The 125,196-nt window shown below is 43.5% G+C and overlaps 4 protein-coding genes across 9 annotated transcripts; 2 read left to right on the top strand and 2 right to left on the bottom strand.

Annotated features, from left to right (window-relative positions):
- The first annotated feature begins 14,652 nt into the window (after positions 1-14,652).
- Positions 14,653-83,431, top strand: LOC115436122 (tropomodulin-4-like). 2 transcript variants are annotated; one of them, XM_030158864.1, is made up of 10 exons: positions 14,653-14,741; positions 38,173-38,349; positions 40,293-40,449; positions 50,135-50,254; positions 68,452-68,544; positions 68,845-69,045; positions 69,131-69,285; positions 72,217-72,360; positions 72,437-72,581; positions 82,997-83,431. In XM_030158864.1, exons 2-10 carry the CDS (start codon positions 38,248-38,250, stop codon positions 83,017-83,019), a joined length of 1,140 nt encoding a protein of 379 aa, XP_030014724.1. In that variant the 5' UTR covers positions 14,653-14,741; positions 38,173-38,247; the 3' UTR covers positions 83,020-83,431. The 2 variants fall into 2 exon arrangements, with proteins under 2 accessions (XP_030014724.1, XP_030014725.1); XM_030158865.1 differs by having other exon boundaries at positions 14,656-14,741; positions 68,845-68,975; positions 69,178-69,285.
- A 9,529-nt stretch (positions 83,432-92,960) lies between these two features.
- LOC115436123 (sodium channel modifier 1-like) lies at positions 92,961-106,784 on the bottom strand. Of its 4 annotated transcripts, none has more exons than XM_030158866.1 (8): positions 106,631-106,784; positions 106,283-106,353; positions 105,820-105,908; positions 104,091-104,185; positions 103,494-103,774; positions 99,896-100,068; positions 99,715-99,802; positions 92,961-93,496 (listed from the first exon to the last, which is right to left on the bottom strand). In XM_030158866.1, exons 1-8 carry the CDS (start codon positions 106,679-106,681, stop codon positions 93,349-93,351), a joined length of 996 nt encoding a protein of 331 aa, XP_030014726.1. In that variant the 5' UTR covers positions 106,682-106,784; the 3' UTR covers positions 92,961-93,348. The 4 variants fall into 4 exon arrangements, with proteins under 4 accessions (XP_030014726.1, XP_030014727.1, XP_030014730.1 ...); XM_030158867.1 differs by having other exon boundaries at positions 99,926-100,068; XM_030158870.1 differs by having other exon boundaries at positions 103,674-103,774.
- Positions 105,325-121,830, bottom strand: LOC115436124 (tumor necrosis factor, alpha-induced protein 8-like protein 2 B). Of its 2 annotated transcripts, XM_030158872.1 has the most exons (3): positions 121,386-121,830; positions 120,448-120,700; positions 105,325-105,336 (listed from the first exon to the last, which is right to left on the bottom strand). In XM_030158872.1, exons 1-2 carry the CDS (start codon positions 121,791-121,793, stop codon positions 120,458-120,460), a joined length of 651 nt encoding a protein of 216 aa, XP_030014732.1. In that variant the 5' UTR covers positions 121,794-121,830; the 3' UTR covers positions 105,325-105,336; positions 120,448-120,457. The 2 variants fall into 2 exon arrangements, with proteins under 2 accessions (XP_030014732.1, XP_030014731.1); XM_030158871.1 differs by lacking the exon at positions 105,325-105,336 and having other exon boundaries at positions 120,157-120,700; positions 121,386-121,827.
- LOC115436125 (lysM and putative peptidoglycan-binding domain-containing protein 1-like) lies at positions 107,238-115,196 on the top strand. Its single transcript, XM_030158873.1, has 3 exons — positions 107,238-108,085; positions 111,571-111,860; positions 114,967-115,196. The coding sequence occupies exons 1-3, from the start codon at positions 107,906-107,908 to the stop codon at positions 115,154-115,156; spliced, it is 660 nt and encodes a 219-aa protein (XP_030014733.1). The 5' UTR covers positions 107,238-107,905; the 3' UTR covers positions 115,157-115,196.
- Positions 121,831-125,196: the final 3,366 nt, after the last annotated feature.

The raw sequence follows: 125,196 nt of genomic DNA, 5'->3' as shown, positions 1-125,196 counted from the left end.
GCTGAACTCCACGTCAGTAATCCAGACGAAGGGTCGAACACACAGGTAAACGATGGAGGCTGAGGTACACAGGGGTAAGGCAGAAACAGAGTTGGATAATGAACCAGGTCACAACAGACGAGCAGGCAGAACAGGAACAGGCAGAACCGGTGGTCGGTAGACAAAACGGGTCACAACGGGCAGACAGACCGACAGGTAGTGATGGGACATTTGAAGCCGAGGCTTCAAGGCGGCACCGAGTAGAAAGGGGCATGTCAGACGAGGCCCCGCTTCGATGCTTGTGTCAGTTTGCTGAAAACCACGTGACCGATGACAAACGAGGTCACGTGATTGGTTCATTTTATGTGTCACTTTTCAAAATAAAAGCGGGAAGAACCGCGGCGCTTCGTGGTTGTAGGTTGGAGTGTGGTCAGCGCATTGTCAGTGGCAGAGATTGTAGCAGTAGTAGTAGTAGTCGTGGTAGTTGTAGGAGTAGTCGTGGTAGTAGTAGTAGTTGTAGTAGTTGTAGGAGTAGTAAGTAGTCGTGGTAATAGTAGTAGTAGTTGTAGGAGTAGTCGTGGTAGTAGTAGTAGTAGTTGTAGTAGTAGTTGTAGGAGTAGTCGTGGTAATAGTAGTAGTAGTAATAGTAGTTGTAGTAGTAGTTGTAGGAGTAGTAGGAGTAGTCGTGGTAATAGTAGTAGTAGTAATAGTAGTAGTAGTAGTAGGAGTAGTCGTGGTGGTAGTAGTAGTAGTACACTGAAAAAAAAATGGAGTGCCATTTACTTGAAAAAACCTAGGCAACAATTTCCACATAAAAATCCTTAGTAAATTTTACTTTGGAAATTCCTAAGTAAAAGTTACTTACTAGTAACAATTAATTAATCAAACATACTCAAGTAAATTTTACTTGAATATATATTCCTTTAACACAGATCCTTTGCTAGTAAATTTCACTTTAGAACACCTTTGCATGTTATTACAAAACCCCAGTAAATTATAATAATGTATTTCAGTTTATTTACCTTGCTTTTATTTACCTTATTTCATGAATTATTTAAGTAACATTAACACAATATTCAAAGTTTTTACCTCTTAAAAATTTAATTATATTTCACTCTTAATTTGTCTACTTTTTTACTTTAATTTTCTTAATTGAGGGCTTTAACAAATCATGAAATAAAACACAAAATAACTTTTTTTTTAAAAAACAGCATCTTTTATTTAACATAACCTCCTGCAAGAGGTAGTAAAAACTGTGTTTCCAAATGGACTTGAAAAACAATTAAAAGTTAGTTATTTTTTATTTTTTTTTATTACATTTGACCTAATTTATTTAACCTCTCAAGGTCTGAAGAGAACATACAAACCCTGGAAATGTAACTTTTAAGTGCAGTTACAGTGTCTATCAGAAGTGTGGACAGACTTTCTTATTCAATAGGTCAGGACAGAAACTGTTCCGGGCCCTGTCCCCACTCACATGAGAACACGTAAAGTAATGATCCCTGGAGGTAGAATCGGAGCTCTTGTGTGAGGATGTGCATGGATCAGAAAGGGCCCCCAGGAGTGAGCACAGTCCTCTGCAGCAGCCATGTGCTGATGTATTGAGGGAGAAAGTGTATCCACACTTTAGAGTGGCACTACACATCATTGGAATGACTACATATTCTTTTAGTATTTTAAAGTTAACTTTCAACAGTTCAATGTAACACTTCATAAAGTACAATTATTACACAATCCCCGCAGTCTGGTAATTGCTGCCATAACAAAACATACACTTTTTCAAAGCTGTCTCAGGCATAAAAGTGCCACAAAAATTATAAACTTTTACATTTTAATTAAGATATTTGAACTTTTTTTGTTCATCTTTTTAATTTCAGAAGATGTTGGGCAGAACATGTGTCCACTGAAAACTGAACAACAGAAGATAACAGTTGTACGTTTCCACTTCACAACAATACTACTTTTACAAATAGTTAATTATGTTATCAATTAAGCTTTCAACCCACTATGGATCAATTATGATGAGGGCTTATGTTATAGCAAGCTCCAGACACTGCTTAATGATATTGCACATAGTAACTAGAAAAGGGGAGTCATTTTGTAAAATGGCGCATCCTGAAAATGTTTAAGTAAACACCAATAACACTTCCTGTGTCGTGTCCTGTGAGTTGGGTGTCCGGTTGCGTTTCATGCCATGTTGTGCGTCATATTGTTGTGTTGTCTCATTTGTATGTTGTGTTTCATGTTGTTGTAGATCATGTTGTGTTGTCTCATTTGTATGTTGTGTTTCATATTGTGTTGTGCGTCATGTGATGTGGTCTCATTTGTATGTTGTGTTTTGCGTCATGCTGTGTTGTGTTGTATGTTGTGTTTCATGTTGTGTGTCGTATTAACCTCTTCTCATTATTAGCTAACATGTATTTACAGTGAAATACAAGTTAAACCCACTCACATGGAAACATTTATCTTAAAAGTTTTTTGTGTAAAGCCTGAACTCTGGGAGACATCTTCAGGACATCAAGCTCAAGAAAGACCTTCTGAAAAACTTCAAATGTGTATTTTAACTTAGGTGGATAACTCAAGTTCATGGCATAGATAAACCCCATGAGTAGAACGCAAGCCTTTACCACACTTCTGCAGTTGTCCAAAACCTCTTCTCCCTCGATGATGATCAGAACATTCGGACTGGTGTAGTCTTCCTTTGGTGTGTGGATGACAACAATCTTCATGACATGATGATCGGAGTCCTCTTTAATGACTTCTTTGCCGACATCCTGTCAAATCATGTGAATAAGTGGTCAAACATCAATCTGTGACACATTTATTTAAATAGTTCCTCAATATACAATAGGTCAGTCAGTTACAAGGATGAAGTGGCAAATTAGGCTAATGCACAAATAAAATGGTCAGAGCAAGACACTGATAAGTATTTACATAACTAATGATTCTAATTAGTTTATCTAAAGATAAGTTATGATGTAGTGATAATTGGAAAAAAAAAAAATTGATAATGAAATACAGGGTGGGAAGCAAAATTTACAATGAATTTAGTTGTTTTTTCTCAGCAGGCACTACGTTAATTGTTTTGAAACCAAACATATATTTATGTCATAATCATACCTAACACTATTATCCATACCTTTTCAGAAACTTTTGCCCATATGAGTAATCAGGAAAGCAAACGTCAAAGAGTGTGTGATTTGCTGAATGCACTCGTCACACCAAAGGAGATTTCAAAATAGTTGGAGTGTCCATAAAGACTGTTTAGAATGGAAAGAAGAGAATGACTATGAGCAAAACTATTACCAGAAAGTCTGGAAGATACTATTAAAGAAGAATGGGAGAAGTTGTCACCCGAATATTTGAGGAACACTTGCGCAAGTTTCAGGAAGCGTGTGAAGCAGTTATTGAGAAAGGAGGAGGACACATAGAATAAAAGCATTTTCTATTATGTAAATTTTCTTGTGGCAAATAAATTCTCATGACTTTCAATAAACTAAGTGGTCATACACTGTCTTTCAATCCCTGCTTCAAAATATTGTAAATTTTGCTTCCCCACCCTGTAATCTGCGACTGTGTGAAAACCCAAGAGGGCAATCATTTTAAACACAGCCATTTAATTATGCATTAAACAAAACACACCTATGACTGGATGGAAAAGTAAAACATATGGCTCTGGCTATGTGTGACGGCATAATATAAAGGTAGTCAGCTTATATAAAGGATAAATGTTGCTATATACCTTGCTAGTCAGGGTAGAGTAAAATGAAACATAAGACTGTCTTTTATTCAACCTCAACATGAAAAAAGTATATAGAGGTAAAGGTTTGCGTTTTAACATTCAAGATACAATACCAGTCAAAATGTCACTGTTACTGTAATTTAAATGCCAATTTCACACATTTTAATATTAACTTAATATTAACCCATAAAGACCCAGAGCAACTTTTGTATCAACTTCCAAAGAATTTTTTCTGCAAATATAACCTTTGTAAAGTTATTTATCACCATTTATTATACTATCCTCTGTATTTTGCTTTTTTTGTGCAAATCATGTATTTTTCTATATGTAAATCACGTTCATTAAATCTAAGAGTAAATTAAAAGGTTTATATATATATATGAAAAAAAAAAAAAAAAAACAGAAGAAAAAATTAGTTTTGCAGCAAAATCTCTCATTAACTGAACCCAGTGTGTCCATCCACTGTCATTGATCCAACTCCATGGGCTTTACTGGTGAATCAATGCTGTAGAAGATGGCGGTGTTTCCACGGTAACTACGGAGCCTCTGAACGTCCAAATATGGTCATATCTGATGACCATGAAAAGAGGAATAACTGTATATTACACCAATTATTTACATGCATTGATAGAATTAAGATTTTAAATCAGCAGATATTTTGTTGTCGATAGTGGCTGTTTGAGTCTTTATGGGTTAATTAAACTGACATAAAAAAAAAATCCTGCATGAAGGGCATGAGTGATGTATCTGTAAAAGCTTAGCATACATAGATTAGATTACTGAATTAGATAAAAAGACACATCTAGAGTCAGGGTAATCATCAGGAAATTTACCTGGTAATCTTTGACGAGTTCCTCCCCGGACTCTCCAAGGAACTCCATCAAGCAGCGGATGATGACCTCTCTTCTGCCTTCTGTGTCTTGCTGAGAGACATAAGTATATTGCAGATATGTGTCTTCTTACACAAATTGATAGCTATTGATTTTGGAAAACTGCAAATCTAAAAAATTCAACAGAAAATGTTTTTTTTATAAGGAAGTAAGAAGAAACAGTCATGATTTTTTTGAATAGAGACACTTCTGTTGAGTTTCTAAAACATACTTTAAAACATTATACATTTTACCTGGCTGACTGAGTTCAGCATGAGTCTCATTTTGGTGCCTGCAACCCCACCCTTTGTCTGAAATACTTCCAGGAGTTTGGCAGTGTACATGTCCAATGCTGACAAAAATGTGCGCTCCAGAGGAATTGTTGTTATCCTTCTGAACTCCTCTTTGATCTGAAACAAGACGACAAAAATACAATATGACTGAGACACAATAGTACAATAATTCTCTCAGTATGTAATACTGAGCAGCAAAACAAGCGACAACATTCAAAATGTATTTAGTTTAACCATTTGTTCAAAAATGTTTTCATACTACAGGTTGCAAAAACTTGTTAATTATCTTTCAGCCTGCAAAATGACAATATTCCAACAATGGGGTAAAGAAATAAGAACTGGATTTACCTGATTTTCACAGAACAGAGTAGGCCATCGCTCCATAAGGTCTTGAACTGCAGGGCATTTCTTGACAATTTCTATCCTTCGATAGGAAAAAGACTTTTCCATTTTTGTAGCAATGACACTGTCATTGTTCTTCTTTTTTACTTCTTTCAGCAACTCCAGTCTCTCTTTCTCTAATGTGTCTTCAGTCTCACCTAATGGCAGTGGTGGCAGATAGTTGACTTCAGCTTTCTTCGGCCTTTTGATGCCTTTTTGGGATGGCTCATCATTAGACCTTCTTTTGAGTGAGTTTATCTCCAGCTCTGGAATGGCTAATGGTCGACTTCTTAATTTTGTTCGATAATTGCCCATCTTATATTTGATCCTCTGTTGCCAACCATATAATCCATTAAAAGAACCTGGCTCTTTGAGGCATGGGTACTTCTCTACTAAGGCTTCTACCACAGCTAAAACTTGAAGCCCAGTTGGGTATGCGGTATAGCAAAATATTGCCTCTGCTAGCCTCTCAAGTATGCTACTTGTCACTTTTGTACTGTTCAGCAGCGTACCATCCTTTTCATAAGCTTGATTTCCTGCTTCCAGCACAAGGGCAACATCATATGAAAATGAAGGTATTTCAAACTTAGCTGGCCATGGCTGAGACCTGTGTGATGGTGAGCTTTCATCTGAGGAGGACAACAGGAGTGTGTCGTGAGATCCAGATGAGTGGGAGGAACTTGCATAAGGTGATTCAAGTTCTGGACATTCACTTAGAGTTAGGACAACTGGTTCAGTCATTACAAGCTTTAGTGTAGCCTTGTCCTGTACTTCCTCAGTGGATCCCAGAGTGACAAACTGGCCACCAAAGTCCATGTCTTCATACATCAACGTAAATTTTCCTGGAATATGAAATGTCTCTTGAATATGATCATGAAGGTCCTCAAGTTTACTAGGGATGCCTGATGGTAAAATCAGTTTGCGAATGTCATCATCTCCCAAAATGATACGAAGCTTTGCAGGAATAGCCATCTCTGCAGGCAGAAGCTGTCTCTGAAATATAGAAATAAAGAATGAATCAGCTTGAAGTAAATACTGCTCAAATTAATGCAACAATTGTTGTCGTCATGCCATTCCTAAAAAGGAAGGCAAATATGGTGCTTCAAGGTTACTAGTCGTCTTCCTGCTAGGGTATAAGCAGCCAAAGGATAAGTATCTGGAAGATTTCTTTGTTCAAGTAACTGCACACTGCCTGTGTTCTCCAACTCATAGCTCCTAAAGTGCTCATGGTACCATGCGTTTTGTTGTCTGACAAAAAAGATCAGCTTGTCACAAACCAACAATATCTGTAACACCTCTGCAAAGTCAGGCAATCCTGCGGTGGATCCACAACATATCAGCATTCCTACTGCATAGCTAGTGCCTAAAAAGCTAACATTATTTGTAATATGTAGTGCTGTAACAGCTGGGAACCTACACCTCACCAAGTCTTGCAGGTCATCCTTAAGTACATCTAAAGAGACCTTAGTTGTTTTTGTGACCCAGAGTGATGGTTTGGGAGCATGCGATTGATGGTATGCAATCATGAGCTGGTGCTTGTTTGCAAGCGACAGCAAAATGTTCCTGAAACAGCCAGTTTGCCTGACAACTCTTTTGAAAAAGCTATGTTTAGCCTCAAATCTCATTGTCCAGCAGGCAGCTACAGGGCCAAATTCTTCAATCAGCTGAGGGTAGTGCTCAAGGAAGTGATGCTTTGGTAGGAGCTTTTCTTCAGGGAAAGCTTCAAGGAACCTGCTTCGATGCTCTGAAATGACACTGTCAAGATGACAAACGCTTTCCATCGTATGGACTGGGGACATGACAAGATCAACAGTGTCTTTCAATGTCATCAGCATCTGCCATACAGGCTCATGTTCAGGTACTTTTAAACCTATTATCAGAGGCAACAGACGCAACAAGCACCAGTTCTCATGTGCATTGCCTCCTATTGATCTCCGTGTGGCAAAATTAGCTGGAACTAGATGAGGGCGATTTGTTTTGTCACTCCACTTGTAGGGGAACTCACAAATGGCATTATTGAGTTCCATAAGAGAAAAATATTTCTTTTTGATCATGACATCAAATGACAATGCCAACTCAACTGGAATAATGCCTTCAAGAAGGTCATGTAAAACATCTGGAGGGTAACCAGATGTTACATGAAAGTAATCAAGTTTTTCAGACAGTGGACACTGTTTTTTCACACCATAGCAGTGAGTTAGATTTGGACTGGACAGAGCTGTCTGAACATGGAGGGTATGCTGTTCTTTAGTTCTCCGTGGGAAGAACCCACATCTTACTTCTTTTAACTGAAACTCAGATCGATCCCCAAGACAAAACCGGCAGATGTATGATCCTGTAAAGCTTTCGACAAATCCTGCCACAGAATGGGCACCCAAATTATCAGCTACCACACTAACCACAGTGCCTTTAATGACTTTTCCAAAACCTGGGAAAAAAAGACCATCTTTCTCCAAGCTTTGAAGGTCAGTTAACAGTGGCTCTAAAACTCTCTGGAATCCAAACTGCTTTGTGTCTTCTGCTTTACACAGAACAGCAAGATAAATAGATGTCAATGCTGATCGCAGTTGTGCTGGAATGTTTTCCAACACCCAATACACAGCTGTAACTTTGTGCTTTTTTCGCGATGTCCCAAGGGGATTACACACCTCAAAGTCATCAATGTACAGAATGAGACCAATTCTGTCATCACCTGCAGAAAAAAACTCATTGCTCTGATAGTGAGCTCCATCATGAAATGTCTGGTACTGTGGAAACTTTTTAGTATTTCTTTCACATCCAAATGCCATTTGCTGAGTCTTATTGTTCAAAACCTGCAACAAGGACTGCAATATTGGCACATACTGGAACGTTTTACCCTCGTTTTTATCAAGTATGTACTCCTCAGGTTCGACAACAGAAAAATGTTTCTTCATGTATTCTCGTCTCTTGTATGATGTAGTAAAAGGCCCATGTAACCCCAAAGCTGTACTTACTGGGTGTGTCTCACAAAGATTTTTTACCAAATCTGAGAGAACAGCTGAATCCAGTTGACAGTTATGGCTTTTCAAGGTGGACTCAACCACATCTCTTAACACTGGACCAGATGCACTGTTGCATATGAACTGAAGCTCGTCAACTATTTCATCAATACACTTATTTGGCACATTGAAAGTACTTTCCAACTTCAAAAAGAGCTGACCAAACAATTTCTTTATGTCTGGAGATAAGTCCTGTGGTTGCTCATCCAAAGGCTCAGGGCCATTCTGTACATAGGTCTCAGCCTGAGGACCAGCTAGCTCAGAGTGCTTTTGTAAGACTTCATTTTTAAAGTCTTCGTGTGAATGAGGAGTGTGTTTTCTGTGTCTATGAGTAGCAAATGTAGAATAAATGTTTGTGCTAAAGTCACAGTTTTTAAAGACACATGTAACCATTTCAAATCTTCTTAGGTGGCTGCCAAGATGCTCAAAATATTGCCTCTCTGAAGTTAAATAATTAGAACTGCACAGTAGACAACTAAATGACATGACTTCCCTTTGGGGCAACAATTCCAAATGCTGTCTAGATAAATGAGTCCGAAGGGTATTAAATGTGTTGAATGAACATGGGCAATCAGCGTAAAGACAAGGGACTGACTGGCTACGACCACAATTTCCATGTTTTAGCCTGTAGTGTTTTAATAATCCTATTCTATTGTCTGATTCAAAAGTACATAGTTTACATTTCCATCCCATGCCATAGCACCTGGAAAATAAATTCAACATGTAAAATTAAACCATGATAGTGTACATGAAAATTTTAACATTAAGATAAACCCCTAAAATCATACCTTGGGTAAACTGTTGAGATCAAATTGTTGGCTATTCAGCGTTCTTTAATCTGTGAAATATAGAGAGAATTTGTTATATAAAACAAGCACATGAAAATGTCAACTTTGGCTTTGGGAAATTAGTTTTCCCCTGCTTTTGTTAACCACACAAAGCAAAACATAGCAGAATAACCAACAAATAAAATAATTGTGTGTCATACTTCTGATAATTAGTCTACTCTATCACACCACTATTTTAACATCTAGCAATCTCTTCCAAATCAACATTAAAAAAGAGTGAATTAAACAGTGAGTTGGACGAATTCCTGAAAAAAATGCTGTCAGACACATGTTTGTAGATTTGTTGTGATTCTGGGCTTATTAAGTTGTTATTTTACGATCCCACTCACTTGAAATCTAATTGGGCAGCAGGTGTCCCCTGGACCGACATGAGACCACTACTTTACAGTAACATGCAGAGGCACAGGCATTGAACACAACTGAGACTAAACCTAGCAAGTAGCAACTGAAAACAACTTGTATGATAACAAAATAGAACTAGTCGGTTCCTGAATCACCCGGGTTAATGATTAAAATCTTCGTATTGAATCATGAAATCAGGAGACCGAGGTCTCCATTAATCTGGATGAGTCCTCTCGCTAGATGATGCTAACACAACTGTGAACACAACGCGAGTTAGCGGACTCACGGAAAGACAGCGCATTTAGATGGTTCGGATGAAACAGTTCCCTGACTCAGACTTGCATGAACTCCGTCCAGTCGGCTAAATCGGGTCACTGATTCCACGGCTCACGGTAAACAAGACGGACTATTGATGATGTGTTCACTGACTTCACTCCAGTCAAGTAAATCTAAGGTAAATGTAAATGCAAGTCAAATATCGCAATAAACAAGTGGTTAAACACACTGGTGGTCATTACAAGGTTGATGTACTTTATGCACATATGATGATGATGATTATTATTAGTTTTTTAAATCAATATCATATTTTTATTAATATGTCATTAATATATTAGTTTTTACTCCTCGGCCAAAGGGGTATTGTAATCATTTTTGTTGTCTGTCCGTCCATTCTGGCCGAGCGGCATTAGCAGCACATTATTTTATAGACTAGTAATGCAGCATATTTTTGTAAGCAAAAAGAACAACTGTGGTTATGTTATCATAATTAAAACTGAAAACCTAGCCACAAACATTCAAACTTGTCGCCACAAGCACCACGTGTATTTTCGGTAACTAGCTAGCAGGCTAAACTGGTCAGCTATTGCTAATAAGTAAGTATTCGTTATTCACACAGATTGTATCTCATCAAACAAGACACTAAAGAGTAAATTATGCACATAACTCACCTCTATGGCTCCACATCCACGAATTAGCCGTAAATCAGCAACAAAACCGGTCACAGTCTGTCCTGTGGTTCTTCGGGTTTTTCAAATCTCAGACTGAAAGTAGAAAAAGAAAAAGGGCGCAAAGTTTCCTCTGACGTCACTCCCAGGGTTACTTCTGTTATCTGAGCAAATTTCACTTAGTTTTGTCAGGTTGTGCAGTCAATTCAGGAGTTAAGTAAATATTAATTAGTATTAGTTGTAAAATTTACAAAACAAATAGAGAATTTATAATTAAGATCAAATACCAAGTAACACATTAAATAAAAAGACATTTTAAAGTAAAATAATTAATTGATAATTTCTTGTAGATTTTAAACAAAAATCTAGGTAATAATTGCAGGGCCAAAAAAAATTTTTTTCAGTGTAGCAGTCGTGGTAGTGATACAAGAAGTAGCATTACTGAAAATGGAGCCATCAAGAAAGAGGAAAACCTCTCCTGTCTGGGAATTCTTTGAAATGGCTGCTCACAACAAGGTTTGTATAATGTTTGTGTACATTGTTATTTAATTGTATGTGTATCATCAGATGACTGTGTTAATTATATTGCACATTTATGTTTGTTAGGTGAGGTGTTTGCTGTGTGACAGAGAGCTCGTACAACAACAATACCTCATCAATGCTCAGGCATTATCGAGCAATACATGAGAATGCACAGTCTGCAAACACACCAGACACCAGCCAAAGTATTATCTGTTTTTCATTATTCAAATCATAGTGTGTGTACCATATATTATTGTATCATATTAATTGTTTGCACTTTATTATTATCATCACAGGTTCCAGAAAGCAAATTCTGGATGAGGCTGTGGTCAACCTGGTCATAAAAGACTCGCAGCCATTTTCAGTAGTGGAAGATGTGGGGTTTAGGGAGCTCATCCATTTGTTGGATCCCAACTATGTTCTCCCTACTAGAAAGGTGTGTATGGGTTTAATAACAAGTCAATGTATTCATAAGTATCTTCACTAACTGAAATGAATAAACCCCAGGCATTGAAGAAGATGGTGGGTGAGAGATACAACAAAGCCAAGGAAAAGGCCACAGAAGAGATTCAGAATGTGTCTGCTGTTAGCTTGACAGCAGATATGTGGACATCAATGAATATGGAGGCCTACCTGGCCATCACCTGCCACTTCATTGATGAGAATGACAAACTGGGCACTGTGTTGCTTGGAATGGAGCATTTCCCTTCAAGTCACACAGCTGAGAATTTAGCACAAGTGGTGCGTACCCACATGGAAGAGTAGGGGATTACCAATAAAGTGAAATGCCTTGTTACGGACGCTGCATCAAATATGATTGCATGTGCTAAAGCTTTGTAAATCAGACATTCTATCTGCATTTGCTCATGCACTGAATTTGCTAGTCCGCAAATCATTTGATCAGATCCCCGCCCCTCTGTGAAATTCGTACAAAAGCCGAAAAAATTGTCACATATTTCCGCACAAGCACCACAGGTAAGGGAGAAACTGGATGGGCTTCAGTTACAGATGGGAGGAACAGGCACAAAAGCTAGTGATTGAAGTGGACACACTGGAACAGCACATACCTCATGTTGGAACGTCTGTTTCAACTGAGAGAGCCAGTGGCAGCAGCCCTGGCAACACTGAGAACAGACATAACCCCCACTGACTTCTCAGGAACATCAGACAATAGAGCAGTGTTTGCCCATATTGTCCCCATTTAATCAGGCAACAGTGGAGCTCTCAGAAGAGAGAAGGGTATCAATTTCAAAAGTTATACCCTTGATGAAGATGCTGTGTCATACAGTGCTTGCTAAGTCTGAGCATCTTAGTAATGATGTGGCAAGGGTGCTCTCTGATAACCCTTTAAGGCGTATCAGAGAAAATGTGGCAGGCAATGAATCTTTAAGCGTCATGACAATGGCCACTATACTGGACCCAAGGTTCAAAACCCTTGGATTCCTCAGCCAAAATAAGGCACAAGAGGCAGTACGGCGGCTGAAGGCTGAATGTTCTGTCATGATTGGAAACAGTGAAGCTGTTCAACTGCCAGGTCCATCAGAGGCAGCTGAAGGTACCAGCAGCTCTGGTAGGTTTTCATTCTGTGCAAATTGCTATTGCTGTTGACATATTACTACTGCTGTTTGTTGCCCATAAGTGTCTATATGATTATTTCTAACCAGTGATTTAACTATTTTTAGGTGAACTGTGGTCTCTGCTGGATGCCACAGTGGATCAGAAAAGACGAAGCTCAAATGCCACAGCAGATGCCACTGTAGAAGTGGAGCGGTACCTGGCTGAAAATAACTTGAGAAGAAATGAGGATCCACTGGAGTATTGGCATACACAAAAACATGTGTATCCTCATTTATACCACCTGGCACTAAGGTTCCTGTGCTCACTAGCATCATCAGTGCCTTGTGAGAGGGTGTTCTCTAAGGCTGGAGAGGTTATCAGCAAAAGGAGGAACCGCCTCAAACCAGAAACTGTGTAAAAAGTCCTGTTTTTAAATAAAAATTATTAACCCCCCCCAGAAAAACACATATACTGCACTGTGTCCCTACACAAGCATTGCACTCCTAACACACAATAACACCAAATACTTTGAATAAATAATGGGTCCATGACAAAGAAAAGCACAACTAACAATGATAATCACACTGATAGCCAGGGTCACTTTGGGTGCAATTCATTATTAGGAATAAAATGGGCTGAAGACATAGCAGTATTACAAAGTATGTAAAGTAGACTTTCTTGTTATGTATGTGGGTTCAACAAATATCTTTATTATGAAAACATTGTATATACAGCAATAGTTTGTTAGTTTTTCACTCTATTTGAATAATTTCGCTGTCACAGTTTAACTCTACCAGCAGATGTCACTAGTGAGCACTAAATGAAGCTTCGAGTAATGAACCTTTGAGCAACACAATGTGTTGGAAAGCCTCATTGCTTCAGGAAGCTTCATTTGGCCATCACTAATGACAGGAGCCAAAAACGCTGGTGAGTAAACACACGAGTGTAGCAAACAAACTGGGGAAGACAGAGGGGAAGACACAGGGTTTAAATACACAAGAGGGAGGGGAAGACAATTAGACACAGGTGGAACACATCAGGGTGGAGACACATAATCAGACACAGGTGAAACAATCAAGGAGGGGAAGTAAAGACACCAGACAAGACACATGAGGGAAACTGAACAAAATAAAACAGGAAATGACAGACAACACAGACAAGACAGACACATCCAGACACAGTCTGGAAGCCGACATGACACACACATAGATCCTCAGCAAAGAATAAAGAGCCAAGTGCTTCACCAGTGCAAAATGCACTTAAATATAATTATCAGGTGACGTTATTAAGCAAGATGAAGTTAGATTATTAACATTATAGAAAGCACTTCACAGTCAAAGGTGGTTCCGGAAAATAAATTATGAAAAGGGTAGAAGTATAGAGAAAATACAGCACAGAGCAGATGAATCTTGACAAAGAGTGGCCTAATACATGTAAAGAATGATTTATATGATTAATAGAGAATAGGCCTGAATTAACTGAATTAATGAAGAGTCATTTGTGAAGAGTGATTGAAAAGTGAAATGATTTTGATCTAAAAAACTATTTAGTTTTGGAATAAATTTAAATTAAGTTTAATGTTGCAACAGTTCAAACAAATTCTGCTTCACAAATATTTTTGTGTTTAGTTTTCTACTAAATTCTATTGTCATATGTGTCTGTGTTAGTGGTTTGTGGGACCTTTTCTCATCTTGTTCTAGTGTTCCACTCAAGGGGGAACTGATCCAGAAGAAGGACTCTGCTCTGGTGTTCTGGTGCACAGAGGAAGTGATTTGGAAGGAACTAACTACCAAGGAATGGTCCTGAAGACGGGGCAACAGCTCATGGGTAGGATGTGTTCTTTTCTTTTTCTTTTTTTTGCACAGTCACTGTACTTGTGGCATAAAACCACCAGATGTCAGCACTGAGCCCATGTGTGGTGTGACTGATGAGTCCACACCACACTACCCCCCTTCTCTCTCTCTCTCTCTCTCTTTCTCTCTCCCCCCCTCTATTTCTTTCTATCTGTCTGTCTTTCATCCCCTCCCCTCTGACTTCAACTCACACCAAAATAATAACCAAAAAAAAAAAAAAATGCTGACTTCTCAAAGTGCTCCTTGTATGCCTGTCTCAGCACAGCAACCCTGAAGAGAGAGAGAGAGGGAGAGAGAGGGAGGGGGGTGGGGTGGGGTGAGGGCAGGGCTTGATGTTCAGCCTGTGCCTTCTTGTTGAACCAAAGGGCTTCAGCTCTGTGCTTCTGTGAAGGTAGGTGGCTGCCTGCTTCCTTTCCCTTCTCTCCCTTCTCTTGCTTTTCCTTCCTTTCCTTCCCCTCTGCTGCTCTCTGTCTATGTCTCGGTGTTTTGTTTTGTTCTGTTTTTTTTTTTTTTTTTTTTTGGGGGGGGGGGGGGTCCTGCTGGCATGAGGGGGTTACCCAGGATTCAGGAGTGTCTTTAAAGTTGCAGACATTAGTGTAGACATGACTGAACTGTAAATGTTACAGAACTCTGGATCTGTGTAGAATTCATGCAGTGTGATCTCCTGGTAGTCTAATGTGTTCTTAATGTGATACTTGACTGAATTTCAAATTTAATGACTGAAATTAATTTCAACTTAACAGAGTTTTTTTCAAAGGCTGTTTCTACTGCATAGAGACAGCGGGAAACTGCGCTGCTGTCACTCAGATGGAGCTATCAGAGCGGAATGTGGAAGAGTTAAGCTGTCCAATAGCTGTCCATGCTGGGGACTTAATTCATCCGAAGGATTAGGAGATGTGTCAGGGGGCTGTGGACTGTGACACCAGGGAGGAGATCTGAGGCCACCCTTCTAACTGTAGGGAGTTTCAGACTTTAATATCCAGTTTGTATGAAAGCCTAACCCTCAGGCTAAGGTTAAGGGTATTTGAGCCAGAGCTGCAGTCCAGTAGATTGTATTTCAGCCACATGCTAAACACAGAAAGTTCTCATTTGCTCAGGTCATCCTTCTTGGAGGTTTTCTAGGTTCAACTGGACTAGTTTTGCTCTTTTGAAAATGTTTTGTCTCTCAGCAAGAGACTTCTTCAGTTCCAATTGTTGGTGGGGAAAAGTGTGGATCTAATGAAGTCTTCTTCCTGCATTTGGGCCTTAAACTTCTGGTGTTCCAAACCTAAAGTAGACCTTATACTTCTGGTGTTCCAAACCTAAAGTAGACCTTATACTTCTGGGTTCCAAACCTAAAGTAGACCTTATACTTCTGGTGTTCCAAACCTAAGTAGACCTTATACTTCTGGTGTTCCAAACCTAAAGTAGACCTTATACTTCTGGTGTTCCAAACCTAAAGTGGGCTGTTTGTGACCTGGTGGTGCAGGTTATGTTCTGTGCTACTGGACTGATTTGGTCGTTACAGTGGAAGACAATCTTGCTCTTGATGAGAGAAACATGTGTTACTGGTCTGGCTGTTCACTCCTCCCAGTGTGATGTGAAGTAGCAACCCAAGTCCAGGAGGATCGACACGGCTGGGAGTAGCTGACTTGTGAAGCTAAAATTAAGCTGAAGGCTGATGTGGAATGTTACACTTGGGGCGGTAAGAAGTAGAGGAGTTGACCCCAAGGATGGTGACAAATCTGCTGAGCTGCTAGAAGAACAGTGACCTGCTGCTGGACACTTAGAAAAAGAAAACAAGTCCATTCACTGCTGCATCCACAGAGAACTAAAGGCAAAGAAATGAAGGCAAAGCTGAGAGAAATGACTTCAGAGTTTATTTTTCTGCTCCAATCGAAGCAAACCTCCTGGCACAGAAGCAGACTGTAAATCACTATCAGGCATTTATGAGTGCATAACCTTTGTCACATTGAAACTGAAACCCGTCTAATGGTCCTTGACTTAATAAAACACACTGTAACTCCCTCCTGTTGTTGGGCCCTGTAGGGTCCCACAGTTTGATTTAACCGAGGATTTATTTGTTGAGATTCGATGGATAAGAAATGATGAAAGTTACATTCAGTGGATCATGGTTTCATTTGGAATTAGCCTACAAACTGAATCCTTTCCTCAGAAGAGTCCGCTCTCAATTTCTGCTGAAAAATGGAGATGACAGACAGATATTCCATTGGTTTTAATGAACTGACACTCCATAGAGCAGATTAACAGTATTCCTACAGACTTAGGCCTAGTTTACACCACAGCGCTCTGGGATGAACACGACAAAATATTTGATCAGATGTACCTTTTGTTTAGACGGCAACAGCGTTTTTGGGGGTTGAAAATGCAAAAAAGTGAAACCACCTTCCAGAGTGGAAATCTTAAAAACGCTCCACTCTGGCATCACCATCTAAAAGGTTGAAAACACAAAACTGTGTTTTCTCCTCCTGTAGAGTTTCCATCACAGGCACATTCCCGTACAGGAAAACAACAGCATGTGGGATTATTTCCCTGTGACGGACCTGCAAGTTGAACTAGCCGCTCTAATTTACATCTAAGAATTGTTCAGCAATTGTCACAAACCTTATAGAGAGTAGTGTTCCGTTTCCTGTTTTGTGATTGTGCGTTGCCCTAGGAGAGAACAGGAAGAGCAGTAGAAGGGTTCACCCTAACCCTAACCCTAAGGCGCTTGGCCTGGGGGGTGCTGTTGCCACCTGGTGTGTATAATATATTGATAAATAGGACATTTCAGACACTTTTGCGTGTTTGTCTGCATGCAGATTTCCCCCCCAAAACGTGGAATTAAATGTAAGAATGCAACATCACTTTAGTGTTTTGGGTTCAGATGGTTGCCATCTAAACGTCGCCTTAATCTGCAGGGACACGTGTAGGAGCTCAACACGAGCTGGGGGCCGGTGGTGCATTTAGGGCTCCTTCTGTAGGTCTTATTAGAGACTAGCTGAGAACATGCATCACTTATACCAGATCATTATTATTAGTTTGTGATGATGTAGCCTTTTATACTATCAGCCAGAAAATGGCCCTGTGTTTTCACATCATTGTTAAATGACTGAAGAGAGTGGGTTTGTCACACCCTCATAGGAGACCAAAGCCATTCAGAAACAGTAAATGAGCTGTTGTTTCAGAAGCTGGTGTTTTTTTGTTTTTTGTTTTTTTTTTTGTTTTTTTTCTTTTTCTTTTCTTTTCTGGGCTCAGCTGGTCTGTACCAATAAGGCAGCAGCCCACACCAGCTGTACTCCCAGTCATCATTGCCCATTTTTCTGACACCTTTGCTTGTGTATCCTCTTTTATTTGGACATTTTACCAGGGAGTATCTCACACTACTTTTTTTTTTGTTTGTTTTTTTCTACTTGTCTTGTCCAGCGTCCTAACAGCAGAATGGTAGTATGGTTCCTTTTGGTGCTGAACAAATTTGCTTTGCAAAGGTTAACTTCATAAAGTATATGAAGCGCCCTTTGATATTCTACTGTGTTTATTATGAGTTTTGTTGAACCACATTTCGCTGCCGGACCTGACATGGGGGGTGGGAGTGGGGGTGGGGGGGTAGAAGAAGGGGAGAGAACAAGAGAGAAGAAGGTGGAGAAGACCCTCACAAGAAAGTATCAACAATACAAACAGCAACAACCATGGAGACAATTCTAATGGAAACAATAACTACAACCAGAACTGAGTAAACTGGGCAGAAGAGAGAGAAGAAAACAAAACAAACAAAACTACAAAAAAAAAAAAAAAACACAACAATGAGATACATAAGACCTATGAAATGAAGAATATAAGAAAGCATGAACAAAATGTCGTGTACCACGTTTGCATAAATAATACCTATAACAAATAACACCAGAAACAAATCCACACATCAGTTGTTCACATTCATCTGCTGTGACAGAGTGAACCAGGCAAACAGACTGAGGTGAAGAACACACACATGCAACCGCAACCGCCCCCCCTCCAAGGATCAGGGACCGACCCAGAGGGCCCCAAGACCCGGCCATCCAGCAGACGCCACAGAGAGGGGGGATCCAGCCCCCCCCCCCCACACCAAGAGGCAACAGTGTGCCCTCCCCGAAGATGGTTGAGGGAGGCCCCCACCAGAGGCCCCACAGCAGCCGAGCACAGGCCCTGGAGGCCAGGGACGCCAGCCGCCCCCCCCCCCCCCCCCCCCCCCGCCGGGGGCCGGCCACCCAGAGGCAGGTGAGGGGCTGGTCCCCGAGCCCCATGAGCCAGGAGCACCTGTCTCCCCGGGCAGGGGGTCCCGCTGGTTGTTTGTTAACAGTCATTACCCACATTTTCAAGCTAGTCATTATGGAGATGGTGCTACAAGTTCACTCCAAGTTGACTTCACTGAACTAATGTCGTTTTAAACTGTATTTCAGCCAGACTTGGGTCCTGCTGCAGTAACGTAGGCCAGCAGAAGAAAGAGCCTGTAGATGTCACCAACATGGGTAAAGATGTTTATAAGAAGCTGGACCTGAACCTACTCTAAAGAAATCGCTATATTGTGTCTGATATCAAAGATATAGGCAACTGCGATAGTTCCAGGCCTACTGGTTAGAGGGAATAGAATGACAGTTATAGAGTAGCTAATGTCAGCAAATGATTTACACCCACTACAACAGAGTCAGCAGCTTAACTCAAGAACTCAAGAATCTTCTATATGGGCCTTTAAGTGAACTAAAAATCATGACAAATCTCTGATTTTTTATTTTCAATCAAAGTTCATTTGTTCCAAGTGGAATAAAATGTGCTGCTCTGACCATTCTTAGCAAAAAGGCCCAGGATGAGAAATAAAATATGCAAAATATGCTTTCATTATGGAGAAGAACATCACAGTCAAATAATAAATTGCAGGACAGTAATAAAAATTACAATGACAAACTTTGTGTTCCATATAGAATACAGAAAAGAACTTCAAAAAGACATAAATAGTAATGGAATGTTGGGGACATATATTGTAATATTTTGTACCATGGATTGAATGGTGAACCCCCGTCTGATTGACATAGTAAGTATTTGATTCTTTACTATATGTTTTTAACTTTTTACAGCCTGTTTGCAACACTTTCAGTTTCATTTTGAACCACGTTAAATCCTATTAAAGACATTACAGAGCAGCTGTCATCAGTCATGGCTAATACACTTTAGATATACATGTAAGACCAGGCTGCAGGCATGTCAGGGGTCTGGAAAGACAGCAGCTGCACATGCACAGGACAGCTGAAAGACCATGACAGCCCCCCCACCCCAGACTGCCTGCACACACAGGTCCATGAAACCCCCCACCCCAGACTGCCTGCACACACAGGTCCATGAAACCCCCCACCCCAGACTGCCTGCACACACAGGCCTATGACCCCCACCACCCACCCCAGACTGCCTGCACACACAGGTCCATGAAACCCCCCACCCCAGACTGCCTGCACACACAGGCCTATGAACCCCCCCCCCCCAGACTGCCTGCACACACAGGTCCATGAAACCCCCCCCCCCAGACTGCCTGCACACACAGGCCTATGAACCCCCCCCACCCCCCCACCCAGACTGCCTGCACACACAGGTCCATGAAACCCCCCACCCCAGACTGCCTGCACACACAGGCCTATGACAGCCCCGCCATCCCAGACTGCCTGCACACACAGGCCTATGAACCCCCCCCCCCACCCCAGACTGCCTGCACACACAGGTCCATGAAACCCCCACCCCAGACTGCCTGCACACACAGGTCCATGAAACCCCCCACCCCAGACTGCCTGCACACACAGGCCTATGAACCCCCACCCCCCCACCCCAGACTGCCTGCACACACAGGTCCATGAAACCCCCAGCCCAGACTGCCTGCACACACAGGCCTATGAACCCCCCCCACCCCAGACTGCCTGCACACACAGGTCCATGAAACCCCCCACCCCAGACTGCCTGCACACACAGGCCTATGAACCCCCACCCCCCACCCCAGACTGCCTGCACACACAGGTCCATGAAACCCCCCAGCCCAGACTGCCTGCACACACAGGCCTATGAACCCCCCCCACCCCAGACTGCCTGCACACCAAGGTCCATGAAACCCCCCAGCCCAGACTGCCTGCACACACAGGCCTATGAACCCCCCCCACCCCAGACTGCCTGCACACACAGGTCCATGAAACCCCCCAGCCCAGACTGCCTGCACACACAGGCCTATGAACCCCCCTCACCCCAGACTGCCTGCACACACAGGTCCATGAAACCCCCCACCCCAGACTGCCTGCACACACAGGTCCATGAAACTCCCCCCAGCCCAGACTGCCTGCACACACAGGCCTATGAACCCCCACCCCCACCCCAGACTGCCTGCACACACAGGTCCATGAAACCCCCCAGCCCAGACTGCCTGCACACACAGGCCTATGAACCCCCCCCCACCCCAGACTGCCTGCACACACAGGTCCATGAAACCCCCCAGCCCAGACTGCCTGCACACACAGGCCTATGAACCCCCCCCACCCCAGACTTCCTGCACACACAGGCCTATGACAGCCCCCCCATCTCAGAATGCTTGACCCCCCCCCCCCCCCCCCCCCCCCCTTTGTTTAGGTTCATACTGAACACCTGTTGGATTACTGAGGACAGATGCACATTCACAAAGCTTCAGTGTGTTTCCAACAGATTGAGAAGCTTCCAGGAGCTTCCAGCATGTACAGTTAAATATCCAAACAGATGAAACCAGGCCCGTCATTCACTTTGGGTGACTAGTGATTTAATGTACTATGTCTTTAAGCTGAAAACGAACCGTTATTCCCTAAAGAACTAAAAGAAATAAACTGTTCCTCTCTGGTTGGTTTGTGATGGTCTATATAGTATTAGAGAGGTAAATATTAGATTCTAGGAACCAGCCAAGTCCCTGTCCCTTTTTCTAACCCAACATTTATTACATTGCCCGTGTCTTTAATTGGCACACTGTTAGTTGTTACATTGCCAGTGTCTTTAATTGGCACACTGCTAGTTTATTACATTGCCCGTGTCTTTAATTGGCACACTGTTAGTTTATTACATTGCCCGTGTCTTTAATTGGCACACTGTTAGTTGTTACATTGCCCGTGTCTTTAATTGGCACACTGTTAGTTGTTACATTGCCAGTGTCTTTAATTGGCACACTGTTAGTTGTTACATTGCCAGTGTCTTTAATTGGCACACTGTTAGTTTATTATATTGCCCGTGTCTTTAATTGGCACAGTTAGTTGTTACATTGCCAGTGTCTTTAATTGGCACACTGTTAGTTTTTACATTGCCCGTGTCTTTAATTGGCACACTGATAGTTTATTACATTGCCCGTGTCTTTAATTGGCACACTGTTAGTTGTTACATTGCCCGTGTCTTTAATTGGCACACTGTTAGTTTATTACATTGCCCGTGTCTTTAATTGGCACACTGTTAGTTGTTACATTGCCCGTGTCTTTAATTGGCACACTGTTAGTTGTTACATTGCCAGTGTCTTTAATTGGCACACTGTTAGTTGTTACATTGCCAGTGTCTTTAATTGGCACACTGTTAGTTTATTATATTGCCCGTGTCTTTAATTGGCACAGTTAGTTGTTACATTGCCAGTGTCTTTAATTGGCACACTGTTAGTTTTTACATTGCCCGTGTCTTAATTGGCACACTGATAGTTTATTACATTGCCCGTGTCTTTAATTGGCACACTGTTAGTTGTTACATTGCCCGTGTCTTTAATTGGCACACTGTTAGTTTATTACATTGCCCGTGTCTTTAATTGGCACACTGTTAGTTGTTACATTGCCCGTGTCTTTAATTGGCACACTGTTAGTTTATTACATTGCCCGTGTCTTTAATTGGCACACTGTTAGTTTTTACATTGCCCGTGTCTTTAATTGGCACACTGATAGTTTATTACATTGCCCGTGTCTTTAATTGGCACACTGTTAGTTTATTACATTGCCCGTGTCTTTAATTGGCACACTGTTAGTTGTTACATTGCCAGTGTCTTTAATTGGCACACTGTTAGTTTATTATATTGCCCGTGTCTTTAATTGGCACACTGTTAGTTGTTACATTGTCAGTGTCTTTAATTGGCACACTGTTAGTTTATTATATTGCCCGTGTCTTTAATTGGCACACTGTTAGTTGTTACATTGTCAGTGTCTTTAATTGGCACACTGCTAGTTTATTATATTGCCCGTGTCTTTAATTGGCACACTGTTAGTTGTTACATTGCCTGTGTCTTTAATTGGCACACTGTTAGTTTATTACATTGCCAGTGTCTTTAATTGGCACATTTAGTTGTTACATTGCCAGTGTCTTTAATTGGCACACTGTTAGTTTATTACATTGCCAGTGTCTTTAATTGGCACAGTTAGTTGTTACATTGCCAGTGTCTTTAATTGGCACACTGTTAGTTTATTACATTGCCAGTGTCTTTAATTGGCACAGTTAGTTGTTACATTGCCAGTGTCTTTAATTGGCACACTGTTAGTTTATTACATTGCCAGTGTCTTTAATTGGCACAGTTAGTTGTTACATTGCCAGTGTCTTTAATTGGCACACTGTTAGTTTATTACATTGCCCGTGTCTTTAATTGGCACACTGTTAGTTTATTACACTGCCCGTGTCTTTAATTGGCACACTGTTAGTTGTTGCATTGCCCGTGTCTTTAATTGGCACACTGTTAGTTTATTACACTGCCCGTGTCTTTAATTGGCACACTGTTAGTTGTTGCATTGCCAGTGTCTTTAATTGGCACACTGTTAGTTTATTATATGGCCCGTGTTTTTAATTGGCACACTGTTAGTTGTTACATTGTCAGTGTCTTTAATTGGCACACTGTTAGTTTATTATATTGCCCGTGTCTTTAATTGGCACACTGTTAGTTGTTACATTGTCAGTATCTTTAATTGGCACACTGTTAGTTTATTATATTGCCCGTGTCTTTAATTGGCACACTGTTAGTTGTTGCATTGCCAGTGTCTTTAATTGGCACACTGTTAGTTTATTACATTGCCAGTGTCTTTAATTGGCACACTGTTAGTTTATTACACTGCCCGTGTCTTTAATTGGCACACTGTTAGTTTATTATATTGCCCGTGTCTTTAATTGGCACAGTTAGTTGTTACATTGTCAGTGTCTTTAATTGGCACACTGTTAGTTTATTATATTGCCCGTGTCTTTAATTGGCACACTGTTAGTTGTTACATTGTCAGTGTCTTTAATTGGCACACTGTTAGTTTATTATATTGCCCGTGTCTTTAATTGGCACACTGTTAGTTGTTACATTGTCAGTGTCTTTAATTGGCACACTGTTAGTTTATTATATTGCCCGTGTCTTTAATTGGCACACTGTTAGTTTATTACATTGCCAGTGTCTTTTATTGGCACACTGTTAGTTTATTACACTGCCAGTGTCTTTAATTGGCACACTGTTAGTTTATTACACTGCCCATGTCTTTAATTGGCACACTGTTAGTTGTTACATTGCCCGTGTCTTTAATTGGCACACTGTTAGTTTATTACATTGCCAGTGTCTTTAATTGGCACACTGTTAGTTTATTATATTGCCCGTGTCTTTAATTGGCACACTGTTAGTTGTTGCATTGCCAGTGTCTTTAATTGGCACACTGTTAGTTATTATATTGCCCGTGTCTTTAATTGGCACACTGTTAGTTGTTGCATTGCCAGTGTCTTTAATTGGCACACTGTTAGTTTATTATATTGCCCGTGTCTTTAATTGGCACACTGTTAGTTGTTGCATTGCCAGTGTCTTTAATTGGCACACTGTTAGTTTATTACACTGCCCGTGTCTTTAATTGGCACACTGTTAGTTTATTACACTGCCAGTGTCTTTAATTGGCACACTGTTAGTTGTTACATTGCCAGTGTCTTTAATTGGCACACTGTTAGTTTATTATATTGCCCGTGTCTTTAATTGGCACACTGTTAGTTGTTACATTGCCAGTGTCTTTAATTGGCACACTGTTAGTTTATTATATTGCCCGTGTCTTTAATTGGCCCACTGTTAGTTGTTACATTGCCTGTGTCTTTAATTGGCACACTGTTAGTTTATTACATTGCCAGTGTCTTTAATTGGCACAGTTAGTTGTTACATTGCCAGTGTCTTTAATTGGCACACTGTTAGTTTATTACATTGCCAGTGTCTTTAATTGGCACAGTTAGTTGTTACATTGCCAGTGTCTTTAATTGGCACACTGTTAGTTTATTACATTGCCAGTGTCTTTAATTGGCACAGTTAGTTGTTACATTGCCAGTGTCTTTAATTTGCACACTGTTAGTTTATTACATTGCCAGTGTCTTTAATTGGCACAGTTAGTTGTTACATTGCCAGTGTCTTTAATTGGCACACTGTTAGTTTATTACATTGCCCGTGTCTTTAATTGGCACACTGTTAGTTTATTACACTGCCCGTGTCTTTAATTGGCACACTGTTAGTTTATTACACTGCCCGTGTCTTTAATTGGCACACTGTTAGTTGTTGCATTGCCAGTGTCTTTAATTGGCACACTGTTAGTTTATTATATTGCCTGTGTCTTTAATTGGCACACTGTTAGTTGTTGCATTGCCAGTGTCTTTAATTGGCACACTGTTAGTTTATTATATTGCCTGTGTCTTTAATTGGCACACTGTTAGTTGTTGCATTGCCTGTGTCTTTAATTGGCACACTGTTAGTTGTTGCATTGCCCGTGTCTTTAATTGGCACACTGTTAGTTTATTACACTGCCAGTGTCTTTAATTGGCACACTGTTAGTTTATTATATTGCCCGTGTCTTTAATTGGCACACTGTTAGTTGTTACATTGCCAGTGTCTTTAATTGGCACACTGTTAGTTTATTATATTGCCCGTGTCTTTAATTGGCACACTGTTAGTTTGTTACATTGTCAGTGTCTTTAATTGGCACACTGTTAGTTTATTATATTGCCCGTGTCTTTAATTGGCCCACTGTTAGTTGTTACATTGCTTGTGTCTTTAATTGGCACACTGTTAGTTTATTACATTGCCAGTGTCTTTAATTGGCACAGTTAGTTGTTACATTGCCAGTGTCTTTAATTGGCACACTGTTAGTTTATTACATTGCCAGTGTCTTTAATTGGCACAGTTAGTTGTTACATTGCCAGTTTCTTTAATTGGCACACTGTTAGTTTATTACATTGCTAGTGTCTTTAATTGGCACAGTTAGTTGTTACATTGCCGGTGTCTTTAATTGGCACACTGTTAGTTTATTACATTGCCAGTGTCTTTAATTGGCACAGTTAGTTGTTACATTGCCAGTGTCTTTAATTGGCACACTGTTAGTTTATTACATTGCCCGTGTCTTTAATTGGCACACTGTTAGTTTATTACACTGCCCGTGTCTTTAATTGGCACACTGTTAGTTGTTGCATTGCCCGTGTCTTTAATTGGCACACTGTTAGTTTATTACACTGCCCGTGTCTTTAATTGGCACACTGTTAGTTGTTGCATTGCCAGTGTCTTTAATTGGCACACTGTTAGTTTATTATATTGCCTGTGTCTTTAATTGGCACACTGTTAGTTGTTGCATTGCCAGTGTCTTTAATTGGCACACTGTTAGTTTATTACACTGCCAGTGTCTTTAATTGGCACACTGTTAGTTTATTATATTGCCCGTGTCTTTAATTGGCACACTGTTAGTTGTTACATTGCCAGTGTCTTTAATTGGCACACTGTTAGTTTATTATATTGCCCGTGTCTTTAATTGGCACACTGTTAGTTGTTACATTGTCAGTGTCTTTAATTGGCACACTGTTAGTTTATTATATTGCCCGTGTCTTTAATTGGCCCACTGTTAGTTGTTACATTGCCTGTGTCTTTAATTGGCACACTGTTAGTTTATTACATTGCCAGTGTCTTTAATTGGCACAGTTAGTTGTTACATTGCCAGTGTCTTTAATTGGCACACTGTTAGTTTATTACATTGCCAGTGTCTTTAATTGGCACAGTTAGTTGTTACATTGCCAGTTTCTTTAATTGGCACACTGTTAGTTTATTACATTGCTAGTGTCTTTAATTGGCACAGTTAGTTGTTACATTGCCAGTGTCTTTAATTGGCACACTGTTAGTTTATTACATTGCCCGTGTCTTTAATTGGCACACTGTTAGTTTATTACACTGCCCGTGTCTTTAATTGGCACACTGTTAGTTGTTGCATTGCCCGTGTCTTTAATTGGCACACTGTTAGTTTATTACACTGCCCGTGTCTTTAATTGGCACACTGTTAGTTGTTGCATTGCCAGTGTCTTTAATTGGCACACTGTTAGTTTATTATATTGCCTGTGTCTTTAATTGGCACACTGTTAGTTGTTGCATTGCCAGTGTCTTTAATTGGCACACTGTTAGTTTATTATATTGCCTGTGTCTTTAATTGGCACACTGTTAGTTGTTGCATTGCCCGTGTCTTTAATTGGCACACTGTTAGTTGTTGCATTGCCCGTGTCTTTAATTGGCACACTGTTAGTTGTTGCATTGCCAGTGTCTTTAATTGGCACACTGTTAGTTTATTACACTGCCCGTGTCTTTAATTGGCACACTGTTAGTTGTTACATTGCCAGTGTCTTTAATTGGCACACTGTTAGTTTATTATATTGCCCGTGTCTTTAATTGGCACACTGTTAGTTGTTACATTGTCAGTGTCTTTAATTGGCACACTGCTAGTTTATTATATTGCCCGTGTCTTTAATTGGCACACTGTTAGTTGTTACATTGCCTGTGTCTTTAATTGGCACAGTTAGTTGTTACATTGCCAGTGTCTTTAATTGGCACACTGTTAGTTTATTATATTGCCCGTGTCTTTAATTGGCACACTGTTAGTTGTTACATTGCCCGTGTCTTTAATTGGCACACTGTTAGTTTATTACACTGCCCGTGTCTTTAATTGGCACACTGTTAGTTGTTGCATTGCCCGTGTCTTTAATTGGCACACTGTTAGTTGTTGCATTGCCCGTGTCTTTAATTGGCACACTGTTAGTTGTTGCATTGCCAGTGTCTTTAATTGGCACACTGTTAGTTTATTACACTGCCCGTGTCTTTAATTGGCACACTGTTAGTTGTTACATTGCCAGTGTCTTTAATTGGCACACTGTTAGTTTATTACACTGCCCGTGTCTTTAATTGGCACACTGTTAGTTGTTACATTGCCAGTGTCTTTAATTGGCACACTGTTAGTTTATTATATTGCCCGTGTCTTTAATTGGCACACTGTTAGTTGTTACATTGTCAGTGTCTTTAATTGGCACACTGCTAGTTTATTATATTGCCCGTGTCTTTAATTGGCACACTGTTAGTTGTTACATTGCCTGTGTCTTTAATTGGCACAGTTAGTTGTTACATTGCCAGTGTCTTTAATTGGCACACTGTTAGTTTATTACATTGCCAGTGTCTTTAATTGGCACAGTTAGTTGTTACATTGCCAGTGTCTTTAATTGGCACACTGTTAGTTTATTATATTGCCCGTGTCTTTAATTGGCACACTGTTAGTGGTTGCATTGCCCGTGTCTTTAATTGGCACACTGTTAGTTTATTACACTGCCCGTGTCTTTAATTGGCACACTGTTAGTTGTTGCATTGCCCGTGTCTTTAATTGGCACACTGTTAGTTTATTACACTGCCCGTGTCTTTAATTGGCACACTGTTAGTTGTTACATTGCCAGTGTCTTTAATTGGCACACTGTTAGTTTATTATATTGCCTGTGTCTTTAATTGGCACACTGTTAGTTGTTGCATTGCCAGTGTCTTTAATTGGCACACTGTTAGTTTATTATATTGCCTGTGTCTTTAATTGGCACACTGTTAGTTGTTGCATTGCCTGTGTCTTTAATTGGCACGCTGTTAGTTGTTGCATTGCCCGTGTCTTTAATTGGCACACTGTTAGTTGTTGCATTGCCCGTGTCTTTAATTGGCACACTGTTAGTTGTTGCATTGCCAGTGTCTTTAATTGGCACACTGTTAGTTTATTATATTGCCCGTGTCTTTAATTGGCACACTGTTTGTTGTTGCATTGCCCGTGTCTTTAATTGGCACACTGTTAGTTTATTACACTGCCCGTGTCTTTAATTGGCACACTGTTAGTTGTTGCATTGCCCGTGTCTTTAATTGGCACATTGTTAGTTGTTGCATTGCCCGTGTCTTTAATTGGCACACTGTTAGTTGTTACACAGTTGTCGGAGCCAAGGTCATAGCTCAAGTGTCATCAAACAGCCATGTATTTAAGTGAACAATAAGCAGGGCTCAAAGGCTTGGCTGGAGGAAAACCACATCAGGCTGGTTTGGACTAGGCCTCAGTTAACATCCACTTTTTAGGATTATCACAGACTACAAGTCACATTCAATACAGACAATTTGCCTTAACTTTTAATGTATGACTAATAATAAACTAATCAAAAGGGTATGTGACATGTTTAATCTAACAAAATACATCATTTACACAGTTTATGTCAAATGTAGGTCAACCAACACAGTTTTCAGGTCTACTTCTTTAATTCCTCTTCTAGAGTCATTTAATGGTGCCTGTTTTGGTCCCATACATTTTTATGGGATCATCTATTAGCAGATCCAAATGAAGAACAGAGGAGCCCATTCTCACTTTTAACAGGCTGACATCTCATCATGTCCACAAACATTTAAATTCTGCATTTTACCTGACATTCTGTGTTTCATTTTTAGTTTATTTTGGGTTCTTCCTTGTGGTATCAGTATTATTAATTACAACTAAAGGGTTAACCATCATCCACTGATGGAGTAAGTGCATGTCAATACCCTGTTTTAGGTGTCAAATGTTTGCTTTTGTAAGTTTCATACAAATATAATTCAAGTCGTTTATCTAGACAGTTTTATAGATCAGTTTCATGATGACGTAGGACGTATGCTGCTCGCGCACCTTGGAGGCAGAAAACACGCAGAGTTCGTACCAAACACTGACTGTCAGTGTGAATAATGCTGTCGTCTTACTGTGCCGTGGTTTGTCAGAACAGAGAGAACACACAGAAGGATTTAAACTGCTACAGAATTCCTGCTGGTAAACATCCCTTCTAGAAAAATCGATGAAAGTTATGGTTACAGGCATTAAGACAGGAGAACTGGTGTGAGGAGGACCTTCAGAATGCTGGTCTGTGCAGTGCACACTTCAGGTCTGGAAGGACTGGACATCTACCACACAGAGGAGCAGTTAACCACAAATATTCCACCACTGACAGAGGTTTTTTAAATGACGGAAAATTCTGAAGGCCGTCCGTCATTTTGACAGATTAAAATACTAAGGGTAATCGTTGTTTAGCTAACTTTAGCCTAAATTCGATGCTCCTTTGCTAGTTCAAAGTGTGCAGACAGCCCAGTGTCCTCAGTTCTGTTAAAGCCCAGTAAATGTGATGGCACTGATAAACACAGAGAAAAAAGAGGGACTGATGGTGAAGGATGAAGGACAAGCAGGTTATACTGCAGTTCTGATGGCGTTTGGTGTGTTCTATGTACGCATGTTCTACCTTTCATGTGTTATTTGATGCCATGTCAGTTTGTTTCCAGATCTGTGCTTCACAGAACCTGAACCCTAACCCTCAGTGCATGGGATTGACACTGTGTGAACAAACACAAGGAAAGTTTAGAATGTCTACAGAGAACACAGCAGTTCAGAGTGGAGTATAGAATTATGTGAGTTGTGATATCAGGTTGGTTTATCACCAGCAGCAACTACAGCTGCTGCACCACTGACATGTTTTTAAATACTACTAAATATTTCTCATTACCATTAAAAAAATAATATGTTATGACGGAATTTTTACGACCCTGTCCGTCAAAATGAAGGACAGTAAAACTGTGTAGTGCCCCCTCTGCTGCCCCCCCATCTGTGCCAGTCTGCTTTAACTATGGGACACCCTTCCTGATGTGGTTCAGTCCAATTAGCCTGGAGGCTTATGTGAGCCGGCTGGAGCTGGTTCTGGTGGTTTTGCCTCCAAGGTGTGCACGCATCACTGTTGTTAATAAACATTGAAACTCATCTATTGTGTGGAATGTTTTGCAGTTAATTTGTTTAACTGATGACATTTACTTGAATAACTTAATATGTTAAGTATGATTAATGCATAGTTAACACATAAGTTAATTACTTATTTGAGTGCATTAAATTACATACTGCTTTAAAATATATAATATTACATAAAGTGGCATATTAAGTGGCGTAATAAAATATTAGCAGATTTTCCTGTAAACACATGTTTTCTCCATAGAATGACCCACCTGTGGCCTAAACTGTTTCCATCTAAACTGGACTGGAAAGCTGACCGCTGTGTTCAGCCTGTGGTGTACATATGCTATCACTGGGGGATTTCCTTGTATGAGGGAAGTCAGAAGTACATGCATGACCTCAGTCCTCTTTGTTTTGACATGTGAGTGTTTTGTCAAGGGTTTTTGTTTTTTTTTTTTTAATTGTTTTCATCTTTGTGTGTTTCTCATCTCAGGTTTTGTGGTAAAGCCACTTCTATCAGTGATAAATGTGGGCTCAGACTTTCTACTGCTCTGCTCTGTTCACTCCATTGGTCTATTCTTAGTTTGGATGTGGTGAGCACAGGGTTTAGAGTTACAAAAGCATCGCTCTCTCTCTCGATCTTTCACTTTCTTCACTTCTTCTCTTTCAACCTGCATCTGGCAGTAGATGCTCCTTCAGTGTCTCTGTGTTTTAAGGTGAAGTTACAGAAGTGTGTGATCTGGACGCTGTGCAGCTGTTTACACAGACAGACTCTGCTCAGGACTGAGGAGATGGTTTTGGAAATGCATCTATTATTATCAGCATCACATTATTGAAGTGCCCTGGAGAGAGCAAGCCATCAACTCCAGGAAGATATGTATACAGTCAGACCAGGACCAGGACAGGGTCCAGTCTGTCAGACCAGGACCAGGACAGGGTCCAGTCTGTCAGAGGGCTCCAGGGCTTTCCCATGGCTGCACAAAAGTATGACATCACCTGTTGTTTTCAGACTGGTTTTTGAGGCCATTGTTTTGCAGACTGGTTTTTGAGGCCATTGTTTTCAGACTGTTTTTTTGAGGCCATTGTTTTGCAGACTGGTTTTTGAGGCCATTGTTTTGCAGACTGTTTTTTGAGGCCATTGTTTTCAGACTGTTTTTTGAGGCCATTGTTTTCAGACTGGTTTTTGAGGCCATTGTTTTGCAGACTGTTTTTTGAGGCCATTGTTTTCAGACTGTTTTTTGAGGCCATTGTTTTCAGACTGTTTTTTGAGGCCATTGTTTTCAGACTGGTTTTTGAGGCCATTGTTTTGCAGACTGTTTTTTGAGGCCATTGTTTTCAGACTGTTTTTTGAGGCCATTGTTTTCAGACTGGTTTTTGAGGCCATTGTTTTCAGACTGGTTTTTGAGGCCATTGTTTTGCAGACTGGTTTTTGAGGCCATTGTTTTCAGACTGGTTTTTGAGGCCATTGTTTTCAGACTGGTTTTTGAGGCCATTGTTTTGCAGACTGTTTTTTGAGGCCATTGTTTTCAGACTGTTTTTTTGAGGCCATTGTTTTGCAGACTGGTTTTTGAGGCCATTGTTTTGCAGACTGGTTTTTGAGGCCATTGTTTTGCAGACTGGTTTTTGAGGCCATTGTTGCCATCTTTTGGTGACAGAAGTGAGCACATTTGAACCAGAGGCTTGAGCTGTAGAGGACTGAAACTCTCAGATCAAACTTTCATAATAAACTTTACCAAATCTTTCCAACTAACTGAGAAATGGTAATGCATATAATACTGGTAATGCATTTAGGTTCATACAGGACCAGACCAGGTCTAAAGTCAGCTGTCTGTCTGTTCAATACAAGTCAACTTCAAAACACAACACTGCAGTAGGGTGGTGGAACAAATGTGCTTTATTCAATAAATAGAAGCTCTGAAAGTCCAGTCAAGGCCCACTTAGAAGACAGATAGACAGACAGATGGACAGACAGACAAATGGACAGACAGATGGACAGAAAGACAGACAGTCAGACAGATGGACAGACAGACAGATGGACAGACAGATGGACAGACAGACCACTCATCTGTCACACATATATCTCATGCCAAACCAACACTAACATGGATATTTTGCAAAACTGAGGTTTTTCTCTAAATGTGGGCCTCTGGTCTGCACATAATTGATGCTTTAGGTTGCAAAAATGTAGATTTTTAAAAATGCTTTCCAAAGTGATGATTTTTAAAAACTCCTGGTTGTGTGTATCTGTATGTGTCTGAGTGTGTGTGTGTGTGTGTGTGTGTGTGTGTGTGTCTGTGTGTGTATCTGTGTATATGTGTGTGGATCTGAGTGTGTGTGTGTGTATCTGTGTGTGTGTGTGTGTGTGTGTGTTTCCGTGTGTGTATTTGTGTGTATCTGTGTGTGTGTGTGTATCTGTGTGCATCTGTGTGTGTGTGTGTGTATCTGTGTGTGTGTGTGTGTGTGTGTGTGTATCTGTGTGTGTGTGTGTGTGTGTGTGTGTGTGTGTGTGTGTGTGTGTGTGTGTGTGTATCAGTGTGTATCAGTGTGTATCAGTGGTGATGGTTTCACTCTGCTTTGCTCATGGGTATTACTGCTTTGTGGACTGAACATTCACCTTCAGCATCTGAAACAGTGCAGGGACACCAGATGGACCAGAGTGGTCATGGGTTGGTGTAGGTGTAAGGTGTAGGTGTAAGGTGTAGGTGTAGGTGTAAGGTGTAGTTGTTGAAAAACAAAAACAGGGCCACCATCGCCTCCACTGCCTTAGAAAACTGGAACACTTCCACATGGACCCAACCATCTGAACTGTGTTTTATGGTTCCTTTACTGAGTCTGTTTCATCTTTTGTCTGGTGCCGTGGTTCGCTCAGACCTCAGTTTCAGAGAAACTCACTGAATCAAACAGTCAGATGGTCCAGTCACCTGATTGGTCAGTCCCAGTCTGGTCCCTCCTCCCTGTCCACTAAACAGGTCCAGAGGATGGTTCTGATGGTTCCATCAGTTCTGAACAATGACTCCCATCCTTTACCAGGTGAAGTTCAGCTCCTTTCCTCTGGATGGAGGTTCTTAGTCCCAGGTTCAGGACATAGCATTTATAAAAACAGCTGTTCCTGTCGCTGTCACTGAGCTCAAGAAGAAATAGTGACATTGCACTTTACTAACTTATTTAGTTATTTATCCCATTTCTTTGCTCTATTTATTATTATTGTAACTTCAATTTTTTTTTAATTTTTTTTAATTTTATGTTCTTATCCTGGTTTTTATCCTGGAATGTTTTTATCTTTTCTGGGTTTTATTGTGTTTTATTGCATTTTGTTTTTATTTATTTGATCTTATCCATTTTTTTCTTTTACTTCTCCATGCTGCTGTACAGATGAATGGTGGAACACTGAACACTTTTGGTCCTGTCTGTAAGTGATCAAGTGCCTGTTGAATGTATGTGTTGTTGTAATGCCAAGGCCATCACCTGGACTGCAAAACAAATCTACCTACAGGTACAAATAAAGGAACCTTGACCTTGTTGGTGTAGGTGTTCAGTGTTGTTGGGTGCAGTTGTTGGTGTAGTTGTTGGTGTAGGTGTTGGTGTTGGTTGTTGGTGTAGGTGTTGGTGTTGGGTGTAGGTGTAGGTGTTGGTTGTTGGTGTTGGGTGTAGGTGTTGGGTGTAGGTGTTGGTTGTTGGTGTTGGGTGTAGGTGTTGGTGTTAGGTGTAGGGTGTAGGTGTAGGTTGTTGGTGTTGGGTGTAGGTGTTGGGTGTAGGTGTTGGTGTTGGGTGTAGGTGTTGGTTGTTGGTGTTGGGTGTAGGTGTTGGTGTAGGGTGTAGGTGTTGGGTGTAGGTGTTGGTGTTGGGTGTAGGTGTTGGGTGTAGGTGTAGGTTGTTGGTGTTGGTGTTGGGTGTAGGTGTTGGTTGTTGGTGTTGGGTGTAGGTGTAGGTGTTGGTGTAGGGTGTAGGTGTTGGTTGTTGGTGTTGGGTGTAGGTGTTGGGTGTTGGTGTTGGGTGTAGGTGTTGGTGTTAGGTGTAGGGTGTAGGTGTTGGTTGTTGGTGTTGGGTGTAGGTGTTGGGTGTAGGTGTTGGTGTTGGGTGTAGGTGTTGGTTGTTGGTGTTGGGTGTAGGTGTTGGTGTAGGGTGTAGGTGTTGGGTGTAGGTGTTGGTGTTGGGTGTAGGTGTTGGGTGTAGGTGTTGGTGTTGGGTGTAGGTGTAGGTTGTTGGTGTTGGGTGTAGGTGTTGGTGTTGGGTGTAGGTGTAGGGTGTAGGTGTAGGTGTTGGTTGTTGGTGTTGGGTGTAGGTGTTGGGTGTTGGTGTTGGGTGTAGGTGTTGGTGTTGGGTGTAGGTGTTGGTTGTTGGTGTTGGGTGTAGGTGTTGGGTGTAGGTGTTGGTGTTGGGTGTAGGTGTAGGTTGTTGGTGTTGGGTGTAGGTGTTGGTGTTGGGTGTAGGTGTTGGTTGTTGGTGTTGGGTGTAGGTGTAGGGTGTAGGTGTTGGTGTAGGGTGTAGGTGTTGGTTGTTGGTGTTGGGTGTAGGTGTTGGGTGTTGGTGTTGGGTGTAGGTGTTGGGTGTAGGTGTTGGTGTTGGTTGTTGGTGTTGGGTGTAGGTGTTGGGTGTAGGTGTGCAGATGGGGATGCAGTTATATCTGAGAACAGTCATGGATGAATGAACAGTACAGAAGGTCTGCAGGTGACGTCAGCTCTAGCAGAAGTCACTGTGGCTCCGCCCACTGAGTGTCAGACAGAGGCAGATGAGTAGTGCCTTTGTCTTGAATACTGTGAAAACTGTAGAACAATCTAAAAATGGGGCAGAGCTGTTGTGCCATTGATCGCACAAATAGGTTTAAAAGCACTGGGAGCTCTCGTTTTAGCGGAGACCTAAAGCCAAAGACAGAAGAAGCAGATGGATCGCTGCAATTCAGAGAAAGAACTGGAATCCAGACAACCAAACCTGGATCTGTGTCAGCTAACGGTCATGTATGCTGTGTTCTGGTGTAAACTCATCCCTTAAATTCCATCTGGTTTTGGCTAACGTTCCTTCTTAGTAAAGCTCTTCATGTTAGCATCTGTCATTTAGTTCTATGTTTCAGAACTGAATCGTTTGTGTCTTCAGTTGTGTGATTGTGAACCTTGTGCTCTACATGATTTGTAAACTAGCTTAAACTGAGGCTAACCTAGTTTTCCAGATCAGGGGCTCCTCTAGCACACAGCTGTTGGATCTGTGTTGGATCCAGTATCTGATGTGAACTCTCCTTAAATCTCCACAGTACCAGTAGATCATCCACTCACTTGGGTCAGTACTAAAGGTTCAACTCCAGTAAATCAGTAGTGAACTGTGAGCACTACTGCTGGGCCTTTACCGCCCAAATCACCAAAAAACAAACTCCGTCTGCACTGACACAAAACCTCCAAAACAATAGTATGTTGAATGAAAGCACTCACCAGCTGGAATCCTCTAATGAACCAGGACCAGGATGGACACAACTCTGGGTCTGTTGGATGCTTTCAGCCTTTGCATTGGGGATTTTCCCGCCGTTGAACTCAGGTTCATGTAAATGTCAGGATAGGTGATTTCTGTCCCAGATCAGTGTTGGTAGAACACTGGTTGTTTGGTAGTTTGGATGGATCCATGTCCAGTCCAGTTGTCTTTAATTTCATCTGATATTCCACAGTTTTCCTGGTCCGGCTGGAATTACTGCTATACTCCGCCATGTTGAGCCGCTTTGTTTTTGCTGCTCAGTCTGACTGAGAGGGGCGTGGCCTGGGGGCGTGGCCTGGGGGGAGGTGACAGATGTGCATTCCCTCTATTGTACTGTGTTTGACAACAAACCAGCAGGAAAAACTGTCCTTGTCATTTATTCCACATCTGTGTGTCCCTTCTTCTTCTCTTTGTCATTTATTCCACATCTGTGTCCCTTCTTCCCTCTGTCATTTATTCCACATCTGTGTGTCCCTTCTTCTCTCTTTGTCATTTATTCCACATCTGTGTGTTCCTTCTTCCCTCTGTCATTTATTCCACATCTGTGTGTCCCTTCTTCTCTTTGTCATTTATTCCACATCTGTGTGTCCCTTCTTCTCTCTTTGTCATTTATTCCACATCTGTGTGTCCCTTCTTCTCTCTTTGTCATTTATTCCACATCTGTGTGTCCCTTCTTCCCTCTGTCATTTATTCCACATCTGTGTGTCCCTTCTTCCCTCTGTCATTTATTCCACATCTGTGTGTCCCTTCTTCTCTCTTTGTCATTTATTCCACATCTGTGTGTCCCTTCTTCCCTCTGTCATTTATTCCACATCTGTGTGTCCCTTCTTCTCTCTTTGTCATTTATTCCACATCTGTGTGTCCCTTCTTCTTCTCTTTGTCATTTATTCCACATCTGTGTCCCTTCTTCCCTCTGTCATTTATTCCACATCTGTGTGTCCCTTCTTCTCTCTTTGTCATTTATTCCACATCTGTGTGTCCCTTCTTCTCTTTGTCATTTATTCCACATCTGTGTGTCCCTTCTTCTCTCTTTGTCATTTATTCCACATCTGTGTGTCCCTTCTTCTCTCTTTGTCATTTATTCCACATCTGTGTGTCCCTTCTTCCCTCTGTCATTTATTCCACATCTGTGTGTCCCTTCTTCTCTCTTTGTCATTTATTCCACATCTGTGTGTCCCTTCTTCCCTCTGTCATTTATTCCACATCTGTGTGTCCCTTCTTCTTCTCTTTGTCATTTATTCCACATCTGTGTCCCTTCTTCTCTTTGTCATTTATTCCACATCTGTGTGTCCCTTCTTCTCTCTTTGTCATTTATTCCACATCTGTGTGTCCCTTCTTCTCTTTGTCATTTATTCCACATCTGTGTGTCCCTTCTTCCCTCTGTCATTTATTCCACATCTGTGTCCCTTCTTCCCTCTGTCATTTATTCCACATCTGTGTGACCCTTCTTCTTCTCTTTGTCATTTATTCCACATCTGTGTGTCCCTTCTTCTCTCTTTGTCATTTATTCCACATCTGTGTGTCCCTTCTTCTTCTCTTTGTCATTTATTCCACATCTGTGTGTCCCTTCTTCTTCTCTTTGTCATTTATTCCACATCTGTGTGTCCCTTCTTCTCTTTGTCATTTATTCCACATCTGTTTGTCCCTTCTTCTCTTTGTCATTTATTCCACATCTGTGTCCCTTCTTCTCTTTGTCATTTATTCCACATCTGTGTCCCTTCTTCTCTTTGTCATTTATTCCACATCTGTGTCCCTTCTTCTCTTTGTCATTTATTCCACATCTGTGTGTCCCTTCTTCTTCTCTTTGTCATTTATTCCACATCTGTTTGTCCCTTCTTCTCTTTGTCATTTATTCCACATCTGTGTGTCCCTTCTTCTTCTCTTTGTCATTTATTCCACATCTGTGTGTCCCTTCTTCCCTCTGTCATTTATTCCACATCTGTTTGTCCCTTCTTCTCTTTGTCATTTATTCCACATCTGTGTGTCCCTTCTTCTCTTTGTCATTTATTCCACATCTGTGTCCCTTCTTCTCTTTGTCATTTATTCCACATCTGTGTCCCTTCTTCTCTTTGTCATTTATTCCACATCTGTGTGTCCCTTCTTCTCTTTGTCATTTATTCCACATCTGTGTGTCCCTTCTTCTCTTTGTCATTTATTCCACATCTGTGTGTCCCTTCTTCTTCTCTTTGTCATTTATTCCACATCTGTGTGTCCCTTCTTCTCTTTGTCATTTATTCCACATCTGTGTGTCCCTTCTTCTTCTCTTTGTCATTTATTCCACATCTGTGTGTCCCTTCTTCTTCTCTTTGTCATTTATTCCACATCTGTGTGTCCCTTCTTCTCTCTTAGTGCTCACTCGTTCAGGCGTGTGCACGAGTGTGTATGAGTGCGTGTGTGTGTATGTGCGCCTGAACCACAGCAGCCATGTCAGACCCCAGGGACATTGACGAGGACGCCATCCTCAAAGGTCTGAGCGCCGCGGAGCTGGACCAGCTGGAGTATGAGCTGCAGGAGATGGACCCGGAGGTCAGTCCAGTCTGTGCATTTACACTGGGGTTGAAGGCTTCAGCTAGTCTGATTCTCATAAGTGACTCTCCAAACACAGTGATAAAAGCATAAGAATAAAAAAGGAAACATAAAAGAAGCTTCATATATAATCAAAATCACCCACAAATAATCCAATTTAAAATTCTGGGGACCCACTATTTGAAAAAGACAAACCATTGTAACGTCATTAATGCTGGAACTGTTCTCCTGTTTGAAGCGCAGGACGATTTTCGCCGACTGAAAAGAACATCAGCCTATTGAGTGTGTATGACCAGAGTATTATATAACTGTAGGCGCAAAGTCCACTGCTAGGGTAGAGGGGAGGGGCTAAAGTACAACGGTTACGTGACGATCATCACGGTTTAACAAACATATATTTATGCTTAGGGTTAGCAAAAGAAAAGGAGCAGGGAAAGGGTTAAAAGACAAAAGAAAGCAAAAACAAATGGTGCCAGACACAACAAGCCCCGCCCCTCGCATGTATTGTAGCTTATTTTGGCATCGATCCAGCTCATGTCATCATGTCTATGCGTGTGCTGGTGTCATCATATGTGGGCGTGTCCTGATGGAATCATGTCTATATACATGTGAAAATGATGATGTCAGCATATGTGGGCGTGTCCTAATAGAATCATGTCTATATACATGTGGGTCTGATGATGTCAGCATATGTGGGCGTGTCCTAATAGAATCATGCCTATATACATGTTTGTCTGATAATGTCATCATATGTGGGCGTGTCCTAATAGAATCATGCCTATATACATGTGCGTCTGATGATGTCAGCGTTTGAACCAAAAAGGTCTAAACGTTCAGATGACTTTACCACAGATTCTGTGTTGTTTCATTTCTATACAATACATGCATTAGCTTTATGTCAGAGTGTTGTGTAACAGTTGCCTCTATATTTGTGCCAAGTTTGAAGTAGATTGAAACAAAATTGATGTTTTTATAGACATTCGAAATTTTTGCCCATTATAAAAAAAGGGAGAAAAAAGATTTTTAAAAATTCATAAAAAATTTAACTCTGACCTACTTTTCCCAAAATGTAATCACATCTATTCTGGGTCACTGGTAATCTATAAACCCATTTTGGTATGAATTCAACCAATAGTTTTTTTGTGGGGTGGGGGTGATAGACACAGAATTTCTATCCCTTCAGTTTGAAATCAGACATGAACACTGGGTGCCTGCATTTAACTCCATTAAGTTTGCTTACCCTATTTCTTCATTTGCCCCTATGGTCGGGTTAGAGTTAGGTATATAAACATGGGTAATTTTAGGCCCTTTCACAACAACACAACAGCCCGTAGTGTCTCATGGTGGTGGGGGCAGGATGTACAAACAGGTCTGATCTATAACTCCTGACAAAAGTAAATGTATGCACATAGAACATCCTTGAGAGTGATTAGTGCCATTTCCTCATCTGTTTGCAGAATCCGTTAAAGATATACCAGTCATGTTGACGAGATGAAGATTTCTTATGTACATTTGTTGAAAACATGTTAAAAATATAAATAAATGCGTGTAGGCAGAGCTGACAATAAACAGAATGTATGCTAGCTGTTCCTAATAGTTTCAATATTCACAGTACATTTATCAGAACCACATCAGTGTTCAATACCATTCAAACATGTTTCTCTTTAAGTTTGGTCATTTATTTTGGCAACCCAAAGATAAAGTCCTTTAACAATGGGTTGTCATGTGATACTACAAAACAAAAGAATAAAGTAGTAGTTGTGCAGTGGTGTCAGGTGTGTTCGGCTGACCTCAGAACACCTCACTCTGTCAGTGTCAGAAAAAGAAGTGACATGTGGAGGATTCACAGTTCCCAGTCTGAACTCTGGGAAACTAACTCTGTTCTTGATTTTCTCCTCTGTGAATCCCATGGCAATATAACCTTTGACCTCCTGTTCTCCCAGAATGCCATGCTGCCAGCTGGCTTCCGGCAGCGTGACCAGACGAAGAAGAGCCCGACGGGGCCGTATGACCGCGACGCCCTGATGCAGCACCTGGAGAAGCAGGCCCTGGAGCACGAGGACCGGGAAGACCTGGTGCCCTTCACTGGGGAGAAGAAAGGTGAGTGGGTTAGGGTTAGGCTTAGGGTTAGGTTTAGGCTTAGGGTTAGGTTTAGGGCTAGGGTTAGGGAGGACCTGGTGCCCTTCACTGGGGAGAAGAAAGGTGAGTGGGTTAGGGTTAGGCTTAGGTTTAGGCTTAGGGTTAGGTTTAGGTTTAGGTTTAGGGTTAGGCTTAGGGTTAGGTTTAGGTTTAGGCTTAGGGAGGACCTGGTGCCCTTCACAGGGGAGAAGAAAGGTGAGTGGGTTAGGCTTAGGGTTAGGGTTAGGCTTAGGGTTAGGGTTAGGTTAAGGGTTAGGGTTAGGGAGGACCTGGTGCCCTTCACAGGGGAGAAGAAAGGTGAGTGGGTTAGGCTTAGGGTTAGGGTTAGGCTTAGGGTTAGGGTTAGGGAGGACCTGGTGCCCTTCACAGGGGAGAAGAAAGGTGAGTGGGTTAGGCTTAGGGTTAGGGTTAGGCTTAGGGTTAGGGTTAGGGAGGACCTGGTGCCCTTCACAGGGGAGAAGAAAGGTGAGTGGGTTAGGCTTAGGGTTAGGGTTAGGCTTAGGGTTAGGTTAAGGGTTAGGGTTAGGGTTAGGGTTAGGGTTAGGGTTAGGGAGGACCTGGTGCCCTTCACTGGGGAGAAGAAAGGTGTGGAACCAGGTTAGGGTTAGAGTTAGTCTGTTCAACCAATTCAACTCATACTCTGGAGAAAAATACAAATATCCAGATTTGATGCAGTGCAATCAGACAATCAAATTCAGACTCTTTTGTTCTGAACCAGTGACATTATATTTATTATTTCCTTGTACTAGTCCTTGTGATGACTTAAAGAAAGTCTTATAATTAGTTGCGTTTCTTTAGAATTCTTCCTTAGGAATCCAACAAATATAAAAGTCACTGATAAAATATAGTAACCCTTAACCCTTAATAGGTAACCTGGGGTCCCAGCAGACCCCACATTTTTAATTTTTTAAGTTGTCACACAGTAAAGGAGAATTTATTTGGAAAATAAAGCACAATTTTGTTATATTTTTTTTCGTTTCATTGCTCTCCTTTCATACTATAAACAATAAAGTATTGTAACTGACTAAAAAATAACATTTTTAGATGTTTTTATCACTGTAGGTAACCTGGGGTCTAGCTGGACCCCAGGTTACCTGTAGCTGTGGGGGGCACCATGGTTACCTATTAAGGGTTAAGAAGGCTCCTAAGAAGGATGAGCTCAAAGGAAAGATAAAGCCTCAGATGTTCCAGTCGATAAAAACCATGACTCAAACTACATTTACTATGAACAGTCAAACAGACTAGTTTACACAACTGCAGGTCAAATCAGCTCCTTTTCAGTTTGGACCAAAAATAATGGTTCATGGTGAGCAGGACTAAAATATCTTTGCAGGATTTAGGAACTTTAATAAATGACAGTTTTGCAGATCAGATTGGATTTTTTGTATCCTTTCATTTGTCCTTTTTCAGACTCTTTAAAACTCAAAGGAACACTGAGGGCATGTTCACACCTGGGGGTTTATATTTATGCCATTTTTCCACTACCTGGAACCAGCTCGGCTCGGCTCGACTCAGTATTCCTGGAGAGCGTTTCCATTATGACATACTACTGACTTTTCAGTACCTGGATGCGGCACGTTACTTCCATGTCATCTGTTCAGAGTTGCTGATAAACTCGCTCGTTGCATGTTGTCTCGTCTGAATTTTTACGTCGGCCACCAAAGACTGAATCTCCTGGACCGACCCTGGTGTAGTTCTGGGCTGTTCTCATGTGGATTAATGGACCCACAGATTTTCTGTCCACTAACACATCTGTTTTTTGTAAAACGGCGGGTCACAGAGACAACTGTCTGACCAGTCAGTGGTCTGCAGTGTGTACACGTCACCTTTTAGTATCTGGTCCCCAGTCCTGGAACCTCGGCGGAGGTGAGACCAAAAAAGTAGTTCCGGGTACCAGATTCCAGGTCCTTTTTCATAATGGAAACGCAAAAAAGGCCAAGCCGAGTCAAGTTGAGCCGATACCACGTAGTGGAAACGGGACATTAGACTGTTCATGTGGTCTGTGTGGTCCATGTGGACTATGTGGTCTATGTGGGTTTACTTGAACAATGCAGATGTTGGACTGGACTAAACAGCTTGTCCTGTCTATGTCCTCACTTTAAATTTCTTTCTTCTTCTGTTTATTTTTGCTCTTTTATTCAGTGGGTCAGAGTTAGGGTCAGTGATAATAGGGTTAGGGTCAGTGATAATAGGGTCAGGGTTAGGGTCAGTGATAATAGGGTTAGGGTCAGTGATAATAGGGTCAGGGTTAGGGTCAGTGATAATAGGGTTAGGGTCAGTGATAATAGGGTCAGGGTTAGGGTCAGTGATAATAGGGTTCGGGTTAAGGTCAGTGATAAAAGGGTTAGGATTCGGGTTAGGGTCAGTGATAATAGGGTTAGGGTCAGTGATAATAGGGTTAGGGTCAGTGATAATAGGGTCAGGGTTAGGGTCAGTGATAATAGGGTTAGGGTTAGGGTCAGTGATAATAGGGTCAGGGTTAGGGTCAGTGATAATAGGGTCAGTGATAATAGGGTTAGGGTCAGTGATAATAGGGTTCGGGTTAAGGTCAGTGATAAAAGGGTTAGGATTCGGGTTAGGGTCAGTGATAATAGGGTTAGGGTCAGTGATAATAGGGTTAGGGTCAGTGATAATAGGGTCAGGGTTAGGGTCAGTGATAATAGGGTTAGGGTTAGGGTCAGTGATAATAGGGTCAGGGTTAGGGTCAGTGATAATAGGGTCAGGGTTAGGGTCAGTGATAATAGGGTTAGGGTCAGTGATAATAGGGTCAGGGTTAGGGTCAGTGATAATAGGGTTCGGGTCAGTGATAATAGGGTTAGGGTCAGTGATAATAGGTTTAGGGTTAGTGATAATAGGGTCAGGGTTAGGGTCAGTGATAATAGGGTCAGGGTTAGGGTCAGTGATAATAGGGTTAGGGTCAGTGATAATAGGGTTAGGGTCAGGGTCAGTGATAATAGGGTCAGGGTTAGGGTCAGTGATAATAGGGTTAGGGTCAGTGATAATAGGGTTAGGGTCAGTGATAATAGGGTTAGGGTCAGTGATAATAGGGTTAGGGTCAGTGATAATAGGGTTAGGGTCAGGATTAGGGTCAGTGATAATAGGGTTAGGGTCAGTGATAATAGGGTTAGGGTAAGTGATAATAGGGTCAGGGTCAGGGTTAGGGTCAGTTATAATAGGGTTAGGGTTAGGGTCAGTGATAATAGGGTTGGGGTTAGAGTCAGTGATAATAGGGTTAGGGTTAAGGTCAGTGATAATAGGGTTAGGGTCAGTGATAATAGGGTCAGGGTTAGGGTCAGTGATAATAGGGTTAGGGTCAGTGATAATAGGGATAGGGTCAGTGATAATAGGGTCAGGGTTAGGGTCAGTGATAATAGGGTTAGGGTCAGTGATAATAGGGATAGGGTCAGTGATAATAGGGTCAGGGTTAGGGTCAGTGATAATAAGGTTCGGGTCAGTGATAATAGGGTTAGGGTTAGGGTCAGTGATAATAGGGTTAGGGTCAGTGATAATAGGTTTAGGGTTAGAGTCAGTGATAATAGGGTCAGGGTTAGGGTCAGTGATAATAGGGTCAGGGTTAGGGTCAGTGATAATAGGGTTAGGGTCAGTGATAATAGGGTCAGGGTTAGGGTCAGTGATAATAGGGTTAGGGTCAGGGTCAGTGCTAATAGGGTTAGGGTCAGTTATAATAGGGTTAGGGTCAGTGATAATAGGGTCAGGGTTAGAGTCAGTGATAATAGGGTTAGGGTCAGCGATAATAGGGTTAGGGTCAGTGATAATAGGGTTAAGGTTAGGGTCAGTGATAATAGGGTTAGGGTCAGGGTTAGGGTCTGTGATAATAGGGTTAGGGTCAGTGATAATAGGGTTAGGGTCAGGGTTAGGGTCAGTGATAATAGGGTTAGGGTTAGGGTCAGTGATAATAGGGTTAGGGTCAGGGTTAGGGTCAGTGATAATAGGGTTAGGGTCAGTGATAATAGGGTTAGGGTCAGGGTTAGGGTCAGTGAAAATAGGGTTAGGGTCAGTGATAATAGGGTTAGGGTCAGGGTTAGGGTCAGTGATAATAGGGTTGGGGTCAGGGTCAGTGCTAATAGGGTTAGGGTCAGGGTTAGGTTCAGTGATAATAGGGTTGGGGTTAGGGTCAGTGCTAATAGGGTTAGGGTCAGGGTTAGGGTCAGTGCTAATAGGGTTAGGGTCAGTGCTAATAGGGTTAGGGTTAGGGTCAGTGATAATAGGGTTAGGGTCAGGGTTAGGGTCAGTGATAATAGGGTTGGGGTCAGGGTCAGTGCTAATAGGGTTAGGGTCAGGGTTATGATCAGTGATAATAGGGTCAGGGTTAGGGTCAGTGCTAATAGGGTTAGGGTCAGTGATAATAGGGTCAGGGTTAGGGTCAGTGCTAATAGGGTCAGGGTTAGGGTCAGGGTTAGGGTCAGTGCTAATAGGGTCAGGGTTAGGGTTAGGGTCAGTGCTAATAGGGTCAGGGTTAGGGTCAGGGTTAGGGTCAGTGATAATAGGGTTAGGGTCAGTGCTAATAGGGTCAGGGTTAGGGTCAGTGATAATAGGGTTAGGGTCAGTGCTAATAGGGTCAGGGTTAGGGTCAGTGATAATAGGGTTAGGGTCAGTGCTAATAGGGTCAGGGTTAGGGTCAGTGCTAATAGGGTCAGGGTTAGGGTCAGGGTTAGGGTCAGTGATAATAGGGTTAGGGTCAGTGCTAATAGGGTCAGGGTTAGGGTCAGTGATAATAGGGTTAGGGTCAGTGATAATAGGGTTAGGGTCAGTGCTAATAGGGTTAGGGTCAGTGATAATAGGGTTAGGGTCAGTGCTAATAGGGTTAGGGTCAGTGATAATAGGGTTAGGGTCAGTGCTAATAGGGTCAGGGTTAGGGTCAGTGCTAATAGGGTCAGGGTTAGGGTCAGGGTTAGGGTCAGTGATAACAGGGTTAGGGTCAGTGCTAATAGGGTCAGGGTTAGGGTCAGTGATAATAGGGTTAGGGTCAGTGCTAATAGGGTCAGGGTTAGGGTCAGTGCTAATAGCCTGGTGTAACTTCACGTCCTTGGTCTGAAAAGCGTTTTCCCATCATTACATGAGCTGAACTCTGGTTCTTCTGGACCTGGACTCAGACCACCTGCTGTGTTTGGACCTGTGTCTGTTTAACCCTAATGAGCAGATGATCTGGAGTTCCATCAGTTTATCAAACTTTAGATCAGCTGGATCTGGATCAAATCCAGACCAGACAGTCTGGATCCCAGTGGTCTTTCAAACCTAACGCTGTGATTCAGAACCGATGAAGAGTCAGCCCAAATATGAACATGTTCATATCAAATAAAATTAGTCCATTCCTCAAAAATAAAAATAAATATAAAAATAATTTTGCACTCATAAAAGTAACTAAAACTAAACTGAAATCATCTCTAGATATGTTCACCGATGTTTTAATGTTAGACCCTCTGTGTGCATCTGCATCACATGACAGCTTTTAATGATCAGTGGGAAGAAAAAAAAAAAACAAAACTTTTTGTCTTTTACGTTTGCAGTGAAAAACAATGATATAGTTCAGTGTGACAGTAAGAATGGGGCGACTACAATAGAGCTGCTGTTTTTATCATCAGTAAATATGACTGCTCTGGCTTTCCTCCCTTGGCTTTTGTAGCGTTGCGTCCACTGGGTACTTGAACGCACCATTGGCTCTTATTGGCTGTATGGGGCTTTTGTAGCGTGGCGTCCACTGGGTACTTGAACGCACCACTGCACAGTACCGGTGGCTCTTATTGGCTGTGTGGGGCTTATGTAGTGTGGCGTCCACTGGGTACTTGAACGCACCGTTGGCTCTTATTGGCTGTGTGGGGCTTTTGTAGCGTGGCGTCCACTCGGTACTTGAACGCACCGTTGGCTCTTATTGGCTGTGTGGGGCTTTTGTAGCGTGGCGTCCACTCGGTACTTGAACGCACCGTTGGCTCTTATTGGCTGTCTGGGGCTTTTGCGGCTCACTGACTTTTGGGGCCATTTCCATTCCATTCCATTCCATTCTGAGGCTGGACATGTTCAGCCCTGCACTTGGATGGACTTGGCCATGAATCCAAAACAATCCATGGAAAAAAGATGAACCCAACACACATACATCTGTGTTCTTGGATTCATGAAAGAATATCTGAAGACAAACGAAAGCAAAGAAGAAGAAAAAGATAAAAGGCCAAACTTATAAAGTGGATTTTTTTTTTTTTTTTTTTTGAGCTATTCAACAAATCTTTTATAAGTCCTGGATTACTGGTGTTTAGGGAAACATGATCCTCGTAGGGCTTTAAACAAAAACTCCTGATGATTTGTAAGAAAAAACGAAGCCTTGGGAAATGTGGTTTACACTCTGACATAAAACATGGTCCTTCAAACAGAACAGAGGGGCTCAAAATTCAACCCAGATGTAAACGAATGTTCTGAAGCAGGTTTGGAAGAACTTTGGGTCGATTTTAAAAATAAATACTGAGATAAAAGAGAAACTATTTTTCAGATAAAACACATTTTTATATTATTTTACATTATATTTAATACAAAAATCCACATGTAACACAGTCAAAAGGACATGAAAATTACACACTACTATTTTTTTTTTTTTTTTTAATATCTCTTGATTCTCTCACAGGTGCATTTTGTGAATCGAACTAATTATCCACAGCAGAGTGTTTCACAAAATGACTGCTGTTGCAAAATCCCTCACAATTTATTTGTATTTAACTGGGCAGGTTCTGTATGTTACACCAGTGGACACGATGAGTTCCACACCACACCTGGAATGAGACTGAGACTGATGAAAAACCCATGTGTGGATTAGAAAAACCACTAGGATCCACACATTGAACACAGTGTCTGTATTTAGAGTCTATAGAAGAGCATTTACACACGTTTACACATCTAATGCACTGACACCTAGACAGATTTAATGTCCATATTTGGGTCCTATTTATGGACCAGATATTTGATTATAAATTCATTAATTTTGGGATGGATCAGAGCAGGAGTATATTTTTTTTATGCATTTCTCTGAGGTCATCTAAGGTCCATCCTGGGGTAAATATGTCTACATTTACCTTTGATTATTGGGTGTAAACAGATGCAAATGTGAAAGGAAGTAAAATAAACCCAGTTTTATAGAAGCACCACATACATCACATCACACAAAAGCTGTTCCAACAGTATTTACTGCGAAGGAATAACTTCATTCAGAACAACACAAACACAATATTACACCAACTGCAGTAAGGGTTTAGGACAGGGCTGGTGGACCTGTGGTTCTGGAGCCACATGTGGCTCTGACTGATAATGAAGGCTGCAGAGCCCTGGTCTGGAGATAAGACACATGTGGGTGTGTCTGTGGAGGCGGAGCACAGGCCACGCCCACGGGTTCTGGACATGCTGCTGTGAAAGCACCACAGTTATTTTGGCTGTCGACCCCTGGGTTTGGTGAGCCACAAGTGATGGTACTGGTACTGGTACTGATACTGGTACTGATACTGATACTGGTACTGATACTGGTACTGATACTGATACTGATACTGATACTGGTACTGGTACTGATACTGATACTGGTACTGGTACTGATACTAATATTGGTACTGGTACTGATACTGGTACTGATACTGGTACTGATACTGGTACTGGTACTGGTACTGATACTGATACTAATATTGGTACTGGTACTGATACTGGCACTGATACTGGTACTGATACTGGTACTGATACTGATACTGGTACTGGTACTGATACTGATACTGGTACTGGTACTGGTACTGATACTAATATTGGTACTGGTACTGATACTGATACTGGTACTGGTACTGATACTGATACTGGTACTGGTACTGGTACTGATACTAATATTGGTACTGGTACTGATACTGGTACTGATACTGGTACTGGTACTGGTACTGATACTGATACTAATATTGGTACTGGTACTGATACTGGCACTGATACTGGTACTGATACTGATACTGGTACTGGTACTGGTACTGATACTGGTACTGATACTGGCACTGGTACTGGTACTGATACTGGTACTGATACTGATACTGATACTGATACTGATACTGGTACTGATACTGGTACTGATACTGGTGCTGAAACTGATACTGGTACTGGTACTGATACTGATACTGATACTGGTACTGATACTGGTACTGGTACTGGTACTGGTACTGATACTGATACTGATACTGGTACTGATACTGGTACTGATACTGGACATGAAAGGTGCTGGGTCAGCCAATGGGAAACACTTCACTAACAGTCCAATGGTACAATGAAATATTTAGGTAACAAAGCATTATCACAGTCTGAGTTCTGTCAGTTATTCAGAACAAATACATCCAGTATTTCCTTGTAACAGGGTTAGGGTTGTAACAGGGTTAGGGTTGTGACAGGTTTAGGGTTGTGACAGGTTTAGGGTTGTGACAGGGTTAGGGTTGTGACAGGGTTAGGGTTGGGATTGTGACAGGGTTAGGGTTGGGATTGTGATAGGGTTAGGGTTGTGACAGGGTTAGGGCTGTGACAGGGTTAGGGTTGTGACAGGGTTAGGGTTGTGACAGGGTTAGGGTTGTGACAGGTCACAGCTTTAAACATATGATTTGTACCTGAAAGGGGATGTTCAAATATGAGGGAAGATGAATTCTAGCATCATCCAGTTCTTATAATGATATCAGATTAATTCTGAACTATTTCCCCATAATTACCATGTATACCCTTTATTGGCCAAGTGACCATTTTTGGTAATTTCCACACATATTATAAGACAGTGACAGCAACAGTTCCAGTGAGGACAGTGAGTCCCCAGTCTGAGGTCCAATGTGGTCTCCAGGGTCTGGTAGGTCCAATGTGGTCTCCAGGGTCTGTAAGGTCCAATGTGGTCTCCAGGGTCTGTAAGGTCCAATGTGGTCTACAGGGTCTGTAAGGTCCAATGTGGTCTACAGGGTCTGTCAGGTCCACCTCTAATGGAACTAATGTAAGGAATGATGTTCAAAGGGGTCATGTGGATGTGAACAGGGGTCTGGACCAGCACACATGGGGGTCTAAGGGGACAGGGGTCTGGACCAGTACACATGGGGGTCTAACGGGACAGGGGTCTGGACCAGCACACATGGGGGTCTAAGGGGACAGGGGTCTGGACCAGTACACATGGGGGTCTAACGGGACAGGGGTCTGGACCAGCACACATGGGGGTCTAAGGGGACAGGGGTCTGGACCAGTACACATGGGGGTCTAACAGGACAGGGGTCTGGACCAGTACACATGGGGGTCTAACAGGACAGGGGTCTGGACCAGCACACATGGGGGTCTAATGTTCTAAATCCATATGTCTTTCACCTTACATGTGTTTTTCTTGTATTTTTTATATGTACCTCTTGGATTTGGGGTTTTTTTTATGGGTAAGGAACCAAATATGGTAACTTCATTGACCTTGATTTTCTACATAACAATAAAACATTTTAAAAATTTCCCAAAAGTAATAAAGTCTTGCTCTGTCCTCCAATAACACACTCAGGTTAAACTTGTGAATTTCAGAGTTTTTCTTTGTGTGAACTATAAAGGGTTAACATCAGTATATGTATTCTCTGTTCTCTGTTTTGCTTTGTTTGAAGTTGTTCTTTCTTTCTCATGTCAGGAAAAACCTTCGTACCCAAGAAGCCGGCTGAGATCCCCTTACACGAGCAGGTGATCCTGGAACCAGAGCTGGAGGAGGCTCTGAAGAACGCCACCGACGCTGAAATGTGTGACATCGCAGGTCAGACGTGAAAAAAGAAAACACCTGTCATCCAAATATTTAACTCTTCCCTCCGGTCACCCTGGTGGACAAAAACATACACGCACAAAAAACTACTATAAAACCATCCTATGTCAACAGTTTTCATATGGTCCCATAACAGAGAAAAATTCAAGAAGTTCTTGCATCTGCCTACAATGGGAAAATGGTTGAAACTGATGAAATACAGTAAAAATGTTCAATATCACTAGTTTTCATCTGAATAAAATGCAGACATAACAGAATGTATGATTATAAAGTGTAGCGGCAGTGTGATGCAAAAACGTGGTTTTAATGGAAGTCAAAGGGACATTTTTGTCCATGAGGGAAACCACAGGGTTAGGGTTAGGGTCAGGGTTAGGGTCAGGGTTAGGGTTAGATCTGACACCACAGAAAAATACTGACATCCAGTCCATTTAGCTGACACTCTCTGACCTGTCCAAGGCTCCAATAATGTTTCATCCACCCACTATTTATTTTATGGAAACTCTTCCATTTTTTTGTGTTTTTTTGTTTTTTTGTTTTTTTTTTGTAATAAATCACTCAGAATTCCAATTATTAATCTGGCACTTAAAGGGTTAAAATCCTGAAAACTGTTGAATGTTGTGAATGTGCAAAATGCATCATGGGAAAATAAAACACTTCTAAGAGTAAAAGATACTGGATTTCAAAAATCTAACTAAAAAGAAACATTTCTGCCAAATTTCATGTCAAAAGCTGCAACAAATGGAAAAAAAAGAAAAAAAAAAAAAAAAAAAAGAGAAAAATGGAAATAAATGTCCAAGGGGGAGGAGCTAAGGGTTAAAGTGAACAGTCACATGTTTGTTCCAGTGATGTCAGCTGCTGTTGTTGAGGGGGAGGAGCTAAGGGTTAAAGTGAACAGTCACATGTTTGTTCCAGTGATGTCAGCTGCTGTTGTTGAGGGGGAGGAGCTAAGGGTTAAAGTGAACAGTCACATGTTTGTTCCAGTGATGTCAGCTGCTGTTGTTGAGGGGGAGGAGCTAAGGGTTAAAGTGAACAGTCACATGTTTGTTCCAGTGATGTCAGCTGCTGTTGTTGAGGGGGAGGAGCTAAGGGTTAAAGTGAACAGTCACATGTTTGTTCCAGTGATGTCAGCTGCTGTTGTTGAGGGGGAGGAGCTAAGGGTTAAAGTGAACAGTCACATGTTTGTTCCAGTGATGTCAGCTGCTGTTGTTGACGTTCTACTAGTGCTGGATTATTCACCTATTATGACACCAACAGCATAGTGTGAGCTCAGGGTTTGTGACCCACATACTTCTGTCACACAGGGTTAGGGTTAGGGTTACACCTTTGTTTCAGGGCTGTCACACTCATATTGCACCCCCCCCCCCCATTCCCCAACACTGAGAAAGTGAAGTCGTCCCAGGCTAACAGACATGGCCAAACATGCAACGGGGTCTGATTCCCCCTGCTCAGCAGCACCAAAATAAATAAGGCTGGCCCCAAGCCACTCAAGGAGCGCTGAGAGGGGTGGAGTGGGCCCAGTATCTGTTAGAAACACACCAGTATGTGTTAGAAACACACCAGTATGTGTTAGAACCAGACCAGTATCTGTTAGAAACACACCAGTATATGTTAGAAACACACCAGTATCTGTTCGAGCTAGATACTGGGCCCACTGGGTCTGTTAGAACCAGACCAGTGTGTTTACAGAAAGTAAAACCACTGACAGAAGGCTGAGATGGGTGGAGTGGGCCCACTATCTGTTAGAACTGGACCAGTATGTGTTAGAACCAGACCACTATCTGTTAGAACTGGACCAGTATGTGTTAGAACCAGACCAGTATGTGTTAGAACCAGATCACTATCTGTTAGAACCAGACCAGTATGTGTTAGAACCAGACTACTATCTGTTAGAACTGGACCAGTGTGTTAGAACCAGACCAGTATGTGTTAGAACCGGACCAGTATGTGGTAGAACCAGACCAGTATCTGTTAGAACCAGACCAGTATGTGTTAGAACCAGACCAGTATCTGTTAGAACCAGACCAGTATGTGTTAGAACCAGACCAGTATGTTTTAGAACCAGACCAGTATCTATTAGAACCAGACCACTATCTGTTAGAACCAGACCAGTATCTGTTAGAACCGGACCAGTATCTGTTAGAACCGGACCAGTATGTGTTAGAACCAGACCAGTATCTGTTAGAACCGGACCAGTATGTGTTAGAACCAGACCAGTATGTGTTAGAACCAGACCAGTATCTGTTAGAACCGGACCAGTATGTGTTAGAACCAGACCAGTATATGTTAGAACCGGACCAGTATGTGTTAGAACCAGATCAGTATGTGTTAGAACCGGACCAGTATGTGTTAGAACCAGACCAGTATGTGTTAGAACCGGACCAGTATGTGTTAGAACCAGACCAGTATGTGTTAGAACCGGACCAGTATGTGTTAGAACCGGACCAATGACAGAAATGACAGAAACACAGAAAACATGTGGATCCCCCACAGTAGTCTCTGATCCTCACTGGACTGCTTCCTGGTCTCTGATCCTGGTCTCAGATCCTGGTCTCAGATCCTCACTGGACTGCTTCCTGGTCTCTGATCCTGGTCTCTGATCCTGGTCTCAGATCCTCACTGGACCACTTCCTGGTCTCTGATCCTGGTCTCTGATCCTCACTGGACCACTTCCTTCACTGTGGTGGTTCTGTCATCAGGCAGTTGTGTTTTTTGCAGTAGTGGACCTGGACTAATGTCTGGGTAATGTAGAAAATGAATGTGATTAACTACGTTTTTGCGTTTGTGTGAAACTACTGCTGTTTAAAACTGAGATGAATGTTTTTATGGAACACTTTCTTTCTCAACATAATAGAAATGTTAGATGAGATCATCAATGGGGTTTAAAGGAAATCATCTTTTCTCAACTCGCTGTGATCCTTCGACCACACGCTGAAAACCTGGACTCACTTTGGAAACAGGCCAACCAGGCAGGGGGGCAGGGGGTCCTGTTAGTCCAGGGGGGGCAGCGGGTCCTGTTTGTCCAGGGGGGGCAGTGGGTCCTGTTAGTCCAGCTCCATCAGTCTGTCACAGACAGACCTTTAGCTGCTTTAACTCTGGACCGGGTCCAGGGTCCAGAGCAGATTCCAGCTCTGTTCGCCTCTGTCAGGTTTTTGTTTGGGCTTTCCGATGAAGGGATGAGTTCAACAATAGGCTGTCTGCTCTGCTCCACCAGTTCACCCAGTTCTCCCAGTTCACCCACAGCCTGTCTGCTCTGCTCCACCAGTTCACCCACAGCCTGTCTGCTCTGCTCCACCAGTTCACCCAGTTGTCCCAGTTCTCCCACAGACAGTGTTAGAAGCAGTGGTCCCAGACTTCATTTTGCCGTTTTCTTCAGGGTCTGAACTCTGTTTCTATTCTCAGCTCAGTCATTATCGTCCGTGCAGTCGATGCTGTGAAGCTACTGTGGGTTATTGGCAGATCCACACTGGATGACAGTGTGTGTGTCCGGTAACCCTCCCCCAGCAGGCAGCTGTCTCCGTCTAGCCTCCCCTCTCCTCACAAGGCCCTTCACATGGTTCCCTACACTGGGTCAGAAGGCTGGAGCGTGGGGGGGTGGGGGGGTTTGCTGTCACAGCAGTTGGCATGTGACACAGTTTGGAGCTGGACCATTACAACCAGAGCAGGTAGAACAGCAGTAGCACCGCCCCCTGTGGTGACCCAAAGAAACAACAACAGTGCAATAATGAGTCTGAACGTACGACAGCATCCACCTGAACGTACGACAGCATCCACCTGAACGTACGACAGCATCCACCTGAACGTACGACAGCATCCTCCTGAACGTACGACAGTATCCACCTGAACGTACGACAGTATCCATGTGAATGTACGACAGTATCCGTCTGAACGTACAACAGTATCCGTCTGAACGTACGACAGTATCCACCTGAACGTACGACAGCATCCGTCTGAACGTACGACAGTATCCACCTGAACGTACGACAGCATCCACCTGAACGTACGACAGTAACCGTCTGAACGTACGACAGTATCCACCTGAACGTACGACAGTATCCATGTGAATGTACGACAGTATCCGTCTGAACGTACAACAGTATCCGTCTGAACGTATGACAGTATCCACCTGAACGTACGACAGCATCCGTCTGAACGTACGACAGTATCCACCTGAACGTACGACAGCATCCACCTGAACGTACGACAGCATCCGTCTGAACGTACGACAGCATCCGCCTGAACGTACGACAGCATCCGCCTGAACGTACGACAGTATCCACCTGAACGTACGACAGCATCCTCCTGAACGTACGACAGTATCCACCTGAACGTACGACAGTATCCGTCTGAGCGTACGACAGTATCCCCCTGAACGTACGACAGTATCCACCTGAACGTACGACAGTATCCGTCTGAGCGTACGACAGTATCCCCCTGAACGTACGACAGCATCCACCTGAACGTACGACAGCATCCGTCTGAACGTACGACAGCATCCGCCTGAACGTACGACAGCATCCGCCTGAACGTACGACAGTATCCACCTGAACGTACGACAGCATCCTCCTGAACGTACGACAGTATCCACCTGAACGTACGACAGTATCCGTCTGAGCGTACGACAGTATCCGCCTGAACGTACGACAGTATCCACCTGAACGTACGACAGTATCCACCTGAACGTACGACAGCATCCACCTGAACGTACGACAGTATCCGTCTGAACGTACGACAGCATCCACCTGAACGTACAACAGCATCCACCTGAACGTACGACAGTATCCACCTGAACGTACGACATTATCAGTCTGAACGTACGACTGTATCCATGTGAATGTACGACAGTATCCACCTGAATGTACGACAGCATCCACCTGAACGTACGACAGTATCCGTCTGAACGTACGACAGTATCCACCTGAACGTACGGCAGTATCTGTCTGAACGTACGACAGCATCCACCTGAACGTACGACAGTAACCGTCTGAACGTACGACAGTATCCACCTGAACGTACGACAGTATCCATGTGAATGTACGACAGTATCCACCTGAACGTACGACAGTATCCATGTGAATGTACGACAGTATCCGTCTGAACGTACGACAGTATCCGTCTGAACGTACGACAGTATCCACCTGAACGTACGACAGTATCCGTCTGAACGTACGACAGTATCCACCTGAACGTACGACAGCATCCACCTGAACGTACGACAGTATCCGTCTGAACGTACGACAGTATCCCCCTGAACGTACGACAGTATCCCCCTGAACGTACGACAGTATCCCCCTGAACGTACGACAGTATCCACCTGAACGTACGACAGCATCCACCTGAACGTACGACATTATCAGTCTGAACGTACGACTGTATCCATGTGAATGTACGACAGCATCCGTCTGAACGTACGACAGCATCCACCTGAACGTACGACAGCATCCGTCTGAACGTACGACAGCATCCACCTGAACGTACGACAGTATCCACCTGAACGTACGACAGCATCCACCTGAACGTATGACAGCATCCACCTGAACGTACGACAGTATCCACCTGAACGTACAACATTATCAGTCTGAACGTACGACTGTATCCATGTGAATGTACGACAGCATCCGTCTGAACGTACGACAGCATCCACCTGAACGTACGACAGCATCCGTCTGAACGTACGACAGCATCCACCTGAACGTACGACAGCATCCACCTGAACGTACGACATTATCAGTCTGAACGTACGACAGTATCCACCTGAACGTACGACATTATCAGTCTGAACGTACGACAGCATCCACCTGAACGTACGACAGTATCCACCTGAACGTACGACATTATCAGTCTGAACGTACGACTGTATCCATGTGAATGTACGACAGCATCCGTCTGAACGTACGACAGCATCCACCTGAACGTACGACAGCATCCGTCTGAACGTACGACAGCATCCGTCTGAACGTACGACAGCATCCACCTGAACGTACGACAGCATCCATCTGAACGTATGACAGTATCCATGTGAACGTACGACAGCATCCGTCTGAACGTACGACAGTATCCATGTGAATGTACGACAGCATCCGTCTGAACGTACGACAGCATCCACCTGAACGTACGACAGCATCCACCTGAACGTACGACAGTATCCGTCTGAACGTACGACAGTATCCACCTGAACGTACGACAGCATCCACCTGAACGTACGACAGTATCCACCTGAACGTACGACATTATCAGTCTGAACGTACGACTGTATCCATGTGAATGTACGACAGCATCCGTCTGAACGTACGACAGCATCCACCTGAACGTACGACAGCATCCGTCTGAACGTACGACAGCATCCACCTGAACGTACGACAGTATCCACCTGAACGTACGACAGCATCCACCTGAACGTACGACAGCATCCACCTGAACGTACAACAGTATCCACCTGAACGTACGACATTATCAGTCTGAACGTACGACTGTATCCATGTGAATGTACGACAGCATCCGTCTGAACGTACGACAGCATCCACCTGAACGTATGACAGCATCCGTCTGAACGTACGACAGCATCCACCTGAACGTACGACAGTATCCGTCTGAACGTATGACAGTATCCACCTGAACGTACAACAGTATCCGTCTGAACGTACGACAGTATCCACCTGAATGTACGACAGCATCCACCTGAACGTACGACAGCATCCACCTGAACGTACGACAGCATCCACCTGAACGTACGACAGTATCCACCTAAATGTACGACAGTATCCACCTAAATGTACGACAGTATCCACCTGAATGTACGACAGTATCCGTCTGAACGTACGACAGCATCCACCTGAACGTACGACAGTATCCACCTGAACGTACGACAGTAACCCTCTGAACGTACGACAGTATCCACCTGAACGTACGACAGTATCCATGTGAATGTACGACAGTATCCGTCTGAACGTACAACAGTATCCGTCTGAACGTACGACAGTATCCACCTGAACGTACGACAGCATCCGTCTGAACGTACGACAGTATCCACCTGAACGTACGACAGCATCCACCTGAACGTACGACAGTATCCGTCTGAACGTACGACAGCATCCGCCTGAACGTACGACAGCATCCGCCTGAACGTACGACAGTATCCACCTGAACGTACGACAGCATCCTCCTGAACGTACGACAGTATCCGTCTGAACGTACGACAGTATCCTCCTGAACGTACGACAGCATCCGCCTGAACGTACGACAGCATCCGCCTGAACGTACGACAGTATCCCCCTGAACGTACGACAGTATCCCCCTGAACGTACGACAGTATCCACCTGAATGTACGACAGTATCCGTCTGAACGTATGACAGTATCCACCTGAACGTATGACAGTATCCAAGTGAACGTACGACAGCATCCGTCTGAACGTACGACAGTATCCATGTGAATGTACGACAGCATCCGTCTGAACGTACGACAGCATCCACCTGAACGTACGACAGCATCCACCTGAACGTACGACAGTATCCGTCTGAACGTACGACAGTATCCACCTGAACGTACGACAGCATCCACCTGAACGTACGACAGTATTCGTCTGAACGTACGACAGTATCCACCTGAACGTACGACAGCATCCACCTGAACGTACGACATTATCAGTCTGAACGTACGACTGTATCCATGTGAATGTACGACAGCATCCACCTGAACGTACGACAGCATCCACCTGAACGTATGACAGCATCCGTCTGAACGTACGACAGCATCCACCTGAACGTACGACAGTATCCGTCTGAACGTACGACAGTATCCACCTGAACGTATGACAGTATCCACCTGAATGTACGACAGTATCCACCTGAACGTACGACAGTATCCATGTGAATGTACGACAGTATCCGTCTGAACGTACAACAGTATCCGTCTGAACGTACGACAGTATCCACCTGAACGTACGACAGCATCCGTCTGAACGTACGACAGTATCCACCTGAACGTACGACAGCATCCACCTGAACGTACGACAGTATCCGTCTGAACGTACGACAGTATCCGTCTGAACGTACGACAGCATCCGCCTGAACGTACGACAGTATCCACCTGAACGTACGACAGCATCCTCCTGAACGTACGACAGTATCCGTCTGAACGTACGACAGTATCCTCCTGAACGTACGACAGCATCCGCCTGAACGTACGACAGCATCCGCCTGAACGTACGACAGTATCCCCCTGAACGTACGACAGTATCCCCCTGAACGTACGACAGTATCCACCTGAACGTACGACAGTATCCGTCTGAACGTATGACAGTATCCACCTGAACGTATGACAGTATCCATGTGAACGTACGACAGCATCCGTCTGAACGTACGACAGTATCCATGTGAATGTACGACAGCATCCGTCTGAACGTACGACAGCATCCACCTGAACGTACGACAGTATCCACCTGAACGTACGACAGCATCCACCTGAACGTACGACAGCATCCACCTGAACGTACGACAGTATCCACCTGAACGTACGACATTATCAGTCTGAACGTACGACTGTATCCATGTGAATGTACGACAGCATCCGTCTGAACATACGACAGCATCCACCTGAACGTACGACAGCATCCGTCTGAACGTACGACAGCATCCACCTGAACGTACGACAGTATCCACCTGAACGTACGACAGCATCCACCTGAACGTACGACATTATCAGTCTGAACGTACGACAGTATCCACCTGAACGTACGACATTATCAGTCTGAACGTACGACAGCATCCACCTGAACGTACGACAGTATCCACCTGAACGTACGACATTATCAGTCTGAACGTACGACTGTATCCATGTGAATGTACGACAGCATCCGTCTGAACGTACGACAGCATCCACCTTAACGTACGACAGCATCCGTCTGAACGTACGACAGCATCCACCTGAACGTACGACAGTATCCACCTGAACGTACGACAGCATCCACCTGAACGTACGACAGCATCCACCTGAACGTACGACAGTATCCACCTGAACGTACGACATTATCAGTCTGAACGTATGACAGTATCCATGTGAACGTACGACAGCATCCGTCTGAACGTACGACAGTATCCATGTGAATGTACGACAGCATCCGTCTGAACGTACGACAGCATCCACCTGAACGTACGACAGTATCCGTCTGAACGTACGACAGTATCCGTCTGAACGTACGACAGTATCTACCTGAACGTACGACAGCATCCACCTGAACGTACGACAGTATCCACCTGAACGTACGACATTATCAGTCTGAACGTACGACTGTATCCATGTGAATGTACGACAGCATCCGTCTGAACGTACGACAGCATCCACCTGAACGTACGACAGCATCCGTCTGAACGTACGACAGCATCCACCTGAACGTACGACAGTATCCACCTGAACGTACGACAGCATCCACCTGAACGTACAACAGCATCCACCTGAACGTACGACAGTATCCACCTGAACGTACGACATTATCAGTCTGAACGTACGACTGTATCCATGTGAATGTACGACAGCATCCGTCTGAACGTACGACAGCATCCACCTGAACGTACGACAGCATCCGTCTGAACGTACGACAGCATCCACCTGAACGTACGACAGTATCCACCTGAACGTACGACAGCATCCACCTGAACGTACGACATTATCAGTCTGAACGTACGACAGTATCCACCTGAACGTACGACATTATCAGTCTGAACGTACGACAGCATCCACCTGAACGTACGACAGTATCCACCTGAACGTACGACATTATCAGTCTGAACGTACGACTGTATCCGTGTGAATGTACGACAGCATCCGTCTGAACGTACGACAGCATCCGTCTGAACGTACGACAGCATCCGTCTGAACGTACGACAGCATCCACCTGAACGTACGACAGTATCCACCTGAACGTACGACAGCATCCACCTGAACGTACGACAGCATCCACCTGAACGTACGACAGTATCCACCTGAACGTACGACATTATCAGTCTGAACGTACGACTGTATCCATGTGAATGTACGACAGTATCCACCTGAACGTACGACAGCATCCACCTGAACGTACGACAGTATCCGTCTGAACGTATGACAGTATCCACCTGAACGTACAACAGTATCCGTCTGAACGTACGACAGTATCCACCTGAACGTATGACAGTATCCACCTGAATGTACGACAGCATCCACCTGAACGTACGACAGCATCCGTCTGAACGTACGACAGTATCCACCTGAACGTACAACAGTATCCATGTGAATGTACGACAGTATCCACCTGAATGTACGACAGTATTCGTCTGTTTATTTACTGGATTATCAGATGATCATATTTGTCCAGACTGGACCTGATGATGTGATGGATTCAAAAGGAAATACACTGAACAATAGTGAGAAGAAATAACAGTAGACATTATGTGAAAGAGATATCAACAGCCTCACACCAGCCAGACCAGGGACAGGACCACCCAGACCAGGGAAGGAACCAATGCAGCTCTTTGGTCCTTCTCCAGAGGTCCTTGTGGTTCCTGGACCACATGCAGCTCTTTAGTCCTTCTCCATGGGTGCTGGTGGTTCTTGGACCACATGCAGCTCTTTAGTCCTTCTCCATGGGTGCTGGTGGTTCTTGGACCACATGCAGCTCTTTGGTCCTTCTCCACAGGTCCTGGTGGTGTTGGAGTAAATTTCAGAGTCCACTTGCTTTAAGCAGCTTGAATTCACTACAGTCTAAGTGTTCATGAAATGATACGATCTCCTGTTGTAAGACACAGCAGTGAATGTCAACAAGTATTCTTTTTTTGTGTGCATTTTCATTCTTTTTAAGCCACTTTATTTTATTAACTTTAATGTGCATTATGCAAAGGTTACTGACCTGTAAAGGTTCCTGACCTTTGACCTAGACTGACACCAAGTCCATGTTAAACCACCAGAAGAGGAATGGGAACAACATGTCATCATGTTCCCTGTGTCTTTAGTCACAAAGTAAAACAGACTGGATCATCTACAGGGTGGGGAAGCAAAATGTACAATGAACATTTAGTTGTTTTTTCTCAGCAGGCACTACATCAGTTGTTTTGAACCCAAACATATATTGATGTCATAATCATACCTAACACTATTATCCATTCCTTTTCAGAAACTTTTGTCCATATGAGTAATCAGGAAACCAAACGTCAAAGAGTGTGTGATTTGCTGAATGCACTCGTCACACCAAAGGAGATTTCAAAAATAGTTGGAGTGTCCATAAAGACTGTTTATAATGGAAAGAAGAGAAAGTGACTATGAGCAAGACTATTACCAGAAAGTCTGGAAGATTGTGATGCTGATAGTACAGACCCAGAACCCAAATGCAGAACTAGGAGGTGGATGTAAAAGTTTACAGGGTTTATTATATTCAGGTAGTACAAAAATAAAGGCTGTGATTATGAACAGGATCTTGAGGACAGCAACCAAGGAAGTCCTCGAGGGATTCGTCCTCCGGGCAAGGGACACGAACCCACGGTTAGGCTCCGGGTTTTGAGTCGGCACGCTGACTAGGGAGAAGCAGAGGGAGGTCAGGGACGGAAACAGGTCATACATGGGAGAGCAAACAGACAGGCAACAGGACATAAGGGTAAAGCAAGCTCACGTACCAAAAAACCAAGCGTAGAAGTCAAAAACCAGGAAGGCAGATGGAGGCAGACAAAACCGACAGGGAGCAGGCAAAAAACAGGCAAAACAGGATGACAAAACGGGTCGAAACACAGGTAGGCAAATGAACAGACAGGATCAAAACGCTGGTAAGTAAACTGCGAGAGATTACGAACTGGCGTCTGACCAGGGGAAAGGACAGGGTATAAATACACAAAAGGGAGGGAAGACAATGAGACACAGGTGGAACACATCAGGGCGGAGTCAGGTAATCAGGGAAAAGGTGAACATGAACCAGGAAGGGAAGTAAAGACAACAGACACGACACATGAGGAAAACTTAACAAAACAGGAAGTGACAGACAAACATAAAAGACAGACAAAACCAGACTAACGTCCGGTAGCAGGCTTCACAATACCCCCCACCTCTAGGGACGGCACCAGACGGACCAGGGGCATCAGGATGGCATCGATGAAAGTCCCGGATCAGGTCTGGATCCAGGATGAAGGAGGACGGCACCCAGGATCGCTCTTCAGGTCCATACCCTTCCCAGTCCACAAGGTATTGAAAACCCCTCCCACGGCGACGAGCTGCCATCAGGCGGCGGACAGAGTAGACTGGGTCTCCGTCGATGAGGCGGGGCGGAGGCGGGGGTTGGGTGGGTGGAACCAGTCGGCTCTCCTTAGCCGGTTTCACTTGGCTCACATGGAAAGTGGGATGAATTCTCATAGACCTTGGTAGTTTTAAACGAACAGAAACAGGATTAATCACTTTAGAGATAGGGAAAGGACCAACGAACCTGGGCGCCAACTTGCGACTCTCCACTCTCAAAGGCAGGTGTTTGGAGGACAACCACACCCGCTGGTCAGGGTGGTAAATTGGGGCTGGAGTCTGATGACGATCAGCGGCCAACTTGAAATGTGCTGACGCTCGTAGCAGGGCCTGTCTGGCCCGGAACCACGTCCTCTTGCACCTCCGGATAAGCGCTAACGCCGAGGGAACACTAACCTCCCTCTCCACAGATGGAAACAAAGGTGGCTGATAGCCGTACACCACGTGAAACGGTGACAATCCAGAAGAAGCACAGGGAAGTGAATTGTGTGCATACTCCACCCACAATAGTTGACGGCACCAAGAGGCGGGGTTCTGCGAGGCCAACACCCGAAGCCCCACCTCCAACACTTGGTTTAATCGTTCCGTCTGTCCGTTCGTCTGTGGGTGGAAACCAGAGAGACTGACAGAGGCACCAATTAATGAACAAAACGCATGCCAAAATCTGGCAATAAACTGAGGACCTCTATCAGACACAATGTCCTGAGGAAAACCATGTAGACGGCACACATGACTCAGCAGCGCCTCCGCTGTTTCCTTAGCAGACGGCAACTTAGGCATAGGGATGAAATGAACCATCTTAGAAAATCTATCCACAACAGTCAATACAGTAGTGTTACCATCAGAGGGAGGAAGGCCCGTCACAAAATCCAAGGCTATGTCCGACCAGGGCCTCCTGGGGGTCGGCAGTGGACGTAACAGGCCGGATGGAGATCTGCTTGAAGACTTACAGGAGGCACAAACAGGACAGGCAGCCACATACTCAGTAACGTCCTTCTCCATTCCCCTCCACCAAAACCGCTGTTTAATAATAAACAGGGTCCTCTTAACCCCGGGGTGGCACGCCATCTTGATGGTGTTTGCCCAATGAATCACCTGGCAACGAAGGTTAGGGGGAACAAACAGCCGGTCTGGCGGAACACCATCCGGAACAGAGTAATTAACAAGTCCATCAGAAACAGTCTTTTCTATATCCCACTGAAAGGCCCCCACAAAACATGTGTCCGGTAAAATAGTCTCGGGGATAGTAACAGGGTCATCAGAGTGAAACACCCTCAACAGAGCATCCGGTTTATCATTCTTAGATCCAGGGCGATAAGACAGGGTGAAGTTAAAGCGAGTGAAAAACAAGGCCCACCTAGCCTGACGAGAGTTAAGACGTTTAGCTGACCTTAGATATTCGAGGTTTTTATGATCCGTCCAAATCAGGAACGGAACCTCCGTCCCCTCCAACCAGTGTCGCCACTCCTCCAGTGCCACCTTGATGGCTAAGAGCTCTCTATTGCCGATGTCGTAATTCCTCTCCGCCTGGGAGAGTCTCTAGGACAGAAAGGCGCACAGATGGAGCTTGTTGTCCTTTAGCGATCGCTGTGAGATGACCGCCCCCACTCCTAGATCGGAAGCATCGACCTCCACCACGAACTGCAGGGACGGGTCCGGCACGGCCAGGATGGGAGCCGAAGAAAAGGCTCCTTTAAGGCTGGAAAAAGCCTTGTCCGCCTCTGGACTCCATCTAAACACAGACTTGGGAGATGTGAGACTGTGCAGGGGGGCAGCCACTCTGCTGAACCCCCGGATAAACTTTCTGTAAAAATTTGCAAAACCCAAAAACCTCTGAACCTCTCTCCGGTTCGATGGCGTAGGCCATTCCTTGACCGCACTGACCTTTTCTGGGTCCATCTGGACCCTCCCCTCTGCAATGATGAAGCCCAGGAACGAAACTGATGGACGATGAAACTCACATTCCTCTGCTTTGACAAACAGCTGGTTCTCGAGAAGTCTCCGAAGGACCTGCCGAACGTGTTTAACATGTGACTCCTCGTCTGGAGAAAAAAATCAGAATATCGTCCAAATATACAAACACAAAAACATTTAACATGTCCCTGAGTACGTCATTGACCAGAGCTTGGAATACAGCTGGGGCATTGGTTAAGCCAAAAAGCATAACGAGGTATTCGTAGTGTCCGCTAGGGGTATTAAACGCCGTCTTCCACTCATCCCCCTCTCTAATCCTTACTAAATGGTATGCATTACGGAGGTCCAGCTTAGTGAACACCTTGGCCCCATGCAGCAGTTCAAAGGCAGAAGACATAAGGGGTAGAGGGTACCTGTTGCGCACAGTAATGTCATTTAAACCCCGGTCATCAATACATGGTCTCAGGGACTTATCTTTCTTATCGACGAAAAAGAATCCTGCCCCCGCAGGAGACGAGGAGGGTCTAATACGGCCGGCAGCCAGTGACTCGTCAATATATTTCCTCGTAGCTTCAGTTTCAGGACCTGACAGGGAATACAATCTCCCCTTAGGGGGGCAGGTGCCAGGACGCAGTTCAGTAGCACAGTCATATGGTCGATGTGGCGGAAGGGCCGTAGCCTTAGATTTACTGAATACCTCCTTAAGGTCATGGTAACAATGAGGGACCTTCTCCAAGGCAGGAAAATCCTCTTCACTCTCTTTAGGGAGGCTGACCGGAGCCACTGAGATCTGCGGAACTTCAGAAAATGTCACAGGAGAGTTAGTACAAACACGATGGGTCTCACATCCTTTTTCCCAAGACTGGACCTCCCCCGTGTTCCAGTCTATATGTGGCTCATGTAGTTGAAGCCAGGGGAAACCCAAAATAAGGGGTTGTGAATCAGACTTATACACATGGAAACTGAGATTCTCTGTGTGACCATCAGAAAACTGCACACTGACAGCTTGAGTACGGTGAGTCACATGACATAACGTGGTCATCCAGGGCCCGGGCCTCCAACAGACGCTGTATGGGAACCAGATCAAGGTTCAGCCTTTTAGCCAGGCTAATGTCCATTAAATTCGCGTCTGATCCGGAATTGATCAGAACGGGTAGCTGTAGAGACACTGAATCAGAACAGAGAGAAACCAGAGGAAACTGACGAGATGAGGATGATAGACATACTGTCCTACTCAACAACGACCCCTCACCTGATTTGCCCTCCGGTTTCAGAGGACAACTGGCAACTCTGTGGCCCCCTTGTCCACAGTATAAACAGAGACCCTCGGTTAGGCGACGTTGGCGTTCTTCTACGGAGATATGGGTACGTCCCAGCTGCATGGGTTCCTCCTTAAGGGTCTTACCAGTCTCTTTTACGAGGAAACGAACAGTCTCTCGTGTGCTCACAGAACCAGACGAAGTAGATGAGTGATTCTCAGATCCGTCTGCCTGTCAAACTGAATACTGATCAGCAACCCGAACAGCCTCAGCGATGACGTCATCCAGAGAATGGAGCGGTTGACGAAGCGCCATCTCTCGGCCCACCGAGCGACACAAACCGCTCAGGAAGGCAGTAATCAAGGCCTGATTGTTCCAGCCTGATTCTACCGCTAGGGACCAAAAATCACTTACATACTGCCTGATAGACCTTTCTCCCTGTCTTAGCCTCATTAGCTCATGGCCGGCTAGTTGGCCTCTAACAGGGTGATCATAAACCCTTTTAAGCTCAGCCACTAAGCAGGGAAAAGACTGAACTGCTGGTGAGCTCTGTTCAAAAAGTGCATTGAAGTAGCTCAGAGGTGGGCCTTGCAACAAACTAGCTACGTAGGCGATCTTGACAGAGTCTTTAGAAAAACGAACGGGTTGGGAGTCAAAAATGAGTTGGATCTGAGTGAAAAAATTACGACATGTATCAGGGTTACCTGAATATTTGGATGGGGGTGGAATGTTAGGTTCGTCCAAACCCCTCACAGGTGTAGCACGTTCGACCGACCGGGAGGAGACGGTGGCCTGGGTACGGGTGAGCTGGGAGACCTGAGTGGCTAACTGAGTCATCTTATCCACCAGGGCGTGTAGTGTCTTTTCATGTCCTCCCAACCTGTGCCCCTGGGACTGAATTGCTTCACAGACCTGATTAAGTTCTGCTGGGTTCATGTTTTGGCCAGTTCGTACTGTGATGCTGATAGTACAGACCCAGAACCCAAATGCAGAACTAGGAGGCGGATGTAAAAGTTTACAGGGTTTATTATATTCAGGTAGTACAAAAATAAAGGCTGTGATAATGAACAGGATCTTGAGGACAGCAACCAAGGAAGTCCTCGAGGGATTCGTCCTCCGGGCAAGGGACGCGAACCCACGGTTAGGCTCCGGGTTTTGAGTCGGCACGCCGACTAGGGAGAAGCAGAGGGAGGTCAGGGACAGAAACAGGTCATACATGGGAGAGCAAACAGACAGGCAACAGGACATAAGGGTAAAGCAAGCTCACGTACCAAAAAACCAGGCGTGGAAGTCAAAAACCAGGAAGGCAGATGGAGGCAGACAAAACCGACAGGGAGCAGGCAAAAAACAGGCAAAACAGGATGACAAAACGGGTCGAAACACAGGTAGGCAAACGAACAGACAGGATCAAAACGCTGGTAAGTAAACTGCGAGAGATTACGAACTGGCGTCTGACCAGGGGAAAGGACAGGGTATAAATACACAAAAGGGAGGGAAGACAATGAGACACAGGTGGCACACATCAGGGCGGAGTCAGGTAATCAGGGAAAAGGTGAACATGAACCAGGAAGGGAAGTAAAGACAACAGACAAGACACATGAGGAAAACTTAACAAAATAAAACAGGAAGTGACAGACAAACATAAAAGACAGACAAAACCAGACTAACGTCCGGTAGCAGGCTTCACAAAGATACTATTAAAGAAGAATGGGAGAAGTTGTCACCCCAATATTTGAGGAACACTTGCACAAGTTTCAGGAAGCGTGCGAAGGCAGTTATTGAGAAAGAAGGAGGACACATAGAATAAAAACATTTTCTATTATGGACATTTTCTTGTGGCAAATAAATTCTCATGACTTTCAATAAACTAATTGGTCATACACTGTCTTTCAATCCCTGCCTCAAAATATTGTACATTTTGCTTCCCCACCCTGTACATCCCTCAATATATGGGAAATAAACTGTAGTTTGATGATCTTTAGTTCCTGGGTATCAACTGGAACGAGCACCAGGGAAAACATACAGCACACACCCACTGTAAATGACTGATATGCTTTTTATGATTTCATGGAATAATTATATTACAGGTGTTGGTGATTAACCTGTACAATGACAAATGTTCCTAGATTTGATTGGTCTGAAATGTCCTTCAGTCACAAATACCTTCCTCTGCAACAGTTTCAAATTCGAAACAAGCCAAGGTACTAAACAGAAGAAGTTTGAATGACGTCCACAGTAAGTCCAACCGAGTTCAGACAGTTGAAGGATCTTCCTGCTGTGGTGTTAGGGTAACCTTAATCCTTCCAGTCTGGAAATAAAATTCCATGTTTTTGTTGTCCAACACCAAGAGATGAGACAAATTAAAAAGAGAAAGTGAGACAGAGAGACACCAACACCTTCAAAAATGCTCTTTGAGGGCGTGGTTAAGTATTTACAGAAGTTAAACGGATCCTGACCAGCTCGGACAGTTGGACCGTAGATGCCAGAACTATCATTTAATGGTAAAAGGCTGATAACAGAGGTTTTCACACTTTCACATCCTCAAATTAAATACAAATATGAGCTGTGACTATAACCTTAGGAGGCCAGGAACCTGAATGATTTCAGTCAGTGGCTGAGTTTCTTGTTTTGTTTTGTTTTGTTTATCATACACGGGTGCACAGTAGTAACATAAACGGTCAAACATGAGCCCAGTCTGGACATACAGGCCTCTGTTCACTAAAGTGCAGTGTGCATTTGGATTCCTGTTGACTGTCTCTGTGAACCTACAGCTATCCTGGGAATGTACACCCTGATGAGCAACAAGCAGTACTACGACGCCCTGGGCACCACCGGCACCATCGCTAACACAGAAGGCATCAACAGTAGGTTCAACACAACTTCAGCCTCCTTCTGACACTTTGAGGATTTTTTATTTATCCTTTCGACAGTTTTAGGATTTTTTATTTATCCTTCTGACAGTTTTAGGATTTTTTATTTATCCTTTCGACAGTTTTAGGATTTTTTATTTATCCTTCTGACAGTTTTAGGATTTTTTATTTATCCTTTCGACAGTTTTAGGATTGTTTTTTTATCCTTCTGACAGTTTTAGGATTGTTTTTTTTTTTACAGTATGTTGATCCTGTTGTTAATCCACCATGGCCTCTATTGTCATGTTCTTTCAGGTGTTGTGAAACCAGATCCATTTAAGATCTTCCCTGATGAGCTACCGAACCCCACCAATGTGGAAGAAACCCTGGACAGAATCCACAACAATGACAGCAGCCTGACTGAAGTCAACCTCAACAACATCAAGGTCCACAAAAACATGAGAACATACACAAGGACTCTGTCCAACAACACAAAGCCAGCGCTCGGAATTCTAAGTATTCAATTGAAAAGTAGAATTTACGTCAACATTTTAAATTCTTCTACTTTAAATTGTTGAAACCACATATAAATATCTTTCAGATTTGCTCCTCTTTCTCTGCACACATAAACATGTTTCTGTGCTGCAGGACATTCCCATCCCAACGCTGAAAGAGATCTTTGAGGGGATGAAAGGAAACTCTCATGTAGAGTCTCTGAGTATCGCAGCCACCCGCAGCAACGACCCTGTGGCCTATGTGAGTACGACCTTAACCCAACACCTATGACCCTAACCCGAACCCTAACCCAACAACTACGACCCTAATCCAACACCTACGACCCTAACCCTAACCCAACACCTACGACCCTAACCCAACACCTACGACCCTAACCCGAACCCTAACCCAACACCTACGACCCTAACCCGAACCCTAACCCAACACCTACGACCCTAACCCGAACCCTAACCCAACACCTACGACCCTAACCCAACACCTACGACCCTAACCCAACACCTACGACCCTAACCCAACACCTACGACCCTAACCCAACACCTACGACCCTAACCCTAACCCAACACCTACGACCCTAACCCAACACCTACGACCGTAACCCAACACCTACGACCCTAACCCGAACCCTAACCCAACACCTACGACCCTAACCCTAACCCTAACCCAACACCTACGACCCTAACCCTCATACAGATGAAGTACGTCTGTCTGTCAGTGTCAGTAAACATACTTTCAGTGTTTGAAGGACTGCTTCAATACAAAAACAAATCTTCTTTGCATCTTAACAATGTAAACAGATGCCTTAGTGATGTCACCAGTGGTTTGTGCAGTTCTGTCTGGACTGGAGTTGGAAACAGTGACACTCACCAAACTGATTCCAATTTACACTGATCATCTGGAACAGCCTAACCTTAACCTTTTACCTAACCCTAACCTTTTACCTAACCCTAACCCTAACCCTAACCCTTTGGCAACATGTCAACTTCACATCATGTATAAACACAGTAATCATTCGCCCCATACACACCACACCCACATTATGTCAGTCCACTACAGTTTACTGTGGTTTGGGCCTTTGGTCACATGACCCCAGCGTTGGTCCTTAGGTCACATGACCCCAGCGTTGGTCCTTTGGTCACATGACATCGGCGTTGGTCCTTTGGTCACATGACACCGGCATTGGTACTTTGGTCACATGACATCGGCGTTGGTCCTTTGGTCACATGACACCGGCGTTGGTCCTTTAGTCACATGACATCGGCGTTGGTCCTTTGGTCACATGACATCGGCGTTGGTCCTTTGGTCACATGACACCGGCGTTGTCGGTGCCTGAAACAGTATTTTTGTAGAAGGGGTCCCTGGTGTTGGCTCCGCCCCCCTGGTGTTGGCGTATGGATAGGACCAACACCACTGTATGGAAACCATGACGACCATAGGACCATGTGACCAGAAGAAGAAAACCCCAACATAACCTCCTGCACATGCTCAGTGCATTCTTCTGAGTGTTTCCTGTGGCTCCATCTGTGTTTGTGTACAGCGCCACATACAGGTGTGGCGTACGTATTACACCGTTTGAACCCTGTTTTCCCGTTTCCACCTGGACACAGATAATTTTTGAAACAATGCGTATATGGATGCAAAACTATTAGAATCCGCAAAAGAAAAATGCGAGGGGTGTTGTGGTGTGGACGTATCCAATGTTCAGTGGATTACTGAGCCGACGATCTGACAGACTGTGGATTAGCTAATGTACTGTAGTTAAGTTACGCCAACAGGTGAGATATTCTGATTTCAGATCATCAGTTCTATCATTTTTCCATCCATACATCCAGATTGAATTTCTTTTAGTGCCAGTCTACAGTTACCATTCAAGAAACTGCAGGTTTTGAAACTTCACCTTTCAACTCCGCCTACATTTAGTCATAATGACGTGGAACTCAAAATTTAGTAATATAGACTTCCACAAATCTGGTACTATGTTCATCTGAAACAATAACAGTTCATAATTCCCAGAGACTCTCACAAATGGACTTTGATGTAACAAATTATATTTATTTTAAAAGAATTTAAAGAACTGTTAAAGACGGAACCAGCGCTGTATGATCAGAACCTGAAGGATTTCCCCCAAAGACAAAGGCACCACTCTAAAAAATAAATAAATAAATAAAATTGACACTGAGCACTGTGGTGCATATTTGAGCTGTTGGACAAATATTTGATGGTCAGATTAGACAGAACTAGAGATGTTTGGGCAGCATGAGCAGTGCCTGCATGGCTTGGAACTCCTCATTTTGGGGTTGTTCTGCTGCAGAGGGACTGGTCTAGTTCAGAAAACTGAAGAACAAAACTGAAATGAAAATTAAGCAGTAAACTAAAGCCTGGACACAAACAGACCCTGATCCTGGACAAAGCTCCAAAACCGCTCAAGGCGAACAAAGTCAATAAGTAGTTATGACCGTCACAAAGCCCTAACCTTAATACAACTGGGCGCTGTCGACTGAACTGAAAATGGAATTTGTACACAGAGGTTCTGCAAACCTGCTTCAGTTTCAACAGTTCTGTCCTCGAAATGGGACCTACAGGAGTCAAAGTGTCAAATTACACCACTTAAGGTCCTGTGTGTCAGACTCATGGGGATTTCGGGGGATCTAATTAGAGAAATGGAATATAATAATAATTATAATAATTACATTTTCCTTAAAGTATCAAGATCCAAAAAGTTTATGTTGCATTTTAGTTACATCAGACAAAGTAGTTTATATCAGTAGAGCAGATCTGGTCCCAGGTCATGCAGTCCACCACCTCTGAGCAGGGATCTGTTTTTTTGTTTGTTTGTTTGTTTGTTTGTTTTGGGTTTTTTTCCATTTTAGGATGGAAAGGTGCATTCAGGTGTTTGAATGTGGACCAGAGTGAATATCCTCATCATTAAAACATGTCTTATGTGTGGTTTGTCATATATACATATTACACACATATAATGGTTTTAGTGGGCTACAACCACACCTGAAAATATGTGCTTGACATCAGTGAAAAGTAGATAAACCAGCAATGTTCAGGATTTTTGCACGTGTATCCGTCCTGCCATCCTTTGTGTGATGACAGTTCTTAGATAGAAAATATAAAACCATTCTTCAAACAGCTGCTGATTGTGTGACTGCGTGCACATTTTCCAGGCATGTGCTGAGATGCTGCAGGAGAACACCAGCCTTCAAAGTCTTAATATTGAGTCCAACTTCATCACCGGAGATGGAATGATGGCAATTATCAAAGCCATGGCCAACAACGCCACACTGGTGGAGCTGAAGATCGATAATCAGGTGTGGATTTGACAGGGTGACATAACAGAGACAGCTTTGTGTTTGTGACATCTGGGCTTTTCTTTCTCGGATACAGAGGCAGAAACTGGGAGACTCAGTGGAGATGGAGATTGCCAGTATGTTGGAGAACAACTCCAGCATCCTGAAGTTCGGCTACCACTTCACTCAGCAGGGTCCGAGAGCCAGAGCCGCCATGGCCATCACACGCAACAATGACATGAGTAAGAACTGCCTGTTTTCTATTAGAACTGTGAATATTAAAGGTTTACTGAGGAAAATGTGATGTGAGGGACACATTTTTAGAAAAACTTAAAGACAAACATACACATTGGAAAATATAAAAGTGCCTGGGCCTCCGTCTGATTCTTTGTTGACTGTTGTTTACACTATATAAAGTGTTTCTAGTGGTTTTCAAAAACCATGAGGGACTGTTCTGATCTGGATGAAGAACTGTTTAAGTAACAGGAAACAGTTTGTACAGATGGGTGAGTGTAAATCTGCAGAATTGAACATTACCTGTGGAGTCCCACAGGGATCCGCATTGGGTGCCAAACTGTTTTAACTTATATATAAATGACATATACAAGGTGTCAAAACATAAATTAGAGTTAGTTTTGCTTGCAGATGATGTGAACATTTTTTTTGTTCAGGGGAAAATTCATAAAAGTTTCTCAAGCTAATCACAACAGAGATGTGTAATTTAAAAATATGGTTTGATTTAAATAAATTATTTTTAAATTTGCCCAAAAAAAAGCATTTATGCTGTCTGGAAATTGAAAAATAAACTCACAGGTAAATGTAATGATAAACAAGTAAAGCACTCGGAGACCACAGACCTCCGCCAAGACAGATCCACAGTGAAATAGTTGTGTACTGTGTGACTTTTTTCTTTTCTATTTTTTGGTTAAATTATTGCCTTCAATATTCTTTAGTGGTCTGTTTAAATTTGTAATTTCTCTTTGCCTTTTGTTCACCTTTATATTTTATTCCTAATTATGTGGGAAATAAAGTTTATCATCATCACTAAAAGCAGACAAAAACTATCTATTTGCTACAAGATTGTATCACATTTGGTCCGTAGTCAAAGGCATCATGTCCATTTAACTAATGTGAACATTTAACATTATGGTTATTACATCACAATGAACTTGTGTAATGTGAATGAAGCTTTAAGCTGTTCTAGTTAAGTCATGAAATATTCCAATTCCTCTTTTCCACCATCATGAACCAAAATACAAACTCAGCACAAAGTTGATTCAACTTGTGGACCTCAAAAAAAAAAAAAAAAAAAAAATGGTTTCTCTGGATTCCATCCCTGGCAAAAGGACAGCTAATGTTAGAAATTCTAATTTTTGAAATGCTGCTGTTGTTGTAGTTTTAGAGGGATGTGTTTAGTTGGTTCAATGCTGCTTTAATGGCACAACCAACATGCCTCAGCAGTAAGAACCACAGAAGACCAGCTGGACTTCACACTGCACTAAGATCAGGATTATCTTCTGTTAGAATACATCCAAACTTGAAGCTCTGTTTTTCTTCATCTCTTGATTCTGTCACAACGGGGGGGGGGGAGTACTCAAATGCACAGTACTGAAGAGAAAAAATAAAAGTTTATTTAACAAAAAATGAAAACCAGACAACGAAAAACCTAACACAAAAACTAAGGCAGAGTCCATAAATGAAAACCAGACAACGAAAAAACCTAACACAAAAACTAAGGCAGAGTCCATAAAAAACTACATGCAGAACCTGAATCAGAGTCCGTGGATGAATATGAATAAATGTCCGGGCAATGGAAAGGAGTGAAGAGAAATGGACCAGCGCTGCATGGCTGCAAACCAAAGCCTTAAATAGGCCAGAGGTAATTGGCTGCAGCCACGCAGCGCCAGCAGATGAGTCTGATGATAATGATTAAGAGAAGGAGGAGCTGAGGGTCACACCGGCACAGACCATGACCAAAAAGGAGGAGCTGAGAGTCACACAGGCACAGATCCTGACAGGACCCCCCCCTCAAGGGACAGCATCCTGACGTCCCCAGAGATGCGAAAAAGCCCCCACGGAGACCAGGGCATCCTGGAATGTAGAGGGGATCCTGGCAAAAGGGGCATGAAGAACCACAGGGCAGACAGGCTGAAGCACCTCCCAGTGGAACGGCGTGAAGAGCCTCCAGGAAGACGGCCGAAGCACCTCAGGGCAGACCTCCGGACCAGGATGTGGAAAACCTCCAGACCAGGATGATGTAACCCCTCCGGACCAGACCATGGAGAAACCTCCCGACCAGGATGTGAGAAACCCTCCAAAACAGGACACAGAAAAATCCCTTGGTTCGTGGACCTCCTGGGCTGTGGCAGACAGGACTCCAGCTGGATTTAGGACATTGACTGGAACTGAATATGGCTGGTGTAATGCTGAAAGTACGGACTCTGAACCCAAATGCAGAACACGGAGACAGATATAAAAGTTCACAGAGTTTATTAGTCACTGATAATACTAATAGGTAAGTAATGAGAATAATTAACAATATCTTGAGGACAGTGGTCGGCGAGATCCTCTTCAGATTCGTCCTCCGGACTGAGGACGTGAACCCTTTGTACGGCTCAGTGTTTTGAGTCGGTATCCCGACTAGGGAAAAGCAGAGGGAGGTCAGTGACGGAAACAGGTCATACACGGGTAAGCTATCAGCCAGGCAACAGGACATAAGGGATAGACAAAGCTCACGTACCATAAAGTCAGGCGATGAGGTCAAAACCAGGAAGGCAGATGGAGGCAGACAAAACCGACAGGGAGCAGGCAAAAAACGAGATGGCAAAACGGTTCAAAAAACAGGAAGGCAGACAAACAGACAGGATCAGAACGCTGGTAAGTAAACTACGAGAGAATACGAACTGGCGTCTGAACAGGGGAAAAGACAGGACTTAAATACACAAAAGGGAGGGAAGACAACGAGACACAGTTGGCACAAATCAGGGCAGAGTCAGGTAATCAGGGAAAAGGTGAACACGATCAAGGAAAGGAAGTAAAGACGACAGACAAGACACATGAGGGAAAATTAACAAAATAAAACAGGAAGTGAGAGACAAACATGAAAGACAGACAAAACCAGATTAACGTTTGGTGGCAGACTTGACAGCTGGACTAGTGACTCTAACTGAGACAAGACAGACCGGACAATGACTGGACTACAGACATCGACTGGAATTGGACTATGGCTGGACCCATGACTCTGACTGACTGAGACTGAGCTGACAGGACTACGGACTCTGAGACTGAGCTGACAGGACTACGGACTCTGAGACTGGGCAGACAGGACTACGGACTCTGAGACTGGGCAGACAGGACTACGGACTCTGAGACTTGACAGACAGGACTACGGACTCTGAGACTGGACAGACAGGACTACGGACTCTGAGACTGGGCAGACAGGACTACGGACAGGGAGACCGGGCAGACAGGGAAACACAAAGAGCGAGGCCGAGACGGGGAAACAGGAACGCTGCGCGGACAGACGGAACCGGACTTCAGGAACGCTGCCGGACGGAACCGGACTTCAGGAACACTGCCGGATGGAACCGGACTTCAGGAACGCTGCGCGAACAGACAGGTACAGACTTTAAAAAATGCTGCGCGAACAGACGGAAACAGATTTCAGGAACGCTGCGCAGACAAACTGAATCCGACTTGAAAAAACGCTGCGTGGCCGGAACCGGACTTCAAGGAGGGGAAACTACCAGACGGTGTACTAGACTCCGGGTAGTACTAAGGAAAAGGGAACTGAGGCCAAGCAGTGGGACACGAACAGACAGACACAAAGACACGGACAGGCAGAGGGACAATCTACAGAACTGAACTGATGAGAACGATAAAATGGAACTGAAGAACATGAACTGTGAAGAAACAGAGCTGAAGGACAAACAGGGAAAAGACAAACAGGATCTAGCAGAAATACAGGAAAAAAAAAATCTAACAGAATTGAAGGACAAAAAGGAATGACTGATTGGAAAAATAAAAAACAAAAGTTTCACGATAGAGAACAAAATGGAATGAGGGAAGGAAGAAATGAAACAAAAAAGCACACATAAACTAGAAAATTCACACATAAACTAAGAAACAGACTGAAAAATACACAGAGACAAATACACACAGACTGAGAAATACACTCAGAGAAAAACACTCAAAAAACGGCACACACGGACAAACAGAAACAGGGAGGAACGAATAAAACAGGCAGAACAGACAAACTAACATGGACAGACAGATCAGAACTAATGAACTTCACTGAAATCATTAGACACACGAAGGAAAAGACACAAGAAAAGAACCCGGACCCCATGAAGGTCCAGGTCCCCACATGGAATAAGATGCTGGAATCACCAGGCAGGAAACAGACGAGAGACAGAAATGCACCGGAAAAACAACATGGGAGGAGAACTAAGGAAAGGCGAACGAAACCAGGGATAAACAACTAAAACACGGAGAGACGAAAAAAAACGGGTCCCTTCAGTACCGGCTGAGTCCAGGTATGGCTGGTCCATTCTGTCACAACGGGGGGGAAAAGAGGACTCAAATGCACAGTACTGAAGAGAAAAAATAAAAGTTTATTTAACAAAAAATGAAAACCAGACAACAAAAAACCTAACACAAAAACTAAGGCAGAGTCCATAAAAAACTACATACAAAACCTGAATCAGAGTCCGTAGATGAATATGAATAAATGTCCGGGCAATGGAAAGGAGTGAAGAGAAATGGACCAGCGCTGCATGGCTGCAAACCAAAGCCTTAAATAGGCCAGAGGTAATTGGCTGCAGCCACGCAGCGCCAGCAGATGAGTCTGATGATAATGATTAAGAGAAGGAGGAGCTGAGGGTAACACCAGCACAGATCCATAACCAAGAGGGAGGAGCTGAGGGTCACACCGGCACAGATCCATAACCAAGAGGGAGGAGCTAAGAGTCACACAGGCACAGATCCTGACAGGTTCAGCAGATTAGACCCTATTCCAGCTGTTTTTTTTTTGTTTTGTTTTGTTTTGTTTTTTGTTTTTTTTTTTAAATGGTGTTTGCAAAGTTTTGTCCGGCCTTGTTGGCCATGATAGTCCAGTCACCTGACATGCACAGTTCTTGGTTACAGCCAGGCAAAATACTGGTATTTGAAACAGAACCAGTTAGTCTGTGGTTAAGCACTGGCTCTGAACTGGAACTGGAACTGTCAAACAGTATCAGTGCACGAAGGGATATCAAAATGTTTTGAGCCTCACACAGAAAGAGCAAGATATTTGGATTGATACAGCTTTATATTTCAAGAAAGTCCACCTTCCAACTCCACACACTGGTTCACTCTAGTTCTGGTCTCTGTTGTCACTCTAGTCATTGATACCTGATCGTTAGAACCCAACATCTGGGTCCTCTAACCCTAACCCTCCACAGCAGCAGTCAGCTCATCATCATCCTCAAATCTCTGACTCTGAAGGCGTTTTTTCAGCCAGGAAAAGAGATGGACGTCACTGGGGGCTAGGTCTGAAGACCAGGGTGGGTGCAGGAGGAGGTCTGAAGACTAGGGTGGGTGCAGGAGAAGGTCTGAAGACTAGGGTGGGTGCAGGAGAAGGTCTGAAGACTAGGGTGGGTGCAGGAGGAGGTCTGAAGACTAGGGTGGGTGTAGGAGGAGGTCTGAAGACTAGGGTGGGTGCAGGAGGAGTCCGCATCCACACTGGTGCACAGCTTCCATCACACCTTGGCTGGTGTGGACTGGTGTGTTGTCCTGGTGTGGACTGGTGTGTTGTCCTGGTTGGACTGGTGTGTTGTCCTGGTGTGGACTGGTGTATTGTCCTGGTTGGACTGGTCTGTTGTCCTGATTGGACTGGTGTGTTGTCCTGGTTGGACTGGTGTGTTGTCCTGGTTGGACTGGTCTGTTGTCCTGATTGGACTGGTGTGTTGTCCTGGTTGGACTGGCGTGTTGTCCTGGTTGGACTGGTGTGTTGTCCTGGTTGGACTGGTGTGTTGTCCTGGTTGGACTGGTCTGTTGTCCTGATTGGACTGGTGTGTTGTCCTGGTTGGACTGGCGTGTTGTCCTGGTTGGACTGGCGTGTTGTCCTGGTGTGGACTGGCGTGTTGTCCTGGTTGGACTGGCGTGTTGTCCTGGTTGGACTGGTGTGTTGTCCTGGTGTGGACTGGTGTGTTGTCCTGGTTGGACTGGCGTGTTGTCCTGGTTGGACTGGTGTGTTGTCCTGGTTGGACTGGTGTGTTGTCCTGGTGTGGACTGGTGTGTTGTCCTGGTGTGGACTGGCGTGTTGTCCTGGTTGGACTGGCGTGTTGTCCTGGTTGGACTGGTGTGTTGTCCTGGTTGGACTGGTGTGTTGTCCTGGTGTGGACTGGTGTGTTGTCCTGGTGTGGACTGGTGTGTTGTCCTGGTTGGACTGGCGTGTTGTCCTGGTTGGACTGGTGTGTTGTCCTGGTGTGGACTGGCGTGTTGTCCTGGTTGGACTGGCGTGTTGTCCTGGTTGGACTGGTGTGTTGTCCTGGTTGGACTGGTGTATTGTCCTGGTTGGACTGGTCTGTTGTCCTGATTGGACTGGTGTATTGTCCTGGTTGGACTGGTCTGTTGTCCTGATTGGACTGGTGTGTTGTCCTGGTTGGACTGGTGTGTTGTCCTGGTTGGACTGGCGTGTTGTCCTGGTTGGACTGGTGTGTTGTCCTGGTTGGACTGGCGTGTTGTCCTGGTGTGGACTGGTGTGTTGTCCTGGTGTGGACTGGTGTGTTGTCCTGGTTGGACTGGTGTGTTGTCCTGGTTGGACTGGTGTGTTGTCCTGGTGTGGACTGGTGTGTTGTCCTGGTGTGGACTGGTGTGTTGTCCTGGTTGGACTGGTGTGTTGTCCTGGTTGGACTGGCGTGTTGTCCTGGTTGGACTGGCGTGTTGTCCTGGTGTGGACTGGTGTGTTGTCCTGGTGTGGACTGGTGTGTGGTCCTGGTTGGACTGGTGTGTTGTCCTGGTTGGACTGGTGTGTTGTCCTGGTTGGACTGGTGTGTTGTCCTGGTGTGGACTGGTGTGTTGTCCTGGTTGGACTGGCGTGTTGTCCTGGTTGGACTGGCGTGTTGTCCTGGTTGGACTGGCGTGTTGTCCTGGTTGGACTGGTGTGTTGTCCTGGTGTGGACTGGTGTGTTGTCCTGGTGTGGACTGGTGTGTTGTCCTGGTTGGACTGGCGTGTTGTCCTGGTTGGACTGGTGTGTTGTCCTGGTTGGACTGGTGTGTTGTCCTGGTTGGACTGGTGTGTTGGACTGGCGTGTTGTCCTGGTGTGGACTGGTGTGTTGTCCTGGTGTGGACTGGTGTGTGGTCCTGGTTGGACTGGCGTGTTGTCCTGGTTGGACTGGTGTGTTGTCCTGGTGTGGACTGGTGTGTTGTCCTGGTTGGACTGGCGTGTTGTCCTGGTTGGACTGGTGTGTTGTCCTGGTTGGACTGGCGTGTTGTCCTGGTTGGACTGGTGTGTTGTCCTGGTTGGACTGGTGTGTTGTCCTGGTGTGGACTGGTGTGTTGTCCTGGTTGGACTGGTGTGTTGTCCTGGTTGGACTGGTGTGTTGTCCTGGTTGGACTGGTGTGTTGTCCTGGTGTGGACTGGTGTGTTGTCCTGGTGTGGACTGGTGTGTTGTCCTGGTTGGACTGGTGTGTTGTCCTGGTTGGACTGGCGTGTTGTCCTGGTTGGACTGGTGTGTTGTCCTGCTGAAGCAGAATCCCACAGCAGTTTTCCACAGTATTTCTCCATGATGGATTGGCGCGCCTGCTTCAGCAGGTTAGCATAAAACTCCCCGTTCATTGTGGTGCCATGGGGCAGGTAGTCAATGTGGACCAATCCTCTGCTGTGCCAGAAAATGGTCGCCATAACCTTCTTGGTGGACCTGGTAGCTTTGAACTTCTTCGTCTTCGGAGATGTGGCGTGTTTCCATTTCATTGATCCTGTTTGCCACCTGGATCGTAATGATAAAGCCAGGTTTATCACAGGTTACAGCCCTAAAGTAAAACTCATCTGGGTTGGCCTTGTACTGTGTTAGCACGGCTCCACTGATGGTGACCTTCAATAGCTTCATGTCATCTAAAAGCCTTCTCAGGACCCGTCTGACACAAGCCTTGGACATGTGGAGTGGACGGCTCCATATGAAAGACCTGTTACTTCTTCTAACTCACGGACAGTGACACGGTGGTTTTCCATCTGTAGTTTGGGCACAGTACTGTCAGTGTTTACTGGGCTGGTTCTGGTTCACGTGCACAGTACTGTCAGTGTTTACTGGGCCGGTACTGGTTCATGTGCACAGTACTGACAGTGTTTACTGGGCTGGTACTGGTTCACGTGCACAGTACTGTCAGTGTTTACTGGCCTGGTACTGGTTCACGTGCACAGTACTGACAGTGTTTACTGGGCCGGTACTGGTTCACGTGCACAGTACTGTCAGTGTTTACTGGGCCGGTACTGGTTCATGTGCACAGTACTGTCAGTGTTTACTGGGCTGGTTCTGGTTCACGTGCACAGTACTGTCAGTGTTTACTGGGCCGGTACTGGTTCACGTGCACAGTACTGACAGTGTTTACTGGCCTGGTACTGGTTCACGTGCACAGTACTATCAGTGTTTACTGGGCCGGTTCTGGTTCACGTGCACAGTACTGTCAGTGTTTACTGGGCCGGTACTGGTTCACGTGCACAGTACTGTCAGTGTTTACTGGGCCGGTACTGGTTCACGTGCACAGTACTGACAGTGTTTACTGGCCTGGTACTGGTTCACGTGCACAGTACTATCAGTGTTTACTGGGCCGGTTCTGGTTCACGTGCACAGTACTGACAGTGTTTACTGGGCCGGTACTGGTTCACGTGCACAGTACTGACAGTGTTTACTGGGCCGGTACTGGTTCACGTGCACTGTACTGACAGTGTTTACTGGGCCGGTACTGGTTCACGTGCACAGTACTGACAGTGTTTACTGGGCCGGTACTGGTTCACGTGCACAGTACTGTCAGTGCTTACTGGGCCGGTACTGGTTCACGTGCACTGTACTGACAGTGTTTACTGGGCCGGTACTGGTTCACGTGCACAGTACTGACAGTGTTTACTGGGCCGGTACTGGTTCACGTGCACTGTACTGACAGTGTTTACTGGGCCGGTACTGGTTCACGTGCACTGTACTGACAGTGTTTACTGGGCCGGTACTGGTTCACGTGCACAGTACTGACAGTGTTTACTGGGCTGGTACTGGTTCACGTGCACTGTACTGACAGTGTTTACTGGGCCGGTACTGGTTCACGTGCACTGTACTGACAGTGTTTACTGGGCCGGTACTGGTTCACGTGCACTGTACTGACAGTGTTTACTAGGCTGGTACTGGTTCATGTCCATCCTGACCGGGGCTCACCTTCTAAACTCTCTGCAATGCTGGAATTCCTTCACATAGCATGTGATCGTTGCAGAAGACGGGGAAAACTCCCCAGAAACAGGAGTCAGTTGCTCTTCACTCTGTTTGGCAGATGGACCTTCCAGGACTACAAACTTTATTGGCGCTCTATCCTCACTTTTGTCCAACTCACTGGGGTGTGCCTCTTCCACAAAGTGTTGTGACTTGACAATTGCTGCCAGAAATATGATCCTACATGCAATCAGTAGCTAAGACACTGATGTACTTAAAGGCGCAGACACATCAACCTGACCGCCGATCATCACCAGAAAAGGTAGCCCAACTATCAGTCGGCTCCCGTCTCCCGGATGCGGTCAAAAAAGTGTGAAGAACACAACAAATCGACTACTGACTTCAGTGTACGTTCTGCGCTTGCGTGAGACGTAGAACCAGAAAATGACGGAACATCTCTCTAAACACAGAGCTTGCTGTCGTCAGTCAGTTTTTGCCAGCAGAGACTGTTGAGTAGTCAAAGAAGGGGTGTTGTTGTTGTTGCACTCGTTGAACGGATGGTCATTAATAAGAAGATACTGGTGTTATCAGCACTATGTCTTCTTCTTGTGGAATAAGAAAGATGTCGCAGGCGAATACTAAGGACAAATCCCACTATGCTAACAATGCTAACAGTGTTGACTTGATGGAATGAATGAAGCCCATAGTCAACACTGACTGTCACTCCTTCAGATCTGATCTGAGCAGTGAATGGACTGTTCTAGAAGACATTGTTCGTGTGCAGTACCTTGGCAGAGCTGGATTCACATGGAAACTTCTCCACTGATTCACTAGTCCAGGCCTATCCCTCCACCAATCAGATTGGTCCGACTGAACGACAGGTGGCGGACGATTACATGTTGAATCAGCCGAAAAGACTGTAGACGGAATTAACGACAGTTGATCGCAGAGAACACACCAACCAAACTCATGTCATTGACCTCCCCAGAATGCCGGACAACGTCCGACTGCTGAAAATTGGGTTGTAGTGTCTTCACTTAAAGGTGTGGTGCATTGTACTGACTCGAAAAAATGTGTGAGGCTCAAAATTTTTGGATATACTCTCGTATATTCAGGTCTCATATTGTGAGAAACAAAAGACATGATGGATCTGTAACGTGGTACTTGACTGAGAGACGTGTCTTCAAATTCAAATCTGTCTGAATATGATGGTTTTGGGTCAAACTGTTTTCTAATGGTGTTTCCTTTGTACTTTCTGCAGTTCGTCAGCAGAGATTAAGATGAAAGCAACAAAATGCAAAAAGAAGATGAAGTCGTCAGCTCCACGGAGCCGACACGTGCCAAAGGACTGCCACCAACGCCACCTTCTAGCCTCCGTCAGCTCGGTGCACCTGAGCTGAGTTCATGGTTCTGCTTCTTCAGTGCTGAATGGGCCAGCGTGCACAGTGAAGACCAGCTAACATCCATGTCCAACCATTTCATTTCATGTGCTTTGTGTAGACTGCTCAGTTCATCATAAAGGCGTGTACAGGCCATGAGCCCAATGTCAAGTGTCTTTTTTGTGCTTTTAGTTTGTGCAACATCATCCAAATTCAAGATTAAATCCATTCATTCATCCTGACATGTTCAATGTGGTGCTAAATACGGGAAGAATACAGTCTGTAAATACTTTAAATAAACAATATATATTCTGTCATTTTCGTTTAATTTTATTATTTCTACAAAATATGTAGACACCACAATGCTTTATAGGAATGTTAACCTCAACATTTATGTGAAAATAAATACTTTAACTCTATGATACATTTGAAGATAACATGTATCAACAGCATTATCTGTTACCATTAAAACATACAAATAATTTTTAAAAAGTATGTTAACTTAGCATATGCCTTTGAGTGACAATCTATGTTCCTCTGACCTTAAAGGTTCAGTGTGGAAAATTCGCACATGCTTGTGTCCTTCAGTGGATCGTGGCTCTTATCATTCAAGACAGTTGTTAGCGTAGTAAGAGTCAGCCAATGTCAAAAACCATCATCCACCACAAAACAAACTTCACCGAATAGTAGAAAGAACATTCACATTTTCTGCAAAAGTCCTTGTGCTCAGTCCAAGGTTATTATCATTAACGAAAACTAACGAAATGACGAAAACTAGAATTAAAAAAACATTTTCACTAACTGAAATAAACAAAAACTGTACTTAAAAGAAAAAAAAAAAGCATAACTAACTGAAACTGTACTGTGTTTTTACAAAACTAACTGAAACAGATAAAAATTCTGGATCAAATTCCCTTGGTTTTGGTATTTGTCAATGTCAGATTGATGTTAAATCAATTTCTTTGTCTCTCTCAGTTTTCTGTGCTGTCTCCATACGAGACTTTTTGCTCCGTCACTTGTGTTCACTTGTGGTTTCCAGTCGTCTTCTGGTCCCCACTCTACCTGGAAACATGGAGACTAAAGCAGCAGAGTCCTGTCTGGGATTGATTTGAATAGGAGCACAGAGAAGAAGAGAAAAGAGACAACTGAACTACAACTGAACTACAACTAAACTACAACTGAACTACAACTGAACTAAAACTGAACTACAACTAAACTACAACTGAACTAAAACTGAACTACAACTGAACTACAACTAAACTACAACTAAACTACAACTGAACTACAACTAAACTACAACTGAACTACAACTGAACTACAACTGAACTACAACTAAACTACAACTGAACTACAACTGAACTACAACTAAACTACAACTGAACTAAAACTGAACTACAACTGAACTACAACTAAACTACAACTGAACTACAACTGAACTACAACTAAACTACAACTGAACTACAACTGAACTACAACTAAACTACAACTGAACTACAACTGAACTAAAACTGAACTACAACTGAACTACAACTAAACTACAACTGAACTACAACTAAACTACAACTAAACTACAACTAAACTAAAACTGAACTACAACTGAACTACAACTAAACTAAAACTGAACTACAACTAAACTACAACTGAACTACAACTAAACTACAACTAAACTAAAACTGAACTACAACTGAACTACAACTAAACTACAGCTAAACTACAACTAAACTAAACTAAAACTGAACTACAACTAAACTAAAATTGAACTACAACTAAACTAAAACTAAACTACAACTAAACTACAGCTAAACTAAACTACAACTAAACTACAACTAAACTAAACTAAAACTGAACTACAACTAAACTAAAATTGAACTACAACTAAACTAAAACTAAACTACAACTAAACCAAAACTAAACTAAACAACAACTAAACTACAACTAAACTAAAACTAAACTAAACGACAACTAAACAACAACTAAACTAAAACTAAACTACAACTAAACTAAACTACAACTAAACTAAAACTGAACTACAACTAAACTACAACTAAACTACAACTAAACTAAAACTGAACTACAACTGAACTACAACTGAACTACAACTAAACTACAACTAAACTAAAACTGAACTACAACTGAACTACAACTAAACTACAGCTAAACTACAACTAAACTAAACTAAAACTGAACTACAACTAAACTAAAATTGAACTACAACTAAACTAAAACTAAACTACAGCTAAACTAAACTACAACTAAACTACAACTAAACTAAACTAAAACTGAACTACAACTAAACTAAAATTGAACTACAACTAAACTAAAACTAAACTACAACTAAACCAAAACTAAACAACAACTAAACTACAACTAAACTAAAACTAAACGACAACTAAACTAAAACTAAACTACAACTAAACTAAACTACAACTAAACTAAAACTACAACTAAACTAAACGACAACTAAACTAAAACCAAACTACAACTAAACTGAAACTAAGCATTTAGAAAAAAAATGAAAACTAACAAAAACTATCAAACCTGCTCTAAAACTAATTAAAACAAACTGAATTAGAGAAAAAAAGTCCAAACTAAATAAAACTAAACTAGAATGAAAGATCCAGAACTATTCAAACCTTGGCTCAGTCCCAGCTGACACTGGACCGACCAACAGTCCATCTGATCTGAGGCTGAAATATGGAGATGAACCGACATTATAGAGAGACATGGACACCTGTGCATTTATGAACAGAGGAGGAGGACACCTGTGCATTTATGAACAGAGGAGGAGGACACCTGTGCATTTATGAACAGAGGAGGAGGACACCTGTGCATTTATGAACAGAGGAGGAGGACACTTGTGCATTTATGAACAGAGGAGGACACCTGTGCATTTATGAACAGAGGAGGAGGACACCTGTGCATTTATGAAAAGAGGAGGAGGACACCTGTGCATTTATGAACAGAGGAGGAGGACACCTGTGCATTTATGAACAGAGGAGGAGGACACTTGTGCATTTATGAACAGAGGAGGACACCTGTGCATTTATGAACAGAGGAGGAGGACACCTGTGCATTTATGAACAGAGGAGGAGGATACCTGTGCATTTATGAACAGAGGAGGACACCTGTGCATTTATGAACAGAGGAGGAGGACACCTGTGCATTTATGAACAGAGGAGGACACCTGTGCATTTATGAACAGAGGAGGAGGACACCTGTGCATTTATGAACAGAGGAGGACACCTGTGCATTTATGAACAGAGGAGGAGGACACCTGTGAATTTATGAACAGAGGAGGACACCTGTGCATTTATGAACAGAGGAGGAGGACACCTGTGCATTTATGAACAGAGGAGGACACCTGTGCATTTATGAACAGAGGAGGAGGATACCTGTGCATTTATGAACAGAGGAGGAGGATACCTGTGCATTTATGAACAGAGGAGGACACCTGTGCATTTATGAACAGAGGAGGAGGATACCTGTGCATTTATGAACAGAGGAGGACACCTGTGCATTTATGAACAGAGGAGAAGGACACCTGTGCATTTATGAACAGAGGAGGAGGACACCTGTGCATTTATGAACAGAGGAGGACACCTGTGCATTTATGAACAGAGGAGGAGGACACCTGTGCATTTATGAACAGAGGAGGAGGACACCTGTGCATTTATGAACAGAGGAGGACACCTGTGCATTTATGAACAGAGGAGGAGGATACCTGTGCATTTATGAACAGAGGAGGACACCTGTGCATTTATGAACAGAGGAGGACACCTGTGCATTTATGAACAGAGGAGGAGGATACCTGTGCATTTATGAACAGAGGAGGACACCTGTGCATTTATGAACAGAGGAGGACACCTGTGCATTTATGAACAGAGGAGGAGGACACCTGTGCATTTATGAACAGAGGAGGACACCTGTGCATTTATGAACAGAGGAGGAGGACACCTGTGCATTTATGAACAGAGGACACCTGTGCATTTATGAACAGAGGAGGACGATACCTGTGCATTTATGAACAGAGGAGGAGGACACCTGTGCATTTATGAACAGAGGGGGAGGATACCTGTGCATTTATGAACAGGGAGGACACCTGTGCATTTATGAACAGAGGAGGAGGACACCTGTGCATTTATGAACAGAGGAGGACACCTGTGCATTTATGAACAGAGGAGGAGGACACCTGTGCATTTATGAACAGAGGAGGACACCTGTGCATTTATGAACAGAGGAGGAGGACACCTGTGCATTTATGAACAGAGGAGGACACCTGTGCATTTATGAACAGAGGAGGACACCTGTGCATTTATGAACAGAGGAGGACACCTGTGCATTTATGAACAGAGGAGGAGGACACCTGTGCATTTATGAACAGAGGAGGACACCTGTGCATTTATGAACAGAGGAGGAGGACACCTGTGCATTTATGAACAGAGGAGGAGGATACCTGTGCATTTATGAACAGAGGAGGAGGACACCTGTGCATTTATGAACAGAGGAGAAGGATACCTGTGCATTTATGAACAGAGGGAGTAGGCCAGAGAACCCAGACAGAACACACATGGAAACAGGTGGAACACACATGGACACAGGTGGAACCACATGGAAACAGGTGGAACACACATGGAACCACATGGACACAGGTGGAACACACATGGACACAGGTGGAACACACATGGAACCACATGGACACAGGTGGAACACACATGGACACAGGTGGAACACACATGGAACCACATGGACACAGGTGGAACACACAAAGCCAGCCCACAGGGTCCTGGGTTCTGCTTTGGATGATTGTTGCAGGCAGGCCCGGACTGGCTAATCGGGAGGACCGGGACAATTCCCGGTGGGCCGGTATAATATTTGGGCCGCGAGGGCCGGAGTTCACTTTAAATATGTATTTAATATTTTATTTATTTATTTTTTGGGGGCCGGTGTTCAGTCATAGCACTGAGTTGATCAAGTAATCTGCAGCCGCTGTTCCTGGGCCCCACCCCCTCTACTAGTAAACTGTTTGTTTTCTTCCTCTTTTTTTGCGGACACACCGTGACCTGACGTAACATGTCCGTGCAAACGGTTAGTAGCTCTATACTGTAGCTGTGAAGCAGATACGATCTGTGCTCTGTAGGCTGTGGATGGTCAGCTGTGTTTGCTGTCTTAATAGAAAGAACAAGGGTGGCACAGAGAAGACAAGAATTAAAAAGAGGAAAGCTCTGGAAGCAAACGCAGCCAAATGTGACAAAATCTGCAACTTTTTCACAAAAACGACCTCCGGTTGGAAACAACTAATGAGGACGATGAACCAGGTAAACCACCTTTCAAGTTAGTTAATTACGGAGTCAGTGAATTGTGTGGCATTGTTCAATTCAATTCAATTCAATTCAACTTTATTTGTATAGCCCAATATCACAACAAGGTTATCTCAAAGGGCTTTACAGAGGCAGTTGGAGTAAACAACAGTCAAATAAACAGCAAGAAAATGAGTAGTGTCCAGGGCATCCCCCGTCCTTAGACCCTCCTTCTCGGCAAGGAAAAACTCAAAACCCAGTGGGAAAAGGGAGAAACCTCGGGGAGAACCACAGTGAAGGAGAGATCCACTCCCATGGACGGACAGGCTATAGATGCACCAGGACTGATGGACGTCCATTTGCAGATGTAGTTCCAGTCTGAAGGATGCAGTAGGGTGGACACATGGGGGGTCCATCCCGCTGGATGAGACAGGCAGGAGCGAGGAGGCCCATCCACAGCGGTGAGGCCGAGGATGTCCATCCAGGACAGGTGGGGGAGGGGGTCAGGACACAGGACAGGGCAGGACACAGATGGGTCAGCGCAGATCCTGTCATCATTGGCTCCCAAGCGGTTACAACTGAAAAAGTAGCCGCTCCCCTTCCACTTGTGGCGTGGAACATAACATTATGCAATTTAAATAATAGTATGATGTGACGCCACATAACTGGGAAACTTTGTCTTGTAGCTCCTCAGAGCCAGAAAGCAGATCCAGCACCTGCCATGAGCCCCCAAGTCCAGAGTGGGCAGGTAGGACTGCTCATAGACTGAATATTATTAATAAATAGGCTCCAATGAAGAGTATGGTGTAGGCCTGTTCAGTATGAAAGGTGCTCTGAGATGCTCCAGGATTCAGCACTACATGAATGAAACTGACACCACGGCTTTGAAAATAGAAGATCTGTGCTGAGAATTATGACCATTTTTAAACTGTGCTTTAGTGTCAGAAGCAGAGCCAGGAGCCAGTAGTGATGAGGGGATTGTTCCTGTCAGGATGGAAGGAAAAGGTGAGCTGTTGGAACAGACTGTGTGAAAAAGCAGTAGTTCCACTAAAACCACTTTCTAGACCCAAACCATAGTCCTGACCTGTTTTATTTTTATTATTAAAAGTGAGACAGTAAATACACAAAGCCCACAACTGAAAGGCAATAGCATAAAGTAATATCAAATAAACCTGCATATTTTGCCAATGCAAATATCTTAATTAGTTAAGTAAGTCAAAATGTCTGTAGATATTATTTTTTATTGTGATCCAGGTGCAGGTGAGTCTAGAGAAACTGGAGGAAGTGTGAAAGGGAGAGCAGAGTCTACTGATGACAGAGGAGCAGCTCAGCAGCACAACCCTGAACCACTAGGCCAGTGGTTCTTAACCTGGGTTCGATGGAACCCTAGGGGTTCGGTGAGTCAGTCTCAGGGGTTCGGCGGAGGTCAAGACACACACTCGACTCATTAGTCGGGTGTGTGTGTCAGGCTAGGTCCAATATACACGGTGTATTGCTGTTGCTCATAGCACTACAACACATCCAGAAGTGTTTATAATCTCTTCCACTCGTCTGACGATGAATTATTTGAGTATTTTCCACATCGTTATGACTTTTGCTACTTCCTGTTAACCATGGAGGCAGCCATGTGTTGCGTTTGTTTACATTTTTCGGTCACTGCACTGGTCAGTTACAATCATGTGACGACTGATGCACCGTCGCGGATGGAGAAATCATATTACACTAAAGCCAAGCTAGTGCTGTAATAAAACAACGATCACAAAAATACTGAAGGAGTACAGCGAGAACTTTTTTTTGATACACTACATGCAATTATCTTTTTTTTTAATGTCAAAATTGCGTGGTTTGGAAAGTTCGGAGCGAGATGAAACGAAAACCGGGTTGACCTGTCGGCCTACATATGATTTGTGATGTCACGCCCCGCTTGGCCGTCACTAAAGAAGGGTTCGGTGAATGCGCATATGAAACTGCTGGGGTTCAGTACCTCCAACAAGGTTAAGAACCACTGCACTAGGCACTAATGACACAGATGAAGACGAGTCTGTTGTTAGCTTTGACTGCTTTGCTCGCCCTCAGTCACAGGATATACAGGCATTTTTTTCTTATCCTCATCAAACCCCTAATATCACTATACCAAAAGTTTTCAATAGCAAAGATGGAACAAACCACAAGTTGTGATGGAAATCTTTTGTTGCAGAGGATACAAAAATAATAGTTATTAGAAAAAGCAGCAAGCTTTATTTTTTTTTTCAATATTTTTATATATTCTATCATTTCATTTCAAACATTTTAAAGCTTTGAAAAATGTTAACACTTATAAGAACAAAAATATAGATTCTGTTATTGTTGTGTTGTGAGGAATAATAATGTTGGAGATGTGGATGTGCACTCACTGTTGAAATAAATCCACATTGTGAAGCAACCTTTACTTGCACTGAATTGGAAATATTTTAGAAAATACACTGAATTACAAGGCTTTGGAGAACAGTGTGTAGACCTAACATGTAAGGTTAGAATCGTATGATTTTAATAATAATCGGTCATGATCTAAAGTGGGCCGGTCTGAGGTATGAAACTCCAGGGCTGAAAATGAGTCTCAGTCCAGCCCTGGTTGCAGGTGTGAAACCCACACAGGGTCCTGGGTTAGGGTTCTGCTTCCAGGTGTGGAACCTCACCTGCAGACCCACAGTCAGTCTGGGGTGGGACTGAAACAGATGTTCTCAGTCCACATCACACTGAGCCGGGGTTCAGTCTGTTGAAACTGTAAATACTTTTGGATATTTTGAACCTAAAGAATTCACAGCCAAAAATAAAAGAACTCATGGAAGATTCAGTCTGCAGAGGAAATCAAAAATGAAGGCCAATTAACAAGATGGGCGTCTACAAAAGGACAATGTTAGATGGATAAGTTTCTGTCTCAGTGTGAAAGCCAAACTACTGAAACTCATATTTATGATGGGATGAACCATGAAGCTTAGTTGGAAATGTCAGGTATGAAAACTTTTACTTTTAGGAAAGACAGAACTGACTGGGATTCAACTTTTGGCCTGAACTTTTCCATCCTCAGGCAGATGTTGACACCTGGATCCTCAGCAGTGGTAATACTTAAATCAGACTGGTGTATTTAACAGTATTTTAGGGATGAACTCTTCATGTCAAGAATCACAGAGTTTCAATCCCTTCAAGTCTCTCCTGATCCTCTGACTTCCCTCAAGCGCCTGACTTATTTTTACTCCACAGAACCTAACCCACTTCACTGGGCTTGAATTACCCTGTTCCAAATATAAGACCAACTTAAAGAGGGTTGGCTGAAGGGTGGGGGGGCACCCATGGACCCCCTTACAGATTTATGAACACAAACAGCTGTTAACCTCCAAGGATTTTCACAGCATTGCTGGGGTTCCGACACCACATGCCCTTATTTCTTCATTTTGTTGATTTCTTACATTATGTCATTCATGACTGAAAAATAAGAACAAATATGACTTATTCAGACTTCACAATTTAAAACAACAGTGACATTTAGCGTTTGAAAGTATCCTTAAGTCATCTAAAATCATATGCCACCCAGCTCCAGTGTTTTACAAGGGTACGTCTGTGATGTTTCACAGCAAACAGGTGTATTTTTGGATTGTACTGTTCAGTGTCATAGAAGCTGTGACAGTTTGAACCATACTGTGTTTTGTTTTTTTGTCATTATAACCTCAGGGGAAATTGTTAGTTGCAGTAGTGAAAGAGCAAAGATAATATTAAAGGTCATCAGAAGTGAATCATCAGTGACCTTCACTTTCAAACATCTCACTTCTGTAACTCTCATCTTCCACAGATTCCATCCGTTTCCACAGGACCGAAAGAATGAAGTGAGCACATGCTGTATTAGTGGTGTCATCAGAAACTAACCCATGTTAAGTCTGCGTGCAGCCTCCCCCCTAACCCTGAAGGTCTTATCCAATTTATACCAACTGTGGTGGGGGGGTCTGAACAAATATTAAGTGTTCCCTTCTATACTCAGATTAGCACCAAAATGAACACCACCGCTCACTACTGGTTAAGATGACTGAGGGCTGAGTTTGATCAGAAAGGAAGGGAAGTAAAGGAATTTTTCACAAATGAAAAGAGTTTTATCCATTAAACAGAAAAATGAGTATCAAATATCGTATTGGGTACACATTTAAGTTTTTGAAAACAAGGCAATTTATACCTGAAAATGTCAGAAAATACAATAACCTACTGGAAAAATGGCAATTTTCTATTCAAATGTGTAGCCATAAATAAACCAATTACATATTAGCAACTAAACATAATTACCACCACACTGGAGAAAAAAAAGAAAAAAAAGTCTGTTGAATTTTAGTGCCTTTATTTATATTTTAAGGAAAAAGAAAAAAAAAAAAAAAACGTTCATGTCCAGCTTCCATGTCATGATCCAGTGCATCTGCATTCCTTCTGTTTTATGTGTAAAACATGGATTTTTCAATAGAGAACGTGAAGCAATGACAACACACAGACATTTGTAACTAGGTGTTTTTCATCATTGAATGCAGTATTCATTCATTCATTCATTTTCTGAACCCACTTTATCCTCACAAGGGCCACGGGGGTGGAGCCTATCTCATCTACTTAAGGGGGAAGGCGGGGTTCACTCTGGACATGTGACCAGTTCATCACAGACTGAACATGTGGAGACAAATTATCACTTATTATTCACATCTATGGGGAATTTAGATGAACCCATTAACCTATCAGAGCATGTGTTTGGATGGTGGGAGGAGCCAGAGAGAACCCACGCAGAGGAGAACATGTAAACTCCACACACAAAGGTCGCACCCCCATCCAACCCAGAACCTTCTGTCTGTGGGGTACCAGTGCTATCCACTGCACTACTGTGTGGCCCTAAATGCACCACCATGGGGCCCTAAATGCACCATCATAGGGCCTTAAATATTGTCAGTGGGCTGCGGGTGTTTGTCCACAGATGGGACTGTTGTCAGAGTGGGCAGTGATGGAGGCTCCTCCTCATCTGAGTCGAACTCCACATTGTCATCTTTAACCCACTGACCGCTCCTGTCCTGCACCCAGCCGTCACTGAAAAAGCAGAAAAAAAACAAAAGATGAAGAGGCTTTAGTGAAAGAGTCAAACAGAGAAAGAAGAACAAAAATACAAATACAACCACTCTAAAGTTTCTCCTTGGTTCAGGGTGAACAAATTCAACACCACTGAAAATATTTACATTTACAAACTATCCTTTATATGGCACGGCAAGAGAACAAGGCACGGCTAGCTCCTGTATTTATGCATTTTTTTTTTCCATATTTAACACTTGGACACAAAACTTGGACACAAGTTGACTCTAAACAACCTTCTTTCCGATCCTGGTGAAAACAGCAACCCGCTGCCTGGTTAAACTTTTCAGAACTGACACTGCCTTCTGGCGACGGCTACGGTTGCCATGGCATCACTCACCTCTTCCGGGCACTGTGAGGGATGTCATAAATCAAGCCAACAAGTTGTCGTACTCCAGGAAAGAATCTCCATTCTACACCAGATCCAGGATGCCCAAAGGCTCATGGGCAGCATGGTGGTGCTATGTCCCACTGCTAAGGAGGCGGAAGCTGGCGCGGCCACAGAGTATCACCACCTGGATGGCGCAGTGCCGTGGACGCACCCTGCCCCGCCGCGATTAAGTGATCATTGGATCAAACAGGGAGCCATGCCAAAGTCTGCCCGCCGCTGTTCCACACCCGCTGGGCCTGAGGATTGGACTTTGGTGCCACGCCGAGCAAAAACTGGCGAACAGCGTAAGACATCACAACCAGCCCCGGAGATCCAGCTGTCCATCAGGTACAATGTATTGGATGAGCAGGAGTTTCCACCACTGCCCAGAGCCGCTCAACACCAGCAGACAGCCAACTTCAGGTGCTCTGTGACGCACTGCACTCCTAAAGGTGCGCCTCACCAGCCCGCCCCACGCAGGCCGGCCGTGTTGACTTTCACCCCCCGACCAGGCTCTCCTCTGGCCCTGTCTCCCGCCTCGTTCCCTCCAGAAACACGAAACCGCCCCGTAGACAAGCCCTCCACCTGTGCAGCCTCCTCCACGGACATGATTGGCCCTGGACTGAGCGAACGCAGTGCGCCCCAGGATGGTCGCCCCAAGGTGCGTCCCCGACCGGCCCCTACGACCTTGTTGATTGGGGATTCTATTGTTCTCGGTGTGAAGTGTAGGTGGACTGTCACACTGTGTTTCCCAGGGGCCACAGTCAAAGACATCAGTGAAAAAATTCATGACACACTGGAGCTGCACCCCTCTGTCCACACGGTGATAGCACATGTCTGCACCAATGATGTTCCCCGGCGACAGTCGGAGCTTTTAAAGGTTGATTTTCTAAACCTTTTCAATATTCTGCGCCAACCAGTGGTGTCCTCTGTCCTCTGTGTCCTTGTCCCTGTAAGTGGCCGTGGGTGCGGCTGCTTCTCCAGGCTCCTGCCTCTGCACATGTGGCTGTCATCCTCCTGCCTGGCCCACCACATAGCGTATGTCGACAATTTTCATCTTTTCTGGAATCAAATGGACTCGTTTAATAAGGATGGACTACACCTGAACTACAGGGAGCGCGCTTTCTCTCCGCCAACATAAACTTTTCTTTGGCGCTGCGCCAGGACTGTAGGAGCGCGTCCCCGTCCACAACATCCACATCCTCGCAGCCTCAGGACTGACTTCAGACCTCCTCAGAGTTCAGTCCATCCACACACACTGTTCCAGTCCACAGAACACACATGGAAAGGACAGAGGAATGGTCGTAGGGCCAGAAACTGAAATCATCTCGAGCCCCTGCGCGTGCACGGAACCAAGGAGAACAATCCTTCAGTGACTTTTAAAATGGCAGTCTGAAACATGAGATCACTGTCAAATAAATGGTTTGTAATTAATGATACGATTATTAACAGGAACTTAGATTGTATGTTTTTAACAGACATGGACAGGTGCTGATGGAGCGGCCACTTTAAATGAAACCACACCTCCTGCTTAGAACGACACATACTCATCCTGCACAGGAGACAGAGGAGGTGGCACAGCCACAGTCTTTTCCACCTCATACGGCTTCAAAAATGTTTATTTTAATCACTACTTATCATTTGAGTATCACTCTCTGGTTTTAATTAATCCTCATATTCTTTTTATCTGCATTTACCCCCCACCCCCACCCCCAAGCCCTCTACACTCTTTATCAGTCAGTTCTCAGATCTCCTGTCCATTGCTCACTCAACATATGAGAACATTATTATTGTAGGTGATTTTAATTTACACACTGATAATCAATCAGCCTTGTTGGCAACAGATTTTTTAAATATTTTAAATTGTATGGATTTTAAACATGTCTCACAACCCACAGCAGAGGCCTCATACTGGATCTGGTGATCACATATGGAATTTCTGCTGATCCTGTCTCTGTTGTGGCTGTTGGCCTATCGGATCATTTTTGTGTGTTTTTTAATGTCAGTATTATTGTTCAGCCTCCCCGGTCTGTACAAACTGTCAAGAAGTGTTATCTTACTGCTGAAGTGACTTCAAATTTTACCAAGATTTTAACCCAAATTCCTCGCCCTGTTTTACCCTCTTCCTGTGATTTTATTGTTGACATTTTTAATAATAAATTGGAATCTACTCTCGATGCCGTAGCCCCTTTAAAAGTGAAAATGGTTAAAATAAAAAACTGCCCATGGAAAAATGAAAAAACAAACATTCTCAAGAAAAATTGCAGGAAAGCAGAAAGAAAGTGGCGCAAGAATAAAATCACAGTCAATTATGAAATTTACAGGGAACAACTTAAAAACTACAATAACTGTCTGAAGGAAGAAAGACATTCATATTTTTCCAAACTTATAAATGACAACCGCCATAATCCAAAGGTCCTGTTTTCCACATTTAGCTCGGTAATTAACCCCATCTTCAACAACAGTGCTCCTTCAAATATGCCCAACTGTGATATGTTCTTAAGTCACTTCACCAGTAAAATACAGTCTATTAGGTCAGACCTGCAGCAACCACAGCCAGGCAACGCTTTTGTCTCAGATCCACTGGTTTTATCTGCTACTTTGGGGAATTTTGCCCTGGTTGATGCTGAGAGTCTTAAAGTCGTTTTACAGTTAAAAACAACCACTTGCTTTTTAGATTCCATTCCCACTTCTCTTTGTAAATCGTTTTTTTATAGATGATGATGTTCTTAATATTGTAAATTATTCATTGCAGAGAGGGGTCTTTCCAACAGCTCTTAAAACCGCCATGGTCAGACCCCTTCTCAAGAATCATAAACTGGACCCCTCCCTTGCCAGCAACTACAGACCTGTGTCCAACCTGCCGTTTTTAAGTAAAATTTTAGAGAAAATTGTTTTTAACCAGATCAACGATTTTATTAATTCTAACAACATTTTAGAATTTTATCAATCTGGTTTTAGAGCGCACCATAGCACAGAGACGGCACTGGTTCAAATTTTAAATGACATTAGGTCCAACATGGACAACAAAAAGCTTGCCGTCTTGGTCCTGTTGGATCTTATGGCAGCGTTTGACTGTGGACCACCACATTCTTTTAGACAGATTACATACCACAGTTGGTCTGTCTGGGTCTGTTTTTAACTGCTTTGAATCATTTTTAACAAACAGGGATTTTTATGTTAGTATTGGGGAACACTCATCAAAAAGGTGCAAAATGGATTGTGGTGTTCCCCAAGGGTCAATTTTAGGTCCAACCCTTTTTAACCTTTCTAGGCTGCCTCTAGGACAGGTCATCAGGAGACACAGCATTAACTTTCATAGTTATGCTGATGACACTCAGATTTATATTACTGTGTCTCCAGATGACCTCAGCCCCATCAACACCCTTTTTAATTGCATTTTAGATATTAAGTCCTGGATGGCAGAAAACTTCCTCCAGCTCAACCAGGACAAAACTGAGGTTTTAACTGTTGGTCCTGAGGCTCAGAGGGAGAGGCTCAAAGCTGAGCTCCAAACCCATTCACTGGGCTCCTCTGAGAGGGTTAAAAGTCTGGGTGTTTTACTAGACTGTGAGCTTAGCTCGGAGCCACACATCAGGTCTGTTACCAAAACTGTTTTTTATCATTTCAAAAATATTGCCAGAGTACGACCACTTCCCTCTCGAGCCAGTGCACAGACTTTGATACATGCATTTGTCACAAGTCGAATTAGTTATTGTAACGCTCTCCTTTCTGGTCTTCCTCAGAAGACCACTGCACCGCTGCAGCTGCTCCAGAACTCTGCAGCCCGACTGCTGACGAGGACCAGAACCAGAACATGTGACCCCAGTGCTCAGGTCTGTGCACTGGCTCCTGTGAGCTTCAGGATCAGTTTTAAAGTGCTTTTACTGGTTTTTAAAACTGTTAATGGTCTTAGCCCTATTTATTTATCTGATTTGCTTTTAACATATGAGCCCTCTGGGACCCTCAGGTCCTTAGGTAGTCATCTCTAACTGTTCCTAGAGTCCACACTAACACTCCTGGTGAGGCCTCATTCAGCTTTTATGGCCCTAAACTATGGAACAGCCGACCTGAGGACCTGAGGTCCGCTGCCAGTGGTAAACTTAAAACTTATCTTTTTAGTCTAGTTTTTAATTAAACCCTTACAGTAAACTTTACTCTGTTGCTTGTATTTTTACTTGCAACCGCGGGACAGTGGGGGGTTTTGTTGTCAAGCACTTTGTGCTACATGTACCATGTATGAAAAGTGCTATAGAAATAAAGTTTGATTGATTGATTGATTGATTTAACAATAAAACGTGAATAACCTGATCAAATATAAACCTGAAATTTCATAAGAAAAATATGTGGATTTTAACAATATTGTGGCTCAGTTTATCATTTACACACATATTCCAACTTGTAGATCTACTGGGATCTGTACGCTGTGTTCATAATAAGCTGAGACATAATATTACTGAAACTGCACTTATTTTTCTGAAGAGGTTGTTTATATTTGATCAGGTTATTCACATTTTCATGATGTAATTTTATTCTATTTTTTCTACACTAAAACAAAGAAAATTATGTTTTTTATTTATTGTATTTATTTATATTATTATGCCTTATTTCTTTATATTATTATGCCTATCATTTTACTGCTCCGATTTCAGATCATATTGGGTTGTTTGTGAGTTTGACATCTATGCTTTAGGGTCAACATCAGTGTCAAAAATTTAAGTTTCTCCTATCATTTCTCAAAAAGGCTCATAACTCTATTTTATGGAACAGTTTACAAAATTTCAGTATCACTTGTAGAAAAAAAAAAAAAATACAATCAATTATGTAAAGTTATAGTTCTGACATATATGTAAATGCACTATTAACTATAATAATAATATTTGTTCAGACTCATATATGTAAATGCACTATTAACTATAATAATAATATTTGTTCTTGTAACAGTGATATTTTCAGTCTGAATCTGTTGAACTAATTCTTCATCAGTACATGAATATTCAGAGGTTCTGTCCAATCCATTTATTAGTCAAATATGCTCTGCTATTCTTTGTATTTTTCACTTCAGTTGTCATATGTCTGTTCAGTAACAGTTTAGGATCATATTTGTAGTGTTTTAGTTCCAGTCAGTCTTTTATTCTGATCCTGAACACAGGTCCAAACTGCTGTCCTCGTGTCACAACAGATTAGTGTTCATAAAACTGATCATTCACACATTTTGATTCAATATTGATCCCCGTTGTTTTTTATCATCAGAGTGAAAGCCCTGTGTTTCATTTAGGATCCATTTATGATGAGAACAGCCGGTTTTGGACATTTGAATAAAGTGAAAAAAAAAAAAAATTATGTTCATTTTCAGTCCCTGTGTCACACAGCAGGAATTTAAATATTTTACCAAAAATGTTATTTCTGTCAGTTGTCCCATGTGTCATGTGATAGTATTTCCTCAGACCTGTTCATACATGTATGAAACAGATCAGTTATTGAGTTTAAACACAGACACTAGTGGACAGGACATGGGTCCCTGTGGACCTGGTCCTTTATTGGATGTGCTGTGCCAGTCTCAGTACCTGTTCAGTTTCAGTACCTCTTCAGTTTCAAGTAGTTCTCAGCACCTGTTCAGTTTCAGTACCTGTTCAGTTTCAGTACCTCTTCAGTTTCAAGTAGTTCTCAGTACCTGTTCAGTTTCAGTACCTGTTCAGTACCTGCTCAGTTTCAGTACCTGTTCAGTTTCAGTACCTGTTCAGTACCTGTTCAGTTTCAGTACCTGTTCAGTACCTGTTCAGTTTCAGTACCTGTTCAGTTTCCGTACCTCTTCAGTTTCAGGTAGTGCTCCAGCTCCCTCTTCCTGTGGGCCGTCACTGGTTCAGATCCGTCTGTGTTCTGGGACTGCTTTGACCCTGTTTTTGTTCCAGTGGATAAAACATGCACAGTTACAGTTTCTGTCAGAGCCAGGCTTCAGTTCAAACATACATGATCTGGAGTCATGGTACCTCTGGTTTGGCTTGGAGGTAAACTGGTACCTGTGCCACAGCCTCTGGTTTTCGGAGGTAAACAGTGGGAGCCTTTGGCTGTGTCACATGCTTCCACTTGTTCCAGTGCTGTTGTGTTGGTGCTGTCTGTGGGACCAGATGAACTGCACACATGTCTGTTTTCTGGCTTTGTGCTAAAAATAAACACAGGTGCTTTATTTCACATGTCCCCTTTTCCCTGTCTGTAAAGTATACATGAGATGCTGCTGACTAGAGCAAACAGTCTGGACAGATCAGGGTTCTCACTAGGACTTTTTTACAGCGTAAGGACACCATGTATGCGGCACACGCCGCAGGTGGCGCACCTCATATATGGTGCGAGTTTTGTAGGGGGGTCCGGGAGCGTAAGGCAAGTGATGTTGGTGGGCGGGCGTCAGACAATACCAAGGCACACAAAGGGGTGTTGATTCTATTGTTCCCATTTCCTGTCTGCAGCACTTTGTGCCAAGACAAAGGAATATATTTTTTAAAATTCAAATCTTGTTCTCACTCCCCCTTGAACTGCCACCTTATCGTGGTGGGGGAGTTTGAGTGCCCAAATGATCCCAGGAGCTATGTTGTCGGGGGCTTTATGCCCCTGGTAGGGTCTCCCAAGGCAAACAGGTCCTGGGTGACGTGCCAGACTAACAGCAGTTCAGAAGCCCCTATGAAAAAACATCAACAGAAGAACATGTCGTCACCCGGTATGGCGCAGCTGGGGCCCCACCCTGGAGCCAGGCCTGGGGTTGGGGCTCGAATGTGAGCGCCTGGTGGCCGGACCTATGCCCACGGGGTCCAGCCGGGCCCAGCCCGAAGGAGCCACATGGGCCCGCCCTCCGGTGGACTCACCACCCACCGAGGGAATTGTAGGGGCCGGGTGCAGTGTGGATTGGGTGGCAGTCGACGGCAGGGAGCCCGACAACCCGATCCCCGGATGCAGAGTCTGGCTCTTGGGACATGGAATGTCACTTCACTGGGAGGGAAGGAGCCGGAGCTTGTGAGGGAGGTTAAGAGATACCGTCTAGATATAGTCGGGCTCACCTCCACACACAGCTTGGGCTCTGGAACCCAACCCCTCAAAAGGGGCTGGACTCTCCACTTCTCTGGCGTTGCCCGTGGTGAGAGGCGGTGGGCTGGTGTGGGCGTGGTCATAGCCCCTCAGCTCAGCCGCCATGTGTTGGAGTTCACCCCGGTGAACCAGAGGGTCGCGTCCCTACGCCTTCGGGTCGGGGACAGGTGCCTCACTGTTGCCTGGGCCTACGGGCCCAACAGCAGTGCAGAGTACCCGGCCTTCTTGGAGTCCCTGGGAGGGGTGCTGGATGGTGCTCCGACTGGGGACTCCATTGTTTTCCTGGAAGACTTCAATGCCCACGTGGGCAACGACAGTGAGACCTGGAGGGGGGTGATGGGGAGGAACGCCTCCCTGATCTGAACCCCAGTGGTGTTCTGTTATTGGACTTCTGTGCTCGTCACAGTTTGTCCATAACGAACACCATGTTCGAACACAGGGATGTCCAGAAGTGCACTTGGCACCAGGACACCCTAGGCTGGAGGCCGATGATAGACTTCGTTGTCGTATCATCAGACCTCCGGCCGTGTGTTTTGGACACTCGGGTGAAGAAAGGGGCAGAGCTGTCCACTGATCACCATCTGGCGGTGAGTTGGATTCGCTGGCGAAGGAGGAAACCGGACAGACTCAGCAGGCCCAAACGTGTTGTGAGGGTCTGCTGGGAATGTCTGGCAGAGCCCGATGTCAGCGTGGTCTTCAACTCCCACCTCCGAGTGAGCTTCTCCCAGATCCCAGGGGAGGCTGGGGACATTGAGTCCGAGTGGACCATGTTCTCCACCTCCGTTGTCGAAGCGGCTGCTCGGAGCTGTGGTCGCAAGGTCTCCGGTGCCTGTCGTGGCGGTAATCCCCGAACCCAGTGGTGGACCCCGGAAGTAAGGGATGCCGTCAAGCTGAAGAAGGAGTCTTATCGGACCTTGTTGGCCCGTGGGACTCCCGAAGCAGCTGATGGGTACTGGTGGGCCAGGCGTGCAGCAGCACGAGCGGTAGTGGAGGCAAAACCTGGGGTCTGGGTGGAATTTGGGGAGGCCATGGAGGAGGACTATCGGTCAGCCTTGAGGAAATTCTGGCAAACCATCCAGCGCCTCAGGAGGGGAAGGCAGTGCACCACCAACACTGTTTACAGTGGAAGTGGGAGGAGCTGACCTCGACTGGGGATGTTGTCGGATGGTGGAAGGAATACTTCGAGGATCTCCTCAATCCCACTGTCACGTCTTCCATGGAGGAAGCAGAAACTGAGCTCTCAGAGGTGGACTCGTCCATCACCCAAGCTGAAGTCACTGAGGTGGTTCGCAAGCTCAGACCTGTTCCAGGTGCATGTTGGACTCTGGCAGGGCTGCCCTTTGTCACCGGTTCTGTTCATTATTTTTATGGACAGAATTTCTAGGCGCAGCCAGGGGCCGGAGGGGGTCCGGTTTGGGGACCACAGGATTTCATCTCTGCTTTTTGCAGATGACGTTGTCCTGTTGGCCTCATCGAACCTGGACCTTCAGCGTGCCCTTGGGCGGTTTGCAGCCGAGTGTGAAGCGAGCAGGATGAGGATCAGCACCTCCAAATCCGAGCCCATGGTTCTCAACCGGAAAAAGGTGGTCTGTCCTCTCCGGGTCGGTGGGGAGTCTTTGCCCCAAGTGGAGGAGTTCAAGTATCTTGGGGTCTTGTTCACGAGTGAGGGAAGGATGGCGCGTGAGATTGACAGACGGATCGGTGCATCGTCTGCAGTGATGCGGTTGCTGTACCGGTCTGTTGTGGTGAAGAAGGAGCTGAGCTGAGAGGAGAAGCTCTGGATTTACCGGTCAATCTACGTTCCTACCCTCACCTGTGGTCATGAGCTTTGGGTCATGACCGAAAGTACAAGATCCCGGATACAAGCGGTCGAAATGAGTTTCCTCCGCAGGGTGGCTGGGCGCACCCTTAGGGATAGGGGGAGGAGCTCAGTCACCAGGGAGGAGCTCGGAGTAGAGCCGCTGCTCCTTTGCGTTGAGAGGGGCCAGCTGAGGTGGCTCGGGCATCTTTTTCGGATGCCTCCTGGACGCCTCCCTAGGGAGGTGTTCCGGGCATGTCCCACCGGGAGGAGACCTCGGGGAAGACCCAGGATACGTTGGAGAGACTATGTCTCTCGGCTGGCTTGGGAACGCCTCGGGGTCCCCCCGGAAGAGCTGGAGGAGGAGTCTGGGGAGAGGGAAGTCTGGGCATCCCTGCTTAGAGTGTTACCCCCACGACCTGGTCCCGGATAAGCGGAAGATTATGGATGAATAGAAATCTTGTTATCATTACGCTGGACGATCACACACACACACACACAAAAACACCACTACGCTGGTTGAAAGACAGCGTTGCAGGTCAAATCTCAGCATCGGGGCCCCCCAGGGACAGTGTGGGGGGCCCCGACGTTCAATGACCCTAGCGAGAACCCTGGTTCCATACCTGTTTTTTCTGTTTCAGCTGTTATATGGTACAGACTTCAATAAAGCATGATGGGTGAGTTTATGGGTCTGTGACGTCACAGTTCCATACCTGGTTTTTGGTGACGTCACAGTTCCACACCTGGTTTTTGGTGACGTCACAGTTCCATACCTGGTTTTTGGTGACGTCGCAGTTCCATACCTGGTTTTCGGTGACGTCACAGTTCCATACCTGGTTTTTGGTGACGTCACAGTTCCATACCTGGTTTTCGGTGACGTCACAGTTCCATACCTGTTTTTTTGGTGGCGGCTGTTATATGGTACAGACTTCAGTAAAGCATGATGGGTGAGTTTGCGGGTCTGTGCCAGTAGAGGTGCAGAGCTGGAAGGTTCCTATAAAAACACATGATGATCTCATATGATGATCCTAATTCTATCCAGTTGTCTGTTTGGTCCAACAGAACAGGTTTGCAGTGGTCAGCAGGAGCTTTGTGTCTGGGCCATGAGGCCGGATCACAGGGTCACTAATAATAGGCCTTTGCTCCAACAGACCAACATGAAGCTCAATCAGTCACAAACACAATAAGAACTTATTTTGCTCGTATATTTTATCACCTGATGAACCCCTCAGCCGCAATATTTCAGCACCTTTTTCATACATCGAACAAAAAACCATCATAATTATTATGACTGTGGTGAACGACTGTACCTGTAGATTTTGTTCTGATTGGACGTAGTTTTCATGTTGTCTCTTTACAATCTCATTTCTAAGTTGTGTTTTCTTTCCATAGAATTTTTGTAATGCTGGAAAAAAAAAAAAAAGAGAATTTGAATCAACACAAAATAATGCACAGTATGAATCTGTATACTATAAGATGACTGAGTGACCTGGCAATTCAGGGAAGTATTCAACACTAAATGAAAGTCAAAAAACTTATAATATTTTGGAAAAAAGTCGGAGAATGAAGACATAATATTGTCAGAAAAAGTAACAATATTGCTAGAGCACCAGGTACTGGGCTCAGTCTGCTTCATTTAATTCAACGGAGAATTTTACAACATTATATCTTTGCACAGAAAGCAAACAAAACAAAAAACTGACATCATTACATTCCTGCATTGTTTTGACTTTTTATTGTCAAAATATAACAACTTTATTCCTCAAATATAAAGACCTTATTCTTATACTAATTCACCTTTTTCTAAAACAAAAAAAAAAAAACAAAAAAACACAACTTTACAATCGGAATATTTTGACTTTGACTATTTTCTGATTATTTAGTTTTTTTCTTGAGATATTGCCACTGTATTTTCATTATATTACTAAATTACTTTTTCCCACAATACTGACTTTACTTAAAATACAAGTTCATTTTTTCCCCTTTAGTGTGGCCCAAGTACACGTCTATAATATATGATATCTAAAGATATACAGTTATGTATATGTGGGCTGGAATGCACAGTATTAAGTGCTGCATATGTTTTTTTTTTTTTTTATTTCCTCCTGTTTTCCTTCTCCCTCTGACTCCCTCCGTCTACCTGTTTCCATTCATAATTATCTGTCATCATCTATTCAACTGAAGGTCATGGGCTGAGGGGCAGTGGAGTCTCTCCCACACACACATCACATCAGCCACAGCTCAGCTCAGGATCTATTTTTTCTTTATTTAGCTGATTGTTTCTCCAGCCTGTTTTACAGTTTTTGTATTATCTTATTTTCATCACAGGTGGGTTTTTCTTGGGGTAGTTAAGGTATTTTCTTTTAAGTTTGTTTAGTGGGGAAGAGCTGAATCCAATGACACACCATAAAGTTGGCTCATCTCCGTCCCTTTTTTTTTTTTTCTTTTGAGCAAGAATCTCCAGCCTTTTTAGTTTGTTACTGTGAACTTTTAACTTTCAAGGTTAACTCACTTTCTTGTCCTGTGGGGAAATTCAGTTTCTGCATTTTATCCACTCTAATACACATACTACATAAAAACAGTAATTAGCATTATCATATAGCACATATTAGGGGCAGTGAGCTGCTGTTGTAGGTGTTATAGATGAACTTCTGATCTTCATCAGCACCGTGGTCAGGGGTACTGACAAGATGATAAACTTATATGTACCCATTTTTATTTTTTAAGTATGATTAATCTGGTATAAGTTACATGTAGTAAAATCATCGTTGTGTCCATTATATGTGTTTTGGTGTCCAGAACAGGCTCCAGTTAATGATATGTAGAAATTCACACACAAAAATAAACTGTCAAAAGTCTTTCCCTAACGGACTCATTGACTGTATTGCCTTCACTGTCATCAATGTTAACCTGATGATTAATACAGATTCAAAGAATTGCATCACCTGCTGTGACTAGGAAAGGTGTCTTTAATCTCATATTTCCATCCTGTTAAAGTACAAAATAAACTCCTACTGTGTAAATATGCAACAGGCTCACCCTCTAGATGCCTTTTCCCTTTCCTGTGGACTGTTAACATATCAATAGTGTCAAACACAGGCCGATAGGAGCACACAAGGCAAGAGTATCTAAAAAAAAAAACAAAAAAAAAAGAGTTTTCGATGTAAGTCTTCAGTTAACATACATATCGATGGCCAAAAAACAACACCTCCTATCTGCAAATTTTTAGATTTTGAGTTTTCACATTAAATGGACTGCACTTTGGAAGGCATAAATACCTAGTATGTATTGTTAACACATAATATAGAAAGAGAGTCTGAGAACAGTAGAATATGCTTGGATATCTTTAACAAAGACCATACTATAATAAAACTAAACTTTTTTTTTGTTTGTTTGTTTCCTGAAAAAAATGATTTTTTCAGATAGGAGATTTTGTATTCTGGCCATCATTATGTTAAAAAAATACATACAAAATAATTAATATAAAGGAATTTCATTTTACCTTCCATTTTTCATGAGAGCTGCTTCATCCTCAGTGATATAATTGGACAAAAGGTCTGCAACTCGCCTTTTCTTAAACACAAGACAATTAAACAAAGTAACAGGCAGCTCAAATGGAGTCAGTATTTCAGCAGGTTTTAAATTAAATAAAGTAACCGGCAGCTCAAATGGAGTCAGTATTTCAGCAGGTTTTAAATTAAATAAAGTAACCGGCAGCTCAAATGGAGTCAGTATTTCAGCAGGTTTTCTGTCATCTGTGCTCACTGTATCATTAGCCAACATGCTAACAAAACAAACCGGAGTCTCTCATTTATAATTGATTCTGGAGAAACTCACAAAACTCTTTTACCTTTAGAATATTCAGCTGGGACCGGTCATCCCCTTCCCGTTTGAAAGACATGACTTTTTTCTGTATTTCTACTGCAAATACACAGATTACAACTGAGGCTAATACAGTTACAACATAGACCAAAGCAACAGGACGTACACTTCCGGGTCGTTGTGAGACATTCACTGCAACGGAAATAATCAGAAATTCAAATATTAACTTTTTAAACACAAACACAGTACATGTTCTCTCTGGAACTTTCAACCACATTATAATAATTATCTGTAGACATGGTCAGTTTTTACACATTTGCTGTATACAGTGCTTTATTCTATATTTGGAAAGAATTTGGTTATTCGGAGTTTCTATTTTTTTTCCTATTAATTTCACAATGTTCAGTGATTCTTAAAATATGTGAAAATGTGCTCAGATATTCTGAAGATAACTACGTGAGGAGTACATGAACTAATGCACGTTATAGCGTAGAATGTACATGTCATTTCAGTCAGTCTTTCTTTTTTTCACAGAACGTCTCTAGTTCCATGAATGCATCATCAGTGAGGGATCATGGGACCATATGGGACATCCGACCACAGCGTAAACACATGATCCTGCTGTGGACATCTACGGTCCTCTGACAGCTGACAGGGCGGATATCTAACTGATATGAAGGGGGAGTTCAGCGGAACACACTTTTTCTGTGGTTCCTTTGACAGATCAGCTGTTTTACACTCAGTACAGTCAGACATGCTGGTTCCTTTGGACAGATGCTTCCGGTTGGACCGGTAGTTGGACACAGTTGGATCCGGAGCATCATCATTAGTTACCATCAGAGCTAACAGGCTAACACAGAGCTAACAGGCTAACACAGCCCTGGAAACACATGAATGACTGTCAGAGCTAACAGGCTAACACAGCCCTGGAAACACATGAATGACTGTCAGAGCTAACAGGCTAACCCAGAGCTAACAGGCTAACACAGCCCTGGAAACACATGAATGTCAAAGCTAACCCAGAGCTAACAGGCTAACACAGCCCTGGAAACACATGAATGACTGTCAGAGCTAACAGGCTAACCCAGAGCTAACAGGCTAACACAGCCCTGGAAACACATGAATGACCGTCAGAGCTAACAGGCTAACACAGAGCTAACACAGCCGTGGACACACCGGTGGAACAGACTGTAAATTCTAATATTTGGGATGTGCAGAACTGTGTCCGTGTCCTGACAGTCCAACTTCAGCTGGTTCGTGGGTTCGGAGTTTAAACACTGGTCGGATTAAGTGGATCACCGTCATGTCCGGAGAACGGGCTTCTTTACCGGCCAGAGGGAACGGCCTGCTCCGGGGGAGGCAGACCAAGTCCTACGGCAGTTTGGTCCGGTCCCAGCTGTCCCCGGTCCGACACAGGCGGATAGAACACATGATCCAGCCCGGAGAAACACTAGCAGGCCTGGCTCTGAAGTACGGAGTGACGGTAAGTAATAAGAGGACCTGTAAATAGGACTGAAAAGGACTGAGGTCCACCAGGGACCCAGCAGGGCTGTCTGAGGTCCACCAGGGACCCAGCAGGGCTGTCTGAGGTCCACCTGGGACCCAGCAGGGCTGTCTGAGGTCCACCTGGGACCCAGCAGGACTGTCTGTGGTCCACCTGAGACCAGGTGGACTAAAATTTTTGACAACTCTATTTTATGGAACTGTTTACAAAATTTCAGTACTACTTGTAGAAAAAAAGATATAAAGATATAATCAATTTTAAATGAAACCTAATAAAGACTGAAATATGTAAATGCACTATTAACTATAATAATAATATTTGTTCAGACTCATATACACTATATTGCCCAAAGTCTTGTCTCCTCCATCCCAATCCTCAGACTCAGCTGTTCCAGTCCCTTCCATGTCCACAGGTGTATTAAATCCAGCCCTAGGCATGCAGACTGCTTTTACAAACATTTGGGACAGAATGGGTCTCTCTCAGGAGCTCAGTGAATTCCAGCGTGGAACTGTGATAGGATGCCACCTGTGCAACAAATCCAGTGGTGAACTTTCCTGGCTCCTAAATATTCCACAGTCAGCTGTCAGCTGGATTATAAGAAAGTGGAAGTGTTTGGGAACGACGGCAACTCAGCCACGAAGTGGTAGGCCACGGAAACTGATGGAGCGGGGTCAGCGGATGCTGAGGCGCAGAGTGTGAAGAGGTGGACGACTGTCTGCAGAGTCAATGGTACAGACCTCCAAACTTCATGTGTCCTTCAGATTAGCCCCAGAACAGTGCACACAGAGCTTCATGGAATGGGTTTCCGTGGCCGAGCGGCCGCATCCAAGCCATACATCAGCAAGTGCAATGCAAAGCGGTGGATGCAGTGGTGTAAAGCACGCCGCCACTGGACTGTAGAGCAGGGGAGGAGCCTTCTCTGGACTGACCAATCGCACTTCTCCATCTGGTGATCTGATGGACGGGTCTGGGTTTGGCGGTCGCCAGGAGAACGATACTTGTGGGAGCGCATTGTGCCGAGTGTAAAGTTTGGTGGAGGGGGGGTTATGGTGTGGGGTTGTTTTTCAGGAGCTGGGCTGGGCCCCTTAGTTCCAGTGAAAGGAACTGGGAATGCTTCAGCATACCAAGACATTTTGGACAATTCCATGCTCCCAACTTTGTGGGAACAGTTTGGAGCCGGCCCCTTCCTCTTCCAACATGACTGTGCACCAGTGCACAAAGCAAGGTCCATTTGGACATGGAGGACAGAGTCTGGTGTGGATGAACTGGACTGGCCTGCACACAGTCCTGACCTCAACCCCATAGAACACCTTTGGATGAATTAGAGCGCAGACTGAGAGCCAGGCCTTCTGTCCAACATCAGTGTGGGACCTCACAAAAGCGCTTCTGGAAGAATGGTCCAAAATTCCCATGAACACACTCCTAAACCTTGTGGACAGCCTTCCCAGAAGAGTTGAAACTGTTAGAGCTGCAAAGGGTGGAGCCACGTCAGACTGAACCCATAGACTAGGAATGGGATGGACCTGACATTCATATGGGAGTCAAGGCAGGTGAGGGAATACTTTTGGCAGTATAGTGTATGTAAGTGCACTATTAACTATAATAATAATATTTGTTCAGACTCATATATGTAAATGCACTATTAACTATAATAATAATATTAGTTCTTGTATCAGTTATATTTTTAGTCCGAATCTGTTGAACTAATTCTTCATCAGTACATGAATATTCAGAGTTTCTGTCCAATCCAACTATTGGTCAAATATTCTCTGTTCTTATCTGTGTTTATCACTTCAGTTGTAATACATCTGTTCGGTAACAGTTTAAGATCATTTTTATAATGTTTTAGTTCCAGCAGGGCTCGTGACTGCGACTGAATTATGGTCGCATGTGCCTGAGAATTTCGGTAGTGCGACTGTTTTTGAGATTACGATCGCACGGTGTGCCAATAAAAAAATGAGCGAAAATTAATACGTGCGCCTAGAATAATGGCTGCAGAAGTAACTCGTCAGCTGAAAATAAACAAGCTCCACGCCCTGCTGACTGAAGCGGAAAATCTAGTCCCCGCCCCCTCGCGTGCGCAGGCTGCCTATCTCTTCAGCACAATGTGAAAGAGGTTTCTCTGCACAGAGGAGAATCAAGGGTTCAACAAGGGCAAGCCTGGCTGTCAGCAGAGTCGAAGATCTCATCCGCATCTCTGCGGATGGTCCAACACTGCATGACTTCGATGCACTGCCAGCGGTCAGGAAGTACCTACACTCTGGCACCAGGTCAAGGAGACCTGACTTCAGGCGTGGTGTAGACCATAGTGACTAAGGGGCACCAGGTCAAGGAGACTTGACTTCAGGTGTGGTGTAGACCATAGTGACTAAGGGCCTTTAGGCCATGAAATAAAAAAGTTGGTTGTTGCAAATAATGGTGTGATTCGTCTTTCTTCTCCAAGAACCAACTAAAGTATATACCACACATTGACAATTGTTTTGCACCTGTGTCAATGTAAGCTTTTTCTTTCATACTCTATTCAAATACTTTATTCTAGGTGGTTAACATTGCTTAAATACATATAGGAATATTACTTGGTATGGCCAAGAGTTTTGCTTGTTCTCCAAATTTTTTATATAATAGTGGTGCGCCTAGATTTTAGCCTGTGCTCCTAACTTTTTAGGGTTAGGAGCACAGTGCTCCTAGGTCAAAAAGTTAATTTTGAGCCCTGTCCAGTCAGTCTTTTATTCTGATCCTGAACACAGGTCCAAACTGCTGTCTCCCTGTGTCACAACAGATTAGTGTTCATAAAACTGATCATTCACACATTTTGATTCAATATTGATCCCAGTTGTTTTTTTTATCATCAGAGTTAAAGCCCTGTGTTTCATTTAGGATCCATGTATGATGAGAACAGCCGGTTTTGGACATTTGAGTAAAGTAAAAAAAAAAAAAGAGATGTTCATTTTCAGTCCCTTTTTCACACAGCAGTAATTTAAATATTTTTACCCCAAAATGTTATTTCTTTCAGTTGTCCCATGTGTCATGTGACAGTATTTACTCAGACTTGTTCATACATGTATGAAACAGATCAGTTATTGAGTTGAAACACAGACACTATTGGACAGGACATGGGTCCCTGTGGACCTGCTGGATCTGTCCTCAAATCCAAACCAAACATCGAGGCAGTAAAGTGTGTGTTTTTGAAGAGGCTTAATTTCTTCTGTTAAACAGAGCTGAACGGGAACAGTGAAAATGTTGTAGTTATAGTGTACCCTTTAACAGACTGAAGAGAGTTTGGAGGTGGTAAAGTAACTGTCTGTTGTCAATGTGTCTCATTGGTCCACCTCCTCTGTCCGTCTGTCCCTCCGTCCGTCCTTTCCACCCTGTCAGTCTCTTCTATTGTTCAGTTGGAGTACAGACTCAGTTACAGGTACACTGTGAAAGCTTTTTCAAGTGTTTATGTGGGTTTTTTCTTTCAGATGGAGCAAATAAAAAGGGCAAATAGACTTTACACAAACGACTCCATTTTCCTGAAGAAGTCCCTGTCCATCCCTGTGATGTCCTGTGATTTGGACGGCAGCGGTCACCAGGTGGGTTTGGCTGAAGAGGAGTTGGAGGGCGGCGCCGGCTCTGGCTCCGAACAGAACCCAGTGGACTGCAGGGATGCGCTGTCAGAGCTCACACCGGGGGATTTTCTGAAAAGACTGGACGGTTTGATCAGCCAGTCTAAACATGCTGCAGTCAAAGGATGTGAAGAGGCAGAGAAAAGGTACGTGTGGTGTTTGGAGTGTACAAGGTTCAAAGTTCAAGGTTCCTTCATTTCTACCTGTGGGTAGATTTGTTTTGTAGACATGGTGATTGCTTTTGGCATTACAACAAAACATACATTAGACCTGTTTGACAGGTAGTTGATCGAGCGTCCAGACAGGACAAAAAGTGCTCAGAGTTCCACCATTCATCAGTATAGCAGCATGGGTAAGGAAAGGAATAAAATAAATAAGATCAAATAAATAAAAACAAGATGCAATAAAAGACAAGAAAAACCCAAGAAGATGAAAACAGTCTGGGATAAAAACTAGGAGAACATAAAATTTAAAAATTAGAAGTCACAATAATAATAAATAGAGCAAAGAAATAGAATAAATAACTACAATAAGGAAATAAAGTGCAATGTCACTATTTCATTTTTAGCTCAGTGACAGTGACAGGAACAGCTGTTTTTATTAACGCTGTGTCCTGAACCTGAGACTAACAACCTCTGTCCAGAGGAAAGGAGCTGAAACTCACCTGGTAAAGGATGGGAGTCATTATTCAGAACTGATGAATCCATCCTCTGGACCTGTTTAGTGGACAGGGAGGCGGGACAAGACTGGGACTGACCAATCAGGTGACTGGACCATCTGACTATTTGATTCAGTGAGTTTCTCTGAAACTGAGGTCTGAGCGAACCACAGCACCAGACAAAAAGAGCAAACAGACTCAATAATGTGTGTTTATGTGTATGTTTTATGCTGCTGATAACACTGTGAATTTCCCCATTGTGAGATCAGTAAAGGAATATCTTATCTTATAAAGGAACGATAAAACAAAGTTCAAATGGTTGGGTCACTGTGGAAATGTTCCAGTTTTCTTGTACTGTTGAATTCTGACACTTTGGATTCATATACAGGGATCCTCTATGTCTGCAGACATGTTAGAGTGCTCATATTTGGTGTCTATCAAATTAAAGCTGTCCATTGGTGCATTTGTACTTTGTGATCACACATTCAGTCTTTTTAATAGATAGAATATTATTATTTGTCCTTAAAAATCCAACAGCTAATATGGTTGTATGACCCTGTACAAAACTCAGGTTGACTTCAGACGGTTTAGCCCTAATAATACTCTATTTCTAATTATTATGAGCTGCGAGTACATTTACGCTCACACCAATATTCAACAAATAAAGTGATAAAGTTCAAAAAGTCATTGGATGGAATGCTTGTAGGGCTAAAAACAGTGTGTTTGGGGGGTGCTCTTTGGAAAAGGGTTTCATAAAGTAGATAACAAAGAGAGGAAAACTCCAAGGCACTGTCTTTAAACATTCAAATGCCTTTATTTTTACGCTTTGGTCTAGGGATGCACCGATACGAGTATCGGCATCGGCTCCAATACTCAGTGTGTGTACTCATACTCGTACTCGGAAAAGTAATCCGAAATAAGTGCTCCGATACCACTTACGGCCATGTGACATTCCCAGTTCAGTACAGCAGGTACGAGGAGGAGGAAGAATGTGTGTGAGTGTGAAGAGTGTGGAGACTGAACCAAATAAATGAGGCTGATCAAAGTAAGGCTGAGTCAAAAAGTTGCGTACATTCCATCTGTTTTCCAGGTGCTCATGGATGCGTAAACAGAATGAGAATACCAGCGGGAGTACGGAGCGGTGCGGACCGCCACCAGTGGAAGTACAAACCAAACCTCTCACTCATTTGTCTTTTCTCTTCCTGCTGAAGCTAAACTTTTAAACCTTACCAGAGAAAACGCTGTAACATTAGTATCACAGTAGTGTTCCCTCTGTCGTCTACAGGTTTGGTATTACTGACTTTCTTCTTCTTCTTCATTAAACGTTCCTCTTCTTCGTGGTATTTGTCCAGTATGGTTAATTCAGAGCGGTGCCCCCTGGTGGATTAACTGACAAACGCTCATTCCAACACATTAAATGTCAGTAGCAGCACTTTGTTCCAGTCAGACTAATGACAACGACAATAAAGCACATTTACAAAAGGAACTAACAACTGGAATGGGATTATTAAGGACTAGGATCAGTACTCGGTATCGGCAAGTACTGAAATCTAAGTAGTCGTACTCATACTCGGTCTGGAAAAAAGTGGTATGGGTGCATCCCTGCTTTGGTCGTGTGTAGACACTTAAAAAACACTGTAACGTGTTCCGGCTTCAAGCCCTCTTCAGGAACTCAAACAAACAGAAGCCTGGAAAACTATGGGTTCTTTTAAAGTGGTCCTGACCAATAGGAACCTGATGTGAATGGGACCGTTGTCATGGAAACGGCATATGTTGTTTGGATTTTCAGACTTCGGACCTTTATGAATGGAGCCTTTTCCATCTAAAATGTGTGAATATACTGAATTATTCCAGTTTTATGAGGATTCTTTGGACACATTTGGAATATATGTTTCATGTTCACTGATCTGCATATCAACAGTCAGTGTAACTAAAAATAACCTCAGAGCTGCGGCTAACAAGAATGATGAACGGTGAAGAAAGAAATGGAGGAAGGGCTTAGTTCTTCAGTATTTCCTGAAGCCAGTGTTTAGTGCAGATCTCAGCTCCAGTCTGCAGATGTTCACTGTACTCCTGTGAGGATGGAAGAATAAGAAGGAGCAGCAAATATTCACAGCTGTAGTTTGTCTTCAGACAGTTTGCCTCTCAGTCTTGTGTTCTTATGGTTTTGGTCTGGTTCTGTTTGCCTCTGGTTCTGTTTGCCTCTGGTTCTGGTTCTGGTTGTCTGTGGTTCTGTTTGTCTCTGGTTCTGGTTGTCTCTGGTTCTGTTTGTCTCTGGTTCTGTTTGTCTCTGGTTCTGTTTGTCTCTGGTTCTGGTTGTCTCTGGTTCTGGTTGTCTCTGGTTCTGGTTCTGTTTGTCTCTGGTTCTGTTTGCCTCTGGTTCTGTTTGTCTCTGGTTCTGTTTGCCTCTGGTTCTGTTTGCCTCTGGTTCTGTATGTCTCTGGTTCTGTTTGCCTCTGGTTCTGTTTGTCTCTGGTTCTGTTTGCCTCTGGTTCTGGTTCTGTTTGCCTTTGGTTCTGTTTGCCTCTGGTTCTGTTTGTGGTTGTTTTTGCCTCTCCTCAGACGTGTGTTCTTGTGTTTGTGTTTTTTCACAGGGTTGCTGCTTTCGAAGCGGCGTGCAGCAGCGGCAGCAGGACGTCAGAGTGGCGTCCAATCAGAAGGTCTCAGAGTGTCATGTCACCTCCCAGAATGCAACAGAAGACCAGGCTTTTGGCCACGCCCCTTACCGTCACCAAACTCACCAAAAAACTGAGGGATGGGGAGGATGAGATCTTTGAGCTGTGACATGATGATGTGTCTGAGCATCACGAGAAGAAAACAGCTGTTCCAGAAGATCTGTGGACCGGGTTCATTTCAAACGGAGGATGTTCTTGAACAGAACAGGGTCGGCGTTCTTTGTAGGATCCCCTCTGTGCACTCAGTGGTGGTTCAGAGGTCTTTACATTAGGCCGTTCACTCATGTCTTCACTCTCACTGAGGACAGGAGTGTTTCTCAGGGACAGTCATGTGACCACAGGACCATGGACCCACATCTGGGTCCAGGACCATGGACCCAGATCCTGTGACCTGCACCACACCTAACCACAGAGAGGTTTTCCAAAGGTTTACTGGAGCAAAGCTTGCACTAGTTCTGTCATTTATTATTATTACCTCCGCCAAGGAGGTTATGTTTTTGCCAGGGTTTGTTTGTTTGTCTGTCTGTCTGTCTGTTAGTGTGCAACATAACTCAAAAAGTTATGGACAGATTTGGATGAAATTTTCAGGGTTTGTTGGAAATGGGATAAGGAAGAAATGATTACATTTTGGTGGTGATCGGGGGTGGGGTGGCCCACGGGGGGGCCCATTTCCAACAAACCCTGAAAATTTCATCAAAATCTGTCCATAACTTTTTGAGTTATGTTGCACATTAACAGACAGACAAACAAACAAACCAACCCTGGCAAAAACATAACCTCCTTGGCGTGGGGGGGGCCCACGGGGGGGGCACTGATCAGCCTTGGCGGAGGTCTGCGCTCTCCGAGTGCTTCTAGTTTATTATTAGCTGCTTCAGACCAAACACTGAGTATTAAACAAACAGTGCATCAGCTGTTTCAGACAAAATAACTCTTGACTAAATTTAACTTTCAATTAAACAGAAACCAAATTACTGTCAAACTCAAGTCAGAGTAATCAATTATTAAATAAGTGAATGTGAGTCATTGAGCAGCACATAGATGTACAAGTGTTGGACAGGTGGAAATGACTTGTATCTTTTGGCCCATTATTTTCCTCCAGCATCAGTTTAGCACTCTACTATTATTAATAAACTATTAACCCATGCTCACTGCTTTTGCAAAATCTGTCAGAACCAGTAGTTTGTAAAGAGCTTTAAACTTAGATTAATCAGCTAAGCCAATTAATCCATTCTTCTCTACATTGTATTAACAACAAGTTTATTAAGACTACGTATAAATATGTAATTCTAATGTGAATAATTAACCCATAAAGACCCAAACAGTCACTGGAGACTCAAACCATCTACTGATCTAAACTGTTTAATACCTGCTGATCCACTTATCCTGTCAATCCATGTCAATAATTGGTGTCAAATACAGTTCTTCATCTGTTCATGGTCATCACATATGACCATATTTGGACGTTCAGAGGCTCCATAGTTACCATGGAAGCACCGTCATTTTCTATGACACTGATTCACCAGTCAAACTCATGTACTTCAGTAAATGGCAGTTGTTGGAGACACTTTTACATTCATTCATTCATTCATTTTCTGAACCCACTTTATCCTCACTAGGGTCACGGGGGTCTCTTGGAGCCTATCCCAGCTACATAGGGGCGAAGGCGGGTTCACCCTGGACAAGTCTCCAGTTCATCTCAGGGCTGAACATATAGAGACAAACAATCACTCTCACATTCACACCTATGGGCAATTTAGATTAACCAGTTAACCAATCAGTGCATGTGTTTGGATGGTGGGAGGAGCCAGAGTACCAGAGAGAACCCACGCAGACACAGGGAGAACATGTAAACTCCACACAGAAAGGTCCCACCCCCCGTCGACTGGTGTTGGAATCGAACCCAGGACCTTCTGTCTGTGAGGCACCAGTGCTAACCACTGCACCACCGTGTCGCCGATATATTTGACTGTGATATATTTGACTGGGAAAGTGACTTTTTCTTAAGTTTTCTCTGTTTTTGATCTAAAAACCCTCAAATGTAATATCAGCATGGCGTTTAAAGTCCATGATCAGGAAATTTAATACAAGGAAATAACGCATTTTTACTGAAAAAGTACAAAATACAGAGGATAATATTATAATAAATGGTGTTAAATTACTTAAGAAAGGTGAAATTGATAAATTGAATTAATTTGGGAACTGCCATAAAAGTAGCACTGGGTCTTTATGGGTTAATAAGCATAAAGACAAGTATAAAAATATAAAGAAATGCAGATGAAAAGCCCCTCTTGTGAAAAACCTTTTCTATGTAGTCACATGATGGGACGGGGGGGGGGGGGGGGGGGGGGGGGCATAAGGATGCAGAGCCCCTCCTCTTTAACTGGACTGCACATCCAGGAGTTTGAAGTTTTCAGCTTTTCTCCTCCTTCTGACTCCTGAACTGTTCTGAACTGTGAAAGGCGGAATTCCTGTAAGAGCGAGAAATAACTGATTTAAAATCTGCCGTGGCCGTGGGATGGAGTCACATGAGCGCTCATGTGACTCCATCACGCCGGCGTTGGATGCGCTGTTACCTCAGAGCTTTGTCGTGTAGTCAGCCATGTTTTCACAGTCGTACTTTGGCTGGTAGTTTACGAAGTACTGCAGACAATGCATTTATTTATTTATGTAGGAGCATCAGATAGCTTCAAACACATTTATAATATTTTTGGACAGCAGATATTTCATTGATCCTATGTGGATCGAATAGGACACTTTTTATTGTAGTTATGCATAGATTATTTAATTAAAAAAAAAAACAGTATTCCCATTTTTTGTGCATGTTTTTTGTTGATCCATGGTTTGTTCATCTTGGCTTCTTCTTCTTCTTCCTCTTCTTCTTCTTCTACTGTCCACAGTTCTTTCAGTGCTGAATCTGAAACAAACACTTGAGCTCATTCCCAGTTTTGCTGTTACTGTGATTATTCATTTGTGCTGTGTGTGCTGTGTGCTGATGTTCATTATTTTACACCCATTAAAAACACTTCCTAATCTCATCATGATACAGTTCTGTTAAAAACATGAATGAAAGGATTAATGATAGTAAAGTCAAGTCCATTTAAAGAGCCTGTCCTTGTGTTTATGCTTTTAAATCCATTCTGTAGCTGATACTGTTAAGTATCCTGGCTTGTTTCATAAAAGGAAACGTACCAAAATCATCCAGACTTAGACCTGGAGAGTGGACTTGAATATTTTACTGGCAGCAGCTGAAGTGCTTTAATAATTTTAATTACAAATGTCTGGGATCGTTGTTCGTAGATGCAATAACTATCAAAGAGTGAATCTCATCAGTATCAGTACATATAGTATGCACAGTTTATAGGCATTTTATTCAGGATCCAGTCAAATGGTAGATTTCATTTCTGGGCATTGTTTAAAAAAAAGTATTGTTTAGAAGCTGATATTGAAATGTGGGTGCTGGTAGTTTCTAGACGGAACTAAAGAAGGGGTTTGTGTCTGTGGGTAAACCCACCTCAACTGGACATGAGTCTGATGAACTGAAATGACACAGTACAGTTTCTGTGGCCTTGTTGACGGTACGGTGAGTCTATATATAATTAGATAATAATAGTTTTGACCAACAGGTGGAAGTGTTGTATTACAGTAGCATCACATCCATTCTCTCTATACATCCTGATTGGATTCTATATTTTCAGAATACAAAGCATCAGTAGTTCAAAGTCAAACATTATAAAGCCTCACATGTCACAAATTGGATAAAATTTCAAATACTATTAAAACAGTCATAGAAAATATAAACCAGTTCATGTTCAAGTTTGGATCTTTGGTTTCCTGGTTGTGTCTTAATAACAGTTACCATTATGATATTACATATATATATATATATATATATATATATATATATATATATATATATATATATATATATATATATATATTAGTGCTGGGCAACAATTGAAATTCTTAATCGCATGGATTTCTGTGATTAATCATGATTAATCGCATAGTTATATGCGGGGGGGGGCGGGGTTGCCGGCATCACCAGTATGTATTTCCTTTCAGTGATATTTCAGACTGAAGTACTCCGCTGATGAAAATAATTGCACATGTCAGTGCTTCTTCTCATCCCCACCATCTGAAGACATTTCAAATGAAAATGTCCATGGAACAGACCGCTACTGTTACACATGTTTACGTCCCCACCAGTTTATTTACGCTTGTGAGTGATTGACAGGAGTCTTAAGCCCACCCCAAATGCTGTCATTGGTTGAAACACATGATGAGGCCGATTGTCAAACCAACCCTGATCAAAATAAAATAAAATAAAATAAATCCCTGTTCCAAAACAAAAAAATAATTAAAATAAAAAAAAAAAAACATCCCCCTGTTCCTGTGACCCATGGTTTACCTACGTGTATTCACACAGCCACAGCAATGGACTTTCAAAACAATATGTGATGTTCAGTTGTTCAAAGTAAACAAAGGGGGCCCTCTAGTGGTGGGAATAAGTGTCACTAACGTATGTTTTGTCCTTGCGGTGTTCCCGTTGTCAGTTCAGACATAAGAAGGAACTAACAGACACGTTTGTTTCACTCTGTTTGTATGGACAGGTAAACGTTTGTCTGTGAGTATTTTCTGTTCAGTTGTTGTCAGAATGAATAGTATCAAATATCTCTGATGTGAACTTTTGTTTCTGGATAAAAAGACGTTGTAAATCTTAAGTTAATCTGTAAATGCTAATCGTTAACGTGTCTATGGATTTTCCCATTCAAGTTAGCATCGAGCTAGCAATCTTTTTCCCATTCATTTAAATGTCTAATGCCATGTAAATGTACTAAGGTAGTGAACAGAACTCAGACATATTTTGTTTGTATGTGTCAGTTTTACAGTGAGTCTACAGGAACAGATTTGGACAGAAAATTTGGGCGTCCGTCTTTTCTTGGTAAACCTGTTGTCTATCTGCAGCTAATCGCTACACGCACACAAGCAGAAGAATAGGAGTTAGAATAAAACGGCATTAACGGGAGAGAAAAAAAAATGTTGGCGCTATTTAATGAATGCGTTAACGCGATGTTAACACATTAACTTGCCCAGCCCTAATATATATATATATATATATGTATATATATATATATATATATATATATATATATATATATATATATATATATATATATATATATGTCACCTCCAAACATTCAAAACCTGAAAACTAACTTGACCATCATGACTGAAATCCCACAGTTGTTGTTGGACTTATTTGCTGTTGCCTGTGAGCAGTGGGACCGTGAGTGTCCAGAACGTCCAAGGCTTGGTCATCTACCACTGTCCACCTGACTTTGTTATATACTGTCCACCTGACTTTATTATCCACTGGACATATGAACTTTATTATCCAACTGCGTCCGTCTCATATTGTCCCGTCCTCCACCATTTTGTTGAGTCCTTTGCAGATCTTGGTCAGGTGAGGTCTGAAGGAGCTGTTGGGGTCGTACAGTTTGGTCAGGAGTTCCGGATCGGAGTAATGGTTGAAGACGTGGTTGATGCGTCCGTGGGATTTGGGGGTCAGATGGGTGTTGACCAGTTTGAGCAGCAGGTCCCTACAGCCGGTCAGCAGGTCGGCCATCACGGTCTTATCGAAGGTGAAGTCCACCTGGACCAGACAGGGGGAAAGCACATGTTTTCATGTTAATATTTCCCTTTACATACGATAATGTGACAGTGGCAGGATGAGCACATTTACAGCCCAAACAGACTGGTGACAAATGAAAGGATGAAAACACAACTGTCAGTGTGTTTCCATGGGAACAGATTTCAGAGGACATGTAAGACATGCACCCCATGGAATAGTTAAAGAAGTGGATTCTCCCCTGGTTCAGTTCCTTCCCTTCCACTGAGACGACAAACCCTACCCCTGTGGACCAAACATGACTGTTATTGACTTCTAAAAACTGTTTGACAGATGTCATCAGGGTCCGCCCCTTTTTCAGCCCTGGGGTTTCCTGTCCAAACAGGAAGGAAACAGAGAAACTGAGACTCCAAAAGGTGCATTATATGCATTATATAGACTAAATGACATTTAAAATTAATGTTTATTTGCAACATAGTATAACAAAGTATTACATGAACAAAAACAAATTAATTTTATTAAAAAAAAAAAAAAAAAAAGACTCCGTTCTGAATGTCTGGGGTCACCAGAAATGAGTGAAGTCAAAATGGAGTCAGGAGTAAAAAACGGTGTGGCCCAGTGCCATGCACTGATCCAGAGTGTGAAGCTTCAGCAGAAGTCAGAGCAGCTTCAGCTGTTGGACAGATTTCAAATGTCAGGTGTGCCTTACCTCATAGAAGCTGATGGCCGTCATGGCTCCCATGTGCAGCTTCTTTTTAAAGTCCTGGGCGATTCCCAGCTCCTCCGGGCTGAAGCAGTTGTTTCGGAACAACACCCCGATCTTCACCGCGATCTTCACCAGGTCTTTGATGACTTTGTGGGCCTCGGCTTTGTTACCGGAGTGTTCTTTGGAGACGCGGTACAGTTCGTCCAGAATTTCACTGCTGGTGTCGTCGATGAACATCTGCACGGAGCTTTTACTGGCCATGGAGCTGAGCAGCTTCTTCTGAGCCTTCATGGCCATGTCCTTGGAGCTGAAGGCATCCATGGTGTTCTGAAATGACAGCAAAAAGGGTTGGACATGAACGGCCCAACCAGAGGGAACGACATGAACAGAACAGACCAGAGGGAACGACATGAACGGACCAGAGGGAACGACATGAATGGCACAGACCAGAGGGAACGACATGAACAGAACAGACCAGAGGGGACGACATGAACGGACCACAGGGAACGACATGAATGGACCAGAGGGAACGACATGAACAGACCAGAGGAAATGACATGAACGGACCAGAGGGAACGACATGAACGGACCAGACCAGAGGGAACGACATGAACGGACCAGAGGGAACGACATGAACGGAACAGAGGGAACGACATGAACGGACCAGAGGGAACGACATGAACGGACCAGAGGGAACGACATGAACGGACCAGAGGGAACGACATGAACAGAACAGACCAGAGGGAACGACATGAACGGACCAGAGGGAACGACATGAACGGACCAGAGTGAACGACATGAACAGAACAGACCAGAGGGAACGACATGAACGGACCACAGGGAACGACATGAATGGACCAGAGGGAACGACATGAACAGACCAGAGGAAATGACATGAACGGACCAGAGGGAACGACATGAACGGACCAGACCAGAGGGAACGACATGAACGGACCAGAGGGAACGACATGAACGGACCAGAGGGAACGACATGAACGGACCAGAGGGAACGACATGAACAGAACAGACCAGAGGGAACGACATGAACGGACCAGAGGGAACGACATGAACGGAACAGAGGGAACGACATGAACGGACCAGAGGGAACGACATGAACGGACCAGAGGGAACGACATGAACGGAACAGAGGGAACGACATGAACGGACCAGAGTGAACGACATGAACGGACCAGAGGGAACGACATGAACGGAACAGAGGGAACGACATGAACGGACCAGAGTGAACGACATGAACGGACCAGAGGGAACGACATGAACGGAACAGAGGGAACGACATGAACGGAACAGAGGGAACGACATGAACGGACCAGAGGGAACGACATGAACAGACCAGAGGGAACGACATGAACGGACCAGAGGGAACGACATGAACAGACCAGACCAGAGGGAACGACATGAACGGACCAGAGGGAACGACATGAACGGACCAGAGGGAACGACATGAACGGACCAGAGGAACGGGCCTCTGTGGTTGGACTTTCAGTTCGGTTCGAAGGATACACAAATACAAAAAAAATATCAACACCATAAATACAGAGGGCGGATCTGAGGATGAATTACTGGGTGGGACCTTCAGTCATAACATAAGAGGGAGACGTTGAAAAGCCAGAGTCTGCTCCAAACTGGAAAGAAGTACAACAGTAATGACCAGAGCAAGACATCTGCTGGATAGTAGGAGTCTGTGAAGCACTGACTACTGAACATCAGCTCTGGGGGAACACAGATGAAAGTCATGTACATGCACTTTTGTAATTCCAGAAAAAAAAAAACTTGTTCATGGTTTTGGATTTAGGGATCACACCAATTTATTATATTTCAGATCCTAAGCTTTAAAAATAGTAGATCTGGTTCATTTTTAAACACTCATAATAATTTAAAAGGCCACTCATATTAGCAGGAAACTTCCAAAAACTGTTCCAAGACAGACAAGGAAAATCTAAACTGAGAGGAGAATGTGTTTGGAAAAGCCAGTGGATAAAAGCATGTGGAGTTCACAAAGCGGGCTGAAAATGTGGAATAAATCAGACAGCGAGACAAAATGTAGCATTAACCTACAGCATTTTAAATGAGCAAATAAACAGAAAAGTTTGGAGAAATATGAAGACAAAGAAAAATATTTAATATTAAAATATTAGAAGGTATTTATAAAGTAAAAAAGAATATTGTTCCAAATATCATTTAAGATTTCTTCAAATGCAGACAGAGTAATTCTAATTCCAGAGGTCTTTCTATTAGTGAATGAACTAAAGTGAAGTCCAGATGGATTTGGGTTGTGGGTGTGAAATTATGGGATGGACGTGATGATGAATTTAAGTCGTTCACGTCTTTGACAAAGTTTATAAAATGACTTAAGTATAAAAATCATTCAGGAATATTCAGTTGAGATGATAGATGTGTTTTTGTTGGTGATTTTTTTGTTAATATGAGAATGTCCGATGGTGAAAACATTGAATTTAATGGAAGCAGAGGATCAGGTGGAAAGGAGAGGCACATTAAAAAAAAAAAAAAAGGAGAGGCACTGAAGAAGCTTTGGCTCCTGTTAGAATTATTATAAGTGCAATGGTTCATGTACAAACCAAAAAGAAACTATTCATTCATTCATTCATTCATTCATTCATTCATTCAATATTTTAATGTTTTGCTCTTAATTGATGTGTAATAGTTGTTACAGTTCAGTTCTGATTTATTTTCTGTATGTTGTACCAGAACTTTTTGCATTATATTTGTTTCCAGTTGCAGAGAACTGAAATTGAAATATTTTCACTGTACAAATTATAAAACATGACATCAACAAAAAGACAAAATACTTTATACTATACTTTGTATATTTATACTTCTTGAACTCCAAACAACATTCAAACATTCATTCCTGGTTTGTCATGGAAGGTAGAAAATTACAAGAGTAAACTTTGGATTTATTATGTTACACGAGAAAAGTATTTTAATCTGACCACATTGTAAACGACAACAGTATCGCATGAATGAAATAAATGGAATTTTTTAAAAAAGAAAAAAAGGAAGTGACACAAATGGATAAAAGGAGACTAAACTGCTGATGTAAAAACACAAAAGAAAGAAAAAAACTGGCAACTTCCTGTTTTTTAAAAAATCCTAGTTTAAAGAGCACACAGCCATTTCCTGTCTGATGTCTGTGAAAGAGGATGAATGAAGTGGGTGTAATTAGATTACATTACAACACTGCCATCCAGAGGACAGGCATTAAACTGCAGACAAAAAACCACCAAAGCCTCCATGAAGTAATTAGATTACATTACAAACACTGTGAAGCCTCAGGTTGGAAAAACAGATGATGACATGTTTTTCTGAAACAAACGTGACTGTACCTGTGACCCTTGTTACCTGTGACCCCGGTACCTGTGACCCTTGTACCTGTGAACCCCTGTACCTGTGATCATGGTACCTGTGACCCTTGTACCTGTGACCCTTGTACCTGTGACCCTGGTACCTGTGACCCTTGTACCTGTGACCCCGGTACCTGTGACCCTTGTACCTGTGATCATGGTACCTGTGACCCTGGTACCTGTGACCCTTGTACCTGTGACCCCGGTACCTGTGACCCTTGTACTGTGACCCCTTACCTGTGACCCGGTACCTGTGACCCCTGTACCTGTGACCCCTGTACCTGTGACCCCGGTACCTGTGACCCTTGTACTGTGGACCCTGTACCTGTGACCCCTACCTGTGGACCCTTGTACCTGTGACCACTTGTACCTGCGACCCCGGTACCTGTGACCCCGGTACCTGTGACCCTTGTACCTGTGACCCCCTGTAC

Source organism: Sphaeramia orbicularis, chromosome 16, assembly GCF_902148855.1.
Source record: "Sphaeramia orbicularis chromosome 16, fSphaOr1.1, whole genome shotgun sequence".
NCBI lineage: Eukaryota > Metazoa > Chordata > Actinopteri > Kurtiformes > Apogonidae > Sphaeramia > Sphaeramia orbicularis.
Note: the sequence above shows the minus strand (reverse complement) of the source record. Positions and strands in the feature narration are given on the sequence as shown.

Coding starts and splice junctions, on each gene's coding strand:
- LOC115436122 (XM_030158864.1), top strand. CDS start 38,248: ATGTCAGACCCCAGGGACATTGACGAGGACGCCATCCTCAAAGGTCTG. Junction 69,046..69,130: donor GCCAGCGCTCGGAATTCTAA/GTATTCAATTGA, acceptor AATATCTTTCAG/ATTTGCTCCTCTTTCTCTGC. Junction 69,286..72,216: donor GCAACGACCCTGTGGCCTAT/GTGAGTACGACC, acceptor CACATTTTCCAG/GCATGTGCTGAGATGCTGCA.
- LOC115436123 (XM_030158866.1), bottom strand. CDS start 106,681: ATGTCTTTCAAACGGGAAGGGGATGACCGGTCCCAGCTGAATATTCTA. Junction 99,803..99,895: donor ACCTCCAAGCCAAACCAGAG/GTACCATGACTC, acceptor GAACAAAAACAG/GGTCAAAGCAGTCCCAGAAC. Junction 93,497..99,714: donor CACTACCTGAAACTGAAGAG/GTACGGAAACTG, acceptor CTGCTTTTTCAG/TGACGGCTGGGTGCAGGACA.
- LOC115436125 (XM_030158873.1), top strand. CDS start 107,906: ATGTCCGGAGAACGGGCTTCTTTACCGGCCAGAGGGAACGGCCTGCTC. Junction 108,086..111,570: donor CTCTGAAGTACGGAGTGACG/GTAAGTAATAAG, acceptor TTTTTCTTTCAG/ATGGAGCAAATAAAAAGGGC. Junction 111,861..114,966: donor TGTGAAGAGGCAGAGAAAAG/GTACGTGTGGTG, acceptor GTTTTTTCACAG/GGTTGCTGCTTTCGAAGCGG.
- LOC115436124 (XM_030158872.1), bottom strand. CDS start 121,793: ATGTCGTTCCCTCTGGTCTGTTCTGTTCATGTCGTTCCCTCTGGTTGG. Junction 120,701..121,385: donor CGGCCATCAGCTTCTATGAG/GTAAGGCACACC, acceptor TGTCTGGTCCAG/GTGGACTTCACCTTCGATAA.